This window comes from Nerophis ophidion, linkage group LG02, assembly GCF_033978795.1.
Source record: "Nerophis ophidion isolate RoL-2023_Sa linkage group LG02, RoL_Noph_v1.0, whole genome shotgun sequence".
NCBI classification, from domain to species: Eukaryota; Metazoa; Chordata; class Actinopteri; order Syngnathiformes; family Syngnathidae; genus Nerophis; species Nerophis ophidion.
In genome coordinates, this window is record NC_084612.1 from 17,759,571 (window position 1) to 17,885,569 (window position 125,999).

The following is a 125,999-nucleotide window of genomic DNA, read 5'->3' on the forward strand; positions in this document are numbered from 1 at the left end:
CAGGCAGCATTTTTGTCCGCACTGGGCCTGTTTCTAGTTTTAAATGGACAAAAGTTTAATAGTTATTTTTGTTTTGTGACAGCCCAACAAGCAGCACAGTTCCAAGAAAAATAAATACTTCTGAATGAATTAATCTTTGTTAGCACACTTGCCAAAAATACAAAACCCAGAACCCGCGAAGTTGGCACGTTGTGTAATTGGTAAATAAAAACACAATACAATTATTTGCAAATCCTTTCCAACTTATATTCAATTGAATATACTGCAGAGACAAGAGATTTAATGTTGGAACAGAGAAACTTTTTTTTTGTTGTAAATAATCACTAACATACAATTTAATGGCAGCAACACATTGCAAAAAAGTTGGCACGGGGGCATTTTTACCACTGTGTTACATTGCCTTTCCTTTTAAAAACACTCAGTAAACAGTGGGAACTGAGGAGACCAATTTTTGAAGTTTTTCAGGTGGAAGTCTTTCCCAGAAGTTTTCCATTTCGAACGTTAAGTCTCATGTCCTTGCAGTCTATTCAATTAAATATAGGTTGAAAAGGATTTCCAAATCATTGTATTCTGTTTTTATTTAAGATTTCACTGGTTTTGTATCTTTACCTGACTTAAAAGGGGATCTACAATTTTGGGGGAATTTTGCCTATCGTTCATAATCATTATGAAAGACATGACGTCGGATGGGTTTTTAAAAATGCATTTTAAATATTAAATAAACGGAAATAAATGTTTGCTTAAAGCTCCACAATTTTGGCCATAAAATTCAATGAATAACCATTCAAAAATCACCAACAATACTCCATTTACATTTTGTGACCTGAATATTAAGCAAGTATTAGTGATAATGTTATAATAAGAGCTAACGTAGACAAACTGTTCACAGTGGCGCTGTGATCACTCCCGTGTGTGCCTATGTTTACATCATCGAGTGGTCTGCTGCTTCCTCACTTCCTTGTGCCCTGTAAATTAAATCTAGATGATAAATCCTGCATCTAACCTGGACAGAAGAAGTGTGAGTAGGTATTCCAAAAATTTGGTACTAGGGTTGTACGGTATATTAGTATAGTACCCCGATTCTAATGAATCATATTTAGTACTATACCGCCTCTGAAAAGTACCGGTCCGCCACCCCCCATGCCCCGTCGTCGTCAAATCGTGCCATTGCTTCTAAATCACTAATCCTTGTCTCCATGGCGACAAATAAAGTAAGTTTCTAACAAGTATCATCGTCTAACAATTATCGGCATCAAAATGTAAACAAACGCCACTGATGGATCTACACCTAACATCCACCGTAACGATACCAAGATGGTCGATATTACTATTCTTAAGTCAATATTTTTTGGCATCAAACCTTGTTTCTTTTTCTTTAAATTTATATTATGTTTATAAACCCAGGAAGGATGTCCCTGGACACATGAGGACTTTGAATATGACCAATGTATGATCCTGTAACTACTTGTTATCTGATTGATACATACATTTGTGATATCATCCAAAACTAAGGTAAAGCATCCAAACAGAAGAATAAGTGATTATTAGATTTTAACAGAAGTGTCAATAGAACATGTTAAAAAAGAAAATAAGCATATATAAACAGTAAATGAACAAGTAGATTAAGAATTAATTGTCTCCCAATTGTCCTTAATAATTTTGAAAAAATAATAGAATGGAAAATTACACAATATGCTACTGCATGTCAGCAGACTAAATTAGGAGCCTCTGTTTGGTTACTTACTAATAAAAAACAAGTTTTATTTTATGTTCACTGTTTTATTTAAGGACAAACTTGCAATAGGAAATATATTTTTTGTGTACCCTATGATTTGTTGTTAAAATAAAGATAATAATAAAAAAAATTGTGGTTCCCTTTATTTAGAAAAGTATCAAAGTATCGAAATAAATTTGGTACCGGCACCGGTATCAAAATATTGGTATTGGGGACAACACTAGTTGGTACATTTTGAAAGCCATTTAGAGCCCAAAACTGGCGAGAATGAACTGAAAATACGCTTACGGAAAAAATCACGGCAACAAATGGCCGAAATTAGTTTCCTCTGTCGGGTGTCGGGGCTTTCTCTTGGAAATAGGGTGAGAAGCTTGGTCATTCAGGAGAAACTCAAAGCCGCTGCTTCCCCACATCAAGAGGAGTCAGATGAGGTGGTTTGGGCATCTAGTCAGGATGCCTCCCGGACGCTTCCCTAGGGAGGTGTTTAGGGCACGTCCGACCGGTAGAGGCCACGGGAAAGACCCAGGACATGTCTCCTGTTTGGCCTGGGAATGCCTCGTGATCCCCTGGGAGGAAGTAGACGAAGTGGCTAAGGATAGAGAAGTCTGGGCTTTTCTGCTTAGGCTGCTGCCCCCGACCCCACCTCGGATAAGCGGAAGAAGATCAATGGATGGATGTACATGTTACTAAGAGTTTGTGTTATATATTTTAGCTTATTATAGGGATGATACTCGAAACTGGTTTTCCCGGTGGTTCAATAAGAAAAGAACCGAGTCCTCGGACTCGAATCCCTTTTTGAGAACCGGTACCCGTTATCGAGACCACTATAGTAAAGAAAAAGAGCTGGTTCTTTATCTGAGTCACTAGGAACGAATCGCATTCCGACAAGAAATAACCCGTTTGACATCACAAAAAAGGATATCACATAGCTCAGTCATTAGGCGCAGATAGGAAAAACAGCAAAAATGGACCGGAAAAAGCGCTCTAAGGCATGGCTTAGAGCTGCTTCCGAGGAAGCAACAATATGCAATTATTGCCAGGCTTCGCTCTCGTGTAAGGGGGGAGCACAACAAGCATGTTGAAACATGTACAGGCTGCGCATAACCTGAAAGTTCGAGAACCGTGTCACGTTTTCGACACGTGGAGAAGCAGCGGCAGAGACGACGAATAACGCCCCTCTTCTGCCAGCTGCCCAAGTCCCAGCTACAGTGGCGGTGACGCCGGTGAGTAACTAACGAAAAAGCAGACATGCTAATTTTTTTGAAAAACAATTGTTGATTGATGACTGTTGCGTTCTTAGTGTCATAGTGTGTGTAGTTAGTATGTTCCAACAGCTGTAGTTAGTATGTTCCAATAGCTGTAGTTAGTATGTTCCAATACATGTAGTTAGTATGTTCCAATAGCTGTAGTTAGTATGTTCCAACAGCTGTAGTTAGTATGTTCCAACAGCTGTAGTTAGTATGTTCCAATAGCTGTAGTTAGTATGTTCCAATACCTGTAGTTAGTATGTTCCAATAGCTGTAGTTAGTATGTTCCAACAGCTGTAGTTAGTATGTTCCAATAGCTATAGTTAGTATGTTCCAATAGCTGTAGTTAGTATGTTCCAATAGCTGTAGTTAGTATGTTCCAATAGCTGTAGTTAGTATGTTCCAACAGCTGTAGTTAGTATGTTCCAATAGCTATAGTTAGTATGTTCCAATAGCTGTAGTTAGTATGTTCCAATAGCTGTAGTTAGTATGTTCCAATAGCTGTAGTTAGTATGTTCCAATAGCTATAGTTAGTATGTTCCAATAGCTATAGTTAGTATGTTCCAATAGCTGTAGTTAGTATGTTCCAATACCTGTAGTTAGTATGTTCCAATAGCTGTAGTTAGTATGTTCCAACAGCTGTAGTTAGTATGTTCCAATAGCTATAGTTAGTATGTTCCAATAGCTGTAGTTAGTATGTTCCAATAGCTGTAGTTAGTATGTTCCAATAGCTGTAGTTAGTATGTTCCAATAGCTGTAGTTAGTATGTTCCAATAGCTGTAGTTAGTATATTCCAGTGGTTCTCAACCTTTTTTCAGTGATGTACCCCCTGTGTACATTTTTTTAATTCAAGTACCCCCTAATCAGAGCAAAGCATTTTTGGTTGAAAAAAAGAGATAAAGAAGTAAAATACAGCACTATGTCATCAGTTTCTGATTTATTAAATTGTATAACAGTGCAAAATATTGCTCACTTGTAGTGGTCTTTTTTGAACTATTTGGAAAAAAAGATATAAATATAACTAAAAACTTGTTGAAAAATAAACAAGTGATTCAGGTACAAATAATAATAATAATAATAATACATTGTATTTATAAGGCGCCTTTCTGGGCACTCATGGACACCGTACAAAATCAAAACAATAAATTCAAATTGGATAAAAACAACAATAATAACAACAACAAAGATTAAAGATTTCTACACATAAAAGTAATCATCAACTTAAAGTGCCCTCTTTGGGGATTGTAAATGAGAACCATCTGGATCCATGAACTTAATTCTAAACATTTCTTCACAAAAAAAGAAATTATTAACATCAATATTTATGGAACATGTCCACAAAATAAATATTGCAATGTTGCATTTATTTTCACAGTTTATGAACTTACATTCATATTTTGTTGAATTATTATTCAATAAATATATTTATAAAGGATTTTTGAATTGTTGCTATTATTAGAATATTTTTAAAAAATCCCACGTACCCCTTGACATACCTTCAAGTACCCCCAGGGGTACACGTACCCCCATTTGAGAACCACTGGTATATTCCAATAACAGCAGAAGTGCACTTTTTGGAGAGCTGTGTTTATTTTCAGTTTTTTGCCATAGGGACTGATTTTATTTAACATTATATTATTATTTATACACGTATAGTGATCACAGACACAGGTTGTTTTTGTGTTACTGTATATATTTGTTTTTCTGAAAAATCCCACTTAATATACTTTGTGTAACAACAGTCAATATTTATTTATTTTATTTTATTTTTTTTAGGAGGGTAACAGTTAATATTTCTTTATTTATTAGATTTCCTTTTTTTTGTTATATAATAAAAGTGAGCTTTTGTTAAACCAAATATTTTGTGTTTTTTTCAATATACAACAACCTATCTGGACTCGATAAGAGAATCGATAAGGAATCGGTTCGATAAGAGGATTCGATAATAGGCTCGAACTCGATAATTCCTTATCAAACAACATCCCTAGCTTCTCAAGAGTCCAAAACGGCTCTCAATTAGACCCATTGCAGTCGTACATTACTGCAAACTACAATAATACTCATGCAGTTGAATGAATAACACAAACTTAGGCAGCATTACATTTTTGAGGTGGCAGATGTCATTAGATAGCTAATGAAGTGATCTTTAAATTAACCATCTACATTTCAATGCAAAATGTGTGTGTGTTGATGCTCTGAACAAGAACTGTCCAGCGTGCTAAAACCTACTGCTCAGGGGGATAAAGCGGGGACGTGTGTGTGTGTGTGTGTGTGCGTGGGGTCACATGACTGCGCTTCTTTGCGCGAGCAGTGTGTCTATCCAAGCAAGTACGCGCCTCCTCTGGTGCATGCGCACACTTCCACCCTAGGATAGAGCGTTTGGGGCTCTCTCCTGGCGTGGACACTCTTGGTTGCATTCCAGCCTTCAACGTGCGTGCGGTTCTTTTTAGGAGCCTGTCTTTTGTTGGGATTGGGATACGGGGAGGAGGAGGTCCTCTCTCAAAGATTGTATTAGTGACGGGAGCAGAGGATTGTTCCCCATCATCAAATGTGACTGCATCTCGGTGGAAGAGCGGGGAGGGAGAAGATGTAAGCAGCGGCAGTGCGCGTCTTGCCGGAGCTGCAACATGCAGAAGGGCATGCGGCTCAATGATGGCCATGTCACCTATCTGGCACTGCTGGCCAAGAAGGATGGAACCAGGCGTGGATGCTTGAGCAAGAAGAGCTCAGACAACACCAAATGGCACTCAAAGTGGTTCTGCTTGCTGCAGAACATGCTCTTCTATTTTGAAAACGACTCCAGCTCGCGCCCCTCTGGACTCTACTTGCTGGAGGGCTGCGTTTGCGACAGAGCACCCTCGCCTAAACCCCCTGTCTCTGCCAAGGAATGCTTGGAGAAGCAGGTAGGGATATATTTTTGGGATGGGTTTGTATGTGCATGTAAACAATTTCCATGGTTTCAAGAATAACCACCAGGTTTAACTGGGAGAACACTTGAACTTGCTGCCATGTACTTTTTTGTGCATCTAATCCTGATTGCTGAGGCATTGCTTTTGAGGCTCACTTGAAACTGGATACAAAACTTTTAGTTTGGACTGCCACCTGGTGGAGACTGGCTGCCCCTGCCCTGCAGTTTTGACGTATTGATTTTAACTCCATGTCTTGATATTAATAGCATCCTACCTTGGCAACTGCGTCTGCTCGCTTTGTGGCGACATGATTTAACTGATATAGCTCTTACATTAGTACCACACACAATAAGATACTCCTACTCGTTTCAAATGTGTTTCTTCATTCCTAGAGGAATGGAAAGTACTAGATTAATGCAATGCTTGGTTGCAAGTAAAGTGAAACATTTGGGAGGTTGGAGGAGTCAAGAAGGCTGCTGCTGCTGTTGATGATGAGGAGGATCTTAAAACAAGCTGATGATGCAGTCGGCCTAAGTAAAATGTGCCCTGCCAGTTGCAGTCTTCTGCAGCTACAACACCTGGAAAAGAATTATGGTGTCAGAAGACTTAGAGGATGTTTAGTCATTTTTTTAATTTTTAGATAACAGACATGAAACAAACTATAGTCACTTCAATTGGCAAGATTCTGATTATCAAAACACTACAAGGAATCAAGAAAATAAACTGTGGTAGTCAGCAACAGTTTTGTGTTTAGAACAAGCAGAGTAAAACAAAACTGAATGACTTAATTCTGAGGGAAAAAATAATCACCTTGTAAATACTTCATTTCCAAAGCGAACACCTGCATCAGAATACATCTGTTTATTAGTCTGCAGTTAGAAAGGAGTGTTCAGACCTTGGAGCTCTGTTGCACCAGGTGGATTGACATGAATCATGGCTCCAATACAAGAGATGTCAAATACATTTAACAAAGCAGATGATTATCAAACTTCTTCAAGAAGGTAAATCATCACACAGTGATGCAAATGATGCTGATTGTTCACAGTCAGCAGTGTTTAAAATGTGAACCAAGTACGAACAACATGGGAAAGTTGTAAAAGGGAAGTATACTGGCAGACCAAGGAAAACATCAACACATCAAGACAGAAAACTGAGCGCAATATGTCTTGAAAGCAGGCAATGCAACAAATCAAGAACAAATGTGCAGGAATGTGACTGAACTGTAAGAGACCGCCTCAAAGGTTTAAATACAGAAAAGCCAAACGAAAGCCATCATGAACATCTAAACTGAAAAAACAAGGTTCCAATGGGCTAAGGCAAAGCAATTGTTGACTATGGATGTCTGGATGAAAGTTACTGTATATTCAGGAATTAATCATAAATCTGCTTTAGGCAAGGTGAGGATGCTGGAACTTATGGTGCTGTTCCAATGACATTTTTGAAGACGACTGACTGAAGAAAAGATGCTCATTTCCACAGTCATTGGTGATATTGGACTGAATGTCAGGTACTGGCACTGGGGAGATGGCTGTCCTTACGTCTTCAGTAAATGAACAAGTTTACATTGGCATTTTTGACACTTTTCTTATTCCATTAATCAATACGATGTTTGAGGATGATGACGATGGATGGATAGATGGACATAATTTTAGAAAGATGATATTGCATCTTGCTCTACAGCAAAAACTGTAAAAATAAAACTTTCCTTGAAGAAAGATACATAAGGTCAATGTCATAAGTAGTCCGGTTCGCAATCCAATTGAGAATCTGTGGTGGAAATTAAATATAATGGTCCATGACAAGATTCCTACCTACAAAGCTGATCTGACAACATCAATCAGAGAAAGTTGGAGCAAGATTGATGGAGTGTACTGTTTGTCATCCGTTAAGTCCATGCCTCACAGACTGCAAACTGTTATAAAAGCCTGAGGTGGTGCAACAAAGTACTAGTGGTGTGGTATCTAGTTTTTTTTTACTCCATATTTTCTCTCAGAGTTGAGTTTGAGATTGAGTTCATTTTGAACATACAAGCATACAACATGATACATCACAATTTCCAGTTTCTCTTTTCAACGTGTTTGAAAAGGAGTAGGAAGAAGCAAAGCTTATGTACAGTAATCCTGCCCCTTTTCTTTTATATAACAGTGGCTAAAACTTTTGTCCAATTGAATGAGTCTTTATTTTATTGCACTCTTCTTGCTCAAAAAATATATATTTATGATTTATTTTAGTATTTCTTAAAACCAGAAAGTTGCCATTTGAAATTACTACAGTTTAGTGTTTTTTTCTCATCTGTGTAAGGTTTTTTTTTTTTTTACAAATATAAACAATTGAATGAACAACCTCCAAAACTGGTATTTTCCATATTTTTTTCCCAGGGTATGTATAAAGAAATAAAGACAAAAAGTCAAATGGCTCATTTCAATTTAGACACTGATCATAATCATTTGTGTACTCATCAGAGTACTAAAATAAATAGGAAAGCTGATGCAATTTACATAGGTAGGCCTACTGAACACTACAAAAGAAAGCTGCATTGAGGGGAAGAACAATTCTTTACACTATATGGTCAGGGTGTTTATTTATTCAACTAAAATTACAAGGGATCTATTAGGGCACTAAAGGATGCTGTGTCATTTTGGTACTAACTTTTTATTTTTAATTAGAGTAAAACTACTTAAGTATATACAGCAGGTCTAGTTTTGCCAAAGTGTATAGCATATTTAGAAAATGTGTTCAAAAATTCAATATTTAAACTTTTTATTTCTAATGTTGCCCTTATTTTCTTTAATAAAGTATTATCTTTAAATGTTTGTAAATAATATTATCCAAAGTGCAAAAATCATCAAGCTACCAGGATACAACTTGGGCACAGAAAAAGGTGTTTATTAGGGAGAAGCGTTTTTACAATGTTACATATTTGTTATGAGGTTTCTATATTAAGTAATTCCATCCATTTATCCATCCATTTTCTTCCGCTTATCCAAGGTCAGGTCGCGGGGGCAGCAGCCTAAGCAGGGAAGCCCAGACTTCCCTCTCCCCAGCCACTTCGTCCCGCTCCTCCCGGGGGATCCCGAAGCATTCCCAGGCCAGCTGGGAGACATAGTCTTCCCAACGTGTCCTGGGTCTTCCCCGTTGCCTCCTACCAGTCGGACCTGCCCTAAACACCTTCCTAGGGAGGCGTTCGGGTGGCATCCTGACCAGATGCCCGAACCACCTTTACTTTACTTTGAGCTCCTCCTGGATGACAGAAGTTCTCACCCTATCTCTCAGGGAGAGCCCAGCCACCCGGTGCAGGAAACTCATTTTGGATGCTTGTACCCGTGATCTTGTCCTATCGGTCATAACCCAAAGCTCATGACCATAGGTGAGGATAGGGACGTAGATCGACCAGTAAATTGAAAGCTTTGCCCTCCGGCTCAGCTCCTTCTTCACGACAACAGATCAATACAGTGTCCGCATTATTGAAGAAACTGCACCGATCCGCCTGCCGATCTCACAATCCACTCTTCCCTCACTCGTGAACAAGACTATAAAGTACTTGAACTCCTCCACTTGGGGCAAGATCTCCTCCACAAGCGGAAGACTGCACTCCACCCATTTCCGGGCTAGAACCATGGACTCGGACTTGGAGGTGCTGATTATGATTATTAAATAACTACACTCAAAATAATATATTACAATTTAATGTATGTGAGATGAATATCATAATTTATACTTTTTAGAGGTGTGAAAAAAAAATAGATTTTCAAATGAATCTTGATTCGTACTTGAAACAATTCTTAATCAGTTAAAAAATCTAAAATTTATTTAAAAAAAAAAAAGTTTTGAATCTAGAATTCATTCTGAATCAAACTGTTATCCCAAGAATTGAATCGAATCGAATTGAATCTAATGATGAGGTTTCCAAAGATTTACAGACCTAATATTTGTATTAGCAGTTTTCTGGATTAAAATATCAGATATTGCTTTAGATTTCCCAATGAGTAACTATTTTTGAGTCAGTGTTTTGTAGCTTTTGGAATTTTACAGATTCCATGTCTGTGTTTCTGTGTTGTGATAATGATGTCTACGGCGACACATGGTGGTATCAGACGACACTCTAAGTAATTAGACACTGGCACTGTATATACTTTTTGGCAAAGGTAAAAAAACATGTTTCCTATTTGAGCTGCAGTCTTTATGACATCATGTTTAATAAATCTCAGTAGATGACATGAGTTTGTGCAGGTGTTCCTAATATTGAGGTCATTGATTGCACTGTATATGCATACAAAAAGAATTGATTTCAATCCATAACAAGCAAGTTTATGTATGATTTGAATAAAAAGCACCACCACTTGATGTTGACAACTCTTATTCAAAACTTTGTCATGCAAAGCGTGTCAGGACAAGACCCTTGTCTTGGGGAGGTGGTATGAGCTGATGACATGTAAGGTGACAGCTGCTCATGCAGGCTGCTCCACTCCATTTATTTTAGCAGTGATTAAATGCATTTGAAAGGCTTCAATTAACATCACACTGTCTTCTGTTTCCCCATGTGTTTCTTGCGACAGGAATACATTTGCTCTGTTTTGCATTATTGGTGTGACAATGACTGTTTTTGTTAATGTGTGTGTGTGTTTTATGTGATACATACAGTAGGTGGCTACAGTCAATGTAATATACTAGGAAAAGTACTGTATTCTCACTACGGTGCTTTTACACACGCAGTTTAGCTTGTCAGTCAGGTATGAATGAACACACCAAAGACAGCTGTTGTTAGAAAGATTTTGCACCGTCTACACCAGAACCGCTACTTGTAAAAAGATGAAATTGGTCAAAACACCTCTACTGTGTTGCCTGTGCTATTAATTTCCTAACAAATACACCACATAGTGGTTTGACCCAATAAATCGATTTGACTTGTCAAACAACTTAAATTCTACAAAACATCCACTGTGACTTAATAGTTCCGTAGCCCACTCACCACCAAATTTGGTAAAACCTATTAGGGCATATTGGTACCGGGCTGCAGAAGAATTCTTTATATAAAAAAAAATATAAAAAAAATAAAAACATTTTTTTATTAAATCAACATAAAAAACACAATATACACTTACAATTAGTGCACCAACCACAAAAACCTCCCTTTTTCATGACAAAGCATCCCTTTTTCATGACAAAGAAGGAACAAAAAAAAAAAAAGAAAAATTAGTTTTCCCTTTTAAAAGGCATGTTACTTGTTAAGACATTGTTGTTTTAGGCACCATTAACATTTATGTTTAATTCAATTCAATGGGAGACACTGATTTGACATACAAGTGTTTTGAGTTAAGAGCTCCATCACAGAACCAAATAAGCTCTTAAATTGAGGTACAGCAGACTGTTTGAATTACAGATTATTAGTATTTTTTATGAATACACTAGTGTTGTCAAACAATTAGATTTTTTTTAATCACAGAGTTGCTCTGGATTCATTTCAATTAATCACTATTCAAAATATTTTATTTTTAATCTATATTAATCAATTTTTCATATTAAGTGAGGGACGGGAATAGGTTTTTACTTACGTATCTATTATTATCTTATGATTAACATTTAACATCATGTTCATGTTGACAAAAAACTGTCTTAATAAACATTCATCCACATTAATGTGGTCCTGTTAGTACTGTGACCTTTCATGATATTATTGTTGTATTTTATGATAGAAATGCAAATATTCTGCTGAGTTTGCATTATACTTTTTCGTTGGTTTTTTGTACTCAAATTTCCCCTTCAGAGGGCCAACATGATGTTTAGCATCTGTTTAATCCGTTACTACTAGATCAAGAGCCCATTTGCACATGGCTGACTGTAACAAACATGCTGAGACTGTTTCAGTATTATCAAAGTCAAAATCAGCTTTATTGTCAATTCTTCACATTTACTAGACATACAAGGAATCAAAACTACGTTTATGCTCCTAAAATCGGACATAGTCTAAAATGTAGGACAGACCCCAATGTTGGCAATGTTCAAACACTTTTATTTAGTTGTGCAGATAAATTAATAAATAAATAAAGAAAGAAAAACAGTGCCATCTAATGCCTCCTATGCAGAGAGGCCACTGTGTAACACACCATGTATTTTTCAAATGTGTGATACATGCACACTTTGCAGCACACATGCAGGTGTCAACAGTGCCTATGCCTGTGATGCGATGAGTTAAGTCTATACACTGTAAGTCTGAGCTGCCACCTTATCGTGGTAGAGGAGTTTGCGTGTCCCAATGATCCTAGGAGCTATGTTGTCCGGGGGCTTTATGCCCCCTGGTAGGGTCTCCCAAGGCAAACAGGTTCTAGGTGAGGGATCAGACAAAGAGCAGCTCGAAGACCTCTATGAAGAAGAGAAAACATGGACCCAGATTTCCCTCGCCCGGACGCGGGTCACCGGGGCCCCCCTCTGGAGCCAGGCCCGGAGGTGGGGCACGATGGCGAGCGCCTGGTGGCCGAGCCTGTTCCCATGGGGCCCGGCCGGACACAGCCCGAAGAGGCAACATGGGTCACCCCTCCAATGGGCTCACCACCCATAGCAGGGGCCATAGAGGTCGGGTGCAATGTGAGCTGGGCGGCAGCCGAAGGCAGGGCACTTGGCGGTCCGATCCTCGGTTACAGAAGCTAGCTCTTGGGACGTGGAACGTCACCTCACTAGGGGGGAAAGAGCCTGAGCTAGTGCGCGAAGTGGAGAAGTTCCGGCTGGATATAGTCGGACTCACTTCGACGCACAGCAAGGGCTCTGGAACCACTTCTCTCGAGAGGGTCAGGACGCTCTTCCACTCTGGTGTTGCCGACAGTGAGAGGCGACGGGCTGGGGTGGCAATTCTGGTTGCCCCCCGGCTTAAAGCCTGCACTTTGGAGTTCAACCCAGTGGACGAAAGGGTAGCCTCCCTCCGCCTTTGGGTCTAGGCGCAGTCAAGGCGTTGAGGGGTTCCGGTTTGGTGACCGCAGGATTAGGTCTCTGCTTTTTGCAGATGATGTGGTCCTGATGGCTTCATATGACCGGGATCTTCAGCTCTCACTGGATCAGTTTGATCAGTGTGAAGCGACCGGAATGAGAATCAGCACCTCCAAGTCCGAGTCCATGGTTCTCGCCCGGAAATGGGTGGAGTGCCATCTCCGGGTTGGGGAGGAGACCCTTCCCCAAGTGGAGGAGTTCAAGTACCTAGGAGTCTTGTTCACGAGTGAGGGAAGAGTGGATCGTGAGATCGACAGGCGGATCGGTGCGGCGTCTTCAGTAATGCGGACGTTGTACCGATCCGTTGTGGTGAAGAAGGAGCTGAGCCGGAAGGCAAAGCTCTCAATTTACCGGTCGATATACGTTCCCATCCTCACCTATGGTCATGAGCTTTGGGTCATGACCGAAAGGATAAGATCCTTTCCACATCTAGCTCCTCCACATCGAAAGGAGCTAGATGAGGTGGTTTGGGCATCTGGTCAGGATGCCACCCGAACGCCTCCCTAGGGAGGCGTTTAGGGCACGTCCAACCGGTAGGAGGCCACGGGGAAGACCCAGGACACGTTGGGAAGACTATGTCTCCCGGCTGGCCTGGGAACGCCTCGGGATCCCCCGGGAAGAGCTAGACGAAGTGGCTGGGGAAAGGGAAGTCTGGGTTTCCCTGCTTAGGCTGTTGCCCCCGCGACCTGACCTCGGATAAGCGGAAGAAGATGGATGGATGGATGGACTGTAAGTCTAACCCATGAGAAGCCCATGTTGAAGCAACTTTAACTGAGCGGGTAATTAGGTGAAATGAGGACAGGGAGCGGAATCAATGCTGCAGGTGTCTGAGGGCATGCAGATTTCTAAAAAGAACGACGCTCGAGTCGATGAGCGAGGCTGCAGAGGTCTTGTGAGGCGACAATAGACCGCAGCTTGAGCATTAAACGAGTTACATATGCAGATGTTGTGTCTGTGCGTGTGTTTGTGTATGTCAAAGCCACAGGAGGAAGGGCCATGCGAGTGGATTTTATCAGTGTGTGACAGGGGAAGGGACAATGCAGTGAATCGATGCCAAGCCAACTGCCACCTTTGCAGGCATACACATGCTTTTTATAGCCTCACTCCTCGTACAAAATAAACAACAAAAAAAAGCATCCATCCCTTCTCAACTATCGCTCCCTTCTCATTGTAGCCTTTGTACTGTTCCACTTTCTTATTCTCCATTTAGAAGGCGAGCAATGTTTAAACCCACTGTTACTATGGCAACCCCTAATTGCATCTGAAAAAGTGCATTTGAAGGGGCTAACAAAATGTGAGAATATGAGTTGTTATTGTGCACTTACCGAAGAGACAAATGGGAGAAATATGAGTAAAAGTGGGTCAATAAAACAAAAAGAAACCATTTTCTGTACAGCCAAGTTTGTCTAATGTTATACAATTTTATTTTGGATAAAAGCTATTTAGTCAAACATATTATTAAATTCCCTATCATCTTACATTAAGCAAATTATTTGCACAATACCTCAGGGAATTATGTTAACTGTTATTTACAATATTTACTGTTTAAATTTACCCCATATTGTATTAAATGACTTTTCTTTAGTCAATCAGATAACTGATCTGATGTTCTAAATGTTACATTCCATAATATTTTTACGCTTTTATCATTAAATAAATGCCCTTGAAATAAATAAAAAAATACCACTAGATAATTTTACAAATCGATTAAATAAACAGAAACATCATGGAAAATGTTTAAGTTTATTAATATATGAACTGATCATTTACATATTTAAATTGGTCATAAAAATACAGACAGTATTATTCAAAGAAATAATTAGTATTTTCAAAGTAATTATTACAGAATTATATTCCACAGTTTAATTAATAAATCAATTCAATACATTGTTTTACAATTAATATTTCAACTGAGAGTTGTTGTTTTTTTGATGGCAATTTTGAAAAAATTATTTCAAATTTTATGCAGAAGAACTTAAAAAGCAACTGATATAAAAGGTGGTAAAATGGGCCTAAATACAACTTTAAAGCTTACACACTATAGAGTAGTGGTCCCCAACCACCGGGCCGCGGCCCGGACCGATTGGTACCGGGCCGCACAAGAAATTATTAAATCAACATCCATCCATCCATTTTCTACCGCTTATTCCCTTTTGGGGTCGCGGGGGGCGCTGGCGCCTATCTCAGCTACAATCGGGGTACACCCTGGACAAGTCGCCACCTCATCGCAGTGTATTTCTTTATGAAAAAAAAAAAAAAACACCTCCCCCCGCCGTCGCATAGAACAAATAGTAAAATCAATAATTGGTAATTACGTGTGCAATATGTATTATTTATTGCAATTTTTTTAGGTTTGCTGTGTTTACTTGTGTAGCTATATGTAGAAATGGCATCAATGGAGTGGTAGCTGGTTACATCAGCTCTATGCTCTTTTCATGTCCTTTATGTTTCCCTCTTGTTTTCATGTGTTTTTACCTTATTTTATGTGGACTTTTTGAATCTGTACTGCAACCACATATTTCCCTATTATGGGATAAATAAAGTTTATTCTATCTTATCCTGAATCATGACTGTCTGTGATAGCCATATAGTTTCTAGATGTCTGACTGATAGATCGGTTGCTGCAAAAATTTACTACTGCTAACTGTTGTTAGTGTGCATCTTCCCATGATTATTATTTAAAACTGTATAACCACGTATCTCAAAACGTAAATAGTTAATGGGTTATACTTGTATAGCGCTTTTCTACCTTCAAAGGGGAACATTATCACCAGACCTATGTAAGCGTCAATATATACCTTGATGTTGCAGAAAAAAGACCATATGTTTTTTTAACCGATTTCCGAACTCTAAAAGGGTGAATTTGGCGATTGAAACGCCTTTCAAATGTTTGCTGTCGGAGCAATGACCTTTCACCCGTGACGTCACAACAGGAAGCAATCCACAATTTTCTCAAACACAATACACACACCAAGTCAAATCAGCTCTGTTATTTTCCGTTTTTTTTTACTGTTTTCTGTACCTTGGAGACATTATGCCTCGTCGGTGTGTTGTCGGAGGGTGTAACAACACGAACAAGGACGGATTCAAGTTGACTTACGTGGAGTGTGCTAATCAGACATATCAATGGTCATGGCATGCTAAATGATGCTTACATGCTATTTAGGCTAGCTGTATGTACATATTGCATCATTATGCCTCATAAAAATACATATAGTATTATTGAAACAAATAATTAGTATTTTCAAAGTAATTAATTATTTGTTATTTGCATCCAGCCTTTACCTCCACCCACATTTAATGCCAAACAAACACATACCAATCGACGGATTCAAGTTGCACCAGTGGTCAAAAGATGCGAAAGTCCCTCGTTTTTTCTGTTCTGTCGTAGCATCGCTACAGACGATAGCGATGCTACGACAGAGATGTGTGGATATCCTGCGACACTCAAAGCAGATGCATTTCCAATGATAAAGTCAACGAAATCACAAAGGTGAGTTTTGTTGATGTTATTGACTTATGTGCTAATCAGACATATTTGCGCACGGCATGACTGCAAGCTAATCAATGCTAACATGCTATTTAGGCTAGCTGTATGTACATATACCATCGTTATGCCTCATTTGTAGCTATATTTGCATCCAGCCTTTCCCTCCTTCCACATGTAATGCCAAACAAACACATACCAATCGACGGATTCAAGTTGCACCAGTTGTCAAAAGATGCAATCGTTGGTTAGAAGGCGATCGCCAAATTGTCCTCGTTGCCGTTGTCTGTCGTGATATGGCTCAATAGCTTCAGTTTCTTCTTCAATTTTGTTTTCGCTATCTGCCTCCACACTCCAACCATCCGTTTCAATACATGCGTAATCGCTTGAATCGCTTAAGCCGCTGAAATCCGAGTCTGAATCCGAGCTAATGTCGCTATATCTTTCTGTTCTATCCGCCATGTTTGTTTGTATTGGCATCACGCAATGACATCACAGGAAAATGGACGGGTGGATATAGCGACGGTGAAAATCAGGCACTTTGAAGCAGTTTTTCGGGATATCGCGTGATGGGTAACATTTTGAAAAAAACTTTGAAAAATAAAATAAGCCACTAGGAACTGATCTTTATTTGATGTTCCCCTTTCAAAGTACTCAAAGCACTTTGACACTATTTCCACATTCACCCATTCACACACACATTCACACACTGATGGCGGGAGCTGCCATGCAAGGCCCTAATCACGACCCATCAGGAGCATGGGTGAAGTGTCTTGCTCAAGGACACAACGGATGTGACGAGGTTGGTGGAAAGTGGGGATCGCACCAGGAACCCTCAAGGTTTCTGGCACGGCTACTCTTCCAACCGCGCCACGCCGTCCCCGTACACAATAAAAATATTGCCGCATTAAGATGGGAAACAGAAAATGTTTTATTGACAAATACTTGCGTTGCTCCTCATCAGGAAATATGAAACATTGCCCGGCTACACGGATGATTCACTCTTGGCATTTGGGGTAGATGAAAAACCAATATAGTGGATTTTTAGGGGCTCATTTACATCAGCGCCTTTACCGTATGGAGGCTCTCTCTATTGTTGTTGCACACTGATGGAGGGGGTTTGTGAGCTCAGAAATCTTTGAGAAATAAATTTGATAATGTAACATCTTGCAGGTGTTTGTGTAAAAAATATTAGTAGCAATACAGTAATTTAATGGTTCCCAAACTTTTTTCACCGGATACCACCTCAGAAAACACTTGGCTCTCTGACTACCACTATAATGACCAACATTAAAATACAATAGCGTAGTAGGTCTAAATATTTATTGAAAACAAGGCAGAGGTTTTATTTAACAGGTTTATGTAATATGTTTGGCCTCTGTAACATTACACACAGATTGAACAGTAACAATGTGTTTGAATTTTTAATAAAGTGATTATTTGGCGTACCACTAGATAGAGTCTGCGTTCCCTTAGAATCACTGCAGTAGAGGACAGGTGTTATGTGAAAAAGATGTTGTCTTATTGTTGTAACTATTGCAACTCCCTAACTGACTAGTTCATTGCAAAATTTCAGTGCAGAGATATTATATTTTATTATTATATATGTGATTTTTTAATGATGTGTACAAATTCCTAAATTCCGATTACATTTTTTTTGCAAATTCACATAATTATGGCATAATTAAAATGGTATTTACATGTTATACTGTGTAAGACTTTAAAAATAATACATTCACATAACTTGAAAAAGAAACATCTATTTGTATAGTATACAGGATCTAAAATAAGCTAAACAGCTAATTTAGACTGTAATAAGAGCTGGTGGTAATTGACTGTCCTGATGTACAGTATGTCACATGGATCTGCTATCGCTATCAAGAATCTTCATTGCAGCTATTCTCTTATTGATCTTTTGCATGGTTATATATGTTTACATCCTAGTATTTCACTCATTAGAGAACGTGGATGACACTGATGCACATATTCGCTCAGAGCTGGGAAAATAGGAGCGTTATGAGCGCAATACACTGCTTAACCTTTTGTACAATTCTGGTGAGAACACGCTGCAGAGCTACTGCTGACAGTTTCTTGGACATGGCTGTTCATGCAACAGGAAATATTATCTCTTTCTTACTCTGTTTTCCAGTATTACTTCACTGTCACGTTCAATCACGACAACCAGAAAGCTTTAGAGCTGCGCACAGAAGATGTCAAGGACTGTGACGAGTGGGTTGCCGCCATCACACAAGCCAGGTACTTGTACAATATACCCTCATGTTGTCAAAATGTAGGTATATGTAGCTGTGTAGTAGTTTATGTCAACTTATCACACTGTGATTTTTAAAGGAGTCTCTACTGCTCATTAAGCATCAGCATAAGTTGAATTTTTATGAACGAATGTTGAGGAATTGCATTTTAAAACATTGGGGGCAAGTGGGGTGCACTAGCTCAGTCGTTCTCAAATGGGGGTATGCGTACCCCTGGGGGTACTTGAAGGTATGCCAAGGGGTATGTGAGATATTTAAAACATATTCTAAAAATAGCAACAATTCATAAATCCTTTATAAATATATTTATTGAATAATACTTTAACAAAATATGAATGTAAGTTCATTTCAATTCAGTGTTGACAGCTACATTTTTTGTGGACATGTTCCATAAATATTGATGTTAAAGATATCTTTTTTTGTGAAGAAATGTTTAGAATTAAGTTCATGAATCCAGATGGATCTCCATTACAATCCCCAAAGAGGGCACTTTAAGTTGATGATTATTTCTATGTGTAGAAATCTTTATTTATAATTAAATCACTTGTTTATTTTTCAACAAGTTTTTAGTTATTTTTATATATTTTTTTCCAAATAGTTCAAGAAAGACCACTACAAATGAGCAATATTTTGCACTGTTATACAATTTAATAAATCAGAAACTGATGACATAGTGCTGTATTTTACTTCTTTATCTCTTTTTTTCAACCAAGAATGCTTTGCTCTGATTAGGGGGTACTTGAATTAAAAACATTTTCACAAGGGGTACATCACTGAAAAAAGGTTGAGAACCATTGCACTAGCTGGCTGCGACTAAGGATGGGCAATATGGCCTAAAATGTAAATCGCGAAATATACTGCAGCCTCCTGCAATAACTATATACTGTATATCACAACATACAAACCCCGTTTCCGTATGAGTTGGGAAATTGTGTTAGATGTAAATATAAACGGAATACAATGATTTGCAAATCCTTCTCAACCTATATTCAATTGAATGCACTACAAAAGACAAGATATTTGATGTTCAAACTCATGAACTTTTTTTTTTTTTTGCAAATAATAATTAACTTAGAATTTCATGGCTGCAACACGTGCCAAAGTAGTTGGGAAAGGGGATGTTCACCATTGTGTTACATCACCTTTTCTTTTAACAACACTCGATAAACGTTTGGGAACTGAGGAAACTAATTGTTGAAGCTTTGAAAGTGGAATTCTTTACCATTCTTGCTTGATGTACAGCTTAAGTTGTTCAACAGTCCGGGGTCTTGTTGTCGTATTTTACTCTTCATAATGCGCCACACATTTTCGATGGGGGACATGTCTGGACTGCAGGCGGGCCAGGAAAGTACCCGCACCCTTTTACTACGAAGCCACGCTGTTGTAACACGTGGCTTGGCATTGTTTTGCTGAAATAAGCAGGGGCGTCCATGATAACGTTGCTTGGATGACAACATATGTTGTTCCAAAACCTGTATGGACCTTTCAGCATTAATGGTGCCTTCACAGATGTGTAAGTTACCCATGCCTTGAGCACAAATACACCCTCATACCATCACAGATGCTTGCTTTTGAACTTTGCGCCTATAACAATCCGTATGATTATTTTCCTCTTTGTTCCGGAGGACACCACATCCACAGTTTCCAAATATAATTTGAAATGTGGACTCGTCAGACCACAGAACACTTTTCCACTTTGCATCAGTCAATCTTAGAAGAGCTCGGGCCCAGCGAAGCTGGTGTTGTTCCTGGGTGTTGTTGATTAATGGCTTTCGCTTTGCATAGTAGAGTTTTAACTTGCACTTAAAGATGTACCGACCACTGTAGTTATTGACAGTTTTATGAAGTGTTCATGAGCCAGTGTGGTGATATCCTTTACACACCGATATCGTTTTTTGATGCAGTACCGCCTGAGGGATCAAAGGTCCATAATATCATCGCTTACGTGCAGTGATTTCTCCAGATTCTCTGAACCTTTTGATGATTTTACAGACCGTAGATGGTAAAATCCCTAAATTCCTTGAAATAGCTCGTTGAGAAATTTTGTTCTAAAACTGTTTGACAATTTGCTTACAAATTGGTGACCCTCACCCCATCCTTGTTTGTGAATTACTTAGCATTTCATGGAAGCTGCTTTTATACCCAATCATGGCACCCACCTGTTCCCAATTAGCCTGCACACCTGTGGGATGTTCCAAATAAGTGTTTGATGAGAATTCCTCAACTTTATCAGTATTTATTGCCACCTTTCCCAACTTTTTTGTCACGTGTTGCTGGCATCAAATTCTAAAGTTAATGATTATTTGCACACAAAAAAAAATGTTTATCAGTTTTAACATCAAATATGTTGTCTTTGTAGCATATTCAACTGAATATGGGTTGAAAATTATTTGCAAATCATTGTATTCTGTTTATATTTACATCCAACACAATTTCCCAACTCATATGGAAACGGGGTTAGTATTTTTTGGCCTGTAAATGATAATACAACCATCTCAAAATGGGTTTACATGGGCTCCTAATTGGGCTGTTGACATATGTGGTAACATATAGTGCTTCCTGTTATATTATTTTATTAAAATTACTGTAATACAGTATTAAGATTTTTGCTAATTTACTGTTAAAGGGGAATTGCATTTTTTGGGGAATTTTACCTATCATTCACAATCCTTATGTAAAAAAAGAACAGTTTTTTTTTAATGCATTCTAACTTATAAATGTAAATAAATGAGAGCAAAAGTTGCTTATATTACAGCCTATGAGAGTCGCTCTATTCTGCTTATAAAGCCCTTAAAAAACCTTTAAGCACTTCCATTATTGTTTTATTTAAACACTGTAAGTATATATGTAATGTTGTAACAGCCATCTTGCCATCTCCGAGTCTAAATTGGCTCTCAAAGTTGACCAACTTCTCAGTTTATGTCCACATAATTTTACTAACAAAGTGAGGGGCATTATTTATGATCTAGAATTAAGTTTCACGAGCTCCGAGGCGATGCAGCAGCTCACCAGTTGAGGATGTCAATACAGCAGCATGAGTAAATGTAGCTAAATGTAGTCCCTTAACGTTAGTGCTTATAATAACAGTATCGCTAATACCTGATTTAATATTCAGATCACAACATGTAAATGGAGTATTGTTGGCTGTTTTTGGATGGTTATTTATCGGGTTTTATGGTCGGAATAAATGCACTAGACACAAAGACATCATGCCTTTCATTGGCTTCATTGTATGCAGACTTTTATTTACTTTTACTTACGAGTTAGAACATTTTTTTTTTTTTTTTAAAGACTTACTGTATGTTATTGTCTGTCATAGGAATTGTGAATTATAGGCAAAATTGTAAAATAAGTGCAATTCCCCTTTAATAACTGGTTGCTTTCTGTTGTAACATTGTTCTGTAAACACTTGATATTTGGATACTTTACATTAGTTTTAGGCAATACTATAAATCTGGGTATCGATCCAACACCATGGGCAGTATTGGCTATACAAATGCTGATACTGATACTTCAAAATTTTCAAAACCATTGAAAGATTAATTTTTCATAACACAATTTTAACTGAACAAAAACACAGGTAGGCGGTGTAACAATATCAATTAAATATTTAATAACTTTTTTTCCCCCCCAAAGCCCACATGTCGAGTTATTTACTGAGTATGCAAACAATAACAAAATATGCTTACAAATTGGTGACCCTCACTCCATCCTTGTTTGTGAATTACTGTAGTATTGACCATACACTGACCATAAATTTGGTATTGTCACTATTGATATGTGTATCGATCCGCCCACCTGTTTACAACCAAGAGCTCTAGCTGAGTGGTTAGCGGCTAACATATCCCTTTTACGGTGTACAGTGTAGCATGTTTAGTTATTCCTCGTCCTCAAATGATAATGGTACTTGTATCAAACTTAGTTTATTTGCTGCCAATGAGGAGAGGATTGCTGACTGAAAAGTGGCCGTGCAGTGTGGAGGGACATTAGCCACTAGCTACCTAGCAGGGAAGCTTTATTCCGTTCACTTGTCAAATTTGCGAGACAAACCTACGATAGTTTTAAAAGCTTTATCGTCGGCTGACTTTATAAGAATAATATTATATATTATGTATATTGCGCAACCTTAGCTGCAACCAGCAGAGGTGCTGCTGATTCAGTCTCAACTAGTTTGTGGGCTGAAGAACAGTATGACATCAGCAACAGGAAGTCAAGTTACATCCCCGCGATTGCACAACTGCTTCCAAGAGCATTATTCTTATACAACAGAAGCATTGAAACAAGAGTTAAAAACATTCAAAACAACATAAAAAACATGTTTGTTACATTTTCCGAGGAAAGTCAAATGCACGTTCTGACACCAAAATTTTTTTTTATTTTAACTGAATAGATTGGGCAGATCTGTCCAACGAGCAAAAGATCAAGCGGACGAGGACGCAGAAAACTGAGCATTGCAATCACTCTAAATGTCAGCGCTGTGCATTTGTGTGAATAAGGAGCAATTGAATTTTGCTCACTTGGGTTGTACGGTATGACGGTTTGTGGTACAATTTGTACAATTTGTGGTACTGATGTAGTATCGTGGTATTAATGAATCAAAAACTGTACCATACTCTGTTTAAAAAGTACGGGCATGACGGCGCTTCGTCACGTCATTACATTACTGGTTTTACGAGCAGAAGAGCATGTTTGGCAACACACAATCATTGAGGACTTACAAGCAGACAATGTGTGTAGACAGAAAAGGGAGAACGGACGCATTTTGGCCTCAAAACTAAATAGAAAAGTGAAGCTGTAACACTGAAACGCCCTCAGGAAGAGATGCTTTGTTTAAAACATGGCTAGCTACTGTAGCTAGCGGCGAACGTCCATGCGCAGTCGGCAGTGTTTTAGCTACTTCTAAATCACTAATCCTCGCCTCCATGGCGACGAATAAAGTAAGTTTCTCACTAGTATCTTCCCTGCAGGACGAACAATAGCTAAACAGGCTTCACTACACACTTTAGCTCACTGGCATAACAATGTAAACAAACGCCACTGGTGGATCTACACTTAACATCCACTGTAATGATACAAAGTTCAGCAGCGTATCTAGTCGATACTATTATGGTTACATCGATATTTTTTATCATCAAACAATATTTTTTCCTTTTTAAAAAATGTATATTATGTTTATTTACTCAAGAAATACATCCCTGGACACATTAAGACTTTGAATATGACCAATGTATGATCCTGAAACTACTTTGTATCGGATCGATACCTAAATTTGTGGTATTATCCAAAACTAATGTAACGTATCAAACACAGAAGAATAAGGGATTACATTTTAACAGAAGTGTAGATAGAACATGTTGAAACGGAAAAAAAACAGATATTAACAGTAAATGTACAAGTGGATTAATAATTCATTTTTACAGCTTCCATCCATCCATTTTTCTACCGACTGTCCCTTTTGGGGTCGCTGAAGCCTATCTCAGCTGCATTGGGGCAGAAGGCGGGGTACACCCTGGACAAGTCGCCACCTCATCACAGCATTTTTACAGCTTGTCCCTCATAATTTTTACAAAATAATAGAATGATAAATGGCATGATATGTTAATGCACATGTCAACAGACAAATTTGGAGCCTTTGTTTGCTTACTTAATACTAAAAGACAAGTTGTCTAGTATGTTTACCATTTTATTTAAGGCCAAAGTTTTTCTTCGATCGCAATAAGAAACATATGTTTAATGTACTGTAAGATTTTTTTGTTAAAACAAAGCCAATAATGCCATTTTTTGTGGTTCTCCTTATTTAGAAAAGTACCTTAAAATATTGAAATACATTTTGGTACCGGTACTAAAATATTGGTATCGTGACAACCCTAGTGCTCCATCAAAAGCAATGACTTTTACTGTACAGAATGTTAGTAGCCAATGAGTATACAGCAGAAGCAAAGTATGGAAGAAATTTGCATTGTTTTACACTGCCACTGGAACTTTTTCGCGATGTACCAAGATGCAATTGTGTGAGTTTGAAGAAGTCGTCGGCTTTGATTTCAAGCTTATTTTAGCATTCTTGTCCAATATTAACAGTGGGTAAAGAAAAAAAACATTGTTCATACAGAAGCGGCATTTGTATCTAGTTTGATGCAGTATAGCTGTTATACAAGTGCATATGTGGACTGATCCTGTAAAGGTACCATAAGTTAAAATTATACTGATCAAAGATCGGCTTCGTCTTTGATTCAGCCACTGAAACGGCCCATTGAAACGGCCCATTAAAAAGTACAATAATGAGGTCCTTTTGATGTCTGTGTCTGTTTGCGTGTCACTGTAGTTACAGGAACTTGGCTACAGAGCATGAGACTCTCATGCAGAAGTATCTCCATCTACTACAAATAGTGGAGACGGAGAAAACGGTTGCCAAGCAACTTCGACAACAGATCGAGGATGGGGAAATTGAGATAGAGCGGCTAAAATCAGAGGTAAACTGCCTTGTGTTATCTTTCTATAAACATGTGTTGACTACATTGGATGTGGAATACAGCTTGGAGAAATTGGCTTGAAAATAAATACCGAAAGGTTCACGGGACAAAAATTGTGCTTACTTTTAATATATTTGTCTTAAAAAGAAAGCTTTTATAACTTCAGTATCTTTTGTCAATATTACATCCAAACAAAGCAGTAGTCTAATGTTTAACAGAAACCACCTGTCAATCAATGAGAATTTGTAGAGCAAATGCATTTCACTTTACTACAGAAATGGATACCTCAGTCTGAATGGAACCTTTTCAGTAAATGAATCAGCTACTTTAGTATCTGAAACTACAATCAGCATAACAAAGAATTAATCGGTCTGTTTAAAATGCAGACTTAATAGATGCTCTTTTTATGGAAGTATTAAGTATTTCAACAATGTTCTAACTAAAATGGGGATAAATAAAACAAGACTGAATTTGATAAAATAGGTGCAATTTTCAGACAATTTTCAAGTGTGAATGTTGTCTGTCTATCTGTGTTGGCCCTGCGATGAGGTGGCGACTTGTCCGCTCGAATGCGGCTGAGATAGGCTCCAGCACCCCCCGCGCCCTGTAAGGGACAAGAGGTAGAAAAAGGGTGGATGGATGTAACTATCTACTGGATTTTACTTTGAATGCCAGATTGCAGGGCTGCTGAAGGACAATGAGAAGATCCAGTCCAATCCAGAAGTACCGCCCAGTGATGATGACACAGAAATCAAGAAAATAAAAAAGGTGGGGAACTTGAGTGTGCATCCACATTTAGCAAGCAAGTTAAAAATAACCAAAGCAATGAAAAGCAACTGAACGCTTTCCCGCAGTTGAGAGCTCTTCATCCGACATTCAGTCAAGCAGCTGCTCTCTCTTCGAGGGCTCCTTCGACTAAAAGCACATGTCACTCTAAAGTTGGCAGCCTGCTCTGTGAACTGAAATGTTCACAGACCAGTGATGTATGGTTTCCACCACTGCAGATTAAGGAAACCAATTTTAAGAGCTGAGTTTTGAACCAAGTAATCTGTGGTATGCTTTGGGTCGGTAAATCTTGATCAGGTTTGAACATCCAAAAAGTATTTAACAAATGGGAATGCAATGAACAATGAATGAAATTTTGTATCGAGCATTTTTGTTTTGTAGAAGAATACAATATACCACTGATTCCCATCGCAGGTCCAAAGTTTCCTACGAGGCTGGATTTGCCGCAGGAAGTGGAAAACCATCATCCAAGATTACATCCGTTCACCCCATGCAGAAAGCATGAGGAAGAGGAACCAGGTGGTGTTTAGCATGCTGGAGGCCGAAGCGGAATACGTCCAGCAACTGCACATCCTGGTCAACAACTTTCTGCGGCCTCTACGCATGGCCGCCAGCTCCAAAAAGCCACCCATCACCCACGATGATGTCAGCAGCATCTTCCTCAACAGGTAGTGAAGCAGCCGACGGCGACGGCATTTTGCGAAGATGAAAAACTCATGACTGTGCCTATTTGTTTTGTCAGCGAGACTATCATGTTCCTCCACCAAATCTTTTACCAGGGCCTGAAGGCCAGGATAGCCAGCTGGCCAACCCTGGTGCTGGGTAAGAATTATGGCAATCTCTCCAAAAATACACACTGACATTTTCTGAAAGGTAGGCTGTAGTTTTCGGGATGCTTTTGGCCTCCACTTTCTTGTATCCTAAAAGGGCTCTTGAATAGAATAATCAAGAATTTATGAAGTGCAAGCCATCTGGACAGACTCCTTGTTCATCAAATTTGAATCGCAGATAAAAGTCACCAACTTGCAAGGAATCTTCACCATGCTTCTCTGTTGCCCGCAGACAGGCAGAAAGCAATCTGCCTTCTGTTGCAGCCAAATTTACTAATTTTGACTGAGACTTTAATCAAGCTCTCAAAACTGTGCTCAAAAGAATCACACTGGTCTTTGCCAACTTGGAGCTGTTGGTGAGGGCGGGCATCTTGTAACAGTCAAAGGGAAGTCAGTTGAAGCCTCTTCTGTCTGCAACACTCAGCCTTCTTTGCTGTCCACTCCATTCCATATCTTGTCTTTGCCTGCTTCAGATTCCAATGACTGTGTCTTGTTGCATTACTTAGGTTGTATAGAGATACATGATATCATTTGTCTATGGGCCAAGTCTGTCAATATAAATATTTTTTATATGAATATATTTTCAGGCAATCTTCCATAATCTTATTCAATTATAGTTTTATGACTAAGCAAAAAAAAAAAAAAAAAACAGCTCGCCAATCCATATTAGGCGGCGAAAAGTTAAAGTATGCTTAACAAGGTCCTGGTTTGAAAACTGAAAATTTTACCCAACATAATTCTTATTTATTTTCTCAGCTGACCTATTTGACATTTTGCTGCCCATGTTAAACATCTACCAAGAATTTGTGCGGAACCACCAGTACAGCCTGCAAATCTTGGCCCACTGCAAACAGAACCGAGACTTTGACAAGCTGCTGAAGCAGTACGAGGCCAAGCCTGATTGCGAAGAAAGGACGCTGGAGACATTCCTCACTTACCCCATGTTTCAGGTACCCACATCAAGACAAACATGTTCCTTATTGTGCTTCACTGCATGCACTGCGACATGGACCTTTCTTTTCCCCACAAACAACACTTACAACAACAGTTGTTATCGCTTGGGGAGTGCAGGTATTTTATAGCTTTTATTTAAGTGCAATCATAAATCTGGCCATCCCCTCCTTCAGGTTTAGTGGGAACTGAAAGATGGCGTTTAAGTGTACCTATTTTAATTGTTAATTATGGCCCCTGCAGCAACTGTACATTTCACTTTTATAATCACCACATCAGTAATGCAACAGTTATGGCCTATAATGTATTGCATCTATTAGAGCCGTTTGTGTTTTCTTGCCTGTGGTTCTAAGAGCTCGGTAATGACTCGACAGTATTTCTTGTGAGGAGGCAACAGTTGCTAAGTTTTTAATGGGAAGAGGGGTTTTTTCTAGTTATCAAACAGATATAAGGACATAGATGTGAAATAATAGACTATGGGGGTAAATGGGACACACCTCTTAATAACTTAGGTAACTTCAGTGTTATGATGCTAAGATACTGGCAAAATGTTTGGCTACACGACTTAAGTGTGTTTTGTCAAATATTATTCACCGAGACCAATCAGGTTTCCTACAAGGAAAAAACATAGGAAACAATATTAGACAGTTAGCAGAAATTATATAAAATTATACTATGGAAAATAAAACAGGATTAATTTTTGGAGCCGACCTGGAGAAGGCTTTTGACAAAATTAGTTTAGATTTTATTTGTAAAAGCTTAGTTTTTTTCAATTTTGGCAACTCTATATTACATTGGATCAAGACGCTATGTAGTAAAACTAACTCTAGAATTATCAATAATGGATACATCTCTGGGACAATACCTCTCTATGAAGAGGTCTAAAACAAGGGTGCCCTTTGTCTCCATAATGATTTATTATTGCTATGGAAATATTGGCGATTAAAGTTAGATTGAATAAAAATATTGAAGGGCTCAGTAATAATTATATTGAAAGTAAAATAACAATGTTTGCAGACGATACAAGCTTCTTTATCAGCCTCAATCCTCGTTGTTTGTGGAACCTTCTTAATCTTTTGGACATATTTTGACAGCAATCTGGGTTTAAGATTATGATAAATGTAAAATTTTAAGGATCGGAAATCTAAAGGGAACGTCCTTCCGAATGGAATGCAAAGTGCCTGTTTTGTGGACAGATGGACCGTTAACATACTTGATGTTTTTGTACCACAGAATCTGGAAGATCCATGCTCAGTAAATTATGATAATCGACTAAGAAAGCTGGATAAAATTATGCAACTATGGAAAGGGAAATTTTTAACCTTGTATGGTAAAATATCTATTGTCAACTCATTAATTATTCCTCAGTTTATTTATTTGTTTTTGTCATTACCAGCTCCATTACAAAACTTTTTTAAGATTTATGAACGGAGGGTCTTCGATTTTGTCTAGGACGGCAAACCAGAAAAGATTAAAAGAAAGGTTTTGTACAATGAATAATGAATATGGGGGCCTGAAACTTCTCAACCTTGAAGCTCTGTGTCTCTCTTTAAAAGCATCAATTGTTCCAAAGATGTACTTAAAAACTGAGTGGTACACAAGTGTCCTGTTGGACAGAAAAAATGTACTGTATCAAAAGAAATTGTATCCGTTTTTACAAGTGATCTTTTTTTCTTATGTAGAGAGTCTGCTGGGAAACATAGAGGGGTTTATAAAAGAAACAATCCACTCATGGTGGTGTTTTCAATTTTATGTGCCAAAAAAAAGAGATGATATTTTGCAGCAGATAATATGGATGAACTCTAATACTGTAATCGATGGAATATGTTTGAAAGAGGAATCATTTTTGTCAATGATATTATCAATGAAAATGGTAAAATTATGAAGTATGATGAATTTAGAACTATGTATGGTGATGCTTGTTCAAGCTTTTCTTTTCATCAAATAACTGGAGTAATTAGGAAACAAATAATTAATTATAGATTACTAAATTACTAGTTTGTAAACCTCTAATAAGAAATTCTAGTTGGCAAAAAGGAACTAAAATAAATAGAAAAACAAATAATTTTTATTTAATAAAGAAATCTTAGAAGGCTGTCCCATACAACACATATGGAAAATGGGAGGACTTTTTTGACTGCCTGTTGCCAGGGGATGCCATATTCAAACTAATCTACAAAACTACTATCGATGTGCAAAATCGTTATTTTCAAATTAAAATTATTTAAAACTTCTTACCCACTTGGAAAATGTTAAAACTATGGAATATGACTGAGTCAGATGATTGCCGATTTTGTTGTCAGGAATCAGAATCCACCCTGCATTTGTTTTGGTATTGTCATATTGTGTCTTCCTTTTGGGTGGTAGTTGAAAAAATATGTTTAAGCATTGGTTTGTTTATGAAGATTGATGTAGTTTCTGTTATTTTAGGAGAGTTCATTGACAGTCATGACTTAGTCAATTTAATTATAGTACTCGGTAAAAAGTTTATTTTTAAGGCCAAAATTAGATATTCACTTAGTATTACTTTCTTTAAAACATTTATTCAGTATTTTTTAACTATAGAAAGATACATGATTGAAAACGATAATGATGCCAAAAAACATGAAAAAAGATGGGAAATCCTTAAAGGCTTATTGTGAAAATGTAATTATGTTTATAGATATGCAACAACAGCAACATATATCCTATCTGTTATTGTATTCCCTATTTTTGAGTGTACAAAATGAAGGTGTGTGTTGCTGAGTCTGACTTGGACATAATATGGACTATATACAAATGCTTTTTAAAAAATTTTAATTTTGTTTATAAATTATATGCAATCTGTTGTTTTCCCTAATTTTTTGTTGTACATGGATGGGGGTGTGTGTTGCTGAGCCCGACTTGGACATTATCTGGACTGGACTTGGTTTTAAAAAACTTTTAGACAAGTTTAATTTCATTACCCAACCTGGTCTGGTAAAGGTAAAGTTTTTTTTAAATTTTATAAATAAAATGAAATAAGATAAAAAAAAATAAAAAATAAACATTTTCTTGGATGAAAAAGAAAGTAAAATCATTTAAAAACAATTACATAAAAAATAGTAATTAATGATAATGTTAGTGGACCGGCGGCACACACAATCATGTGTGCTTCAGGGACTGTGTCCCTAGCAGACTGTGTTATCTATGTTGTGGGAACCAGAATTTTGGTAGCAGAAAGAAACAACCCCTTTTTGTGTGAGTGGGTGCGGATGAATGTGAATGGGGGAAGGGCGTTTTTTTTTTGGGGGGGGGTTGATGCACTAATTGAAAGTGTATCTTGTGTTTTTTTATGAAGGACGGCGTGGCGCGGTTGGGAGAGTGGCTGTGTGCAACCCGAGGGTCCCTGGTTCAATCTCCACCTATTACCAACCTCGTCACGTCCGTTGTGTCCTGAGCAAGACACTTCACCCTTGCTCCTGATGGGTGCTGGTTAGCGCCTTGCATGGCAGCTCCCTCCATCAGTGTGTGAATATGTGTGTGAATGGGTGAATGTGGAAGTAGTGTCAAAGCGCTTTGAGTACCTTGAAGGTAGAAAAGCGCTATACAAGTACAACCCATTTACCATTTATGTTGATTTAACTTAAAAAAAAAAAAAAAATCCAAATAATAATAATAATTTGGGTAAGAAATAATCATGGATTAAATTTAACTCGACCATAGTTTTAATTATTTTTCATAACCAAATATGTAGACTTCAAAAGCTCTCGAAGCTGCAAAAAAACAACTATATCTTTTTCTATTTTCCCCTTCCATATTGATACTCTTGAATAATGTACAGTGGTACCTCAGTTTTCGTTAGTAAGCCGTTAAAATGTTTTATAAATTTTTCCAATGAGAAAAAATTCAATCATTACAGACGCCAAAAAAAGAATAACACTGAACATTGAAAACAAACCAAGGTGATCAGAAAAGTGTGGCATGCAAAAACCAAGACTCCACCTTACAATAAAGTGTTAAAACTACTTGTGATTTCTGGATCTTGTTTTTAATTTCAGGATTTCTCTCATGTTTCTCTGTTAGATCCCTCGTTATATCCTGACCCTTCACGAATTACTGGCTCACACTCCTCATGAGCATGTGGAGAGAAATAGCTTGGATTACGCCAAATCGAAACTCGAAGAACTTTCGAGGTACATCAATGTCTGTCAATCATTCAATCCCAATTAACTGCCAAGACTTACAACTAGCAAATTAGCATTTGACTAAAAGTCTTTGTTTTGCAAATGATAAAAGTAATTGAGTCTTTTTTTTTTGAATATTTTTTGAAATAATGGGACAATCTCACTATGAAGGGTAGTATAGTTTGCAATAATGCACCTCAACTTCCAATAATCAACTTAATGGCCTTCTTTAGACAGCATATCGGTTGAGGCAGAATCAACAGTGCCTCTGCTGGTTGCAGTCAAGTAGTGTACTCCCCTTTTACCAAAATTGCTTCAAGCTAAAACTAATCAAAAATCAATTAAGTTATGAATATGCCCATCTGTGCACCACAGTTCGAAATTCACAGAATATGTTCCTAAGGCATACATTTGTTTTCATGCACTTTTATTGTCAGACTAACTTGGAATCCCGTTGATTCACCTCAATGGGAGTTTTCACATGGGGATATGTTTTGTTTTGATTGTGTCCCTTATGATCTTGGAAGTAATTCCAGTTTATTTGTTTCAGAATAATGCACGATGAGGTGAGTGAGACAGAGAACATCAGAAAAAATCTGGCTATTGAGCGAATGATTGTCGAGGGCTGTGAAGTGCTGCTGGACACCAGCCAGACATTTGTAAGACAAGGTATGCATGTTTGATTTCTACAGCATTTCTGGCATTTTCAGTTAGTTCTAATTAACCGCTCTTTGGTTTTAGTAAACAAAGGGACGTTGATATTCCTCACCTGTTTATAAAACAATCCAATGTAGATTAAGATATGTTTAACAGTTAAATATAAAGGAAAACAGTCTACATCCCAGCTTTGTCTTAGTGGTGACAAAGGAAAATGAGCTATGGGCCGCAAATGGCCCCTGAGTGGGACTTTGGACAAATAATCAAAATGATACTCCAGCATAAGATCTAGAAATGCTGAAAAGAGTTTGTGGCAAGTAACCAATTACATGTGATATGCAGATTGGATAAAAACAGGGTTCTTAAATTAAGGTTTGGCTACTCTTGTCAAGGACTAGGCTGTGTCTGATAATACTGACCTTCCACAGGTTCTCTGATACAGGTGCCAATGAGCGAGAAGGGCAAGATCACCAGAGGCCGTCTGGGTTCTTTGTCTCTGAAGAAGGAAGGCGAGCGCCAGTGCTTCCTCTTTTCCAAACATCTCATCATCTGCACTCGAGGCTCGGGGGGGAAACTGCATATCACAAAGGTACAGCAGAAGCATGGTATCACTTTATTATCAACAGCATTTGTGTGCCACATTTGTGTTACAGAATGGTGTAGTGTCTCTCATTGACTGCACACTGATGGAAGAGACTGAGGGTGTCGATGATGAGCGTAAGTTACAGTTCATCTATCCATCCATTTCCAAACTTCACACAGCAAAGTTCCAACAGTGATTCAAACTCAGATCTCCTGACAGTAAGGCAGACGTGCTAACCACTATTCTTCTACCAAGCAGTAAAAGTTACTGTTGAGTGCAAAATATATAGTACAGTGCTGTTTCAGCCAAAGTAAATAGGTTCATATTTTGTTCTAAACACACCTAAAGTCAGCCAGGTATCCAGAGTCCAGACATTAATATAATAAAGTCAATATCAGCATCTTAAAGGCCTACTAAAATGAGATTTTCTTATTTAAACGGGAATAGCAAGTCCATTCTATGTGTCATACTGGATCATTTCGCAATATTGCCATATTTTTGCTGAAAGGATTTAGTAGAGAACATCGACGATAAAGATGCAACTTTTGGTCGCTAATAAAAAAGCCCTGCCTTTACCGGAAGTATGTGCGCATGATGTCACGAGTTGCAGGGCTCCAGACATATTCACATTGTTTATAATGGGAGCCACCAGCAGTAAGAGCAATTCAGACCGAGAAAGCGACAATTTCCCCATTAATTTGAGCGAGGATGAACGATTTGTGAATTAGGATATTGATAGTGAAGGACTAGGAAAAAAAAAGTAAAAAAAAGCGACGGCTCCGTGAGTGTGAGCGTTTCAGATGTAATTAGACACATTTACTAGGATAATTCTAGAAGATCCCTTATCTGCTTATTGTTTTAATAGTGTTTTAGTGAGATAGTAAAGATTGTAATGACATACCTCGAGGTCGGATGGCTGCGGTGAACATGCAGCGTCTCAGAGAGAAGGCAAGCTCACAGCTGCCTTTTTTGACAGCTGCTGCAGGAAGACGAATAATCCAATGATGTCTCCGGTAAGATATATATCACAATTTTTCCATCCAAAAACATGCTGGTTGACATAGAGAAAACAAGTTCGCTTGACCGCTCTGCTTCACTACAAAAAAAGAAACACCGGCTGTGTCTCGGTGCTAAAGACAGCTGCTATCCACTGCTCTCCACCAACAGCATTGTTTTTTTATAGTCTCCATTTTTAAATGAACAAATTGCAAAAGATTCAGCAACACAGATGTCCTGAATACTGTGTATTTATGCGATTAAAGCAGACGACTTTTAGCCGCTAGTGGTGCAGCGCTAATATTTCCTGACAGTCCGTGACGTCACACGCACACGTCATCATTCTGCGACGTTTTCAACAAGAAACTCGCGGGAAATTTAAAATTGCAATTTAGTAAACTAAAAAGGCCGTATTTGCATGTGTTGCAATGCTAATATTTCATCATTGATATATAAACTATCAGACTGCGCGGTCGGTAGTAGTGGGTTTCAGTAGGCCTTTAACAATAATTAGATTTAGTTCTACTGTTTTGTTGCCCACCCAGAGATCTAACAGCTATGGGAGAATAAACAATGTGTGAATAACACAATATATAATTGACCTTGAAAACCAGTGATATAAAGTGAAGGAGTAGAAGGAGCAGAAGAAGGAGGACAAAGAAGAGGCGCAGGAGACAGCCTCATGTTGTAGATCGATACTGAAATATCGATACGAAATATCGATACCGCCAGTACCAGATCTTGATGCTATATCAATTTTTAAATCAATATATCATTACTTTAGTTATTTGATATAGTGTATATTATTAATAGGAAGACAGTGTAAAGAAACTAAATCCTTGAGATTGTGTCAAATTGAAACGCAATTTGTGTGAACTACTTATTTTTCCACCAAAGTAAGTACCGTAGTAAGCAATGCGCAATCGCATCAGCACTATACTCAGTCATTGAGTCTATCATTTGCTTATATAAGAATACTATTGTCAATGAAAATAAGTCACTTAGTATGTATCTTTTTATTGTAGCCTATTTTCAGCGACAACATAAGTTGAATATAAATAAGAATGCACTTGTTTGCATTTGTTTCGCATTGTGATTTTATTTTGCTTTAATATGATTCCCCAGGAGCTTAAAATACATTACTTTCTGAGGTGGGTAGTAACGCTCTACATTTACTCCGTTACATCTACTTGATTAACTTTTGGGATAAATTGTACTTCTAAGAGTAGTTTTTATGCAACATACTTTTACTTTTACTTGAGTATATTTATAGAGGAGAAACGCTATTTTTACTCCGCTCCATTTATCTACATTCAACTCGCTACTCGCTACTTTTTTTATCGATCTGTTAATGTTTGTTTTGGTTTTTCAGACAGACCTTCTAAGTAGGATCTACGCATGCCTGCGTTTCACCAATCACATGGTGACGTTGGACCAATCAAACAGAGCCAGGCGGTCACATGACCCGACTTAAACAAGTTGAAAAACTTATTGGGTGTTACCATTTAGTGGTCAATTGTACGGAATATGTATTGTACTGTGCAATCTACTAATACAAGTTTCAATCAATCAATCAAAAGTGTAAAGGAAAAAAGACACTTTTTATTTCAACCGTACTTCCCGTCAAAAGCCTAAAGACTGATCGCACAGTTCCTGTCTTCACAATGAAAGTGCCGCTCCATCGCGCCTGCGCTAACAAAATACAGTAAGAGTCTCCGAAAGCCAGCGCAAACAAGCGAGCAAGCTACGTAGTTTGCCGCCAATGTATTTATTGTAAAGTGTATAAAAACGGATATCGAAGCTGGACAAATAAGATGCCAAAAACCAACGACTTTCACGTGGTATTAGACAGAAAGGAGGAACTTTTTTTCTCCTCCATTTGAAAAGGTGGACATTATCAGCACTGCTGTCTGATTCCAATCAATGCAAGTCATCAGAATCAGGTAATACACCAACTTATATTCTTGTCTTCATGAAAGATAGGAATCTATATGTTAAAAATGCATGTATATTCATTAAAACACCTTTAGCATGTGAACAAAAACTGCAAAATAAATAAATATAAATTATATACTGTTTATATAACTGTATGTATGTACGTATATATGTATATATATATACATATATATACATATAAAAAAATATATATACATATATATATGTGTGTGTGTGTGTGTGTGTGTGTGTGTGTGTGTGTGTGTGTATGTATATGGATATGAGGTAGATCACCTCGACTTGGTCATTTATTAAGTAACTGATTAACGTTGAAAAACTTATTAGGGTGTTACCATTTAGTGGTCAATTTTACGGAATATGTACTGTACTGTGCAGTCTACTAATAAAAGTTTAAATCAATCAATCAATCAATCAATCAATCAATGCCTACTGAGCCTATGGTGCTGTTAAAGTTATTGTGGCTAAATTTTCCTTATTTTTTTGTATTTTGATGTATTATTATTAAATATATATTATTGTTTTAGTTGCTTAAGAGATATTCCTGGCTCTGAATTTGCTCATTGATATTTGTATGTTTTTGTGCATTATTTGTTGCCGTCATTATTAAACGAACAGATTACTCATCAGTTACTCAGTACTTGAGTAGTTTTTTCACATCATACTTTTTACTTCTACTCAATTAAATATTTGGGTGACTACTCCTTACTTTTACTTGAGTAATACATATCTAAAGTAACAGTACTCTTACTTGAGTACAATTTCTGGCTACTCTACCCACATCTGATTACTTTATAAATTGTATCAGACACATTGGTTAAATTAGCACAAAGGCACTTATCGAATCAGTATCGCTTATGCAAACCTGAAGTGAAAGAACGAAGGAAAAATAAAATTGGAAACATAATCTTTTGTTTGCCACTATTTCCCGCTGGCTACTAAGAGCTTTATAACCAAATGTGTCCGAATAGCTGTCTGGGAAATTTCTCAAACCCACTGCGAAGTATTTTGCCACAATTTGCTGTCCGTGAATTACTTCCGGAAATGGTGTTCAATCTGCGCATGCGCAGCCACCATTCCCGCCGTCAGATTGGTTTTCGTCAAACTAAGTACTGTACACAGAAACGATTCGGCGGTGAGACTTACCAAAACTCATTTTTCTCTTCTTATTCGTACTTGGGGTAAAACTTACTCAAAAATGCAGGGAAAAGTCAGTGTTGGTCATGGTCCTAGTTTGTTGATGTTTGCAAAATCTGACAATGAAGTCTGACGTACTGGTTTGAACCAGGTAATTCGAAGGAGCCAAATTGGATATAGCGCCACCTACGTTTGCGGAGGCTCCTGTGCATTAATGCTGTGGCAACGTTCATCAAGTAAGCAAATTTATTTGTATTTTTTTCAGGATATAATCATGTGAAAAAATTTGATAAGTCATTAATTTAATGTCATCATTTAAATTGATGCTTACCGTATTTCCTTGAATTGCCGCCGGGGCGCGAATTTATTTAAAACCTCTTCTCACTCCTGTGCTTACCAAAGGCATGCGGTAAAAGTAAGCATGTACTAATTGTTTTGAAACGTCTTCTCACTCCGGCACTTACCAAAGGTATGCAGTAAAAATTTAAGTGTGATGTAAGCTTGGACCTTAAATCCTACTTAATAGCTCTTAATCTTCTTCACTTTATGCGATTTCAAATGACCAGTATTGAAATCAGTCTCCGCCATTTAGAAAATGATGACAGGAGAAGTATCACTCGTGACGTCACGAGTTTGACCAGGCGGTAATACTAAGCATGCGCTAATTATTTTGGGAAGCGAGTTTGACCCGACAGTAATTCAAGGCAGGCGCATACAATATGCCCTGCGGCAATTCAAGGAAATACGGTATTCTAATATAATTTCTATATTGTTTTTAGGCAGCTTGTTTGTGTTGATTGAATGATTGAAACTTTTATCAGAAGATTGCACAGTTCAGTACATATTCCGTACAATTGACCACTAAATGGTAACACCCGAATAAGTTTTTCAACTTGTTTAAGTCGTGGTCCACGTAAATCAATTCATGGTGCACTACTGCGTCTGCCTCAGAGTCAGGAGACAGGGTTCGAATCTCTTGGATAACTTGATTTGGCATATTGTTCCCGTGCTTATGTTGGTTTTCTAGGTCCCCAAAATCATGCATGTGAGACTAAATGGACACTCTATATTGTCCAATGCTATGAATGGGAATGGTCTATTTGTGCCCAGTCCAGGGTGCATCCCACCTCTCGCTCAAAGTCAACTGGGATAAGCTTCAGCTTATGTAGGACCCTAATGAAAATGAGCGATATAGAAAATGTATGTTTTTTATGTTAGCTTTAAATGTTCACTGTATAGGTGCACAAAAATGCTGACAATTATATCATTTATTTTTGATGTGATGGATGGATGGATAAAATCTTGTTTACAATATAGCCAAAGTGGAGCGTAGTGGTCAGGACACCGAGCACCTGGACTTTAAAGTGATCGTGGAGCCAAAAGATGGGCAGCCGTACACGGTCATCCTGGTGGCTTCATCCCGACAAGAGAAGTCTGCGTGGACAAGCGATATCAGCCAGGTAAATACCAATAAATGTCACTACCGGGCTGTAAAGTGCTGACTTTACAAGGCCGGAAGAGGGGGATGTTAAACTGCTGGCTGCAAAACACTTGTATACTGTGTAAAGAGTCACAGCAGGGTCTTCAGTTTGATATGCGCGAAAGCTCAAACCCCTCTCTTCTGCTCTTTTTTGTCTATCTGTCTTCTAGTGCATTGACAACATCCGCTGCAATGGTCTGATGATGAATGCATTTGAGGAAAACAGTAAAGTCACTGTGCCGCAGATGATTAAGTGAGTGTCAACAGTCACTTAATCATACCATACAATATACAGTACATGCACAACAAAGAGGATAAAGCATGGCAGGAATACCCACATCATGCAAGTACAGGGTCATTTTGCATCATCGTTCTTTTGGATAAATGCATTGCACTCTGCAGATCCGACACCAGCTTATACTGCGACGATGTCGACATCCGCTTCAGCAAGATGATGAACTCCTGCAAGGTGCTCCAGATCCGCTACGCTAGCGTGGAGCGCTTGCTTGAACGGCTGACCGACTTGCGCTTCCTCTCCATTGACTTCTTGAACACCTTCCTCCACTCTTACCGGGTATTCACGAGTGCGACGGTCGTGCTGGACAAATTAATCACCATCTACAAGAAGCCAATCAGCGCCATCCCTGCACGGTGAGTATTGTCTAAAAAATGGACCTTGGATATTACTTAGAGTGGTCTAAGTATCTGTCACAGTGTCAACATTATGTCAGTATTTAGCGTTAGTTCCACTTGTATCAAGCACTGCCATATTTCTTTTGGGCATGGAATGTAGTTCTTCCACTTCCTCAAATTATGTCACTGGCAGATGTTAGACAAATTGTGCTCCTCCATCTTCCTTCCACTCGTGGATGTCCCATAGGTGCTCCCATGGGTTCAGGTATGAATACATACTTTACTTGGTACTTATATTATCTTCAGCTTCTTTAGCAAGGAAGATGATCATCTTGGTAGAGTATTAGGACTCGTTATCATGTTCGAAAACTGTGATGCGTCACGGTGTACCAAGGGAGGAGATCCTGCTCTGCCTTACAGTGTCGAAGTAAATATTGAACTTCAATGAACCGCTGCTCTCCAGTGCCGGTGTCCTGTCAAATTTGGCTGCTTCATTGAAAAAAGCAACCAATAGAGTAACACGGTTGTGGGGTCGATTAAATTATGCTACAATGTGATAATTGCTGTCAAATTTTCTTTTACACGCGAATTGATTAACGTGGACCCCGACTTAAACAAGTTGAAAAACTTATTCGGTCGTTACCATTTAGTGGTCAATTGTACAGAATATGTACTGAACTGTGCAATCTACTAATAAAAGTTTCAATCAGTTAATCAATCAATGCTGTACGGTACTTGGGAACGACTCCTCGAAGTTCGGTGGTGCCAACGCAACCAATGAATGTTGTTGAAGCTCACTCACTGACTGCTTCCTTTTTTTCTTTTTCTTTTTTGTCGTAACCAGTAACTTAGGCAAATCATATTGTTGATGTAGATGCCCATATTTGTTCTACATATTTTGTACTTTACAAAAGAGAAGTGTGGGGTACTTATTTTTTGCCTATTTGTATTTGACTTTATTAAATTGATGTATATTAATGTTTAAAAAAAGGAAGACAGAGGGGAAATTGCAGGAACAAGAAAAGGATAAGACAAAGAGACATCAACAGCAAAAACAGCACAACATCAGCAAATACGATATGTACAAATATGATACAAAAGTGATAGCAGAGGTAAATATTTATAACACAAAAATGACAATGAACATTACTGCACTACAAATGGAGCAATACAAATAACAATATAAATAGCAGTGTTGATAATGAATGATAATGATAATTACCTCTATTATCAACAATACAGTTGTTTCAAATGCAACAATACAAATATGCAATGATAACTTAAATTACAGGCAAATAAAGCAGATAAATGGAGGGGGGGTTAATACAAACTTGTATTAACCTTGTAGGTTGTTATAGCAACTATAGGTCAAGTTTTGTCAGTGTTACCAGTTACCCAGTTTCCCCAAGGGGAACAACGTTAACATATGTTTGATAAAACGTGAATGCATGCATAAGTGTATGTATGCATATGTGCTTGTATATGCACTATATGTGTATATGTATTTTTGTACAGTGAATGTGGAAGCGAATGTACCCATGTATGTAGGTAAGTACCAATGTGTGCGTGTATGTACAGCATGTATGAATGAATGTATATATATGTATGAATACTTGTGTGTACGTATGTACTGTTTGTCATTAGTTTTTTCATTTACTTTATTAGTCCCCGAGGGGAAATACAGATTTTCAGCACAATCCCATTCAAGAGCAGACATACATTACAGGGAGACAGAACAGGAACGCTGACGGGTCAGCTAACTTACGGCGCCCATTAGAAAAGTGGGAAAAGGTCAATGCTGTGGGGGTGGGAGACTATGGGCTCCAGACTAAGGCCAAGAAAAAAAGCTCAATAGCAGTTAGCACACTTGCTGGAGAAGCCAGCAAGTGACCACACCCTACGCGGGCAGAAGGGCGGGATGCCCCGCCACGAGGGGCCTAGAGACTTCCGGCTTCTAGACTTCTATAGCCTTGGCCGCGAGCGCCCTCTAAAGGTCCGCTAAAAATATATATATGTTTCCCAGCTATTGGCTGTATGGGCTTCAGAGGTATTCAGTTGTAATACACTTTTCCACCAATTGTGGCAGTAATGACATCAAACAAACAGCAGTGGTTCTCAAATGGGGGTACGCGTACCCCTGGGGGTACTTGAAGGTATGCCAAGGGGTACATGAGATTTTTTTGAAAATGTTCTAAAAATAGCAACAATTCAAAAATCCTTTATAAATATATTTATTGAATAATACCTCAACAAAATATGAATGTAAGTTCATAAACTGTGAAAAAAATACAATAATGCAATATTCAGTGTTGACGGCTAGATTTTTAGTGGACGTATTTCATAAATATTGATGTTAAAGATTTTATTTTTTGTGAAGAAATGTTTACAATAAGTTCATGAATCCAGATGGATCTCTATTACAATCCCCAAAGATTAAGTTGTTGATTACTTCTCTGTGTAGAAATTTTTATTTATAATTGAATCATTTGTTTATTTTTCAACATGTTTTTAGTTATTTTTACATCTTTTTTTCCAAATAGTTCAAGAAAGACCACTATAAATGAACCAATATTTTGCACTTTTATACAAATTAATACATCAGAAACTGATGACAGAGTGCTGTATTTTACTTCTTTAGCTCTTTCTTTTTCAACCAAAAATACTTTGTTCTGATTAGGGGGTACTTGAATTAAAAAAATGTTCACAGGTGGTACATCACTGAAAAAAGGTTGAGAACCACTGGAATAAGGTGTTGCTAAAGTCATAGAGAAGTTTATTAAGTGCAAAAAGTTTGACTAAAGTGGTGAAGCTGTATTTTAATTTGTACTTTAATTGTATTGATATTTTAATTCAGTAACATATCATGACTTCCATCCATCCATTTTTCTACTGCTTATTCCTTTTGGGATCGCGGGGGGCGCTGGTGCCTATCTCAGCTACAATCGGGCGGAAGGCGGTGTACACCCTGGACAAGTCGTCACCTCATCGCAGATATCATGACTTTATTATTAGTATTTATTATTACTTTAGTTAGAATTTTTTTATTTTAGCAAATAATAGTTTGTAAGTTGTAATAAATAAGTGTAATACATTCAAATACATTTGCACATTTATTTTTCATCAGTTTTTAGATTTTACATGATGTTTATTTAGGAAACATATTATTATTTATTTTTAATTTAGTTAGAATGTATTAATTTTAGCAAGGCATAATTGTATGTAAAATTAATCTTTCATCAGTTTTTATGAATCCCTTCATTTACAGTATATTTGATTCACATTTATTTTTGTAATCAGCCTGCCCTAAGCCCTGTTAATAGCCTTTGTGATTAACACATGCTTTCATGTCATTTGACAAGGTTGTAAACTGTAAATAGGTTATAAATAATTGTTGAATATGATTAAAATCAAGAGTAAGATTACTAATTCAGTGTTAATGTTTGAGCCCCTATGTAGTGGAAAAGATAAGCCTTGATCTAAAGTACATTACAGTATATTCAAGTTAGAATGTTATAGTGTTGCTATACATTGCGAAAATATACTGTACCGTATTGGAACAAAAATGCTTGCTGAAAGTGAGGGGTGTCCTCACTTTTTTGAGATCTCTAAGGTTAGTGAAAGTTAGCAGGTCAACTGTCACATTAATAACTGTAACGATACATATTGTATTTTTGTCATCAGCCGTTGTCAGTCCACTGCTGGACGAAAGCCTCAGCATGTTTCTGCCATTTGGCGTACTTTTCATGCTGGTTATTAGCCTACACCTTCCACGCTGGCTTGGTGCGGGTTGAAAGGGGTATTTTATATCAGAGATCCTTCTCCTAGACTAATTGCCATACTGGGCTGTTGAACTTAGTCTGTCCTGTTTGTTGTCCGCGCCCCATTTACCCAGGGACCCGCTCAGCTTTATGGCGCTGACCGCCCGCCAGTCACAAGAGAAGGTGCAAACGGTTCTTTGTGTGCATTTTATAGACGTTAGTTGGGACTCACTAACCCCATACACAACCTCCCATCTCATGCCTGGATGTAGTTTAACGTCATACCCAGTACACCATTCATGTATTCAGCATAACATATTGTATATGTTATGCTGAATACCGTTTGAGTTTCAGGGTTTATCTTAAAACCGGTGGATTATAGGGACTTCTTTGATTATTTATTTCGAATTACTCCACATATTTATGCACTACAATAGACTGTGGAGGCCGGGAGTCTCAAGCATGAAATAAATATTTGTGTATTTAACTGTGTGACTGTATGAATATGTTATCTGTAAGATTCCAATTTTTTTTTTGTTAACATTTTGTTTAAGAAAAATCGCTGAATTTGCACATTTCCGACTTGGGATCAGGCTGTGACGAGTCAGATCTACCCTCTGTTTGCGCAATCTTTCATAAACCAAGTTAGATGGCGCTAGCCATGAACCTCTTTGCACATCAATGCAAGAGACCAATCTCACTAGTTAGGTTGATTTACAACTTAAAGGCCTACTGAAACCCACTACTACCGACCACGCAGTCTGATAGTTTATATATCAATGATGAAATATTAACATTGCAACACATGCCAATACGGCCTTTTTAGTTTACTAAATTGCAATTTTAAATTTCCCGCAAAGTGTCATGTTGAAAACGTCGTAGTATGATGACGCGTATGATGACGCGTGCGTTTGACGTCTCGGGTTGTAGCGGACATTATTTTACAGCCCGATCCAAGCTATAAGTAGTTTGCTTTAATCGCATAATTACACAGCATTCTGGACATCTGTGTTGCCGAATCTTTTGCAATTTTTTCAATTAATAATGGAGAAGTCAAAGTAGAAAGATGGAGGTGGGAAGCTTTAGCCTTTAGCCACACAAACACAGCCGGTTTTTCCTTGTTTAAAATTCCCGGAGGTGAAGCTTTACTATGGATCAGAGCGGTCAAGCAAACATAGATCCCGACTACATGTCTACCGGCAGTTTTCGGTGAGAAAATTGTGGTATAAAGTAGCCTCTTATCGGAGATCAGCGGAGATCAGCGGAGATCAGCGGCGTGACTTCCCTCAGAGACTGTGGTGTCAAGACACCCGTGGCCACACCCCTCCGACTTCAGGTACTATTTAATTTCACTAAAACACTAGCAACACAATAGCAGATAAGGGATTTTCCAGAATTATCCTACTAAATGTGTCCAAAAATATCTGAATCGCTCTCACTTGCCCTCGCCTGTTTTTTTGTTATTTTCTAGTCCTTCACTATCAATATCCTCATCCACGAATCTTTCATCCTCGCTCAAAGTAATGGGGAAATTGTCGCTTTCTCGGTCCAAATTCCTCTTACTGCTGGTGACTCACATTGTAATTGATTAACGTGGACCCCGACTTAAACAAGTTGAAAAACTTATTCGGGTGTTACCATTTAGTGGTCAATTGTACGGAATATGTACTGTACTGTGCAAACTACTAATAAAAGTATCAATCAATCAATCAAAGGAGCCCTACAACCAGTGATGTCACGCGAACATCGCCGGCGACTTCCGGTAAAGGCAAGGCTTTTTTATTAGCGACCAAAAGTTGCGAAATTTATCGTAGATGTTCTCTACTAAATCCATCCATCCATCCATTTTCTACCGCTTATTCCCTTTCGAGGTCGCGGGGGGCGCTGGCGCCTATCTCAGCTACAATCGGGCGGAAGGCAGGGTACACCCTGGACAAGTCGCCACCTCATGGCAGGGCCAACACAGATAGACAGACAACATTCACACTCACATTCACACACTAGGGCCAATTTAGTGTTGCCAATCAACCTATCCCCAGGTGCATGTCTTTGGAAGTGGGAGGAAGCCGGAGTACCCGGAGGGAACCCACGCATTCACGGGGAGAACATGCAAACTCCACACAGAAAGATCCCGAGCCTGGATTTGAACCCAGGACTGCAGGAACTTCGTATTGTGAGGCAGACGCACTAACCCCTCTGCCACCGTGAAGCCCCCTCTACTAAATCCTTTCAGCAAAAATATGGCAATATCGCGAAATGATCAAGTATGACACATAGAATGGACCTGCTATCCCCGTTTAAATAAGAACATCTCATTTCAGTAGGCCTTAATGCTCTAACTGAGTCAACATGTGGAAAAGTGTATGTTTCTTTATTAATGAGACTAATTGCAAGGTGCTGTTTGATTAGATTCTAAATGGGGGTTGAGCACCCCTAAAGGTAGAAATCTTGGTTTCACCTACTTTATATCCCTATACATTTTTATCATATAGTTTTGTGCTATATCTCTTGGTAATTTCATAACAACTTAAAAACTAATTATTGAACTCACACCCTTTACCTGGATCTACAGCTAAAATGTTTTTTGTTCTACATTCATCCATAACTGTAAAGTTTGATAACTTTACATATTTGAAAATGACCCCGCCCCTCCAAAATGTTGACAATGTATCCGCCCTATCACATTGGATTTGCTGTCCATTCCTTCTACGTCCATTTGAGGACGTCACACGCCTTTCCTTATACACTCTTTTATTTCTCTTTCAACAAGTCTGACCATCCCTCTCTTCGCTGCGCTGTCGTCATGACAACCATTTACTTTGCTGCAGGACCCCACCCTCTCCTCATCGTCTCCCTCCCTTGTACCCCCTTCCCTACCCTTCCCTACCTCCTCTCATCTGCAGCAGCTCCGCGGTATTAAATGTTGATGGTGGTGTTTTGTACTCCATCACCCCCACCCCTCCCTTTTTTGTCACCCATTTCTCCTGCTTTCTTTCTCGTTATTATATCTCCCATCCATCCCCTCATCCCATCCTTTTTTTAAACACATGACATGAGCACATAACAGCACAGTGGAGTGGCGGTAGCGCCGTCCCACTCACCCACACACACACATCCAGCAGCCTTCACTGTGGAGAAATCCATATCACTATGTCACTGACTCCAGCCTATCTCTGTCCTCTTCTTCTTTCCTTCACTGCACCTCTCTCACTCGCTCCCTCTCTCCCTATACCTTCCCTCTCTAACCGTGTCTCAGTGTGCCTCCCCCGGGCTGGTTGCTGTTGGCAGCACCCGTGCCTTCCAACGCTGTCACTTGACAGGCTATTTATAGGCCTTCAGAGGGGGTGGCTCTCAGTGCAAGGAGGATGCTGTCTTAAACAATGTCGCTTCAATAAAAAGAGGCTGGAGCTCCCAGGCTGCGCTGTTGTTGTCCGATGCCGGTCCCTCCATTTACACACACATCGTCATCGTATAATCCTGTGTATCCTTTTTTTAATACGAACTAAATACCCCTAAAAATGGGTCCTTTATTACACAAAAAATACTTTTTCCACAAAACTTTTTGCATCAGTAGAATTAAGGAGTTATAATTTTTTGAGTGGATACACTTATTTTTAAAACATTTTGCCTACTTTCTAATATAGGGGTCTCAAACTCAACTTACCTGCGGGCCACTGGAGGTAGAGTCAGGGTGAAGTAGTCCCTTCAGAATAACCTTTTACTTAATTTGTTATCTACGTCTACCAGCAGCTACAGTGGGGTAAAAATGTATTTAGTCAGCCACCGATTGTGCAAATTCTCCCTCTTAAAATGATGACAGAGGTCTGTAATTTTCATCGTAGGTACACTTCGACTGTCAGAGACAGAATGTGAAAAAAAAACAGGAATTCATATTGTAGGAATTTTAAAGAATTTATTTGTAAATTATGGTGGAAAATAAGTATTTGGTCAACCATTCAAAGCTCTCACTGATGGAAGGAGGTTTTGGCTCAAAGTATCACGCTACATGGCCCATTCATTCTTTCCTTAACATGGATCAATCTCCCTGTCCCCTTAGGAGTTGAGTGTATACCAAAAAGTTCTCTTTTGGTTTCATCTGACCACATGACATTCTCCTAATCCTCTGCTGTATCATTTATGTATCCATTTTAGTATAAACTCAACTTGTCGTGTTTGGAGGAAGAAGAATACTGAGTTGCATCCCAAGAACACCACACCTACTGTGAAGCATGGGGGTGGAAACATCATGCTTTGGTGCTGTTTATATGCTAAGGGACAGGACGATTGATCAGTCTTAAGGAAAAAATGAATGGGGCCGTGTATCGTGAGATTTTGAGCCCAAACCTCCTTCCATCAGTGAAAGCTTTGAATGGTTGACCAAATACTTATTTTCCACCATAATTTACAAATAAATTCTTAAAAATTCCTACAATGTGAATTCCTGGATATTTTTTTTTTCACATTCTGTCTTTCACAGTTGAAGTGTACCTATGATGAAAATTACAGACCTCTGTCATCATTTTAAGTGGGAGAACTTGCACAATCGGTAACTGACTAAATACTTTTTTGCCCCACTGTATAATGATCCTGAGCTACTGTATTTAGGGATGGGTACCTTTCACATTTGAACCATTGTGGTACCAATTCCTGGTACCTGGGGCAACGTGACTCAGATGGTTCAGGGTTCTTGGTACGAATCCAGCTTACGCCGTCCTAGTCACTGCCATTGTGTCCTCGGTCAAGACACTTCACCCACCTTTACAGCAAACACAAGACATTGATACAACGTTGATTATACATACACATTCTTTAAAACTGACTTCCTTATTTGTAAACTGAGACAATGTTGATGTCTAACGTTGGATCCAGGTTGACCAAAATTCAGTGGTCAAATCAACGTAACAAACTCACATTGATCAAACATTGTCAAAAAGTGTGTTGTTACAACGTTAAGTTTGGGTTGCTCAATGTCAGGACCTTATTCAACGAGTTCTCAATGTTGTTTCAATGTATTGTGCCTGCTGGGTTGCCTCCAGTGCAGCCCACTCTGGCGTTTGAATGTGAATGATGGCGGTCGGAGAGGCCGTAGGCGCTAATTGGTAGCCACATTTCCGTCAGTCTATCCCAGGGAGGCTGTGGCTACAAATGTAGTTTACCACCATCAATGTGTAAATGTAGAGTGAATGAATGATGGGGCTCTCAGTGTAATGTAATGCGCTCTGAATCACTAGAAAAAAGCGCCACATGAATCTATAATTACTTTTTTGTTTGTTAATGAATGTTAATTGTTTGATAATAAAATATATTTTTTTAGTACAACATTTAACTGTAGTTTTTAATGATAATTGTGCTTTCCAGTTTTTGTATCGGGTTTTCTCGCACTTCTGAGTCTCATAGGCAAGTACTATATAGCAGACTTTGCATGCAGTTGCCTATAGAAGTACCAAATGTGTTACTCATTCCTAGGTATGGTGGGCCTTAAGTCCAATGTAAATGTAAAATTTAATGTAAAAAGTTTATATTTTGACCCTGTTGAGTTCCTTAACAGATGGTCAGAGGCACTTATAGGAAGTTGCTCTTTGTGTTGTTGCCCAGGGAGTTTGTAGTGCTGTAACTTTTGTGTTTGCGCCGTTATTACGATTTGTGTCTAGTAGGATTCAAGATTGTCGTTTTATATTTACCGTATTTTCCATTCTATAGAGGACAACGTTATTTAAGTCGCACCCACCGAATTTTAGAGAGAAAAAAATGTTTTTACATATATTAACTGCACCGAACTATAAGCCATAGATATATACACCTGTAAAAAATATTTTGTAAATGTTTATTCACATACTCTAATTGTTTTCAAAGGTCACAGTACAAGTGCTGATCAAACAAAACAGAAGTAATTGTCTAAACCCACTCGCTGCGAAACCTAGCGTTCCAATCAGCTAATTAGACTCATTAACTCCACGGCGATGTTTTGGTGAATTTACTTAACTGAAACAATACAAAAAGAATGCCAGTGTAAGTTCATAATACTAACTTAGACACTTGTAAACATGTTAGCATATTTTCTAATGCTAACAATGCTGTCTTAATTACATTTCAAGAGCACGTACAAACATGCATGAAAAAACTCCTACAGCCATCACAAATGGGACGGTTTAGCAAGTATGAATTGTTTTAGATATACTGTGAAACTTACAAACCTTACTTGGAATAGTGAATGAGGAATCCTTTTGAGCAGACACACTATGGATGGTTGTACTTCCGGTTAAAGGCACCAAGCAAAAAGTACTTTTCAACTTGCAACACCTGCAGTGAGTGAACTAGTCCAAAAGATGGCGCCGTAGCACAAACAATAACACACCTTTTCAGTGCCTCTGTCGGTGGAATATGAAAGGTAACTACTACACTATGGCCAGTAATGAAGAACAAGCCATAAAATAGCCATACATTTTTATAAGTTGCAGGGTTTAAAACCTCCCACCCAGGGTGTGCGAGCCGCAATTACACTTAACTATGAAGTTAAAGAGGGGCCCTATAGACGGGCCTGCGATCCTCAAGTTTGAGACCCTTGCTCCAATGTCAAATGCACACACCACTGAATACAAATATAACTAATCTTCTCCACAATCCAATTGTCAGCCATTCGAAACAAATTTAAGTAAGTGTGTATGTGATTAATTAAAGAAGATACTGCGTTACCATAAATGAATGAAGAGTAATCTTAGTGTTTTGTTTTGACGGCCGGATGGCAGCGCGCTTTCAACAGGCAAACATCACGTCACACGCCAGTGTGATGATAGTTACAGCAATATGCTCTGCGTTCTTTGGAACAAACCCCAACTGAACTTTAGCTAAAACTGAGGTAATTGGTTAGTATTGCAGCGAGAAACTTTGTTTGATTGATTAATTGAAACTTTTATTAGTAGTTTGCACAGTACAGTACGTATTAATAAGTTTTTCAAGTTGTTTAAGTCGGGGCCCACGTTAATCAATTTGTGGTAAATCATTGGTAAATCAATTCCTGTTGTCATTGGCCCATTTTAAACTAGCATCCTAAAGCGAAACATGAACGTGAGGATGGCGTCGCTAGCACGAATGCTACATGGACAGCAAACAATGCTGGCTGAGTTTACCTGCGTTTACCTTAGATCATTTAAACAATGCCTTTTCGAATTGGACAGCCAAAACACGTAAACCACTTAAAATCTGTGAAGACCAAGTGCTGTGAGATGTTGTTCATGTCACCGACTAACATCGTACAAACTAGAGATAGTTTGCACCAAAAGATCAGCGCTGTACTCACAAAAGTAAAAAAGCTTGTTTGTGTTGATTGATTGATTGAAACTCTTATTGGTAGATTGCACAGTACAGTACATATTCCGTACAATTGACCACTAAATGGTAACACCCCAATAAGTTTTTCAACTTGTTTAAGTAGGGGTCCACATTAATCGATTATTCATGTTGTCATTACATATATCTTTTGTTGCATTTGAAACAATTGTATTGTTGATAATGGAGGTAATTATTGTTATTATTCATTATCAATAGTGCTATTTCAATTGGTATTTGTATTGCTCCATTTGTAGTGTAATAAAGTTTGTTGTAAAAATCTGTTATTAATATTTACTTCACTAACTGCTTCTTTGCTATCCCGTTTTGTATCATATTTGGACCTATACTGACGCTGTTCTGTTGTTGTTGTGTTATTGTTGTGTTTGTTGTTGTTGTTTCTTTGTCTTATCCCCTTCTCGTCCCCGCATCTTCCCCCTCTTTCTTCCTTTTTTTCTTTTTCTATCCCCTCCTCTTCGGGTCTGACTGCGCCAAATGTTAATATAAATCAATTTAATAAAGTCAAATACAAACAAGGCAACCAGAGAAGTATCCCGCACTTCTACTTTGTAAAGTAAATCCGTACAGCAAATATGGGCATCTACATCAACAGTATGATTTGCCTAAATAGCTGAACAGGACGGAAAAAAAATAAAACGTTTGACAACAAGTGGTGACACACAGGGTGTGCAACTCCCACTGTATACAAAACCAATCATAAGTGTGGACAAACTTTCTCATTGTAAAGCATGAGAACGTGTGTCCAAATCTTTGACTGGTACTCTATATGGAAGCAGATCTATACTATTCGGTCAAGAAAGTTTTTAAATGGAGCAGGTTTAGATACAGGTTTCTCATTATTACATCAAAGAAAACCACCAAAACCTCTTATGCACTTTGGTGATATAGGTAAAGGTAACAAACCCAAGGAACCTGCAACAGAACTGATGTGTGTGACTCTAAGAGGCTCAACACCACACCACTGAAAACACTTGTTGATTCACGTTATGTTTAAAACGAGCAATGCATATTAAAATGAGGTCTCTCTTTTCTGCAGTGCTTTAGAGCTGTTCTTCGCCAGCAGCCAGAACAACAAACTCCTCTACGGCGAGCCGCCCACGTCGCCACGTGCCAGTCGCAAGTTCTCCTCCCCTCCTCCGCTCTCCATCACCAAGACGTCGTCGCCCAATCGCCGCCGCAAGCTCTCACTCAACATTCCGATCATTACGGGGGGCAAAGCTCTGGACCTGGCTGCACTCAGTTGTTCCCCCAATGGCTATGCAAGCATGCACACCGCCATGTCCCCCTTCAGTAAGACCACCCTGGACATCAACAAGCTGTATGTGTCCAGCACCATGGCCAGCAAGATCCCAGATGACGGGGAAGCCAAAGCAGAGACTAAGGCTGATGAAACTGTCGCCAACAAGCAAGGTCAGAATGACGTGTGCTCCTGCTCAGATGAATGTTTGTCTGCTCACCTGTTGCTAGGCAGAGTTTGTAGAGCTCTCTTATAAAAGCCAATGACAACATTAGCATATGATGTGTCCACACCCTGTAGTCTGTTTAAATGGACCAGGAAGGTAAAGTCATTAATAATTAATAAAAAAACAGTCCAAATGTATTCATACGAAGATTGTACACAGTTCAGCCACTGCTCTGTATCATTATAAAAGTATAATCAAAACTATTCAAACCATGCATGGCAAAGTTTTGAGTTACGGTTTTATTAATTTTTTTGGCTAAAAAATAAAACAAAAAAGTAAGACAAAAGCCTCAAAAAAGTTGTGTTAAAAGAAATTAATTTAAAATAACTGTTTTAAATATTTTTACATTTTGACAAAAAAAAGTCCCTGCCAAAAATATTACTTTATTTAGTTTTTTCAATGTGTGCGTGGGCAATACAACTCAATATGTTTTATATGTCTGCCATACAATGTACCATGATCCTTTGAGTTCCTTCAAAACTATCAAAGATATGAAAAAAATTTGAAATTTTAAAGCAAATTAAATTGGCATATATTTTTAAAAAACGTCTTTAAAGCCGATGTACCTAAGTTATATTCTTTAAATTAAAAAAAAAAATCATACTAGCATCACACAGTATATCGTAACAGTAATCATTTCTGAAAAAATTGTAAGTCTGCGTGCTGTCTGTGCCGCATTTTAGTAAATAAACTGGTGTTTTATTTGTTATGAGTTCATGTGTTAGTTTTGTTCTTTGAACAAGTGGTTGTTCGTGCACGGTTTATTTTGTGCAGTAAAAAAAAACATACAACTTTGTCTTCAAATTAGAATTTTTTTATGTATTTATTTTTTCACTAAAGGGTTTAGTGAATGCGCATATCAAATTGGTGGGGTTCGGTACCTCAAATAAGGTTAATAACCACTGTTCTAGACGGATAATCTAATGTTCCATTTTCTTTTATTTTGTGTGTATCTTTTTGGGTGTTGATGTGTGTTACCAATAGTCACACGCTTAATGTTCTGTGTATTGTAAGCAGAGAGATAGTTTGTGTTTTTTTTTTTCATTTAGATTGTTGCTAAATCTTTGTGTAATATGTGCAGATATTACAGCTTAGCAACATATGTGAGTATTTCATGATTAGAGTAAAAAAAACACGACTGCATTTATTTTCTGCAACAAAATATGAACTAGGGAATGTCATGGCAACTATTTTGATTCGGAGGGCCAAATTTAGAGAAACAAATGTGTCTGGGGGCCGGTATGTCTATTTTTAGGAACACTAAAACAAAACCTCACAATAATGTCTAATGTGGGTCGGTATAGCTAGGTTGATAGAGCGGCCGTGCGAGCAACTTGAGGGTTCCAGGTTCGATCCCAGATTCAACCATCCTAATCACTGCCATTGTGTCCTTTGGCAAAACCCTTTACCCACCTGCTCCAAGTGCCACCCACACTGGTTTAAATGTAACTTAGATATTGGGTTTCACTATGTAAAGCGCTTTGAGTCACAAGAGAAAAGCACTATATAAATATAATTCACTTCACATTGAATGCTAAAAATGTTATGATAGACCACCTTAAAAATGGAATGGAATTTAAATTGTTTTTAACTGAATGAGACACCCAGAATGTACATGAAAATAAAGACTGTGTGATTTACAATATTTACTATGAACAATAAAACACTGAATATTGACAACATATGAACGTCACACCCCCTCTTGATCGACATATTTTACAATCAAGCAAAACGCAACAAAAATGCAACAAACAGAGAAATATGAACGCGAAGGGTGAAAAAAAACTCCACCTACAATCAGATTTATCACAAAGCTTTAGAACTTTGTTGTAAAAATCTCCTTATAAGTTTGTCCCTGACACCCAAATTTCAGGCTGGCCGCTCTGGAAACACTCTGTGGAAACACTCCTCACCCACACTGCTTGGTGCCTCATCTGAGCTACTGTGACATAGTTTACCATAGTAACTAGTACATTATGCAAAAGCACATTTTCCAACCATTGAAATACCTTGTATTGTTCAAGACTTATGGACATTTGAAAACATCACTGCACATCATAATGTCTGCGACAGTTTCGATCTTAAAGATCTAAAAAAATTATTTGGGAATGTCCGGCGGGCCAGATTGAAAAGCTTATCGGGCTGCATGTGGCCCCCGGGTCCTAATTTGCCCAGGTCTGAACTAGGGTATCCTTTGATGCAACTTCAGACTGTCAACAACCTATGCATGTTCACATCTGTCGTGCGTGATTTCGTGCACTTCAAGAGGAGGAAAAGACAGGGAGGTGTACATAGTGGCAGGCAGGATTTAACAGTTTGAACTCTGGCGACACAAGATTCAAGTACCTCAGCTTTAACAAAACTTTGAGCACTTTCTTGCGTCCTTTCCAGCTAAAAGATACCCATTCATCTAAGAAATAAAACCTTTAATTAAAAATTTGGCCAACATTTTATGTTATCTCATTGGTAATATTTCTGTATCCTCTTTTCTTATTCCAGATCTGTCAGTGAGAGAAGAATGTGACAAAGAGCCAAGTCAGAGCGACGAGGCTGAAGTAGAGATGTCTCCTCCAAAGTCGCCATCGACACCCAAGAACGTCAAGTCGAAAAACAGTGGTAGGTGTTTAAAGTTTCAGCTTTTTTCAGGGGCTAGCATCAAAAAAAGTTATTTTTTTTTTAGGTAGCATGATGGCCAAGTTGTTAACAAGTTGGCCTCACATTTAAGAGATTAAGGGTTCAGAGGTCAGTTTGGGTATCTCTTTGTAAAGTTTGCCTTTTTCTTCCCGTGCTTGCATGTTATTCTTCCTGTGTGCTCTGTCTCATGACCCTATCACTTTTGCATTTTAAAATAGGATAACATTTCTATGGGAACAGGATTTTTGTCACTCCAAATGTAACCTTCTGTCGTCTCCATCCACCTCTCGATTTCATTAAATCATGTGACATGCTTCGCACTGCCTGTCACAGCCCCCGCAACACCATTGTTACATGCAGTGATAGCGCTTTTATTTTGAAGCCTGAATTTTTTTACAGGCTGCAGGATGTGTGATACAAAGATGTTTACAGTGCGTTGCTGAGGCAGAGCGGACCTGGAGCTGAACATCAGTTCTCGGTAGAACCGGATAATTTGTATTTTTTTTTTCAAGAAATGAATGGGAAAACGGCAGGAATTAAGGGCTAGATACGCAAGTTTCCTGCTGAAAACAGGAGGATTAACAGGTTGCTCCAGCCTTGGTCGTAGCACCAAATTCTGGGCCTCCAAACCCGAGGCATAACCCTATCCCACCCTAAACCCAACGTCGCTGCCCCATACACACACACACACATCTGGTACAGTATGTGTAACCTGACTCTCGCCAGATCCTTGTAGTTCGCTGAACTCCACACAAGGATCTGGGACTTCTCAATAGGAGATGTATTTCAGAAGGTGGGGTCTTGTAAAAAAAAACATTGTATGTGATTGGAGAAACCACTAGTCTGTTATCTTGAATGACGTGCTACTTCAACCACTCACATCCAAATCAACCTGTGACGCTGATAAGAGCAACGCTGGGAAATCCAAAACAGAACAGCCAACATATTGGATAAGGACTGACCGAAAAGTTAGAGAACTTTTACTGAAACAACGCAGCAATATCAGTAGACAATGTCGTTTGTGCAAACAAAATATGTCAACACACGACCCCGTGCCGCCATTGTTGTGTGAATCAATCGCTTCGGCGCTACGTCACATCTATGAAATCCCACCCGGTGATCCTGATTGGTTCATTAGTTTTTGGTATCTTGAAGGAGTTTGCATTGCCTTCGAGCCCAGATCATTGTGTGGAGCTCAGCAAACTACAAGGATCTGGCGAGAGTCAGGTTACAGTATGTGTACATGCACAAAAAAAAAATAATTATATGAATTTGATTTAAACCAGCTTTTTAAAATGCTTGTTAAAAACACCAACATTTTTGATTTTAAAAGATGAGATTAATTTATCTAGACAATAACTTTTCTGTTTCTGACTTTAATTGGGAGTCCTTGAATGCACCACACTTATGTGAAAGGTGTACATAACTTTCTTCTATGCTGCCACAGGTAAATTGATTGTATTTTCACCCAAGTTGTGAATCTTATGTCTTATTATGGAATCTGCCTTCAAGTGGGTTTTCCTGACCACCAAGCATCTCCAGGCGAGCCCGTTTCATGGTTTAAAATACAGTTTTATTTTGCGTATGAAGTCTCTGGGTTGCTTTTCAGCAGTTCTCTTCTTCTGCTCTGGCTCTGGCTCCAACCACATCTCTCCTCCTTGCTGCTGCTTATACAGAGCGACAGGTGATTAGAGAACAAGGCCCAGGGGGGCCATCTACGCACTTGTCGCTGACTTCAAGGCCGGTCCTGGCACACCCCGCCTCGCTGAAGGCCCGCAGGCCACGCCCCCCCCCAAGCCCCCCCCCCCCCCCCCCCCACACACACATATATATAGATATAGTGGCACCTGATTCACCAAGACAAGGGATACACTTTGCATAAAGCTAAAAAGAGGCATTTATTGAACAAGTCTTTTTAGGATCGGCAGGGTGTGGAATCTTCAAACTTAAAGTCTCAATTAACAAACATAAATCTCTCTCATCCAGGGTTCTCAATCTTTCCCAATTTTCACCTTCTTTAATGTCATAGGAATTTGCCTATAAAATTAGAGAAACATAATCTCAGTAAACATTTCACCAGTAATTTCATTAATGGGGAAATAGTGGATGTCTCAGCACCAGCCTTGACACATAACAGAGCCAGACCTGAATGAGGCAGAGTGAAGAAAAGTTTGTAGCTGGGTCCCACCCGGCCACACATCTGGTGGCACGTCAGGCTGATTAAGCAGGTACAGCAATATGTAACGCCCCTCAATGATGCAGCCTTGCCCGGGGTGTTGTCCTCCGTGTTCCACTCTACCTCCATGGTGCCTACCTGTCAAGTGGTGCTTGAGCAAGACTCCACAATATATATATATATATATATATATATATATATATATATATATATACATGTATAGTTTGGTGGCTGCAGGATTAGGTCTCTGCAGGATTAAGTCTCTGCTTTTTGCGGATGATGTGGTCCTGCTGGCTTCATCTGACCAGGATCTTCAGCACTCACTGGATCGGTTTGCAGCTGAGTGTGAAGCGCCTGGGATGAAAATCCGCACTTCTAGGTGTGAGTCCAAGTGTGCCATCTCTGGGTTGTGGAAGATATCGTGCCTCAAGTGGAGGACTTCAAGTACCTCGTGGGTCTTGTTCACAAGTGAAGGAAGAGTGGATCGTGAGATCGACAGGCGGATTGGTGCAGCGTCTGCAATGATCTGCACCCTGTATCGGTCGGTCGGGGTGAGCTAAGAGCTAAGCCGAAAGACAAAGCTCTCATGGTCATGAGCTTTGGGTTATGACCGATAGGACAAGATAACGGGTACTATCGCTAAGGCTCTCCCTTAGCGATAGGGTGAGAGAGAAGCTTTGTCATTCGGGAGGAACTCAGAGTAAAGCTGCTGCTCCTCCACATCGAGAGGAGCCAGATGAGGTGGTTCGGGCATCTGGTCAGAATGCCCCCAGAACACTGAGGTGTTTAGGGCGCGTCTGACCAGTAGGAAACCACTGGGAAAACCCAGGACACGTTGGAGAGACTATGTCTTCCAGCTGGCCTGGGAATGCCTTGGGATCACCCGGAATAGCTGGACAAAGTGGCTGGTGAGAGGAAAGTTGGGGCTTCTCTGCTTAGCCTGCTTCCCCCGCAACCTGAGTTTGGGTAAGCGGAAGAAGATGGATGGATGGATGATTGTCTATTTTTACCTTTTGTCTATCGCCTCATCTTGTTCCAAAATGCTGTGTGTGACTGCATAAAGTTGAGCTTTGATGATGTTTTGACATCTTTGTTGAGTGAAGTTTTCAAAGTCAGGTTTGCCTATACAGGTGGAACAAACTATTTTGATGGGGGGTATAGACAGTCATTCTTAATTTTATTCAAGCAACCTTATAATTGAACTTTTTTTTTTAATTATTTTGTTGTTTTTATTATAACATGCATATTTAAATGACAAAAATAAATAATCAGACTCCAAAAAACCCCTCCACTTCGACAACCCCGGTTCCCACATATCTGGTTCCTTGGTTGTCATCAATCACACTTATCCTTCATACCCATATGTGGTGGAATTTCAAAACCCCTCTAAAGGCTCACTGAGCTGAAGTCTAACCCGATTTGGTAGTGATGTCCAAGTTTAACTTTGGATCTATCGGTATATACTGTATGTGTGTGTATTGTTTGCAGTAAGTCTGTATAGCTAAACAGTAGCTGTGGAAATAATGCAGCTACAAGTACACACGCAGTAACTTTTTTCAAATGTGGAAAATGTCAGGTCTGAAAAATAAGGGCATGGGAAAGAAAAAAACAACAAACACCCACAGCCTTTCGGACCTGCTGCTACCACGCAGAGAAGGGAGCATCCACCCTGTCGGTAGTCAGGCACAATTAATCCCCAGTGTGTTCTCCTCCCACGGTGTTGGATACAAGGGAAGCCAGTGCCGTGCGAGTGTAGGTGGAAGGAAACCTTGTACCTTAGCAACCATGTGCGTGTTCTTCTATACCGCCCCCGGTTCAATGGAGGAAGGCAGGGAGGAAGTATGAGGGGGAGGCAAAGAGGCAAACACCGTCACTGACACAAGCTGCAGGACTCTGTGATGCTACAAGGAGGTCTGCTTTGGCTCGAGGCTGCCCTCCAGTGGCCAAATTGTCATTTTGGAACGCACACCTTAGATAGACCCCAAGAACCACAAATTCACACTTTAATGGTTTTGATACATACAGTAACTGCTCTATTTACAGACAGGGGCGATTATAAAAATTTTAAAAAATAACCAATTACATGTAACAACTTTTGAACGCATCATAATTAAATTATCCCCTCAACTCCCACTAAAATGGATTAACTCGCTGGAATAAAAAAGACAATATAACATACATCCATAAACATGTGAAAAAGTGCAATGTATTTATCTGTACAGTAATCTATTTATTTATATCTGCACCTTATCGCCTTTTTTTTTTTTTTTTTTTATCCTGCACTACCAACAGCTAATGCAACGAAATTTCGTTCTTATTTTTACTGTAAAGTTCAAATTTGAATAACAATAAAAAGGAAGTCCAAGTCTAAGTCTTAAAAACTTTAATAATGATTTGGAGTGCATGAGAAAGTACAAACCCCGTTTCCATATGAGTTGGGAAATTGTGTTAGATGTAAATATAAACGGAATACAATGATTTGCAAATCATTTTCAACCCTTATTCAGTTGAACATGCTACAACGACAACATATTTGATGTTAAAACTGATAAAACAAAATAAAAAATTTGCAAATAAAGATTAACTTTAGAATTTGATGCCAGCAACACGTGACAAAGAAGTTGGGAAAGGTGGCAATAAATACTGATAAAGTTGAGGAATTCTCATCAAACACTTATTTGGAACATCCCACAGGTGTGCAGGCTACTTGGGAACAGGTGGGTGCCATGATTGGGTATAAAAGCAGCTTCCATGAAATGCTAAGTAATTCCCAAACAAGGATGGGGCGAGGGTCACCAATTTGTAAGCAAATTGTCGAACAGTTTTAGAACAACATTTCTCAACGAGCTGTTGCAAGGAATTTAGGGATTTTACCATCTACGGTCCGTAAAATCATGAAAAGGTTCAGAGAATCTGGAGAAATCACTGCACGTAAGCGATGATATTACGGACCTTTGATCCCTCAGGCGGTACTGCATCAAAAACCGATATCAGTGTGTAAAGGATATCACCAAATGGGCCCAGGAACACTTTATAAAACCACTGTCAGTAACTACAGTTGGTCGCTACATCTGTAAGTGCAAGTTAAAACTCTACTATGCAAAGCGAAAGCCATTTATCAACAACACCCAGGAACGCCGCCGACTTCGCTGGGCCCGAGCTCATCTAAGATGGACTGATGCAAAGTGGAAAAGTGTTCTGTGGTCTGACGAGTCCACATTTCAAATTATATTTGGAAACTGTGGACGTGGTGTCCTCCGGAACAAAGAGGAAAAAACCTTTCGGATTGTTATAGGCGCAAAGTTCAAAAGCCAGCATCTGTGATGGTATGGAGGTGTATTAGTGCCAAAGGCATGGGTAACTTACACATCTGTGAAGGCACCATTAATGCTGAAAGGTCCATACAGGTTTTGGAACAACATATGTTGTCATCCAAGCAACGTTATCATGGACGCCCCTGCTTATTTCAGCAAAACAATGCCAAGCCACGTGTTACAACAGCGTGGCTTCATAGTAAAAGAGTGCGGGTACCTTCCTGGCCCGCCTGCAGTCCAGACATGTCCCCCATCGAAAATGTTTGGCACATTATGAAGCGTAAAATACGACTGTTGAACAACTTAAGCTGTACATCCAGCAAAAATGGTAAAGAATTCCACTTTCAAAGTTTCAACAATTAGTTTCCTCAGTTCCCAAACGTTTATTGAGTGTTGTTAAAAGAAAAGGTGATGTAACACAATGGTGAACATGCCCTTTCCCAACTACTTTGGCACGTGTTGCAGCCATGAAATTCTAAGTTAATTATTATTTGCAAAAAAAAAAGTTCAGGAGTTTGAACATCAAATATTTTGTCTTTGTAGTGCATTCAATTGAATATGGGTTGAAAAGGATTTGAAAATCATTGTATTCCGTTTATATTTACATCTAACACAATTTCCCAACTAATATGGAAACAGGGTTTGTAAGAAAATTAACCCAGCACTCCTGGACCATGTATGTTTTCTTCCATCCATCCATCCATTTTCTACCGCTTACCCCTTTTGGGGTCGCGAGGGGTGCTTAGCCTATCTCAGCTACAATCGGGTGGAAGGCGGTGTACACCCTGGACAATTCGCCATCTCATCGCAGGGCCAACACAGATATAGATAGACAACATTCCCACTCACGTTCACACATTAGGGCCAATTTAGTGTTGCCAATCAACCTATCTGGGCAGCACGGTAAAAAGGGGGTAAAGTGCATGTCTCTCACAATACGAAGGTCCTAAGTAGTCCTGGGTTCAATCCCTGTGACTGCGTGGGTTCCCTCTGGGTACTCCGGCTTCCTCCCACTGCCAAAAACATGCACCTGGGGATAGGTTGATTGGCAACACTAAAATGGTCCCTAGTGTGTGAATGTGAGTGTGAATGTTGTCTGTCTATCTGTGCTGGCCCTGTGATGAGGTGGTGACTTGTTCTTGTACCCCGCCTTCCATCCGAATGCAGCTAAGATAGGCTCCAGCACCCCCCGCAACTCCGAACAGGACAAGCGGTAGAAAATGGATGGAAGGAATCAACCTATCCCTAGGTGCATATCTTTGGCAGTTACAAGTATATTGCACAACTGCAGCAGCAACAGAATCAATGTTACTGCAAACTGCTCAGTCAGCATTAATAGCGCTGATGAGTCCATATTAAATGGCAAGTAACACACAGGAGTTTCACATCAACAGCTGATAATACCACACACACACTTAACATTTTGTAGGTCATTAAAAAAACTCATCAGTAGGTTAACTACACCAACAGATCTAGTACTGTTTTAAGACGAGGGTCGTTATTTTCTCTTAAAGATCATACACCGTGCAACTACAAAAAAATGTGGTGGTGTTTGCTGGAACAAATATGTCTGAACAGTTCACCGCGAATGACAAAGTAAAGTTTGTGCAAACTTTGTTTTTTTAATTTAAATTGCTGTGACTTTTTGGACAACAATTACTGCAAAAGAAACAGGTGAGTTTTGTTGTATTATACTTGGTTGGATTTTTTTTACACTTAGAGTATGTGACAGTTAAAGATGTTTAAAAGTGAGATGTAATGAGGCACAGCTGCAACTCAAATCACCTTTGCTTTTTGACTTTTTCTTTAGTGTAAGAGTTAAAAGAGGTTTTTAACTTCATAATAACAGTGTTTAGCTTCATTTTACACTTTGAATGTTGGTATTTTGGCCACAGTTTGACCCTGGTATGGAATTGATCATTTCGATTTGTATTTTTTGCTACTTTTGGAAATTCTAATTACATTGAGTTGTTTGACATTATATTAGCTTTATAGTGTTAAAAACAATTTAAGTTCATGAAATTTAACATGCAGATGAGACTTTTCACCTTTTTCTGTAAAGTCAATTAAAGAAAATGGGATGCAACATAAGCTTTAACTCTAAATTATTCTGCTTTCGCCTTGGCAGATTTCTCGCTGTTCTCCTTCAACAATAGCATGGTGGTGTCATCTTGCCGAGAGATGGACAATAGCCGCAGTGCCCTTTCAGCGGCCTCGGCCTTCGCCATTGCCACAGCTGGCGCCAACGAGGGCACCCCAACCAAGGAGAAATACCGCCGCATGTCCCTCGCTAGCACAGGTCAGTTTATCTGTAATCTGATTGGATTAAAATGTCGTGAATGCCGTTGCGAGCGACGCATGACCTAATGAGATCCATTATGCTGGCAGGCTTTCCTACTGATCAGAGGAATGGCGACAAAGAGTTTGTCATCAGAAGAGCCGCCACAAACCGAGTGCTGAATGTTCTGCGCCACTGGGTTTCCAAACACTCCCAGGTATGCACTTTTATACCATTTTCTTTTTTTTTTACAAACATAAAAAAACTTTTTTTCTACTCTAACTTTTGCTGATATGCAGGACTTTGAGCTAAACTCAGAACTGAAACTGAGGGTGATTGGCTTTCTTGAAGAGGTGATGCATGACCCAGAGCTCCTGACGCAGGAGAGAAAGGCTGCGGCTAACATTATCAGGTGAATTTGCTGCTTCCATCACTTGAGCGCACACAGTCAGATGACACACAAGTTTGTTTACAAAAAAAAGCATAATCAGGTTTAAATACAGATGGTAATATTCTTAACAGATAACCTACATATTATATCCCCAGAATGCTGAAATTATCCATCCATCCATTTTCTACCGCTTATTCCCTTTCGGGGTCGCGGGGGGCGCTGGCGCCTATCTCAGTTACAATCGGGCGGAAGGCGGGGTACACCCTGGACAAGTCGCCACCTCATCGCAGGGCCAACACAGATAGACAGACAACATTCACACTCACATTCACACACTAGGGCCCATTTTTAGTGTTGCCAATCAACCTATCCCCAGGTGCATGTCTTTGGAAGTGGGAGGAAGCCGGAGTACCCGGAGGGAACCCACGCATTCACGGGGAGAACATGCAAACTCCACACAGAAAGATCCTCAGCCTGGAGTTGAACCCAGGACTGCAGGACCTTCGTATTGTGAGGCAGACGCACTAACCCCTCTGCCACCGTGAAGCCCGCTGAAATTATTATTATTGTTAATAATAATAATAATAATTATTATTGTTATTATTATCATCATTATTATTATTATTGTTAATATTATCATTATTATTTTGTTAACCCACACAGTAATAGCAAAGTCACAATAAAATTTATATCTAAACCTCTACTGTGAGAGAAATGTGATCCGCCGTAAACACAGTGCATTTTATTTAGAAAATTAACCCGGTATTTTATTTTGTATTTTGTACACTACTTCCTGTCTCACACGATCCGCTCTGCTCTGTGCAGAATTGATGCGCTGTGCTTCGACGTCCGGCAAAAACAGAAGTTGACACATTGAATAATAGAATAACACAGCGTTTTTCTGAAATATGACCCATATTAGATGCTGAATAAGTGGACGGCGACTAGACCATAACTCACAGGTTCAAGTTGCTCCACTGTCACGTCTCCTCAGGGGCGCAGTTGGCTCCCTCTCCTCTCACTTACTCACTCACTCGCCCTGTCTTTCCCTCTCTCTGGCGGAAGCGGCAAGCTCAAACAATCCGGTATTACAAGAAAACGTGGAGTTTTTGTACCACAGTTTTTTATTTCTTATTTTTTTACATCCCTGACAGGAATTTATGAATGTTGTTTAAAGAAAAATAAATAAATAATAAAAATAAAAAAAACACAGTGGGCACTTTTTAAGATGAGGCAAAAAAGGGCAGGGGCTCAAGCACCCATAGGGCCCTATGTGTGCACGTGCCTGTAGGGCGGTATAGCTCGGTTGGTAGAGCAGCCGTGCCAGCAACTTGAGGGTTGCAGGTTCAATACCCGCTTCTGCCATCCTAGTCACTGCCGTTGTGTCCTTGGGCATGACACTTTACCCACCTGCTCCCAGTGCCACCCACACTGGTTTAAATGGAACTTAGATATTGGGTTTCACTTTGTAAAATGCTTTGAGTCACTAGAGAAAAAGCGCTATATAAATATAACTCACTTCACTTCACAAAGTAATCTCGTCTGAAACAGAGAACTAACCAAATATTAAATTATAAATACCAATCAATGATATCAATGATTTAATTCTAATTATCTTACATTATTGTGTTTTTTTTTCGTCAGTAGAAACATTTTCTCAAGTGCTATCACTGCAGTGATACAATTTTATATTAATTTGCTCGTATTTCTGCTACTGACACTTGTCCAGGGTGTACCCCCTTCCGCCCGAATTCAGCTGAAATGGGCTCCAGCAACCCCCCTATCTGGGAAAAGCGGTAGAAATGGATGGATGGATGGACAAAATCACATTTCTTAAGCTATTTTCCCCAAAACACCTCTTAATTATTGTATTGTCTAATTTAAAATGTTCCAAATGCTAACTTTCTCATTTGGAATGTTTTGCCCATTCAGAACCCTAATTTATTCATGTTAAAATTGTCTCTGTATGCAGTAGCATAAGTGTCAAGATCCATTGCCTGAATAATGTTTTATTTTAGTTTGACTCCCTTAGTTTTGTTTTCAGCACCCCTGGGTTTGTGTTTTAGTGGCCATGGGTGCTGATTATTTTCACCTGCCTCTTATTAACGTTCCGGACGCTCACCTGTTCCCGGGAACTAACCAGAGGGCTATATATTCCTGCCTTTCGCCTCACTCAGTCTGGCTGTCTTTTTTGCTCCATGCAACAAGTTACGTGTGAATACCTTTGTGATTCATGTTTTTTGGACTAAGCTTCGGCATATCGGCATGCTTTTCTGTTTGATTTGTATTTCCTGACTGATTTATGGTAATTCAATCATTGTCTTACCTGCACACTAGCTCCGGAGTTCCACCTGCATCCTGGGAAAACGACCCCTCTGTGACAATAAGACTCTCCAATTAGCTGCAGCGCTTATTATTTTTTTTTTTTGTTTGTTTTTTTGCTGCCCTCAACCTTTTACCTCTTGGATAAAATGTGACTCCTTACCAAGAAGTAAATACAGGAGACCATTGTTGTCCTCTAATATTCAAACATTTTAGCCAGCTGTCAGGCACAGCAATAAAAACTTGAAAATAATTCAGAAAGTGCAGACCTGCACCAGACTAAACTTCCAATAGTAAAGAATCCTTGAAAAAAATCCTGAATACAGGCAGTGATCAGGATTTCTCCCCAAAATCTAATCATTTGTTCCTCATCACATTTCCTTAAAGTTCAATCAAACTCCGCGCAGCGAATCCTATGTAATTACCAGTGAAGTTTGTAGGGTGTCTTTTGATATCACTGTCTATTGACGTAGAGCCAATACATTTACCAAGATGATCAACGGCACTGATTGATGTGTAATAAGTTATGCAGTGGCTATTTTTAGCTTGTAAATGTGTCTTGTCTTTTTTATGCTTCTTGGTTTTAGCATTGTAAATTAAACTTGTGAGCAGTTAGAGTGCATCCAGAAAGGATTCATAGTACTTCACTTTTTCCTCATTTTCATTATGTTACAGCCTTATTGCAAAATGGAATACATTCATTTTTGTCCTCAAAATTCTACACACCCCATAATCCTGACAAATCCATCAGTACCTGCCGCTGAAAATCACCCCCATATCATGATTCTGACACCACCATGCTTCCCTGTAGGGATGGTATAGGTGATGAGCGTTGCCTGGCTTCCTCCAAACATGATGCCTGGTACTCGCAAAAAAGACTTCAATCTTTGTCTCATCAGATCAGAGAATTTTGTTTTTCATGGTCTAAGAGTCTTTCAGGTGCATTTTGGCAAACTTTTTTACTAAGAAATATCTTCCATCTGACCACGATACCATACAGGCCTGATGGGTGGATAACAGCAGAGATAGTTGTCCTTCTGGAAGGTTCTCCTCTGTCCGCAGAGAAATGCTGTAGCTCTGACAGAGTCACCATTGGGTTCTTGGTTAGCTCCCTTACTAGACTAAGATGAATGCAGCAAAGTACAGAAACATTCTAGGTGAAAAGTTACGCTTCCCATCCAACCTAATGGAGCTTGTGAGCTGTCCAAAGATTGGTATTCCAGGCTTGTGGCGTTGTATTCAAAAAGACTTGAGGCTGTAACTACAGCTAAAGGTGCATCAACAAAGTATTCAGCAAAGGCTGTGAATACTTATGAACATGTTTGTTTTTGAATACATTTGCCAATACATTTTTTTAAAACATTTTCACATTGACATTATGGGGTAATGATGTGCAGAATTTTGTGGACAAAATGGATTTTTTCCATTTTGAAATAAGGCTGTGAAATTAAAAAAAATGCACTGCATCTCACACTTGCACGATCAGCAGGATACCCTCAACATCATTTGAAATCCTTTATTGCTCTCTTTTTCTCTTTTAATAATAAGAGTATTTATACAGTATGTGAATATATATATATATATATATATATATATATATATATATATATATATATATATATATATATATATATATATATATATATATAAATATATATATATATATATATATATCCATCCATCTTCTACCTCTTATTCCCTTTGGGGTCGCGGGGGGCGCTGGTGCCTATCTCAGCTACAATCGGGCGGAAGGCGGGGTACACTCTGGACAAGTCGCCATTTCATCGCAGGGCCAACACAGATAGAGAAACAACATTCACACGCACATTCACACACTAGGGCCAATTTAGTGTTGCCAATCAACCTATCCCCAGGTGCATGTATTTGGAAGTGGGAGGAAGCCGGAGTACCCGGAGGGAACCCATGCATTCACAGGGAGAACTTGCAAACTCCACACAGAAAGATCCCGAGCCCGGGATTGAACCCTAACTACTCATATATATATATATACATAGTATACAGTACAGGCCAAAAGTTTGGACACACTTTCTCATTCAATGTATTTTCTTTATTTTCATGACTATTTGCATTGTAGATTGTCACTGAAGGCATCAAAACTATGAATGAAAGCAAGTGGAGTTATGTACTTGACAAAAAAAGGTAAAATAACTGAAAACATGTTTTATTTTCTAGTTTCTTCAAAATAGCCACACTTTGCTCTGATTACTGCTTTGTACACTCTTGGCATTCTCTCCATGAGCTTCAAGCACACCTGTGAAGTGAAAAATATTTCAGGTGACTACCTCTTGAAGCTCAGTGACAATCTAAAATGTAAATATTCATTACAATAAAGAAAATGCATTGAATGAGAAAGTGTGTCTAAAAATGTGTCATGTATATATACTGTATACATTGTTTTTATTATTCATTCAACAATCCATCATCTTCCGCATATCTGGGGTCATGCAGGGGCACACAGCCTAAGTACAGATGCCCAAACTTCCCTTCTCCCAGCTACTTTGTCCAGCTTCTCCGGGGGTTTACCTAGGCGTTCCAAGGCCAAACATAGTCTCTCCAAACATGTCCTGGTTCTTCCCTTTTTTAATTATATTTTTTCAAAAAATGTTCCCCACTTACTGCCACTAATTTTCACTCTTAGACTTAGACTTAGACAAACTTTAATGATCCACAAGGGAAACTGTTTAACACAGTAGCTCAGTTACAATGATGGAGAGTGTAAGGAGGGAAATGACAATGCAGGTATAAATAGACTAGATATAGCAATATAAAATATAACATATCTGCGGAAAAATACAATATCTACTTAATGTGTATACATTATATTATATATACAGATATATTATGTCTATAACATATATACAATATATACCAATTACCATTTACAATATTACAGTATATGTGGCGTGTTTTTCCTGTCAAACAGTTAGGGCTCTAGCGCAGTTGCACATACGTCGTTTGCACGAGTGTGTTTTTGGGCATGTAAAGTGGACCGGGAGCGCAATAACCAGGAAACCTTGTATAGAAACAACAAACTACCTACCGGCACAACTGCACAGTCGTGTTTTGCTTTATTGTCCAGACAGAAAAGCTTTCAAAAACAAACCCAAAAAAACACAACTCTCGACACTTGTGATTTAGGTCTATATATTAATAAACATTGATTGATCGATTGATTGATTGAACTCATGAAATTTGCAAGCGACTTTAGGAAAAAACAAAGCAAGCCCAGACTTGCTTATAATTTGCAGGATTGGCAACACTGCCCAAAACGGCTGCGCTGAGGGGCGTAACATATTGAAAGTTATCTGGATCACATTGTTCACACTACAAAATCTAATCTTTTGTTCCTTATCCCATTTCAGGTGTTTGCTGAAAGTATCATGGAAATCTACTTATAATGTTTTGAGTTATGTGCTAACTAATGAACTAACTAACAGACAAACCAACGGTAACACTTACACAGCACCAGTTGAAATAATACAAATTCTTCCTCCCGGTCATTTGATTGTTTAGTTATAATTGATACATTTCACCACTTATTGACTACTCAGTGGCAAACATTTTTCACTATAGCGCCCTCCGTTGTATCAGGATGATTACTGCACCAGTAAAATCACTTGTCTTCTTTGAGGGGCCAAACAACTGGTGCAACAGGCTGAGTCGAAGTCTGTTGCCACTCCACTGAAACTCTTTGTCTCCTTGCATGCAGGACTCTCACACAGGAGGACCCTGGAGACAACCAGCTCACCCTGGAGGAAATTGCTCACATGGTGAGAGGAAACTGCCGTTATTGCATGGTTTGGGCTTGCGTTTGTATTATTGAATGTTTGTTTGAGGCGATGGAGGAATGCAGGAATGAGCCGTTTGAGAACCACTCTGCCTTGGAGATAGCTGAGCAGCTCACTTTGCTAGATCACCTGGTCTTCAAGGTGATACCGTATGAGTAAGTTCAGCGGCAGTGAAAACATGGTGTTGTAAAGACAAGGCGTGGAAATAAAATGTTGGTGTTTTTTCAGGGAGTTCTTTGGTCAAGGCTGGATGAAAAATGACAAGAACGACAGAACTCCATACATCATGAAGACGACCAAGCATTTCAACGACGTACGGTCGTGTTCTAAGCAGTTATGACAACAGTCGTAAATAAAAAGATGACTGTTTATGTTTTTTGTTTAATCAGATCAGCAACAAGATCGCCACAGAGATCTTGCAATGGGATGACGTCAACATGCGTGTCACGGTCATTGAGAAGTGGGTGGCGGCGGCCGACATCTGCCGCTGCCTCCACAACTATAACGCCGTGCTGGAGATAACATCTTCGCTCAACCGCAGTTCCATCTTCCGCCTCAAGAAGACCTGGCTTAAAGTCTCCAAGCAGGTACCAGAATCCCACTAATGGGATACATGGGTCATTAGTGCAAATCAACAACCGGATGTAGTTTTAATTAACGCAACAAGATGTCAGTAGGAGCATTTGAAATCTCTTTCTTATTTATCAATGCATGCTTTCTCAGCAAGTGGTGTGACTGTGAAACTAATGTGTCTGACACTGTTGGTAATGTTGTTTACAAAGAACTCAACAGCACTACTAAGGCTGACTGAGCAGTTTGCTCTTTTCCCCTATTATAATGTTGGTTTTGTTACTGCTATGTTGTGCAATATACTTAAAAATTAAGTTGTTCGCATAGGGACAAGCGACAGAAAATGGATGGATGGACATTTTTACAGTGAATTAAGTTTATTACACATACATATTTTATGAGCTCATTTGCACAGGTGTCATAATCAAGGCCTGGGGGCCAAATCTGGCCCGCTACAATATTTAATGTGGCTCACAAAAGTCAGGAGAAAATATGCATTAATAAAGTACGTTTCTGTTTTCCTTAAAAAATGTCTTCATCGGTTCCATTTTGACAGAAAAAACATGTACCGCATGCAAATGCATATCTTTTAAACTTTGATATTATTAAATAATGCATTAGATATTATAATATCATACATTTTGAACATTTTTGTAAAATAAAAATAAATATTGAAATATCTGCTTGATTTTTGGTTTCAAGTTATGAATCAAAATGTACACTCTAAATGACTACAGATTGGACGGTAAAAACAAGCATTTTAATTGTTAGTTTTACCATTAAAAAAAAAACCGCGAAACCGTTTTTCAATTTGCTTGTTTGTTCTATTTAATTTGTTTCAGGTAAAACAAAACAAAAATTCAACATAACATTTAAAATAAATAATGAACAAAAAGGATTAGAAATAATTACAATTTATAATACCTGCCCCCATTCATACAGTTACAAATTTCGTTGTTCAATTCAGAAGACTCGCTATATGTATTTAAAACATACAAATTTCTTCATAGAATTTGGTTGTTAGCTGTGTGTCCAATTCCAACCTGTAGAAGAGGATTGCACTTCGTCAGGCCTCTACCTTCACACCTCTACAACTTGGGTGTCCCACCTGAAGATTAAGCCACTTCTGGTATACAATTTTACTTGAAAAAATAAACTGTGGTACCGTTTTTTGGTTTTTTTTAATTTACTGTAATACACAGTAAAAACACAACTGTAGATGTTGAGGTTGAAACAAGATAAAGAAGCTTAGTTGCCAGACTTTAACTATAAAAAAACAATAGTACAGTTTTTTTTTTTACAGTAATACACAGTACAACCAACACTGATATATATGTTTATAGATGTTTTATACTTGTTTTATATTTTAGTTTTATCAACTGAACTTCCAGTTTTTACTTTGGCACCGTTTTTTTTCACCTACAGTATTATGTTGTAAAAACCACTGTACATTTTACGCTAACATTCTGGCAACTTAACCATAATTACAGATACATTTTTACAGTGTATGTAAAAATATGTATAAATAGATATAATCAAATGCAAAGACAATGTGTAATAAATGAGGCAAAACCCTATACATTTATATCATTCATATACAAACGGCCCTCTGAGGGCAGCCCAAACTGTGATGTGGCTTGGTGTAATGTTCAAACCTGATTGCTCTGTTGTGTAAGTTGATTTTACCAACCGTCGGACGATGGTTTGAGGTCTTCTACTACACTACGCTTTATCGTTGGTCTATTGTGTCCTGTAAAATATGTTTTCCTTTTCCAGACTAAGACTGTGGTTGACAAGTTACAGAAGTTAGTGTCGTCTGAAGGTCGCTTCAAGAACCTAAGAGAAGCTCTGAAGAAGTATGTCACCTGACAGTCGTCTTCTTTCTGCTTGCCAAGTGTTTTATTTGAATCCTTACAATTCTGTGTCTTCAGTTGTGATCCCCCCTGTGTTCCCTACCTGGGCATGTACCTCACTGACCTGGCCTTCATTGAGGAGGGAACGCCCAACTACACCGAGGACAACCTGGTTAACTTTTCCAAAATGAGAATGGTAAAACAAAAATAAAATTAAAATTAGTGTTGATGTTTGGGGCTTCACGGTGGCAGAGGGGTTAGTGCGTCTGCCTCACAATATGAAGTTCCTGCAGGCCTGGGTTCAAATCCAGGCTCGGGATCTTTCTGTGTGGAGTTTGCATGTCCTCCCCGTGAATGCGTGGGTTCCCTCCGGGTACTCCGGCTTCCTCCCACTTCCAAAGACATGCACCTGGGGATAGGTTGATTGGCAACACTAAATTGGCCCTAGTGTGTGAATGTGAGTGTGAGTGTTGTCTGTCTATCTGTGTTGGCCCTGCGATGAGGTGGCGACTTGTCCAGGGTGTACCCCGCCTTCCGCCCGATTGGAGCTGAGATAGGCGCCAGCGCCCCCCGCGACCCCGAAAGGGAATAAGCGGTAGAAAATGGATGGATGGATGGATGTTGATGTTTGAAAGACCAGGACAAACCTCCTTTTTTGGTGAGAAAAGTAAGAAAGTGTCAATGTAATGAACAAATTGTTTCATGTTTGTCTTCAGATATCCCACATAATCCGGGAGATTCGTCAGTTCCAGCAAACGGCTTACAAGATCGACTCTCAACCAAAGGTTGTGTTTTTGTCCACAGTGTATGATAAGCTTAATACTTATTCACCCTATATCAGTTGTTCTTAAAGGCCTACTGAAATGAGATGTTCTTATTCAAACGGGGATAGCATGTCCATTCTATTAGTCATACTTGATCATTTCGCGATATTGCCATATTTTTGCTGAAAGGATTTAGTAGAGAACATCCACGATAAAGTTCGCAACTTTTGGTCGCTAATAAAAAAGCCTTGCCTTTACTGGAAGTAGCAGACGATGTGCACGTGACGTCACTGGTGTGAAGGCTCCTCACATCCTCACATTATTTATAATGTGAGCCTCCAGCAGCAAGAGCTATTCGGACGGCGAAAGCGACAATTTCCTCATTAATTTGAGCGAGGATGAAAGATTCGTGAATGAGTAATGTTAGAGTCAATCACAGACAAAAAAAAGAAAAAGCGACGGCTCCAGGCGGTGGCAGTGGGACCGTTTCAGATGTAATTAGACACATTTACTAGGATAATTCTGGAAGATCCCTTGTCTGCTTATTGTTTTAATAGTGTTTTAGTGAGATTGTAAAGTCATACCTGAAAGGTGAACACCAGTGTCTCTCAGAGAAGCCAATGGAGGAGCCAAGATCACAGCTGCCTTTTTGAGCTGCAGGAGGAAGTCGCATAATCCACTGATGTTTCCAGTAAGAGCCGACTTAATATCACAATTTTCCCATCCAAAAACTTGCTGGTTGACGTAGAGAAACGTGTTCACTTGACCGCTCTGTGTTAAAGCTTCACAACAAACAAAGAAACACAGGCTGTGTTTCGGTGCTAAAGGCAGCTGCAATCCACCGCTTTCCACCGAAAGCATTATTCTTTATAGTCTCCATTATTAATTGAACAAATTGCCAAAGATTCAGCAACACAGATGTCCAAATTACTGTGTAATTATGCGATGAAAAGAGACGACTTTTAGCCGTGTGTGGTGCTGGGCTAATATGTCCCCTCCAACCCGAGACGTCACAAACACGCATCATCATACACGTCATCATTCTGCGACGTTTTCAACGAGAAACTCCGTGGGAAATTAAAAATTGTAATTTAGTAAACTAAACCGGCCGTATTGGGGTGTGTTGCAATGTTAAGATTTCATCATTGATATATAAACTATCAGACTGCGTGGTCGGTACAAGTGGGTTTCAGTAGGCCTTTAAACTTTTTTCACCAAGTACCACCTACATAATGGCCAATATTAAAATTTAGTAGCATAGTAGGCCTAAGTGTTCACTAAATACAAGGCAGATATTTTATTTAACAAGTACCTTTGATACTTTGGACCACTGTAACATTACACATAGTTTAAGCAGGAACACTGTGAAACGAGGAAAATAAAACAATGTACTTTAATCAAGTAATTACTTGGCATGGCTTGGGATGGATCCTCCGTACCACTAGTGGTACGCGTACCACAGTTTGGGAATTGATGCTCTATGTCATAATCTCATGCAAAGTTCAAATTAAATAGTTTAAAAAATGCAGGAAAGTAAACTGTAGTGTTGTATTATTGACAAACTACATATAGACTCTGATTGAAGACAGACGGATTGATGTATCATATTCATGTTCAAATTAACATAAAATTAGTATAATGAATGAATATTAAAAACTGTAATTAATGAATATTAAAAAAGTTATTTCTTCTGTATTTGTATTAAGTGTCATCAGAACATTAGATCTGACTTAAAAAAATATTTATTTTATTTCTATATTTTATACAAGCAGAAATAACACACAAAAAACAATATATGTTGTAGTTTATTCTGATATTTTTGTTTGCATATGGCACCATGTGGATAGTTTAATTGAATAAGTCTCAGTTTTATATTGAAATTAATCATTTTTGGGGGTATTAAAAGCATTAATTAGCTAACATAAATCAAGGCATTAATATAAAACAGCATTCTCTTTATTATTTTAAATATTTCCATTTACTAGAGAAAATATTGTGGAATGGCCTAAGTGTACCTACCAGAGTGCAGCTGGGATAGACTCCAGTCCTCCCGCAACCCCGAGAGAGACAAGCAGTAAAAAAATGGATGGATGGATGGATGGAAATATTGTGTCACAACAGACATCACACGATAAAAATAAACATGCTAGTGCAATAAGAAAACTTAAGGAAACTGTCACCACACAGTTGTTATGTGCCAACATATAATATTAAGAAGAAGAAGAAGAAGAGTACATTTTATTTTATACTGCATTTTTATATCCCAGAAAAATCTAAAGTGCTACAGAATTTAGGTGTTGGCCGACAGATAAGCTTGCTTGCTCAAAGAAGATTAAAAGAAAAAAAAGTACAACTGTAAATTAAATTATATTTTTTTCTGTGCTCATTGTACAATTATTTTTCATTGCAATCAAACATAACTCAACATCTTTGACGTTGTTGTTCTGCTAGGTGGCCAGGTACTTGTTGGACAACAGCTCCGTGCTGGACGAGGAGAGTCTGTACGAAGCATCGCTCAGAATCGAACCCAAAACATCATCATGAAGCGGCTGGCTTAATTTCCGTATGATGTGTACAGCATCATTATGTCTTGTTTGAATGTGCATACACTGTTATTTGTATTAGACTTCATAGGCTGTGCCCTTCTTCTACATTGTCCTCTAAGACTTGGGTCAATTGGAGACTGAATCCCACCAAGGTTTTATCTATATAGTTTACAGGGTATATGCTTTTTTTGGTGTTAAAACATACTTGTATGATTATTTTCCATCTGAGATGAGAGAGTATCACATATTTTAAAGGGAATGTGCATTATATAAAAAGCCTCTCAATGCAGAGAGTGCATTTCAACACTAACTTCCACAAATATTTAGACCGTGTAAGCATGGAGTCGGTCGCCTTTAAAGTCCCTGTGTGAATGTTTTGCCTTAAAAGTACAGCGGCCTTTAGTGTCCTGAAGTGTTCATTAAACACTTACTACTATACTGTACTATATACTAATTTGGTAATTGCATGATCCTTAATTTAGAGTTAATTTCAATTTAGCACAGACACGTCAGAGACACAACCTCAAACACTGACCTCCACTCTAAAAGACACAGTTGCCCAATTACTAACCAGCTATAGTCTACTTGAATATTGTATTTTCTCGGATAGTGCCTACTTTACTCTCCTACTTACAAAAAATGAATGCCTCTCCCTAAATAAATGCTTCCCATTTACCATTAAGGACAAAAGTTATTACATCTGTTACTACTTCAGTTCTTTTTCCACACCGTTTAAACACTTTTGCTAACCAAAACAGCAGCACCTATGGAGCCACATAAACAATATATGTGTGGAGTCATTACACATGTTGTGAAGGAGTTACTTTGGTAGTATTAAATATCTGTATTAATGCTCCATTGCACTTGACAATGTGGTCGCCCCATAATGTTGTGTATGTGTGTGTGTGCGTGTGCGCGCGTGTGTGTGTGTGCGTGTGCGTGTGCGTGTGTGTGTGTGTGTGTGTGTGTGCGTGTGTGTGTGTGTGTGTGCGTGTGCGTGTGTGTGTGTGGCCACAAACCATGGTGGTTATGTCCCAGGGAGATGTGGGCCTTAATAGTTCTGCCCAGTCTACTTCTGTTTTGGCCATTCTTTCTGCATTTACACTTAATAGTTGTTTTTTTTTTAAAATCGATTATGGCTCTCAATTGTTTCCGGGCGTAGCTGCGTTAAATAAATACCCGCAATGTAGGAATTATTAAATATAAATCAAATATTTTCATAAATACAGCATAGAAACACGTTTATGACCTTCTAAATGTGTTTTACCATTAAAAGAGCCCCCTGGACACAGAATAATACCATTTAGTAAGAGTGTCAAGAAAATTGATTGCAGTTCTCATTTGGAACGATTCTTAATTGATTAAAAAATATATTTTTATTTTATCTTTTATCTTTTTTTTTTTGAATCTATCCTGTCTAGCCACTCAGGAAAATCATATTGTTAATGTAGATGCCCGTATCCACTGTCCAGATTTACTTTAGAAGAGGAAGTGTGGAATACTTCTCTAGTTGCCTTATTTGTAATTGACTTACTTAAACGTTTGGGTAGCATTTTGTTAAACAAAACCAATTTTCTTTTAAGTAGAATGTAGAATGGTATCATAGCAGTGTATCTATTTTATGGAGGAGCGTAGTTAATCCTTGAACTGGCACCCAATGTAAACAAAAAGTATTGATTTTAAATCGAGAATCGATTCTGAAACAAAAAGTATTGATTTTGAATCGAGAATCGATTCTGAATCAAATCGTTACCCCCAAGAATCAAATTGAATCGTGTGGCGCCCAAAGATGCACAACCCTACCATTTAGTCACCTTTACAGTCTTTTAAGCCAATATAATAATGCTGCCTGAGGCTGAGCCAATCAGTAGCCACGATACTCAACAGCATGCTCGGATATGTTTGGTCTCCTCTCTCTAGTCGCCAATACTACTGTAGTATTGATATTTTTATTTAGCCATTGTTATGCTTGAAAAGACCTAATTTAGGACATCTTAAATAGTTATATTAAGTATTATTAAGTGTGTATATATATATATATATATATATATACAAACATTTGTATGTATGTATATATATATATATATATATATATATATATATATATGTGTATATGTATATATATATATATATATATATATATATATATATATGTATATGTATGTATATATATATATATATGTATATGTATATATATATATATATACACACACACACAGTGGGGCAAAAAAGTATTTAGTCAGCCACCGATTGTGCAAGTTCTCCCACTTAAAATGATAACAGAGGTCTGTAATTTTCATCATAGGTACACTTCAACTGTGAGAGACAGAATGTGAAAAAAAAAATCCCGGAATTCAAATTGTAGGAATTTCAAAGAATTTATTTGTAAATTATGGTGGAAAATAAGTATTTGGTCAACCATTCAAAGCTCTCATTGATGGAAGGAGGTTTTGGCTCAAAATCTCACGATACATGGCCCCATTCATTCTTTCCTTAACACCGATCAATCGTCCTGTCCCCTTAGCAGAAAAACAGCCCCAAAGCATGATGTTTCCACCCCCATGCTTCACAGTAGGTTTGGTGTTCTTGGGATGCAACTCAGTATTCTTCTTCCTCCAAACACGACGAGTTGAATTTATTTCAAAATGTATACATGGATGATACAGCAGAGGATTCGGAGAATGTCATGTGGTCAGATGAAACCAAAATAGAACTTTTTGGTATAAACTCAACTCGTCGTGTTTGGAGGAAGAAGAATACTGAGTTGCATCCCAAGAACACCAAACCTACTGTGAAGCATGGGGGTGGAAACATCATGCTTTGGGGCTGTTTTTCTGCTAAGGGGACAGGACGATTGATATATATATATATATATATATACGTGTATGTATATATGTATATATACGTTAGGTTCGGAAAAAACACGGAGGCTATATCATCCCTACAAGCCTATTTTGCAGGTTTCCCTGCTCGTCAGGGGATTTTATTTTATATATTTTCATTCATTAATAAAATCCCCTGACGAGCAGAGAAACCTGCGAAACAGGCTTGTAGGAATGATATAGCCTCCGTGTTTTTTCCGAACCTAACGTATATTCAGCTCTACCCCGGTATTGAGCACTGTATAACAGATAAACCACAGAAACCTCGACTATATATATATATATATATATATATATATATATATACGTATATACTGTATACACGTCTCTTTGTGTATATACACACACACACATATATATATATATATATACTATTTATAAATATGCAAAAGCCTACAAAGGCCTTCCTTTGTATACAGAGGTTTTTTTGTTCAAAATTAAATAAATATGCAGAAAGCCAATCAAATAGATAATTTACATATAAATTAGTTTGTTATGCCTGCGATGAGGTGGCAATTTGTCCAGGGTGTACACCGCCTTCCGCCCGGATGCAGCTGCGATAGGCTCCAGCAACCCCCCCTGACCCCAAAAGGGAAAAGCTGTAGAAAATGGATGGATGGATGGATAGTTTGTTAGGCTTTTTATTAGTTACTTGTTTTAGTACCAATTTATTTCATAGTATTTTTAATTATTCAATGATATTCATAATTATTTAAAAAATATTTGTGTTATTCAGTTGTATCATTATCATATTTTTTGCCTGTTCTGTTTTTATGCTTTTCAAAAACATGTTGCGTCAGGAAAAGCGCCATGGAGTGTAACCTCAATTATTGAAATTAATCTGCCAAAGTCCCTCATCAGAAAGGGAGGGGATGGATCAATCATCTGATTGGTTGAACTCAATGTGTAAAGAATGGAATTTGTCATTTTGGCCGCCCCATCTGCTGATGAATAAATAAACACCTTGGGCCACTATTTCCTTAAATATGGTAAACAGATGCCGCATCGGCAATATACTGTAAAAATAATTAGAATATATTAAAAATAAAATCATCCCGCCTAATACATGCCATACTCCCATAGACACAAGCCAATATATGAGAAAATGCCGTACATATGATGAATTAATTGTTGAAATCAAATCAAATGGAGGATGTTGGTAATAGGTTTCATGCAACCACACAATGTGACACTTTCACTCCGAATTTTGGATTTTAAGGATGAGCTTTGTACGTAACGCAATGTATGTAGCAAGTTTAATAATTCCCAGCTCCTATACTCTTTATGGGTAACGACCCTTTTGCGGCCAGTGTATCATAGTTTTGCCTTAATCATGAAAACAGATGATTATATATGCCACAAAATGATGTATACTATTTTGTTGTACGATTTTGCCAATGAAGTTTTCCCTTGTATGCACAGCATAACCCTGGAAATGCTGTATAATACCTCCTCTGCTTATGATACTTCTAAGTGTAACACATTGAGTTTTAGCAGGACCTATATACAGTAGTACTATTGTGCTTATTCTTGGGATATTTCTATATATGTATTTTTACAGGCTTTGTATAGAAGAGCACTTAACAGCTTAAGTGGCAGGCATGTGCCACTTTGTTCCAAATCTATCTATATAGCACATTTGGTGTAAAAAAATAAATAAATAAATAAAGGCACATGAGATGTTGAGCAAGTGAGCAATATGCAGCGTTATGACCATTGTGTGTCCACGGCTTGAGTTGTATTTGCAGTTTTTTGCAGGGGAAAAAAAGTGTATTCTTTCCTGCTTACCTCTTGTTAATAAATATCTTCTTTCTCAGGGGGAGACGTGTTGTGTGTTTCTCACAGTGAAGCTGGAGGGATGTCAAATATCGTCATGATAAGGGAGGGAGGGAGGGAGGGAGGATGGTGGAAAAGAAGGCCGGTCATGGGATTCTAGCAGAGCTCCTTGGAGGCTGCAAAAGGAGAGCATGCCGCTCATACTGCTGACGTTATTTGTCGCTTTTGTTTATACACAACAGTTAACTTTACTCGGAGGTAAGTCATCACATTCTAATGCTTTTATTTCATCTTTGTTAGTGTAGTTTAGCAAATAGTAAATTTACTGCTTTTCGTCTGAGATAGTCACAATGATGCAGCTTACTCTCTTACAAGTCGTTCAATTATCAAAATAATATTTTATATGTTAATACATTATTAGGCATTCCTAGAAAACCTTATTTCAGTGTAGTACTCACCCTGGCAAAAGGCATGACACACTTTAGGAAACACATTTTTCCATGTGCAAAGTGCATTATATTATTAAGAGACATTGGAGGAATGCAATAACTGCATGTACTGAAAACCATCATCCAATTTGCTCAGAGTACGGTCACAGAATTCAACATTTCACTTATGCTCTGCACTGACTAAACGGAGCAGGAACGATGGCATGTGTTCAAGGGAAGTAAAACAAACACAAGAACTACAGATGCAATTTCCTTTATTGATCAGTGGGGAAAATTGACAAGGCAAGTTTATTTAGAGAGGGCTATTTTCACTTAAGGCAACTCAAAGTGCTTCACAAATGCATAAAATTATCAGAACGTAAATAAAAGTCCAAATACAGATTAAAATCATCCTAAAACCATCTTAATTCATTTAAAATGATAAAGTGTTGATAAAATACATTCAGTTGTCACATGCACTATTAAATTAAAGAGTTTTCAGCTCAGATTTACCAGACTATTTTCAACCAGTTTTTTTGTTATATTTTTAAATTGTATTAATATTCTTATATCTATATTATGAATACATGTTCAGCTGTGGAGCACCGACCACAAGAAAATTAATTCATTTGTATTATTCTTTTTCCTGCTATATAATTTTTCCCCATATTTAAATAATACATTTAATATATTATTTTATGTAATAGATTTAGTACTTTCATAATATCCCATTTGCAATTCATTATTTAAACTTTGTCGATATTTTCACAAATACCATTCTTGTGGATTAGTTGGCAGAAATCTCATGATTCCGCTGTCTCTAGGTGAAAAACCATTCATCATAATACATGAATTTATGTCATACAGTATACTGTTAAATATATTCTTATGTATTGTGGTAACGTAGAAACATACAATAGGAATAAATTTGTGTTGCGAAACAGACAGTAATACAATGACAGCATGTTCATTCTTATGATTATTAACATGATGCTTGTTTCTTTTCTTTTTTACCGTCAGGGGAGTATCAGTTCAAACGATGGATGTCACATGTACGTATCACACGATACTCCGCAATGTATTGGGCCGCCATTGTAGATTTGTTGTTATAGAAATGCTATAATCATAACAGTATATTGGTGTGAACCCAGGATGCAGAGACGGTAGGCGAAGTTCGGATAAGAAGGTCTTTTAGATGTAGAAATGGGACGCCATGAACATTCGTCACACTGACAAACAGACCAGTGTTGCAAGGAAGGCACCTCTGACAAATAAACCCTCCTGATTAGGGATCAGAAGCAGGTGATTTAACCTACTCTCTAATCAAAAAGCAGTGGCAAAGTCATTGCCAGACATAACTAAAGCAGGAAGTGCAGCAAAAATCAGTGCCCGAGCTGAAAAAAACACTAAACACAACGAAAAACTGTCACACAGATCTTGACAATATGGCTACTCTCTGGTTGATGGAGGAGGATATAATTGTTCCAGTGAAGTCATGGGTGACTCAAACAGTAACAATTAACTTTACTATACCTTCACCTGTATCTAGATTGTCACCATTTTTTGTATATTATATAACCCTGGTAACCTTTTTACTGTTTTATTATGTCAAAAAAGACTACGCTACAGTGGTGGCTGAAGACTTATGCACAGTTTTACACGTACCATGTTATCTTCGATGAGGCAACTCCTGAAGGAATTGCGTGTGAATGCTTCAATGCTGAAGTCAAACTGAAATCCTGGAATTTTGTTAGAATTGTTGAAGTAGAGCACACAATTTTGAAACGGGCTGAAAATTTTGAAGTCGGAACGGTTTAAATCAGATGAAAAATGTGGGGATTGTGGAACTTTGAAGAATGTCCAATTGATTAAAAAAATTCAAAAAATGTGGGAATTTCGGGAAAGCGGGAATTTTTGGAAAATGGTAAAAAACAACAACAACAACAACAACAACAAAAAACCTTCAATGGTCTGAATGAGTTGAAATGGTTGGTGTTGGAATTTTTCAAATCGATCGAGAAATGTTGAAGTAGCAACATGTTAAATTGAGAAATGGTATTACGGAATTCCTGGAATTTCGGGAAAACCGTAAATTTTTCTAGTTCAAAAAGTAACTTCTTTTTTTTTTTCCTACTTGGGAGGAATGTTTTTGACGGTGGAACGGTTGAAGTGGGTAGAAAAAGGAGTACCCGCCAGAAAAAAGGGTGGAAAACCATGAATTCCGGAAATTTCTGTGAACTTGGAAAAAGGGAGCCCTGTGATGGGGTGGCGACTTGTCCAGGGTGTACCCCGCCTTCCGCCCGAATGCAGCTGAGATAGGCTCCAGCACCCCCCGCGACCCTGAACGGATGGATGGAAAAAGGGAAGTTTAATTTTTTGGGACGATGGAATGTGTTGAAGGTGGGTTGAACGGTTTAAATTGGTTGAAAATTATGGAAATGGTGGAAGTTTCAAAAATTGCCGATTAATTTTGAATGTGAAAAATGTGGAATTCTGGGAATTTTTAGGATTTTTTAAAGGGAAAACCCGCAATTCCCGAATAGGCTGAACAGTTTGAAGTTGGAACGGTTGAAATTGGGTGAAAAATGCAAAAGGTAGAGCGCGAAAATCTGGGATAGACAAAGAAGTTGAAGTTAAATAAATTAAAAACTATATATTTGAATGCTTTTGAGCATTCACACAATAATAAAGATGTGAATTTTGGTGTAGAAATTGATATGTGTGTGAATGCTCCAAAGCATTCCCACAATTATGGAATATCAAAGGTTCTCTTCTGCACATATTCTTGCAGCACAACAAAGTCTACAACAGCACAGAATACTTCCATCGCCTCCGCATCTTCATAGAGAACAAGAAGATGGTGGATGTCCATAATGCTGAGAGTCACACCTTTACAAGTACAGTACAGTCACTGAGCAGCTTGCCAAAACGAGTCACTGAATACAATTTCATAAACGCCTGTTTATTTTTTTTAGTGGGCCTAAATCAGTTCTCTGACATGACGTTTGAAGAGTTCAAGAATTTCTTCCTACTGCAGGAACCTCAGGTTTGACACGTTCTGATGCTGAGAGCGATTTGTTGTTGACTCTAATGTTATGAGAACATCATTTATGACCTCTGTTGCAGAACTGTTCAGCCAGCAAGGGGAACCATGTCAGCAGGAGCGGCCCTTATCCCAAAGCTGTGGACTGGAGGGCCAAAGGCAACTTTGTGACCCCTGTAAAGAATCAGGTACGACAAGATGGGAATGAATGGTCAAAGTTTAACGGAAAAACACATTTAAAATATAAATTTTTTAACCTGGAGAGCAGAAAATTGGGATCCAAAGGTTTTTGCAGGCATAGGGACTATGCAAAATACTGTAAACTTCCATTCATGTAGTGTATACAGTATATATGTACTGTATATAGTTTATCCTATAACCGGAGGCCTTTTTTGCACGTCATTTAAATATGTAAACTATTACAACAATGTCATTTTTGTTAATAATTGGGGACGGTGTTGCGCAGTTTGGAGAGTGGCTGTGCCAGCAACCTGAGGGTTCCTGGTTCAATCCCCACCTTATACCATACTAGTCACGTCCGTTGTGTCCTTGAGCAAGACACTTCACCCTTGCTCCTGATGGGTCCTGTTTAGCACCTTGCATGGCAGCTCCTGCCATTAGGGGGGAATGTGTGTGTGTGAATGGGTGAATGTGGAAATAGTGTCAAAGTGCTTTGAGTTACTTAAAAATGTAGAAAAGCGCTCTACAAGTACAACCCATTTACCATTTACCATTAATGTAAAATATATAAAGCCATGAAAATGCAATACTAAAGAATTGCTTGTATCGAATTAAGAATGTCTTAGACTAGCTAATGCTGGGGTGTCAAAAGTACTTTGCTAAGTATAAAAATGAGCCGAAATGTTTGAATGAAAGAAACTGCTGTTCTAAATGTGTCCACTAGATGTCGCAATAGCAATTATTTGTATCTTTGTAGAGGATGCTACACACGTAAAAAAAATAAACCACATGATGAGAAAAAATGAGCAAATTACATACAGTTATTAACATCCAGTAATTTGATTTTGATACTATTTTTTTATCTTGATAGATTGAAAATTAACAACAATGAGTTAACAGATGAACATTATTACAATTAACGACAAATAAAGGTAGAATGCTATTAACCTCAACATGTAAGTGTAAAAAACAACAACAACATTATGATTTGTACATTTTCAGAATGTGCTTGTTCTATTTTTAAACAAAGAAAACAATTTGAAGTTGTCTTTATTTTTAAGTTACGGTGCTGTGATTTTACCAGTCCGGCCCACTTGGGAGTACATTTTTCTCCAAAAAAAACAAAAAAAAACTTTTGTCACTACTGCACATAATTATGGGTAATTATTCTGTGTTCCTTGGTGAGGGTCACTGTGGGAGCTGTTGGACCTTCTCCACCACAGGCTGTTTGGAGTCAGTGAACGCCATCGCCACCGGAAAGCTTATATCTTTGGTAAGAGACAACACGATGAATATAATAACACATAATATTGTATTTCAAAACGACACAAACAATAACAGATGACGCCAAATAGTTTATGGTTGAAGTTTATTTGGAACATGCATACAGTTACAATATCACACATTTACACTTTCTCATTATGTCCGAGTAAGAAGAAGCAGAGTTTATTCAATTCGACCCTATTTACATTTCATTGCAATTACTAACACATTTGTTCACTCCCTGTTCTCAATTTGTAACACAGTTGACTTCTCCTCAAGTGGTTCAGAGCTTTTCTTCCTGTCACTCACACGCAGACTAAAATATAAAAAAAAGTGTACAACATTCACTCTACTTATTATTTTATTTAAAAATAAAAAAATAAAAACACAACGTTAAAGGTGAAGACGTTCAATTTTGTGAAACCATTACAATAAATTAAATAAAAGGGGATATTTTGACCATGGAACAGTTTTTTCCTCCCTTAACAGAAAACGACAATTGACAACAGTTTTCAGAACATTTGAATCCTCATTTCATATTAAAATAATTATTTCCCTAAAATGTATATATATATATATATATATATATTCATATATATATATATATATATATATATATATGTATATATATATATATATATATATACACACATATATATGTGTATATATATATATATATATATATATATATATATATACATATAGTGATGAGATGGCGACTTGTCCAGGGTGTACCCCGCCTTCTGCCCGATTGTAGTTGAGATATGCGCCAGCACCCCCCGCGACCCCAAAAAGGGAATAAGCGGTAGAACATGGATGGATATATATATATATTGCTTTTTCTACTCGTTTTATTGGTCTATCTTGTTTTACTGACACTGAAAATATAATTTATAGTGTTGTTGTGAACTTTTCTTGTTTCAGTCTGAGCAGCAGCTTATTGATTGTGCACAAAACTTCAACAACCAAGGATGCATGGGGTATTTATTTATATTTTCATATTTTAATATATTGTCCTCATACCAGTAGGTTGCATGTACTTATGGACACACTTCACGTGTTTCAGTGGACTCCCCAGTCAGGCCTTTGAGTACATCAAATACAACAACGGCCTCATGACAGAGGAGGACTACCCCTATAAAGGCTATGTATGCTTTTGTTATCGCTTGTATAACTTTTCCTGATGATGACATTTGGTCGTATTTCCCTTAGGATGACACATGCCACTTCCACCCGCCGCTTGCCGCCGCTTTCGTCCACGAAGTTGTCAACATTTCGAGTGTGAGTGCTCACACAAATTGGAAAACGTATGTTTGTTTTTTGGTGAAATGTTGCTTTGAACATTTTCCCGCCTTGAAGTATGACGAAGACGCCATGTTGGATGCCGTAGCCAGGCTCAACCCGGTGACTTTTGGCTTTGAGGTGACGGCCGACTTCATGCACTACAAAGATGGCGTTTACACTAGGTGAGGCAGTTGTGTTGTCATTACTCACACTATGAAAAAATGCATCAGACATTATTGGTATTAAGGGTGCATATTCCAATCAGCACACAAATTAGTCATGCAAAATAAATAATTACTGTAAATAATCCAATTAACACTTTTTTTGTGCAGTTTCATACACAGTCGTCCATCACCACATTGCACTTCAAATATTGCAGCTTCACCACATTCCATATATTTTTTATTTTTCTGAAGCATATTACCGTATTTTCCGGGTGTATTGGTATCCAAGCCGCACCCACCAAATTTTAGACTACATTTTTTTTTTTTTTTACATATATCAGCTGCACTGGAATACAAGCCACAGATATATACTGGTACCGAAGATTTTGTAAATATTTATTTATATACCCTAATTGTTTCCAAACGGTGCCTGTAACAGGACAGTAAAAATAAAGCAGAAGTCATCGTCATGGACCCACTAGCCGCAGGAGCTAGCTCTCCAATGAGCTAAACAGACTCAATTTAATGAATTTACAAAACTGAAACAATACAAAAAGAATACCATTGTAAGTTCATAACATTAACACAGACACTAATAATATTCATTAGCATATTATTTAATGCTAATGAATACATTTCAATAAAACGTACAAATACTCCTACAGGCATCACACATGGATTTAGTAAGAAAGAATTGTTTAAGTTATATTGGAATAAGCGGTAGAAACTATATGGATGGCTATTGCAAAACTTACAGTTGTTGATTAAAGTGATAAATAAATATTTTTTTCAAGCATAAACGCCATGGTCGGTAACATTTTCGGTCCAAGGAACAAAAAAGGAGATACATTTTTTTTAACCGAAAGCACCCGTAGTGTGCAAACTCGTTCAAAAATGGCACTATAGCACTAACAATAACACACCTTTTCAGTGTCTCTGTCGGTGCAGTATGAAAATTCTTTGTTGAATACAAAACATTATAGCAATTAGTGAAGAAAAATCTATTAAATTAGCCACACAGTTTTATAAGCCACAGAGTTCAAAGCGTTGGAAAAAAGTAGCAGTTTATAATCTGGAAAATACGGTATACCATTTTTAATCCAAAAATTAAGCATTTCCAAGCATTAAAATATATTTAAAATGAATTCACATTCATAAATACATAACTTAATCCTAAAGCAAAATGAGCAAGGAACAAAAACAGGAAAGACATCTTTAGCCCTGCCTACTAGTGAATGATATATGAACATGTGAGTATGTGTCCTTTTACACTTTTTAAGGCTTTTTGTTATAAAGCCATTGTGTAAAAGCTAACAAAACAAAAACAAAGTACCTAAGTGTTTACAATTTGACATGGGAAATACCACTGACCTCAAGTTCAGTTGTCTTACTCCAGAGAAGACTATGTAGGTGAAAACTCTATTCCCAACTTTGTAAATATAAATACAACATACTGGTATATAATTCTTGTTGTATAAATGTAATAAATGCGTGCATGACTGTGTCGACTAGCATTTTAAACCAATGCCACAGAGTCTTGTCACATGCGCCTCCCTCTAAGCAGACTTTTGCACGACTTAAGTAATGTTGTCAAGCCTCATTTGTTATGGTGCTACTGTACTGATATCATAGTGCTGCTCGAAGGTAGGTGGCCACTTCACACCGCTACCTTTTCTTGCTTCAAGCATGCAAACTGGCCATATTAACATATTATGTGACTGATTATGTAGAACTGACAAGTTCAAATGTTTTTGATACAGTCAGTTTTTCCTGCATGAAGTCATGTGCAAGTAGAAATGGCATGCAATATGAACCTAAAATTCCTTTCCGAATCTAAAATGGGGACGGCGTGGCGCAGTGGGAGAGCGGCCGTGCGCAACCCGAGGGTCCCTGGTTCAAATCCCACCTAGTACCAACCTTGTCACGTCCGTTGTGTCCTGAGCAAGACACTTCACCCTTGCTCCTGATGGGTGCTGGTTAGCGCCTTGCATGGCAGCTCCCTCCATCAGTGTGTGAATGTGTGTGTGAATGGGTAAATGTGGAAGTAGTGTCAAAGCGCTTTGAGTACCTTGAAGGTAGAAAAGTGCTATACAAGTACAACCCATTTATCATTTATTTATTTATTTAAAATAATTGATCTTTGCAGCACTCTGTGTAAAAACACAGCCGACAAGGTGAATCACGCCGTTCTGGCCGTGGGTTATGGCATTGACAACAACAACACAATGCCATATTGGATTGTGAAGAACTCATGGGGCGTCGCCTGGGGATTGGATGGGTAAATAGAGTCAGTTATGGTGTTTATTATCATTATCATGAGTTTATTCTGTACTCAAGGATCATAGATGGTTGTTTTGTCTCTTATTTCCTCAGGTATTTCATGATTGAGCGAGAAAAAAACATGTGTGGACTGGCTGCTTGCGCTTCCTACCCCATTCCTGGGGTTTGAAAAGTTACTACCGGTAAGACCCGCTGTACTGCGATGCAAAATATGTGTAAAGTATGGAAATAAGCAAGTGTGAATTGTGCTACAAAGACAACCAAAAAGTCACAAGGTCTTGGATACGCATTTTGCTGCAATGGATTTATGTGCGTAAAAGCTCATCTTACACTGTAGTTTTTTTGTGTTGCTGAGCCAACAGGTCAGCTGCCATGTCAATTTGTCACTTTGTATGAAAGTTTTAAAGCAACAAAATATCAATGCATGGTACCTTTCTGCATTTATGTTATCACATAAGTGGGAATTTACATTGATACATAATGAATGATGCATGTGTACTACTACAGAAATAACGTTTCTGAAAGGCTTTACATACTATTACTACTAATGTTGTTGCATGTAGCCGATGTTTAAATATTCCAATAATGCTAGTATTGTCCAAATGTATAAAATTAAAAAAAAACATCTTACAGACATATAATCGTCAATGTTGTATATGTGCCGCGCAGTACTCTTTATGTTGCATACCAAATGCACCTGGGGATAGGTTGATTGGCAAACCCTAAATTGGCCCTAGTGCAGGGGTCGGGAACCTTTTTGGCTGAGAGAGCCATGAAAGCCAAATATTTTAAAATGTATTTCCGTGAGAGCCGTACAATTTTTTTTTAACACTGAATACAACTATAGGTGTGCATTTTTAAGTAAGACCAACATTTTTAAAGTATAATAAGTCTCTTTTTTATTATTAATCACATTGTTATTCTGAAGTTGACTAATAATACATAAAATAATTCTTACCATTAATGAACAGGTGCGGAAGAAAACGGATTGATGGATTAAGATGCATAAGAATGTTTTTTATTCTAAACGTTATTTTTAACACTGTGATTCCCAGCGGAATTATTCATTAATTATCGTGTTAAGCAATGTCAAAAAAGCCACATCTGGCTCTAGAGCCATAGGTTCCCTACCCCTGCCCTAGTGTGTGAATGTGAGTGTGAATGTTGTCTGTCTATCTGTGTTGGCCCTGCGATGAGGAGGCGACTTGTCCAGGGTGTAGACCACCTTCCGCCCGATTGTAGCTGAGATAGGCACCAGCACCCCCCGTAACACCAAAGGGAATAGGTGGTAGGAAATGGATGGATGGATGTATTTCTCAATAAATAATTACAATCAGCATAAGCATGTGTTCTAGCAATATTTTCGTATAATGTGATATATCTATTTGCTATTTTTCTGTTGTGTCATCATGCAATGTGCTGATATTTGATGGTTCTGTTTGTATTGTTACCATGTGAAGCACTTTGAGATCTCTCTTTGAGAAGTGGTATATAAACAAAATGTACTTACTAAGAAACATGCATAAAATATATAGTAAATGCAAATATTAAATACATGTATATTAAATAAAGGTATACACTTAAAAATGTATGGATTTTCAAACCTATATTCATAGCTTTATAGAAATCCCCCATTCTGTAATATTGAAAGTATTAAAATACATAAATAAATTATACTGTACAAATGGGTAGGATTATTACACATTTACTGTTACAAATAATATATGCATTTAAGATGCATAATATAATTTCATCATCATCCTCATCCATACTAATATCTATTTATCCATCCATCCACACTCTACCGCTTATTCCCTTTGGGTTCGCGGGGAGCACTGGCGCCTATCTCAGCTACAATCTACTACGCTAATAATAGTGATTTTGCAGTCTATTATTTTGCCAAACGATGGCGACCTAATTCGTCTTCAAGTTCCCGCTGAAGAATACTGTGTGCGGAAGTGACACTTAAATTCTAGGACGGCCATTGGTTTAAAGTAGCTAAAGCACCGCCCTTTCAATGACGTTACCACAAATTTAACCAATCAACTGCCGGTGCTTCGTTTCACAACACTCATTCCTCAATTACTGCACTCGACTTTCAGCTGAGGAACCTGAAGTAGGCCTTGATCCAGAATAATATTAAAAAAATAAATAATAAAAACAACAACTTTTTTTTGACGGACATGGATACGAGACGTCTAAAGGACCAACCTGCAGAAAAGGTAATGGTTGTTTGGCGTGTTGTTGAACTAATTTAGACATGTGTTTGCTAGTCGGTTTGGCTATAGACCAAATACTTGACTCCGGGGACACATTGAGTGAAAAAAATGTGTCAGTGGGCTGGGGGGCCAATGTGTATAAATTATATGTACACATTTATCTGTAAAAATCTGCTGTACAGAATGTGTTTGGGTCCCTTTTTTCAGGAACACTAATACCAAAAGTCACACTGTCCAATAGAGTTCTACAAACGTTAGGACATCCATCCATCCATCCATCATCTTCCGCTTATCCGAGGTCGGGTCGCGGGGGCAGCAGCCTAAGCAGGGAAGCCCAGACTTCCCTATCTCCAGCCACTTCGTCTAGCTCTTCCCGGGGGATCCCGAGGCGTTCCCAGGCCAGCCGGGAGACATAGTCTTCCCAACGTGTCCTGGGTCTTCCCCGTGGCCTCCTACCAGCTGGACGTGCCCTAAACACATCCCTAGGGAGGCGTTCGGGTGGCATCCTGACCAGATGCCCGAACCACTTCATCTGGCTCCTTTCGATGTGGAGAAGCAGCGGCTTTACGTTGAGCTCCTCCCGGATGGCAGAGCTTCTCACCCTATCTCTAAGGGAGAGCCCCGCCACCCGGCGGAGGAAACTCATTTCGGCCGCTTGTACCCGTGATCTTATCCTTTCGGTCATGACCCAAAGCTCATGACCATAGGTGAGGATGGGAACGTAGATCGACCGGTAAATTGAGAGCTTTGCCTTCCGGCTCAGCTCCTTCTTCACCACAACGGATCGATACAACGTCCGCATTACTGAAGACGCCGCACCGATCCGCCTGTCGATCTCACGATCCACTCTTCCCCCACTCGTGAACAAGACTCCTAGGTACTTGAACTCCTCCACTTGGGGCAGGGTCTCCTCCCCAACCCGGAGATGGCACTCCACCCTTTTCCGGGCGAGAACCATAGACTCGGACTTGGAGGTGCTGATTCTCATTCCGGTCGCTTCACACTCGGCTGCGAACCGATCCAGTGAGAGCTGAAGATCCCGGCCAGATGAAGCCATCAGGACTACATCATCTGCAAAAAGCAGAGACCTAATCCCGTGGCCACCAAACCGGAACCCCTCAACGCCTTGGCTGCGCCTAGAAATTCTGTCCATAAAAGTTATGAACAGAATCGGTGACAAAGGACAGCCTTGGCGGAGTCCAACCCTCACTGGAAACGTGTCCGACTTACTGCCAGCAATGCGAACCAAGCTCTGACACTGATCATACAGGGAGCGGACTGCCACAATAAGACAGTCCGATACCCCATACTCTCTGAGCACTCCCCACAGGACTTCCCGAGGGACACGGTCGAATGCCTTCTCCAAGTCCACAAAGCACATGTAGACTGGTTGGGCAAACTCCCATGCACCCTCAGGAACCCTGCCGAGAGTATAGAGCTGGTCCACAGTTCCACGACCAGGACGAAAACCACACTGTTCCTCCTGAATCCGAGGTTCGACTATCCGGCGTAGCCTCCTCTCAAGTACACCTGAATAAACCTTACCGGGAAGGCTGAGGAGTGTGATCCCACGATAGTTGGAACACACCCTCCGGTCCCCCTTCTTAAAGAGAGGGACCGCCACCCCGGTCTGCCAATCCAGAGGTACCGCCCCCGATGTCCACGCGATGCTGCAGAGTCTTGTCAACCAAGACAGCCCCACAGCATCCAGAGCCTTAAGGAACTCCGGGCGGATCTCATCCACCCCCGGGGCCTTGCCGCCGAGGAGCTTTTTAACTACCTCAGCGACCTCAGCCCCAGAAATAGGAGAGTCCACTACAGATTCCCCAGGCACCGCTTCCTCAAAGAAAGACGTGTTGGTGGGATTGAGGAGGTCTTCGAAGTATTCCCTCCACCGATCCACAACATCCGCAGTCGAAGTCAGCAGAACACCATCCGCACCATACACGGTGTTGATAGTGCACTGCTTCCCCTTCCTGAGGCGCCGTATGGTGGTCCAGAATCGCTTCGAAGCCGTCCGGAAGTCGTTTTCCATGGCTTCCCCGAACTCTTCCCATGTCCGAGTTTTTGCCTCCGCGACCGCTAAAGCTGCAAACCGCTTGGCCCGTCGGTACCCGTCCACTGCCTCCGGAGTCTTATGAGCCAAAAGAACCCGATAGGACTCCTTCTTCAGCTTGACGGCATCCCTCACTGCTGGTGTCCACCAACGGGTTCTGGGATTACCGCCACGACAGGCACCAACAACCTTGCGGCCACAGCTCCAATCAGCCGCCTCGACAATAGAGGTTCGGAACATGGTCCACTCGGACTCAATGTCCCGCACCTCCCTCGTGACATGTTCAAAGTTCTCCCGGAGGTGTGAATTGAAACTCTCTCTGACAGGAGACTCTGCCAGACGTTCCCAGCAGACCCTCACAATGCGCTTGGGCCTGCCAGGTCTGTCCGGCATCCTCCCCCACCATCGCAGCCAACTCACCACCAGGTGGTGATCGGTAGAAAGCTCCGCCCCTCTCTTCACCCGAGTGTCCAAAACATAAGGCCGCAAATCCGATGACACAACTACAAAGTCGATCATGGAACTGCGGCCTAGGGTGTCCTGGTGCCAAGTGCACATATGGACACCCTTATGTTTGAACATGGTGTTTGTTATGGACAATCCGTGACGAGCACAAAAGTCCAATAACATAACACCACTCGGGTTTAGATCCGGGCGACCATTCTTCCCAATCACGCCTCTCCAGGTTTCACTGTCGTTGCCAACATGAGCGTTGAAGTCTCCCAGTAGGACAAGGGAATCACCCGGAGGAGCACTTTCCAGTACTCCCTCGAGTGTAACCAAAAAGGGTGGGTATTCTGAACTGCTGTTTGGTGCGTAAGCACAAACAACAGTCAGGACCCGTCCCCCCACCCGAAGGCGAAGGGAAGCTACCCTCTCGTTCACTGGGTTGAACTCAAACGTGCAGGCTTTGAGCCGGGGGGCAACGAGAATTGCCACCCCAGCCCGTCGCCTCTCACTGCCGGCAACGTCAGAGTGGAAGAGGGTCCAGTCCCTCTCGAGAGAACTGGTTCCAGAGCCCTTGCTGTGCGTCGAGGTGAGTCCGACTATATCCAGCCGGAACTTCTCTACCTCGCGCACTAGCTCAGGCTCCTTCCCCCCCAGTGAGGTGACATTCCACGTCCCAAGAGCTAGCTTCTGTAGCCGAGGATCGGACCGCCAAGTGCCCTGCCTTCGGCTGCCGCCCAGCTCACAATGCACCCGACCTCTATGGCCCCTCCTATGAGTGGTGAGCCCATTGGAGGGATGACCCACGTTGCCTCTTCGGGCTGTGCCCGGCCGGGCCCCATGGGGACAGGCCCGACCACCAGGCGCTCGCCATCGTGCCCCAACTCCGGGCCTGGCTCCAGAGCGGGGCCCCGGTGACCCACGTCCGGGCGAGGGAAATCTGGGTTCATTTTGTTGTAATTCCATAGAAGTCTTTGAGCTGCTCTTTGTCTGATCACTCACCTAGGACCTGTTTGTCTTGGGAGACCCTACCAGGGGGCATGAAAGCCCCCAGACAACATAGCTCCTAGGATCATTGGGACACACAAACTCCTCTACCACGGTAAGGTAGCAGCTCAGAGAGGAGACGTTAGGACAGATTACCCCAAAAAAAGGAATGGAATTTTGCATTATACTGAATGGGCCACCCAAAATGTACATTAAAAAATAAAGAAAGTGGGATTTACATTATTAGCTATGAACAATATAACATTGAATATTAACATATGAATGTCTCTCCTCTTTTACATCTCAGACCTTCACTTCGATAGACCTTGCTCAATTAAGCAAAAAAAAAAATAATAATAAAAAAACACAAAATATGAATGTTAACTGTAATAAACACCTACAATATGATATATTATCACTTTTTGGCAGAATTTGTTGTAAAAATCTGCTTCCGCATCTGTTTCTAACACACGCATTTCGGGCTGGCTACTCTGAAAACAAACCCCGCCCACACTGGTTTGTTCCTCCTCTGAGCTGCTGTGACTTATTACCGTAGTAACTCGTATAACACCCAAAGGCGCAGATTTCAACCATTTAAATATTTTCTAGAGTTCCAGACTTACAGTAATTTAAAAGCAGCACTGTGCATCATAATGACAGCTACAGTTTTGAGGTTAAAGGTCGAAAAAAATTATGCAGAAAGTCCGGCGGGCCAGATGGAAAATCGTAATGGGCCGCATGTGGCCTGCGGGCCATATTTTGCCCAGGTCTGCTATAGACCTTAACTGTGGTTTTCATACAATGGACTATATTCACAAGGTAAACACACTTGAATGTGAAAGTAATGAGAAGCGTAATTGTGGCATAATTTGATGTTGTTCACTTAGCAGGCGGGGATCCTGATCCAGATAAAGGGAGTCCGCAAATCTTCTCGAACAGACTTGCCACCCAAACGCCGTTGATACTCCCCTGCTGCTCTACTGCCACCAAGGAGAGAGGTTGGACACTACTGTACATTACCTTACAAAACTTCAAGTCGTTAGTGTATAGCTTTAAAGGCCTACTGAAATGAGATTTTCTTATTTAAACGGGGATAGCAGGTCCATTCTGTGTCATACATGATCATTTCGCTATATTGTCCATATTTTTTCTGAAAGGATTTAGTAGAGAACAAATTGCAAAAGATTCAGCAACACAGATGTCCAAAAAACTCTATAATTATGCCGTTAAAGCAGACGACATTTGGCTGTGTGTGTGCGCAGCGCTCATACTTCCTAAAAACCCGGGACGTCTTGCGTACACGTCATCATTACACGACGTTTCGAAGACTAAACTCCCGGGAAATTTAAAATTGTAATTTAGTAAACTAAAAATGCCGTATTGGCATGTGTTGCAATGTTAATATTTCATCATTGATGTATAAACTATCAGACTGCTTGGTGGGTAGTAGTGGGTTTCAGTAGGCCTTTAATGTCAGGAAAGATCTACAATTCACTGAGTAACTCAACACACAACCATCGTTGTCAAAATAGCCGGCAACAAGTAACACACTCACAGTTCATTTGTCCAAATTGTGTCTCTGTCTACTCCAAAGAGTGAGCACCATTATTTTCAAGTACTTTCTGACTGTGTTGCCAACTCCTCAGTAAGGAAAATAGCTATAAGAGCTCCTAAAATTCGCCAAATGACAAAATTGCCTAATTTGCATAATTTGGTGCTGTAGAGTTTTGTGAGAGAGTAGGATTAGAACTAAAAATAAACTTCTCTTGAATCTTAGTTTGTTTTCTCTACATTTAAACCAGTTTTGTTCCGCATTTATTATGCCCTATTGTGCAAAACCACCTTTTCTTACCTTTTGGTACCTGCTGTGTGTTTGGGATCTGCATGAGTCCCAAAAATTTGAAATCAAACTGTGGAGACATTGCAGAGATATTTATAAAACAATCTTGCCTTCCTTCATACTTACAGGAAACGCGCTGTTTGGAATATGCCTCTTTGGTGACGTTTTGGCAATTGTCTACATCAGCGGATATCTCTATATATGGTAGAGAGAAACATATAAATAAACATGCTTTGTGTATGTCTGCTTGTCCAACGCTGTCACGGTCAATTTTCCTTCTTTTCACTACTTTTGTTTTTGCTTGTCTCGTTTTTAGAGCAACAACTCAACAGCGCATAACGCTACTTACAGTATTTAAATGTTCAATGGGTGGGGAGACCGCAGCAAGACAATCACCTTATACCGAGTTTATTTAATTATGTCCCCCCTTCCACCACCGAAGCATGGCTGGCATCAGACATTCACGAATTTCGGAAAATGTGTTTTCATGTGTTACAATCAGAATTAAATGTTGAACCGAAAATGTTTGGTCAGAATTTTCCAAATGGCGTATTTACATGAAGCACTTTTATTCCGATTAGACTTTTAATCCAATAAAATGTGTCTGTGTGCACGTAGCTATTGATTTGGATTGGGACGTTGCAATGATTTATTTGGAGATGTGCATTTTATTTGAGTCCTTGAAGCAGAGGGGATCTGGGTCTTTGCTATGACTGCAGCGGGATTGCTGCGTGAGGTTACTCTGAACCTGCAGAGTGATATGTGTTTTTGTGTCTCCAAAACATCCACCACGTCGTTAGTTTATTTTGAGGAATTAAAAGTTGCAAAGAGGAGTTGGAAAGTCACCAGATCTAGCGAGAAATTTTCCATGTCCGCCTCATGCTGATTTTGACCATGACCCAACCACTACCATATTTGACTGTCGGCAAACCCTTGCTACTCAATTTGTGTTGACAGAAATTTAGACAATAATTGCTGTGTGTTGACTCCTTTTCTGCGAATAGTAAATCCATACACAGATTACTTTATAGACACTTACTTTCTATAGTATTTTCCCTTGAATATCTACTTGTAAAAAAAAATCCTTGCTGAAAAGTGAAAGGTACAGTACTCACTTTTGTGAGATACTGTAATACCTTTGCAAAAGTGGCTTTTCAGATTGTGCAAAAGGAACTGGCACCCCCCCATTAACCAAGTAATAACCAACCATCCATTATTATTTTTTGAAATGCGCAACATAAACAACAAACAAGGACGAACAGGACGATGTTTCAGATGTGGAAAAGAACAAGGAAATTACAAATGCTGATTCTGCTTTTTTCTCCAATATTTTTTTGGATTATTTTTCTTATTTTGGTTTAAAACAGGCCAACACATATTGCCTTCACACTTATAAAGCATTTTTTGTGTATCCACTTCTGTGGTGGCAGGTCACATGCGGAGGTAAAAGAAGTTCTGCTGCCTTGCAAGTCCCTGCATCTCCAAAACAAAAAAGCAGAGGTCTGGACACTTCCCCCTGAGCCCAATAGATTTTTTTTTTTTTTTTTTTTGTCATGAAAAAGGAAGGTTTTTGTCATGAAAAAGGGAGGTTTTTGTCATGAAAAAGGGAGTTTTTGGGGTTGGTGCACTAATTGTAAGTGTATCTTGTGTTTTTTATGTTGATTTAATTTAAAAAAAAATATATATATATATATTCTGCGGCCCGGTACCAATCGGGCCAGTGGTTGGGGACCACTGTATTAATCATTGTTCACAATATTGACTCATGATGTACAGTATTTACACCTTTTTTTTTTTTTTTACTTCTGTTGGTCTTTCCTCAGGGGTAAGAATGGGGAAATGATGGCGTTCTTCTCTTTGAGTCCCACAGTCGCCCAGTGAGCAGCCTGGCTTTCCCCAGGGCGCATTCCACACAGCTGCTGAGTCTCAGCTACGACAGATCCCTGCGCTGCATGGATGTGGAAAAAGCTGTCTTCGACGATGTTAGACATCTTTTTTTATCATTATTGTTCTCACTTTAAACGTTGCTTCCTCCCATTGGCCAAATGTAAATGTCACTTGTCATCCAGGAGGTAACCCACATGTTGAACTTTGTAGGATTTGCTCAAAATCAGCCGGGATAGGCTCCGGTTTCCCATGCTTAACAGTACAGAATGATCAATGTTACACATGGATGAGTTATTCCTGTTTGGTGTAGGTTTACAACACTGAATATGGGCCGAAAACCTTCGACTTCCTGTCACATAACTGTTTGACCCTCGTGGTCAGGGACTGGTACGGAAATGTGGCCATCGCGGACAGACGTACCCCATGGTATGTTACCATGGCGTGGGCCGTGTTTTTAAAATACCTGTACTCTGCTGCCTATGTCCAAGTAAGCAGAGCTAACCACTACTGTGGATTTGCAGAATCTCACACGAGTCTTTCCATTCACTGGAGCCCAAGGTTTTACACTGTGTCAGCGTTCATCCTCTACAGCAGCAATATTTTGTAGTGGCAAAGAACCGGCAGGCATGAACTAAGTTCAGTGCTTCATAATGTTTCATCACTCATGCCCTGAATCAATGACTCTGCAGGGAGGTGAGCATTTATGACATTTGAAGTCTGAAAAAGAATAAAAGCCGGCCTGTCTGCCAGCTGAATGGTCACTCTTTAAGCATATCCAGCTGCTTTTTCTCACCCTGCACGGGCAACAGAGTGGTCACTTCTTGCAAGGATAACCGCATAAGGTGCCAGTAAGCACATGGTTACATTCTTTTTTGTTGTTGTGGACATTTTGAATGATCTCTCTTGTTTGTGGACAGGGTATATGACACGTCTTCCCTGATGTCTGAACCCCCCCTGCTGAAGTCCATCAGGTACGTTCAGCTACTATACTACTTGTCTACTACAATGTTTTTCAACCACTGTGCCGAGATAGTCTGGTGTGCCATGGGAGATTATGTAATTTCACCTATTTGGTGTCAAAATATTTTTTGCAAACCAGTAATTTTTCCATCCATCCATTTTCTACCGCTTATTCCCTTTGGGGTCGCGGGTGGCGCTGGTGCTTATCTCAGCTACAATCGGGCAGAAAGTGGGGTACATCCTAGACAAGTCGCCACCTCATCGCAGATTGACAACATTCACACAATTTAGTGTTGCCAATCAACCTATCCCCAGGAGCAGGTCTTTGGAAGTGTGAGGAAGCCGGAGTGCATGTTTTTTTTATTTACATGCAAACATACAAAAATCAACTAAATCAGCGTTGTTCTCTGGAAAGGGCTTTTGATGAGACTTTTATTAGTAGATTCCACAGCACAGTACATATTCCGTAAAATTGACCACTAGATGGTAACACCCAAATACGTTTTTCAACTTGTTTAAGTCGGGGTCCACGTTAATCAATTCATGGTAAAGGGCAGGCATAAGAAGCTTAATTTTTAGTGATCGGTGGCAGGTGAGCCTACTAATTACAAACTAGGGCCAGGTGCTCATTTCAGAAGTAATGAGGCTGGGAAGCAAAGGCAGACAGGAAGTGGAACGAAAAATAAAAGCACAGGGCAGGAAATAATACCACGTACTGGAAACATAATGTCATGTGGGATCGTGAAAGGAACACTGAAAGGGAAAACTGTTAAATTATTATTTCTTTCTTTAGTTTATTTCGAACATTCTGTTTAGTAAATGTATTTCTATTTTGTTATTGTAAAATATGAAGGTTATGCGAGCGGATATGCTTTTATTGTGTTAAGGAACTCACGAAGGAAAACTGAAAAGGAAGTAGTTGCTAATCAATGTCACGTTTAGGACTACGCTATCGTAAAGAGTATGTAATGGTGAAATAGAAAACTAACAGTTAAAAGGGAAACAAGGTAAATGGTTGCAGTTGTGTAATTTGTTTTAAATGTATACATGTACAACTTATTCTAATGTGCCGTTTATCGTATGCTTGTTCATTAGCTCTTACGTTGGTCTTTGGGCACACGGTGAAGGAAGTAAAGTAAAAGACCATTTGACCATCAGTTCCAGACCTTTCGACTGAGCCGCTACTGTAAGAGTTTTACCAAACGCCGCCGAACTTATTAAAGAGGTCTCCACGTTTCAGGGCACCAATGCACTGAGTCCAGCAGGTGGCAGCATTTGGTCTGGATAGGCAAAGTAAAGGAATAAAAGAAGCGCCAACTGCAACATAATGGACGCCACAGAGGCAGCTTCTGTGTGCATAGCTGATATCAACGAAGAGATACAAACGCTTCCTTCACAATGTGAGTGACAATTTAAGGCCAGATATTAAATGAACTATCTAACAAAATGAAGACATGTTAGCTGAGTTAAAGAGTAAAATGGAACGCACAATTGAACCTCTTGATTCAGAACGCATCTCAGTACCCACAGAAATAATGCTTGCCTAGAACAAACTGAATTAAAAGGAAAGCAAATTAATCAGCTCATATGAATGTTGGAAAATGCAAGTACGTGAAGCAAGAAAAAGGCTTGAGTCAGATTTAAAAGACACTTGTCATCACTTGCAGATGATCTATAGCAGGGGTCACCAACGCGGTGCCAGCGGCACCAGGTAACCCGTAAGAACCAGATGAGTAGGTGTTATAGTGTGTGTTGTATTATAAAGACGACAAGAGTCCTGCTGTGTGTCAGTACCGTGTATTCAGGCTGCATGTAGGAAGTACAACGGAGGTAAACACACGTGACACAGTGACAAGTTATAGGTGCGGGCACCGTGGCTGCCACAGGGTGGCGCCGCATGTCCATACAATCATCCTGTAACATCTCCCTTCCTTTAGCAAAGTATCCCCACTGGAACAATGCTGCCTGTAAATCCACTGTAGACCATCAACACACTATTCAACCTCAGATAGCGACACCCGGTTTAACATCCAATATCAGATATCAAATATATGGCAAAACAGAACGTAACATTACATAGTAGCAGGATAAGAGCACACCTGTCATCAAATCGCACTCCATCAGAACATCACTTTTTTATTTATTTTTTTTATTTTTATTTTTTTATTTTTATTTTTGTTTTATTATTATTATTATTTTTTTTTTTTAAACAAAACCCACAGTCCATGTGTGTTTGAAAGTGCAAACAGTCCATGTATGTGTATTCGAGTGTGTGAGTGTGTGTGTGTATATGTGTGTCACAGTCCATGTGTGACCTAGAGGTCAAGTCTGTCAGGAGGCCTAATCAGCCTCCCACTCCGGGAGAAAGTCTGGCCCTGAAGCACACGGCGCGGTGTGTCTCTGGCCTGCGGAGTAGACGGTGATGACCTTGGGGCCGGTGAAGACCTTGGAGACTCCCCAGCACCGCCAACACTGTCTCTGTTGCCATTGCCACTCGCAGGCTGCTCTGGGGTTAATTCTGGTCGAGCCAGCGGTTGCTCAGGCATTGCCTCGGCCGGTCTAAGGTCAATTCTGTTGCGTCGATATGTGGTCCCCTCTATGTCGACCAGATAGGACCGGAGTCCCAACTGCTGCAGGCACACCCCTCTCCTCCATCTGCCCGTCTTGTCACCCGGGAGTGGCTTCATTCTGACAGGCTGGCCGACGTTCAGCTCCGGAAGATCCCTCGCCAATTTGTCATACACTAACTTCGCTGCCTGATGCTTCCCCCTCAGCTTGTCGGAAACCCCTGTGATGACCTGAGGTGCAAGAAGCTGGTCGGCCACCGGAAGAAGTGTTCTCAGCCTTCGTGACATGAGACGCTGTGCTGGGCTACAATGTATGCCCTCAGTGGGCGTGTTTCGCCAATGCAGAATGGCCTTCCAGGGGTCCTCTTTGGCACGGTCCGCCTTTTTGCACAAGCCTTTCACAATCTTTACTGCAGACTCTGCTTTGCCACTAGCTTTTGGGTGCCGCGGTGAGGACATGACATGTTCGAAGCTCCACTCCCTTGCAAATGCCCGGAATTCACTGCAGGCAAACTGGCTTCCCCCATCTGTGATGGCTCTGTCCGGGACGCCATAACGTGCAAACTGTGCCTTGATTCGTCGGATTGTGGTGTCGGCCGACAAGTCAGGGAGCAGGTCTATCTCCCAGAAGTCGGAGTAGTGGTCCACCACGAGCAAAAAGTTCTGTGCTGCATAGCTGTACAAATCCATGCTTACCAGCTGCCATGGACGTGTGGGGAGCGGGTGTGACATCATGGTCTCTTTTTGTTGTTCGTGCGCATACTCGTTACATACAGAACACTGCTGTACATAGTCTTTGACTTCCCCTTGCATGCCGGGCCAGTACAATGTATCGCGAGCATGTCTGTAACATGCTTCACCACCCACATGATTGTAGTGGATCCTCCTCAGCATTTCCGGACGTATGGCTTTCGGAATGATGACACGCTGGCTCCTGAAAAGCACGCCATCCTGTGCGCGTATTTCATCTCTGATGGCCCAGTAGTCCCTGATGAGTACGGGGGCTTCCTCTTTGTGTTCTGGCCATCCCCGCAGTACGACTGCCTTGAGCGTTTGGAGACACACATCCTCCTCTGTGTGTGCTCGGATCTGTGCCAGGCGTTGGCTGCTGACATTGAGGTAGTCTGCCTGCTGAATGGCCGCTGCGTCACACTGCTCCTGTTGCATGCTGCAGACCATTTCTCGTCGGTACAGTGTGTCTGTCTTCCGTGGCGGGGTGGTGGCTCTACTAAGCGTGTCACTTATGTACATTTCAGGGCCTGGCTTGTACACCACCGTAAGGCAGTAATTCTGAAGTGTCAGGAGCATGCTCTGTAGGCGCTTGGGCGCGCTGAGGAGGGGCTTACTGAAGATGGACACTAAAGGCCGGTGGTCGGTCTCTGCTGTCACATCACCCCGTCCATATAGGTAGTAGTGGAAGCGTTGACAGGCGAACACGATGCTCAGGCACTCCTTTTCTATCTGTGCATAGCTTTGTTCCGTCTGGGTCAGGGCGCGGGAAGCAAAAGTGACAGGCTGCCCTTCCTGTAGCAGACAGCAGCCCAGGCCTGTCTGACTGGAGTCGCTCTGTATGGTGACTGGCTTGATGGCGTCATAATAGCGCAAGACCGGTACTGCTGTGACCAGTGTCTTCATTTCCTTCATGGCAGCATCATGTTTTGGCAGCCAGTGCCACGCCACGTCTTTGTCTAGCAGCCTCCTCGATGGTTCACATACCTTTGACAGGCGGGGCATGAATCTGGAAAGATAGTTCACAAAGCCAACACACCGCTGGACCCCTTTAGCGTCTGTGGGGTTTGGCATGTCCAGAACCGCCCTGATCTTCTCAGGGTCAGCCTTGAGGCCCTCGGCAGACAGTATGTGGCCGTGGAAGCGGACCTCCTTTACTCGGAACTGCAACTTTTTCAGGCTCAGCCTGAGCTTAACTTCTCTGCATCTGTCCATTAGGGAAATTAGGTTTGTGTCATGGTCGCGGTTGGCCTCCTCATCCGTATCCCCGCAGCCAACTATGAGGATGTCATCGGCTATGGGCTCAATCCCAGTTAATCCAGCTAGGAGCTCATGTTGCTTTCTCTGGTACAGTTCCGGAGCAACTGACACACCAAAAGGGAGCTTCAGCCACCGTTTTCTGCCCCATGGTGTCCAGAACGTTGTCATCAGGCTGCTCTCCTCATCCAGTCGGCACTGCAGGAATGCATCACGCGCATCCACCAGCGTGAATATACGCGCCTTTGGCAGCTTGTACAACACATCATCTAAAGTGGGCATGAGGTAGTGGGACCGTTTCAGGGCTCGGTTGAGTGGCTTTGGGTCAATGCATAGTCTCAATTTTTCCGTTTTTTTCACTATGACCAGATTGCTAATCCAGTCTGTGTGCTGTGTGACTGTGGTTAAATGTCCATCCTTTTCATATTGATCGAGCTGTGCTTTAACAGCTGCCTTGAGGGCCACTGGAACATTCCTGGGGGAACACTGCACAGGCACCACACTGCTGTCCAGCTCAAAGTGAACATCACCAGGCAGGGACTCGACTGGGCTGGTGAACACGTCGTGGTATGTGTTGATGAGACGCTCTTTGGTCAGGTCTCCCCTCCTGCAGTGTTCCACTTTATTTAGCTCCTCAGGAATGGTGAATCGTATCAGGCCTAGCCTATCACATGTCTCCCCCGAAAGCAAGGGCCTTTGGCCTGTATGCACAACCTCAAAGTCCAGCTTGTGTGTTCTGCCCTTAATGACACACTGTGTGCTGTATAACCCCAGCGAGTTCATCCACTCACTGTTGTACCGCTTCAATCTGGTGTGACTCTTCCGAAGAGGCGTTCTGGGCGCCAGTCTCATCTTGTCCTTCATGCTAATCACATTGCCGGTGGCTCCCGAGTCGAGCTGGCACTGGCACCTCTGGACCCCCTGTTGCAGTGGCAGATTGACAAACCACTTTTTCCCTTGCGTGTTCACCGCTCCCACGCTCTCTGCTGTGTACACATCTCTTTCATCACTGTCCTCCTGTTCCCCTGTAGACGGGTCATCCACAGCATTCAACTGGCGTGCGTGCTGACCCCTCTTCATGCATACTTTGGCGAAATGGTTGGCAGTGCCACAAAAGCGGCAGGATTTACCAAATGCAGGGCACTGGTCTCGCCCACGTGCGTGTCTTGTACCACAGTACTTGCATTCCACTGTGTCTCTCATTCTCTGGAGCTGTGCACTGGTGTTGGTGGGCTCAGATGACCTACCGGCAGACCTGCGTCCATATCTTTGTCCCCCCTGCGCGGCATTGATGCTCTCTCCAGGCCCAGAGTTGCCCAGTGACATTGTTTTTAATTTATTATCCATGACCTCAGCTGCACGGCAGATCATGATTGCTTGATCCAATTTGAGATCATTTTCTCTTAGCAAACGACGTCTGGCGCCCTCATCAGCAATGCCAAGGACAAGCTTGTCCTTTATGAGTTCATCTTTTATAGCTCCATATTCACAAGAGGCAGCCTTTTCTCGCAGCCTTGTAACAAAAGCATCTATGGGTTCTCCTTCCTCTTGCTTTAAGTTTCCAAAAACGTACCTCTCGAATGTGACATTCTTCGCGGGGGTAAAGTATCCCTCCAGTGCCTCCAGAATAGCATCGGCATCTTTCTGTTGGTCGACAGTGAGTCCCAGGTTGTATTTGTAAACATGGAGGCAGTCGTTCCCCATTAGCCGTCTCAGCACCGCTGCTTGGACGGGCTTCTCCTTCTCGTTGAGCCCCGTTGCCAGCAGATAATCCTCAAACTCTGCTCGGAAGTTTTTCCAGTTGCCGTGAGTGTCTCCAGCCATCTTCATGGGCTCCGGAGGCGGGATGTTGGATGCCATTATACCAACGCGGTGCTAAAGCTAACAGGCTAACTGAAACTGCTAAAACTCACCAAGACAGATAAATGCACACTGTCTCAACAACGGACAGAATGTGGGGCATAATCGGGTCCTGCTTGGACTTCTGACACCATGTTATAGTGTGTGTTGTATTATAAAGACGACAAGAGTCCTGCTGTGTGTCAGTACCGTGTATTCAGGCTGCATGTAGGAAGTACAACGGAGGTAAACACACGTGACACAGTGACAAGTTATAGGTGCGGGCCCCGTGGCTGCCACAGGGTGGCGCCGCATGTCCATACAATCATCCTGTAACAGTAGGCCGCTGGCCTGTTCTAAATATAGTTCAAATAGCAGCACTTACCAGTGAGCTGCCTCTATTTTTAAAATGTTATTTATTTACTAGCAAGCTGGTCTCGCTTTGCTCGGCATTTTTAATTCTAAGAGACAAAACTCAAATAGAATTTGAAAATATTTTAAAGACTTGGCCTTCACTTCAATTCATTCATTTTTTTACTTTGCTTCTTATAACTTTCAGAAAGACAATTTTAGAGAAAAAATACAACCTTAAAAATGATTTTAGGATTTTTAAACACATATACCTTTTTACCTTTTTAAATTCTTTCCTCTTCTTTCCTGACAATTTAAATCAATGTTCAAGTATTTTTTTTTTATTGTAAAGAATAATAAATACGTTTTAATTCTTCATATTAGTTTCTGTTTTTTCGATGAATAATATTTGTGAAATATTTCTTCACACTTATGATTAAAATTCCCAAAAAATTTCTGGCAAATTTACAAAATCTGTAGAATCAAATTTAAATCTTATTTCAAAGTCTTTTGAATTTCTTTTACATTTTTTGTTCTGGAAAATCTAGAAGAAATAATGATTTGTCTTTGTCAGAAATATAGCTTGGTCTAATTTGTTATATATTCTAACAAAGTGCAGATTGGATTTTAACCTATTCAAAACATGTCATCAAAATTCGAAAATTAATCTTAATCAGGAAAAATTACTAATGATGCTCCATAAATTATTTTTTTATTTTTTTCAAAAAGATTCGAATTAGCTATAGTTTTTCTATTCATTTTTTTCGGTTGAATTTTGAATTTTAAAGAGTCGAAATTTAAGATAAACTATGTTTCAAAATTTAATTTTCATTTCTTTGTGTTTTCTCCTCTTTTAAACCGTTCAATTACGTTTTTTTCATAATTTATTCTCTACAAAAAACCTCCCGTAAAAGGAAAAAAAATGTACGACGGAATGACAGACAGAAATACCCATTTTATATATATATATAGATTTATTTATTAAAAGTAAATAGAGCAAATTGGCTATTTCTGGCAATTTAAGTGTGTATCAAACTCGTAGCCCTTCGCATTAATCAATACCCATGAAGTAGCTCTTGGTTTCAAAAAGGTTGGTGACCCCTGATCTATAGGGAGGAAAAATTCAATGTTATGAAACTACAATTTATACAGAGGTGAAGGAGCGCCATCATCTGATCTAAGGAGAAAAATATATGCATGTGAGTGATGCTGTCACAAGGGACCTTATCGAAATTATGTTTGAAAGATTGACTCGCATTGATGGAGAATTTGATGCTGAGCGTGAAAAACACCGTCTGCACAAGCTTTTAGACTCTGATTATTCAGCCTCCATCTACGGGTCTACAGCAACAAGATCTTCCCAGTCAAAACAGTTGCCATCACTCCACATCTATGTACATTATATCTAAATGGGGCAGCATAACTCGCAGCTAAGGAAGTTGAATTCAAGATCTTGGAGGAGGAACGTAAACAAAGAGGAAAAAATACAATCGCTGGAAGAACATCACAAAAAGGAAATCAATATCCAAATGTCTGAGTTGGAGCAACTACAGGCTGAGAAAGATGAGGAAGCAGCTTGAGCAAGGTTTGAATCCTATGACACACAGTTGTCACAAATGGGCGAAGTCTGGTCTGTAAAAGGTGATCGGGTGAACCGAAGTGCTTTACTACAGCCCCCTGCAATGTGCTCATCTAACACAATCATGATGCCACATGTGCCCTCTGGTGTTCCTCAACGAGTACAAGCTTTTCAAGATAGTATAATGCTGAACAGACTACCTATTCCAGAGCCAAGTGTTTTCAGTGGGGATTCAATCCATTTCATTGAATGGAAAAAATATTTAATTTCATTGATAGACCAAAATAATTTACCAGCTGTTGATTAACTGTTTTACCTGAAGTAATATGTTGTTGGTCCTGCTCGTAAATGTCTCGAAAAATCTTTCTTTAGAAATGATAAAGAAGCATATGAAGATGCATGGAGAAAACTTAATCAGAGATTTGGACACATTTTCATCATCCGGAGGGCTTTTAGAGAAAGGCTATCTGATAGACCTAAATACAGTCTAAAGATGCATTAGGAATTTGCTGAATTTGTGAATGTTTGTCTGCTCGCCAATGGCCTTGCAATTCTGAAATACTGTGAAGAAAATAAAAGATTAATACAAAAACTGCCTGACGGGCAGCAGCTAGTCGAAACCGCAAAGTTACAAAGGCACTGATGCAGGACAAATGTTTTCCAGATTTCTAAGAACTTGCTACTTTTCCATCTGGAAGCGGAAGTCACCTGAAATCCAATCACCTCCATCGATGCTCTTCGCTCTTTGCTCTTCCCAGGCATCTGAAGATAAAGGGAATCTAAAAAACATCAAATGGAACAAGGCAAGTGTATTATCACTAAAATCAGCAAACATGGTGACCGATAAATAACCAAACCAAACATAGCGTCAAACATGCTCGTTGTGCCAAAACACACATCTGACTCACTTTTGCTCTGACTTGATAAAAATGTCAGAGAGAGAGGAGGGCATACATTAAAGATAACAAACTATCGTATTGTTGTTTAAAGCAAGGTTACGGAGTAAAGGATTGTCGTCACCGCTTCACCTGCGACATCTGCATTAAAAGACATCCTACCTGCATACACGACTTCAACTACATAAAAGGACCAACAATGGAAAGACATTTGAGTCCATGTAATGCACTACAAAACACACGAGAGACAACGACATGCGCCACGTCTCTAAACGTCTCTCTTCAAAAAATGGTTCTGCCATTAGAGGCTGTTTAATTTAAAGCACTTGTCTTTTTGTTTTTGTGCTGCAAAGGACTGCTTGTTAAAATAAATTTTTTTGTGAGTACAATATTGTGTACAAAGGCTCACTAAATAATATGGTGGGAGTACACATTTACTAAACAGCATTTAACTTTTAAATGCTGATTAGTAAATGTATTTCTATTTTGTTATGTAATATATGACTATTATTTCGAAGGTTATACAAGCAGACTTGCTTTTATTGTGTTAAGGAACTCACAAAGGAAAATGAAAAAGGAAGTTGTTGCATTTCAATGTCACCTTTAGGACGACGCTATCATAAAGCAGGGAGACCAGATGTCCTCTTTTCCCTGGACATGTTCTCTTTTGCGGGACTGTCTGGGCGGGGTTTCATAAAGGCCTACTGAAATGAGATTTTCTTATTTAAAAGGGGATAGCAGGTCCATTCTATGTGTCATACTTGATCATTTCGCGATATTGCCATTTTTTGCTGAAAGGATTTAGTAGAGAACATCCACGTTAAAGTTCGCAACTTTTGGTCGCCAATAAAAAAGCCTTGCCTGTACCGGAAGTAGCAGACGATGTGCGCGTGACGTCACTGGTTGTAGAGCTCCTCGCATCTTCACATTGTTTACAATCATAGCCACCAGCAGCTAGAGCAATTCGGCCCGAGAAAGTGACAATTTCCCCATTAATTTGAGCGAGGATGAAAGATTTGTGGATGAGGATAATGACTATCAGACTGCGTGGTCGGTAGTTGTGGGTTTCAGTAGTCCTTTTAAGTTGTTTAAACTGCCATCCTTTGTATGACCTGTATGGCTGTTGACCAAGTATGCCTTGACAATCAATCTGCTACCTCGCTCTCTGTCTCTGCCCCTCCCTCACAAATGTTGCTGCACACTTTGTTTTGTTTATAAACCATCTTAACCCTGTACGTACATTGAAAATACACGCAACCTTGACACACAGCGCCGAATATTTGAGGCATTTAAAGGCCTACTGAAACCCACTACTACCGACCACGCAGTCTGATAGTTTATATATCAATGATGAAATCTTAACATTGCAACACATGCCAATACGGCCGGTTTAGTTTACTAAATAGCAAGTTTAAATTTCCCGCAATGTATCCTGTTGAAAACGTTGCGGAATGATGACGCGTGCGTGTGACGTCTCGGGTTGTAGCGGACATTTTTTTCCAGCCCGATCCAAGCTATAAGTAGTCTGCTTTAATCACATAATTACACAGTATTCTGGACATCTGTGTTGCTGAATCTTTTGCAATTTGTTCAATTAATAATAGAGAACTCAAAGTAGAAAGATGGAGGTGGGAAACGGTGCACTGCAGCTGCCTTTAGCATCACAAACACAGCAGGTGTTTCCTTGTTTAAAATTCCCGAAGGTGTAGCCTTACTATGGAACAGAGCAGTCAAGCGAACATGGATCCCGACCACATGTCAACCGGCAGGTTTTGGTGAGAAAATGGTGGTAATAAGTCGGCTCCTACCGTAAACATCAGCGGAACTTGCGTCCTGCTGCAGCTGCGTGGCTTCCCTCAGAGACACTGGCGGTCATCACACCCGTGGCCACACCCATTCAACTTTCAGGTACCATATAAGCTCACTAAAACACTAGTAACACAATAGGCAGATAAGGGATTTTCCAGAATTATCCTAGTAAATGTCTAATAACATCTGAATCGCTATCACTGCCCTCGCCTTTTTTTTTTCTTCTAATCCTTCACTCTTAGTATCCTCATCCACAATCTTTCATCCTCGCTCAAATTAATGGGGAAATTGTCGCTTTCTCTGTCCGAATCGCTCTAGCTGCTGGTGGCTTTGATTGTAATCAATGGGAGGATGTGTGGAGCTCTACAACCGGTGACGTCACCCGCACAACGTCTGCTACTTCCGGTACAGGCAAGGCTTTTTTATTAGCGACCAAAAGTTGCGAACTTTATCGTCGATGTTCTCTACTAAATCCTTTCAGCAAAAATATGGCAATATCGCAAAATGATGAAGTATGACACATACAATTCACCGGCTATCCCCGTTTAAATAATAAAATCTCATTTCAGTAAGCCTTAAACACTATTACAAATATGCGCCACACTGTGTACCCACACCAAACAAGAATGACAAACACATTTCGGAAGAACATCCACACTGTAACCCAACATAAACACAACAGAACAAATACCCAGAACCCCCCGCCCACCTCAACCCCGATTACGTCACATCAAATATTCCACTTTGAAAAATATTTTTGATGGAAGATTTTGCATATTTTGTGTTTGTTAAAAATGTCATAGTTTTGTTTGACAAAAAAGGGTGGAAAACAAACAAAAAAAACCAACATAAAACAAAAACATTTTGAAATGAGGAATAGATCTGAAGTTGATGTAGACTCCAGAGATTTAAGCGTATGTGCCTTGCGATGAGGTGGTGGCGACTTGTTCAAGGTGTACACCGCCTTCCGCCCAAATGCAGCTGATAGGCTCCAGTGACCCTTCGCGATCTCAAAAGGGATAAGTGGTAGGAAATGGATGGATGGATGGATGGATGGATGTATGCCCTGGCACACCATTATCATTTCATGACCAAAGCAAAACACTTTTTACACTTTTATACTGAAATAAATACACATACAACTTATTAAATAAAAACACAGAAAAAACTACCAGCAGCAGTAAAGTTTAGATCCATGAAGGAGAGAAGTGAATGAATGTTTATAACTAAATACATTTACATATGCATACAAACTTGTCTTTTTTATATTATTTATTTTAATGAATTAAGTAATGTTTCTGACAACCTTTTTCCAAAACACAGTATGTATTGTCAGATATAACAGGACGATGCATATGTTTATCATTTGTTTTAAAATGCTTACAAAAAAGTGGGACCCCAAAAATTTACTGTGGGACCCCATTTTTATGACTTGATGTTTTGAAAATTGCTAGCGCTAACACTGCTGTCAACAGAGGATAAAAATGCTTTATATAAATATATATATTATTTATAAAGCAAGTTCAAGTATCATTGGCAAATTTTCACCTAGTTCCGGCCTTGGTGTGCTTCCCGCCTTGGCACGCATATGTGTCCTCTCTTTGGGATTTCAGAACATGATCAGCCTATCGTAAAGAGTATATGTAAAGGTGAAATAGAAAACTAACACTAAAAAGGATTCTTGCGCCAGTTGAAAGGGAAACAAGGTAAATTGTTGCAGTTGTGTAATTTGTTGTAAATGCATACATGTACAACCAATTCTAATTTTCCGTTTATCTTGTGTGTTTGTTCATTAGTTCCTATGTTGGTCATTGGGCACACGGTGAAGGAAGTAAAGTAAAGGACCATTTGACCATCAGTTCCAGACCTTAATTTCGACTGAGGCACCACAAACACACTCCTAGATATTCTCCAAAAAACAGGGAGGTGGAACTGGCAGAGGGTCACTAAAACAGCGCCCCAGCCACAATGAACCAGAGGAACGGCCGGCAGTCCAAGCCATGAGTGCCTGCAGCCAGCGAAGAAGAGTCAGATGGCGTCGGCGGGTGAAGTAAAGCAGCGACTGGCGGGGAGACGGACGTCCAAGGGTTGGCCACTACGACGATACACGAGGAGGGAGTTGAGTGCAGGATATGTGCCTCTGCTTTTCCGGCCAATAAGTTAGCAGTCAATATTGGTTCCCACAGAGTTTGGTGTCTGCCTGTAAGTAGAAATGCATTAATTGTTTTACCACACCCCTGGCCACGTCCACTGTTCCACAAATAGATTACCAATCTCTTGGAAACACTACATATGTTGATTTAAATTTTCTGTAAACTTTAAGATGTGTTACTTGCATCTGTTTTAAGTTAATTTCTTCGAAACAGATTTTAATATTTAGGCTGAAATGTTAAAAATATAATAATTCCAATGACATTTAGTACAAATTGCTAAACTGTATTTGTATTATTTTAACTGGCATGAGGCTGATAAGGAGAGTTACATGTTCTCATTCAGAAGGCAGAGATCCCAAAAACCTTGAAAGCACCTGCTGGTCAACACTACTAAATTACTTTATACACTTTATTTTTGTACTCTTATCTCTTTGGTTTTAGTCTGTTGGGTAACATTTGTAGGTTGTTGAACCAAACAGATTTTTGGGAATCCAGAGTTTGTCTGCAAGATGCCATTTTGGACAGTGGACTCTGTTTTCATTACAATTTGGTCACTTTTATTTGCTCATTACTTTGGATAAAACTACTTTCAATATCAAGTTACTTACTGACCTCTTGAAAGGCCAAATAATGAACTCAAGAAATTCAGCGGTAAGTTTATGAGAAGTCAAATGCCATTTTAGTTTGCTAAAATGAGCAGCTAATACAAGCTAGCCTTGTAAAGTTCATTATGGAACTTAATACATAAACATGTACTTTTTATTAGTTTTGAAATGTATTGACGAAATAAGGCTTATTGTTGTTTTGTAAACCATAAAATGAAAAAAATATAATAGAAATATTTACTATTAATGATAGCTGATGGCAAGTTCAGGACGCAAATGCGTTACTGTAGAAATTTGACAAAAACAACAAAAGCTGTAAAAAAAACCCAAAAACTTTTAAAGTGTTATCTGAATGGGGGGTAGGGGAGATCTCAGCTGTTATTAAGCTCCTTATGCATTAAAAAAGCTAAATGTATTGCATGCATAAGTTGTATGGTCTATGACGTCTTATCTGGAATCCGTGTTATCTGGAAGTAAGTATTTCTTTCTATAAACTAGAAAAAAGAAGTATGAATTTATCTATGTAAGAAAGGTAATTTTAATAGTGGCTTTTGACAAACAGCAGCACATTTTCAGATCTGCCAATCTTGAAGACATTTTATGAGTATTTTTTCTTGTTACATAATGACTTTGACTTTATAATTTTTTGAAGTCTGATTTTATATCTACAATATGCTGTGGGCCAATAAAGATAAAGCCACAGTCAGCTGATGGCATCGAGGCCGCATTTTGAACACTCCCGCTTTTATCTTCATCAGCGTTGTGTGTGAATTTACATCTGAGATCAACTTATAACCTGGTTAACTATTTAGCTCATCAGCTTCCTTCGACGCGAGAAAAACGATGGTAATTAAAAAGACTGAACTCCAAATTCAAACAGGCCAAATGCAAGAAAATGCGTACCTATAAGCAACAAGGCGTACTAGTGTATGGTCTTCCTTTTCTTTTATTGTGTCCCATAGTGGCAACCACATGGACAGTCTTCTCCTGTCGAGACCTTTGTCCTCTGCTTCCTTTTCCTTTTGCTGTGTAACACACAGGCTTCAGAGTTCAGACTTACTTTTTATTGTCATTCAAATTTGAACTTTACAGCACAGATAAGAACGAAATTTCGTTACATAAGCTCATGGTAGTGCAGGATAAAAAAAAAAGCAATAAGGTGCATATATAATTAAATACATATATGTATAAAATAAATATATAACAATATATACAAATAAATAAATAAATTACTATAGAGATAAATATATTGCACTTTTTCACATGTGTCCACGTTATGGAACGTATGTTATATTGTCTTTTTTATTCCAGCGAATTAATCCATTTTGGGGGGAGTTGAGGGGATAATTTAATTATGATGGGTTCAAGAGTCTTACGGCCTGAGGGAAGAAGCTGTTACAGAACCTGGAGGTTCTGCTTCGGACCCTCTTTCTCGAGTCCAGCAGTGAAAACAGTCCTTGGTGGGGGTGGGAGGAGTCTTTGCAGATTTTCTGAGCCCTGGTCAGGCAGCGGCTTTTTGCGATCTCCTGGATAGGAGAAAGAGGAGTCCTGATGATCTTTTCCGCCGTCCTCACCACTCTCTGGAGAAACTTCCAGTCTGAGGCATTGCAGGCACTAGTCAAGAAAGAGATGCTGTTGGTCAGCAGGCTCTCTATAGTGCCTCTGTAGAATGTGGTGAGAATAGGGGGAGGGAGCTGTGCTCTTTTCATCGGACGCAAAAAGTGCATGCGCTGCTGAGCTCTTTTTACAAGAGCTCTGGTGTGTAGAGACCAGGTTATATTGTCAAGTTATCTGCACCCCCAGGAACTTGGTGTTGCTTACCATCCCCACCGCTGTGCCGTTGATGTAGAGTGGAGCGTGGCTGGACTGGTGCTTCCTGAAGTCAACGATGATCTCTTTGGTCTTGTTGACATTCAGGACCAGTCAACCAGATGTTTTACCTCCTCCCTGTAGTCCATGTCAATGTTGTCACGGATGAGGCCCACCACTGTCGTGTCGTCCACATACTCACAATGTGGTTAGTAGTGGACCTGGCGCAGCAGTCATGAGTCATCAACGTGAACAGCAGCGGACTCAGGACGCAGCCCTGGGACGAGCCGGTGCTCAGGCAGATGGCACTGCAGGTGTTGTTGCCGACACTATCACAGACTGGAGTCCGTCTGTGACGAAGTCAAGCAGCCAGTTGCATAGGGGGGTACTGAATCCAAGGAGGGCCAGTTTGCTCACCAAGTGCTGCGGGATGATGGTGTTGAATGCTGAGCTGAAGTTCAGGAACAACATCCGCACGTGTGTGTCCTTTCCTTCCAGGTGAAGGTGAAGTGCAGAGGAGATAGCGTCCTCTGTGGAGCGGTTAGGGTGATAAGCAAACTGGTATGGGTCGAATGTGGGTGGAAGTCTGGAGACAATACATTCCTTTACCAGCCTCTCGAAGCACTTAATTATGATGGGGGTGAGTGCAACGGGGCGGTAATCATTGAGGGAGGAGATTGTGGGGTGTTTTGGCACTGGGATGATTGTGGCAGTCTTAAAGCATGATGGTACCACAGCCTGGGTCTGCGAGACATATATATGAGGAAAACTTTACATAAACACATAGAAGCTTCTTCATTCTTGAACATGATCATGGTGGACTTACGTAGTTATCTGTGCAGGACCAGTTTGGGTACATCTCTTGGTGGATATGTTTCTCTACGTCGGCTAGCTGGTAATACTTTGCTTGATCCGACGATGAGAGTGACTTCCACTATGGAGACATAGGCACACATTTTTGTCACTCAACAACACTATCAATCTTTCAGGTATTTTGGTATGTGTGTTTGCGTGTCAATGTTCTTATCGGTGGAGTGGGAGCATGCAGGTGATGGAGAGGCCACTCAGCAACTGTTTACCGATTGGTCATGTACTGCGGAGAAGAAAGCGGAATAAGATATATTTTGGAAAAAATTGATAGTTTTGTTGTCTAGCTTTACCTGTTTAACATTCTCGCTTCCTGTCATTTGGCTGGACAGTGACTGGTCGTTGAGGTTGATGGTAGCAGGGTGTGCTGCAAAGGTTAGCTGGTCACCCAGGTAGCCTATACCATCTTCTGTTAACGGGGTATTATTGGCAGCTCTTCTGGGTCGACTAGTGGGGGTGATGGTGAATGATTTAGATGGTTGTCCAGGACGTCCATCTCAACCATGGGTTCCAGAAGCGGCATCAAGAGCTCGTACCATTTCACCTCTTCTTCAGTAGATTCTCTTAGCGTCGGCTCCATGCTGGTGCAAAGATGGAGAATGCTGTAACACACCCAGAAAAATTAATACAAACCTCCACATTTGGATAAAAGGTCTAAGCATTTACTCCTAAGATGTCCTGTTACAATGTTGTATCACCTATTCTATCACTGTTAGTTAAGTTAATTAAAACCCTCCTTGTACTCATTTTTTGTATACACCCGTGTCCTTCGGGTCAAAATAACCCGTCTTCACTAAACCCCTATATATAAGAACCAGAGTGCGTCGCATGTTGTCATGTTCTTCCTAGTTTGAGAAACAAGAAAAAATGCCAGCACACCCAGTCCGTGTAACTGATATAACAATGTATATTCTTCAGTTATGTTAAAACAGTAATCTATCTATGATTCAGCAGGATGACTGACTACTATCAATGCATTGGTAATCTGCAATGACAACACCTATGATCAGCATTGTCCCCATCAATAAGTCAATCATAAACTTACCTCCAAGTCATAAATTCTCAGCATCTCTTGCAGTGCCTCTGCTTCCTTTCCAGTCCTTGAGGACTTCTGTCGATACAGTGCAACTAGTTTTGGTGTGTAGCGGTCAAATTCACAGTAGAACTGGTTGCGTAGATTCACATTTGTAATACGATGAAACTCTGCAAACACCTGTACAGACAGTGTGGAGTTGTCAGATATTTCCTACATGAAATGTTAAATATCAGTAACTTTTATTAACTACTACTAATCAAAACATACTATATACTTACCTGTGACTGCATTCGCAAGGTCAGCCAGTTCTCATGGAATTCCCACACCCCTGGACTTTCTTGAACAATGTGTTGCCGGCGAAAGGCAAAGGTTGTGTGCTTGAGTTTATCTATCGGTATCTGGTCTCTCTGTCTTTTCAGTCTATGTGATTTGTACTCTCATTTCCTCCAAGGTTACCTCATTCTCTCCCCTGGGGAAGTTGGGCAGGAAATTCACCTCTGCTCTTCTTGTTTTGATGTTGGAAGGAGGATGGTCGTTTTCAGGGTTGGTTAGGCTCCTCTTGCCTGCATTGATGGACACCTCCGCACAACCAGATTTGGCCAACTTTGTGCAAAAATTCCCCATCTTGAACTTCAAGGCCACCTTCCATCCATACCATCCATTCTTACTCCCATGTTCTTTGAGTCATGGATGAGCTGCTACTTGAGTTTCAGCAGCCATAGCCACTTCCTTGTCGTGTGGATATGGCTTGAAGTTGTACATTGTTTCAGCCATGTTTTCCAGTATATTGTGTTTTTGAGCTCTTGTTAATTTCAGTGTCTTCCCAGAACTTTCAAAGGCAGCATTTCCATGGGAAAATACATGCTCAACTTCATAAGAAAAAGTTGGCACAGGGAAACAATCTGGCCAATTTTTCAGACGCTGTCTTAAAGGGAAATGCGGTAGTATGTCTATGTCTTAGCTTCCAATGGAGGAGACATCACTTTCCGATCTCACCACTTTCAGTGTTCCTTTTTCAGGGAGCTCCTGAATATCCATAAGAACACTGAGCTGCCCATCAAAGTCAGGGTCTTCATATTGAAGCGAAAACTCACAGTCCAGCCTTGGCTTAAACTTCTTTTGCAGTATATTCCTGAGTTCTTCTACTGACTGCGGTCTCTCAGTTAGAATGAGCTTCATGGGTTAAAAAAAAGGCCACATTTTGAACACCCCTGCTTTGATCTTAATCAGCGTTGAGCGTGTGAAGTTACTTGTGAGATAAACCTAAACCCTGGTTGATTATATAACTCGTCAACTACCTACCAACACGAAATAAAATTATTGTAATTAAAGACACAATAGGACTGAACTCCAAACTAAAACAGGCCAAAGGCAACAAAATGCATACCTAGAAAGCAGCAAGGCGTACAAGTGTATTCCTGTTGGCAGGTCTGCCTTTTCTTTTATTGTGTCCCAAAGTGGCAAGCACATGGGTATTCTTCTCCTGCCGAGACCTTTGTCCTCTTCTTCCTCTTCCCTTTGCCCTGTAACACACCGACACACATATATACTGTATATACGAGGAAAACTTCACATGAACTGATAGAAGCATCTTTAGTGTTGAACATGACCATGGTAGACTTACGTAGTACACTTAGGTGGACTTAGGGTACATGTCTTGGTTGATAGGGTTTTCTAGCTGGTAATACTTTGTTTGATCCGACGATGAGAGTGACTTCCACTGCGGACCCATAAGCACACGTTTTCATCACTCAACACAGTCAACCTTTCAGGTATTTTGGTATGTGTGTTTGCGTGTCAATGTTCTTACCGGTGGAGTGGGAGAATGCAGGTGATGGAGAGGCAAATCAGCAACTGTGTACTGATAGTTCATGTACTGTGGAGAAGAACGAGGAATAGGATATATTTTTGAAAAAAGGTTTTTTTTTTTCAATTGAAAGTTTCGTTGTCCAGCCTTACCTGTTTAACATTTTCGCTTCCTGTCATTTTGCTGGACAGCAATTGGTTGTTAAGGTTGATGGTTGCAGGGTGTGCTGAATAGGTTAGCTGGTCGCCCAGGTAGCCTATACCATCTTCTGTTAACATAGTTAACAATGGCAGCTCTTCTGGGTCGACGAGTGGGGGTGGGGGTGCACAATTTAGATGGTATTTCAGAACGTCCATCTCCTTCATGGGATCCAGAAGCGGCATCAGGAGCTCGTACCATTTCACCTCTTCAGTTGCCTCTTTTGGCGTCAGCTCCATGCTGGTGCAAAGATGGAGAATGCTGTAACACACCCAGAAAAAGAAATCTAAACCTTCACATTTGAATAAAAAGTCCAAGCATCTACTCCTAAGATGTCCTCTTACAATTTTATATCACCTATTTTATCACTTTTAGTTAAGTTAAGTCATCTGCAACCCAATGACTATAGTCACTTTTTTTAAACTTACAACAGCCCAAATAATTATGCTCACATAAAGAAATATCCAAATGTCTGGAAATTAAACTAACTTTGCTCAATTGTACGTTTTGCTTTAGATGCTCCAACCATCAGACTCAACTCTGCCCAAAAAAATGTATGGTGAGTGGGATTTATACTGTCCAGGTCACGTGACACCAACTATGTCTTTAACAGTCAAGTTTCTATGGCAACCATGTGCGTCATCAACGATCATTAATAGTAAATGAACTTATTTTATTTTTTTAATTTTATTTGAAAAAACGATTTAAGCCTCAATTCCTCGGTACATTTTAAAAGTAGTATAAAGTACATGTTTTGGTATTAAGTTCATTCATAAACTTTACAAGCCAAGCTAGCTTAGCTAGCAGGCTAGCATTAGCTGCTCATGTTAGCAAAAGAAAACATACATTCATCAAACTAAAATGGCATTTGACTTCACAAATACGTACCGCTGAATTTCTTGGGTTCATCTTTGGTCTTTCAATAGGTCAGTAACTCGAAATTGAAAGTAGTTATGTCCACAATAATGGGCAACTAAAAGTGACCAAACTAAAATAATCACCACTGTCCAAAATGGCGTCTTTTTAACAAACTTCCATCCATCCATTTTCTACCGCTTATTCCCTTTTGGGGTCGCGGGGGGCGCTGGGGCCTATTTCAGCTACAATCGGGCGGAAGGCAGAGTACACCCTGGACAAATCGCCACCTCATCGCAGGGCCAACACAGACAACATTCACACTCACATTCACACACTAGGGCCAATTTAGTGTCGCCAATCAACCTATCCCCAGGTGCATGTCTTTGGAAGTGTGAGGAAGCCGGAGTACCCGGAGGGAACCCACGCATTCACTTTGGATTCCTAAATATCTGTTTAGTTCAACAGCCTCCAAATGTTAACCTACTGACTAAAACTAACTTTAAACTCAAAATAGATAAGAGTACAAAAATAATAAGCATTCCACTTAGTAGAAAATATAAAGTGATTTAGTAGTGTTGACCAGCAGGTGCTCTCAAGCTTTTTGGGATCTCTGCTTCCTAAGTGAGAATATCTTCCAAAAGACTCTCCTTATTATCCTCATGCCAATTAAAATAATCAAAATACAATTTGGCAATATGTCCTGAATGCAATTGGAATTATTTACATTTTAAACATTTCAACCTAAATACTCAGGACCTGTTTAGAAGAAATGAACGTAAAACAAATGCAAATAACACATCTTAACGCTTACAGAAAATGAAGAACAAGGCTGAAACAGGCCAAATCAACACTCAACATAATGATAATATTTGTATTATTTCCTCTTAATAAAATGACCATCAGGAAAATAAAGTGTTAACTTGGCTTCGGCTCAATGGATTCATATACTAGCACTTAGACACATGACACATTTTAACTTTCTGTCATCGTTCTTAATAAAATCCAACTTGTCATTTTTAATCAGCTTAGCTGGTTTAGCGTTTGCATCTCTTGAAGTGGATGGATTTAAGTGTTTGTCTATTGTGGTATTTATATCAGCAGCACGCTTGTTTCTGGATTATATTACAGAAATGTCACTTTTAAATTAATTGACCCTAATGTCAGTGAGCTATTGACTCATGTTTGTGTTATTGGACTCCTGGATCCTACAGAAAGTTTTACACCTTTTAACAATATGCCAAAACGTATTTTTTGGAAAAATATATAATACAATTGCAGAACCCCAACCTATGGCTGACTTATGGTCTCCCTGACCCCAGGTAGAGAACCCCTGCTTTGGACAACTGTTTGACAAATGTAATGTTGTTCATTGTCCAGCAGGTGAAACTGAAGCTTGCACTTTCTCAGGTACAATGATAAGTGGGACTGTAAACCTTTTACACAACAGCAACAGGTGTTTATTAAAAGGAAGGATTTTATTTTAGAAGAAGCTTTGAAATTATTTGCATTATAGCTTTCCACACAGCAGGAGCAAAATAAAAGCATCAATACCAACACAAAGCCTTTCGTTAACCATCCATGTTTGACCAATTCTCTTTTTTACATAGTACGGATAATTGGATGACAAGTGAGAAGCCTGACTAAAATCCAAAAGAAAATATATTTGAGTTTTTTGCTATTTGAGTCACGAGGAAATGTCTTACATTATCCTTCGTAATAACGGGGAGCTGGAGCCTATCCCAGCTGACTTCAGATGGAAGGCTTACATAGACATATATATAAAAATGAAAGAATTAACATACGCTGTCTGCCACTAAAATCAAGCGAGTTGACCATCAGTGACTCACAAAGATGTCAATCAACAATGTTGCACTCTGGTAGCGCTGCTTGCAAAGTGACAACAAAAAAACAAAGACTGTTGTCAAAGTGAAGATAAAAACGGATTTAATGACAAAAAACAGGGAATGCTGAATGGAGTTGCAAAAAAAAAAAAACACTTAAAAAAGTAAAACGCACACATGCCAATGATGCAGAACTGTCCCTGCTTTGCGTTGGGTAGAAAATAATACAAAATACAGTAAACGTAGTTTCCAGAATGTCTTGTGGGATCCTGAAAGGAACACACCACCCTAAAAAACAAAGGGAACTGGACCTGGCAAAGGGTCAATAAAACAGCGGACCAACCACAAAGAACCAGAGGGACGGCCGCCAGTCCAAGCCATGAGTCCCCGTAGCGAGTAAAGAAGAGTCAGATGGCGTCGGCGAGTGGAGCAACGCTGCGACGGGCGGGTAGACAGATGTCCAAGGGTTGGCCACTACGACGATACACGAGGAGGGAGTTGACTGTGCCTGTAAGTAGAAATGCTTTTATTGTTTAAAACCACCCATGGCCACGCCCACAACGCCACAAATAGATTGCCAATCTCTGGGAAACACTGCATACTAAAATCTGATAAACTGTATACTTCTTCATAAACACTACTTTTAAATGTTTTCATTCAATGAACTGCAGAGTTTCAAGTGACTTTTTGTATGTGTGTGTCAAAGTTCTTACCGGTGGAGTGAGAACATGCAGGTGATGGACAGGCCACTCAGAGACTGTACACTGATGGTTCATGTACTGTGGAGAAGAAAGAAGAATAGGACATATTTTCAGAAAATGTAGTTTTCTTTTTCAATTGAATGTTTTGATTCCCCACCCTTACTTACTTGTAGAGATGGTGGTGAATGATTTTGATAGTTGTCCAGGACGTCCATCTCCATCACTGGTTGGAGAAGCGTGTACCACTTCACCTCCTCTCCAGTATCCTCTCTGATGTCAGCTCCATGCTGGTCTTGCATAAAAGGTTTAGCCATCATCTCATGAGGTGTCTTCTTACAATTCCATAAAACAAAATCACCTGGCATTTGAAATGTTTTGATAACTGTTAATTACGTCGCTTGAAAAAGAAAGGAAGAAATTTGAAGGGAGAGCAGATATTAAAATGATATACATACAATGTTAGGATGTTAACATGAAGAGCAGAAGTGTACATCGGGATGAATTATTTATGTTTACCTAAAGTTATGTAACTCGAAATTTCTTAAAATGTCTTTCTTGATGATATCAGTAGGGTTGTTAAAAATGTATTTGCTGACACAACAACAAATAATTATAAGAAAACATTTAAAGTTTTAATATGTGAATGGGGCGTAGGGGACATCCCAGCTGTTATTAAGCTTTTTATGCATTAATACAGCTAAATGTTTTGTATGGATTAAGTTGTACGATTGATGATGTCTTACCCAAGAAGTTCCAAGGAAGCTGAAGTCCGTCTGGAATCCATGGTTAAAAACCATAATTGAGTTTCTTTCCATTATCTGTAAAAAAAGAAGTATAAATTTATCTATGGAAGAAATGACATTTTGATAGTAGCTTTTGTCTTAAAACAGCAAATCTTTTCAGATCTACCAATTTTGAAGACATTTTTTGAGTTCACTCCTGCTTTTCTTGTTACATAATGACTTTGACTTAGTTTTTCTCAATTTTGAAGTCTACTTTTATATCTACAATATGCTGTAAGCCAATTGAGAATGAGCCACAATCAGCAAAAGGCCCCAAGGCCACGTTTTGGACACCCCTGCTTTTATCTTCATCAGCGTTGAGCGTGTGAAGTTATGTGTGAGATCAACCTACACCCTGGTTGACTATTTGGCTCGTCAGCTTCCTTCAACGCAAGCGAACAATGGTATTTAAAGAGACAATAGGACTGAACTCCAAACTAAGACAACCCAAATGCAACAAAATGTGTACCTACAAAGCAGCGAGGCGTACAAGTGTATTCCTGTTGGGAGGTATGCCTTTTCTTCTATTATGTCCCACAGTGGCAAGTACATGGACATTTTTCTCCTATCGAGACCTTTGTCATCTGCTTCCTCTTCTTTTTGCCCTGTAAAACACACACACACACACACACACACACATATATGAGGAAAACTTCACATGAACTGATAGAAGCATCTTCAGTATTGACCATGACCATGGTGGACTTACATAGTTGTCTGTGCAGGACCAGTTAGGGTACATGCTTTGGTGGATGTGTTTTTCAACGTCGGCTAGCTGGTGATACTTTGCTTGATCCGACGCTGAGAGTGACTTCCACTGTGGACACATAAGCACACGTTTTTGTCACTCAACAACACTGTCAGCCTTTTTCACCTTAATGTATGTACATGCAATGATCATACTGGCATAACTTCCCATTAGATTCATCAAAAACAAGAACATGAGCTGTGGGGTGCTGGAAAAAAATATAATTACATTTTAAGAGTTGATTCTTAAAATGTTGTTTTTTAGGCCATCTCCTATCTTACTCGCAGCATTTAAACTTCATAACGCACGCACACACACACATGCATTTACATACAGTGTGAACACAAACCTTGTGACCCAGGACTTTATTGGCCTCAGCGTTGTTTCGGATGTTTAGCTCAGCCTTGACCTTTGACATCTGCTCCTTCCTAAAGATCATAAATGCGTTTGGTGGCTTTTTAATGTAGGCCTTCTCTCCGTCTTGCTTGGTATATTGTTTCCTTTTCCTACAATATCAAACAAAAAATGGTGAAGGATAAATCCTTCAATGATTGAGACAAAAATCCTCCAAACATCCACTTAAATTGTAAACAGCTAAAAAATGTAAAATAAAAACAGCTTGTGGTTCACATATGTGCTTTTGACATTTTTCCTAATACTTACTGGGATGTGGAGACCAGTGTAGAGGCAGGAAGGTCTATATAAGTGGTCCTGGACCACTCTGGCAGCATCACTGAGGGTCCTTCAAGGCTCTGCTGAGGACACAAAAAATACTTCTGTCAGAACAATGTTTTCCCTCCCTGATCTGGAAATACTATTGAGAACAGGATAACATATATCTGTACAAACCACTGTATGAGTTACTTCATAAAATTACCTGGTTATCGAAACAGATCAATACAGTGAGCTGAGATTTGCAACAACTTTAAACAATTACCAAGTTCAATCCAATCCAATCCACTTTATTTATATAGCACATTCAAACAACAATAATGTGTCCAAAGTGCTGCACAGCCATGTTAAAAACAATTGTAAAAAAAAAAAATATATATATATATATATTATGCTCCACCAATGACTGAATAAAAACAAAAAATAAATAAACCAATAAAAACAATAAAAAAACAAATATGATTAAAAACTATTTTAAAGGGTAAAATCAATTAAAACAGTAAAATAGAAATCAAAGTGTATAAAAAACACAGAGGACAACAGAGGACAGAGGACCACATAACTCACGTAGTGTTAAAAACCAAAGAATAAAAGTGGGTCTTAAGACGAGACTTAAAACACTCCACTGTGGAAGCAGTTTGAACATGGAGCGGCAGAGTGTTCCAGAGCTTAGGGCCGACCACAGAGAAGGCCCTGTCTCCCCTGGTCTTAAGTCTGGTCTTGGGCACCACGAGCTGGAGCTGGCTCTCGGACCTCAGAGCGCGCGCAGGAATGTAAATTTGGATGAGGTCCGAGATATATTGAGGTGCCAGTCTATGTAAAGATTTAAAAACAAACAGCAATGTTTTAAAATCAATTCTAAAATGAACAGGGAGCCAGTGCAAACTCTGAAGAATTGGGGTTATATGCTGGCGTTTCCTGGCCCCTGTTAAAAGTCGTGCTGCCGCGTTCTGGACTAACTGCAACCGGGAGAGAGCTTTTTGGCTAATGCCAGCATGAAGCGCATTGCAATAGTCCAGGCGACTTGAAATAAAAGCATGCACGACTTGTTCAAAAAGGTTAAAAGATAAAAACGGTTTAACCTTTACTAAAAGACGAAGGTGATAAAAACATGATTTTAAAACGCCATTGACTTGTTTGTCTAGTTTAAAATCGCTGTCTATAGTGACGCCAAGGCTGGTGACTTTGGGACGCACATAGTTTTGCAATGGTCCCAAGTCAGTGAGGGACGGACCAAAATCTAAAATTTCCGTTTTTCCCTCATTCATTATTAAAAAATTCTGGGCTAACCAAGCCTTGACGTCGCATAGACAGTTAAGAGGAGGTGTCAGGGGGCCGTGGCTTTTTGAAATCGGCATATAAGTTAAGTCTATCAAATAAATTTGGAGCTTTTAAACAAGACTGCTGGTTTGTGGTTCTCAAAAAATAAGAAACAATTGCAAATTAATTATTAGGAATTGCATTGTTATACTTTTTATACTGATACTAACACTAATACTGAAATACTAACCTTTCAGGTATTTCAAAATGTGTGTCAAAGTTCTTACCGGTGGAGTGGGAGCATGCAGGTGATGGAGAGGCAACTCAGCAACGGTGTACCGATTGGTCATGTACTGTGGAGAAGAAAGAGGAATATGATATAATAAAAAAAAAAGTGTTTTCTTTTTCAATTGAGCTGTCCAGCCTTACCTGCTTGTTAGGATGCTCGTTTCCTGTCATTTGGCTGGACAGAGACTGATCGTTGAGGTCTGGTGAGAATGTTAGCTGGTCGCCCAGGTAGCCTATACCATCTTCAGTTAACAGAGTTAACAATGGCAGCTCTTCTGGGTCGACGAGTGGGGGTGGGGGTGAACAATTTAGATGGTTTTTCAGGACGTCCATCTCCTCCATGGGCTCCAGAAGCGGCATCAGGAGCTCGTACCATTTCACCTCCTCTTCAGTTGCCTCTTTTGGCGTCAGCTCCATGCTGGTGAAAAGATGGAGAATGCTGTAACACGCCCAGAAAAATAAATATAAACCTTCACATTTGAATAAAAAGTCCAAGCATCTAGTCCTAAGATGTCCTCTTACAATTTTATATCACCTATTCTATCACTTTTAGTTAAGTTAATTAAGTCATCTGTAGCCCAATGACTACAGAAACTTTTCTTTAAACTTAAAACAGCCCAAATAATTATTATACTCACATAGAGGAATATCCAAAAGTCTGCAAATCAATCTAACTTTGCTCAACTTTTTGTTTTGCTTCAGATGTTCTAACCAACAAGCTTCAGATGTTCTAACCAACAAGTAGCGACTCAACTCTGCCCAAAAAATGTATGGTGAGTGGGATTTATACTGTCCAGGTCACGTGACACCAACTATGTCTTTGATTAACGGTCAAGTTTCTATGGTAACCATGTGCGTCATCAACGATCATTAATAGTAAATGTACTTGTTTTATTTTTCTTTTTTTTTGTTGAAAAACAACAATATGAGCCTCACTTCGTCAGCACATTTTAAAAGTAGTATAAAGTACATGTTTAGTTCAATCATAAACTTTACAAGCCAGGCTAGCTTAGCTAGCACGCTAGCATTAGCTGCTCATGTTAGCAAAAGAAAACATACATTCATCAAACTAAAATTGCATTTGACTTCACAAATACGTACCGCTGAATTTTTTGGGTTCATCTTTGGTCTTTCGGGAGGTCAGTAACTTGATACTGAAAGTAGTTATGTCCACAATGA

The 125,999-nt window shown here is 39.6% G+C and overlaps 2 protein-coding genes and 2 long non-coding RNA genes across 11 annotated transcripts; 3 read left to right on the forward strand and 1 right to left on the reverse strand.

Annotated features, from left to right (window-relative positions):
* Window positions 1-4,593: 4,593 nt before the first annotated feature.
* LOC133537423 (uncharacterized) lies at window positions 4,594-37,303 on the reverse strand. The gene is made up of 3 exons (XR_009802697.1): window positions 37,144-37,303; window positions 32,885-33,039; window positions 4,594-6,469 (listed from the first exon to the last, which is right to left on the reverse strand). It is a non-coding gene; the product is annotated as an uncharacterized LOC133537423 (long non-coding RNA).
* On the forward strand, window positions 5,327-77,217 carry LOC133537403 (ras-specific guanine nucleotide-releasing factor 1-like). Of its 3 annotated transcripts, XM_061878417.1 has the most exons (27): window positions 5,328-5,885; window positions 18,506-18,612; window positions 24,949-25,096; window positions 25,772-25,864; window positions 26,297-26,550; window positions 26,625-26,704; window positions 27,469-27,662; window positions 31,708-31,817; window positions 32,359-32,477; window positions 32,894-33,054; window positions 33,119-33,182; window positions 38,452-38,594; window positions 38,785-38,867; window positions 39,017-39,265; window positions 51,389-51,762; window positions 54,315-54,431; window positions 62,068-62,238; window positions 62,328-62,434; window positions 62,517-62,629; window positions 68,661-68,721; window positions 68,788-68,894; window positions 68,968-69,052; window positions 69,129-69,326; window positions 71,086-71,165; window positions 71,241-71,358; window positions 71,879-71,947; window positions 74,378-77,217. In XM_061878417.1, exons 1-27 carry the CDS (start codon window positions 5,610-5,612, stop codon window positions 74,468-74,470), a joined length of 3,774 nt encoding a protein of 1,257 aa, XP_061734401.1. In that variant the 5' UTR covers window positions 5,328-5,609; the 3' UTR covers window positions 74,471-77,217. The 3 variants fall into 3 exon arrangements, with proteins under 3 accessions (XP_061734407.1, XP_061734401.1, XP_061734397.1); XM_061878413.1 differs by having other exon boundaries at window positions 68,661-68,894; XM_061878423.1 differs by lacking the exons at window positions 71,086-71,165; window positions 71,241-71,358; window positions 71,879-71,947; window positions 74,378-77,217 and adding an exon at window positions 70,320-70,431 and having other exon boundaries at window positions 5,327-5,885.
* A 2,049-nt stretch (window positions 77,218-79,266) lies between these two features.
* ctsh (cathepsin H) lies at window positions 79,267-89,103 on the forward strand. 2 transcript variants are annotated; one of them, XM_061922292.1, is made up of 12 exons: window positions 79,267-79,388; window positions 80,579-80,610; window positions 82,350-82,455; window positions 82,534-82,604; window positions 82,685-82,789; window positions 83,968-84,054; window positions 84,969-85,024; window positions 85,111-85,192; window positions 85,257-85,325; window positions 85,404-85,510; window positions 87,639-87,779; window positions 87,866-89,103. In XM_061922292.1, exons 1-11 carry the CDS (start codon window positions 79,322-79,324, stop codon window positions 87,772-87,774), a joined length of 918 nt encoding a protein of 305 aa, XP_061778276.1. In that variant the 5' UTR covers window positions 79,267-79,321; the 3' UTR covers window positions 87,775-87,779; window positions 87,866-89,103. The 2 variants fall into 2 exon arrangements, with proteins under 2 accessions (XP_061778276.1, XP_061778268.1); XM_061922284.1 differs by having other exon boundaries at window positions 87,639-87,770.
* Window positions 89,104-89,850: 747 nt separating this feature from the next.
* LOC133569742 (uncharacterized) lies at window positions 89,851-114,131 on the forward strand. 5 transcript variants are annotated; one of them, XR_009809874.1, is made up of 6 exons: window positions 89,851-89,994; window positions 94,369-94,479; window positions 97,145-97,303; window positions 97,898-98,050; window positions 98,126-98,179; window positions 110,992-114,131. It is a non-coding gene; the product is annotated as an uncharacterized LOC133569742 (long non-coding RNA). The 5 variants fall into 5 exon arrangements; XR_009809870.1 differs by lacking the exon at window positions 110,992-114,131 and adding an exon at window positions 107,155-107,288; XR_009809872.1 differs by lacking the exon at window positions 110,992-114,131 and adding an exon at window positions 107,155-107,288 and having other exon boundaries at window positions 97,192-97,303.
* The last annotated feature ends 11,868 nt before the right edge of the window (window positions 114,132-125,999 follow it).

What these genes read in the sequence shown, in the direction of transcription:
- LOC133537403 (XM_061878413.1), top strand. Translation starts at nt 5,610, where the DNA reads ATGCAGAAGGGCATGCGGCTCAATGATGGCCATGTCACCTATCTGGCA. An exon ending in GGAAACTGCATATCACAAAG is followed by an intron (nt 33,055 to 33,118) that starts GTACAGCAGAAG and finishes TTTGTGTTACAG; the next exon opens with AATGGTGTAGTGTCTCTCAT. An exon ending in CATGTCCCTCGCTAGCACAG is followed by an intron (nt 62,239 to 62,327) that starts GTCAGTTTATCT and finishes TTATGCTGGCAG; the next exon opens with GCTTTCCTACTGATCAGAGG.
- ctsh (XM_061922284.1), top strand. Translation starts at nt 79,322, where the DNA reads ATGCCGCTCATACTGCTGACGTTATTTGTCGCTTTTGTTTATACACAA. An exon ending in TCCTACTGCAGGAACCTCAG is followed by an intron (nt 82,605 to 82,684) that starts GTTTGACACGTT and finishes CCTCTGTTGCAG; the next exon opens with AACTGTTCAGCCAGCAAGGG. An exon ending in CCGGAAAGCTTATATCTTTG is followed by an intron (nt 84,055 to 84,968) that starts GTAAGAGACAAC and finishes TTCTTGTTTCAG; the next exon opens with TCTGAGCAGCAGCTTATTGA.